Source organism: Ctenopharyngodon idella, chromosome 5 (assembly GCF_019924925.1).
Source record: "Ctenopharyngodon idella isolate HZGC_01 chromosome 5, HZGC01, whole genome shotgun sequence".
In the NCBI taxonomy this organism is placed as follows: Eukaryota; Metazoa; Chordata; class Actinopteri; order Cypriniformes; family Xenocyprididae; genus Ctenopharyngodon; species Ctenopharyngodon idella.
Window position 1 is genome coordinate 24,972,514 of NC_067224.1, and position 144,179 is coordinate 25,116,692.

Below are 144,179 nucleotides of genomic sequence, written 5' to 3' on the forward strand. Positions count from 1 at the left end.
TAAATTAAATAAAATTTTACTGACCCCAAACCTTTGAACGGTAGTGGATATGTTATATTTTTGAATCAGTTTGGTAAACTAAATACTTGTGGTTTTAGATTTTTATTCAAATAAACCTAGATAATTACATCCTTTCCTTCGGAATTCAACTTTCTGTTATTCTGAACTTAATTTATTTACCCATTTATGCTGTAGTTATTTTTGAATACCATCATTATAAAATTCTTTTTTACAATGAAACCAGCATCACTGTTTAGTAAACAGATGAAATCAAATAATACCAGATGAAGCATGTATTCAGTTCAACTCTGTTTTCTCCATAATGAAGTTTATTATGAAATAATGATATAATGTTCTTATTTCAATCATATCACCGAATCAAAAATATTAAACTGATATTTTCCTTTGTAACATAATAATAGTTTCATGTGGCACTTAGTACACATGTGTGACATATTTCTTCCATACTGTCCTCTTACATTTTTTATGCCCTAATAGGGTCTTTAACACTCCAGCAGAAGCTCTAAAATATATAGAGAGGATCAAGATGGAAAAAAAGAAAATCACACTATAATAGAATAAATAATGTTTTATAGCAATACTTTAAATATTGTGATTGGACTAAATACTATCCTTTGAAAGTTATCAGACAAAACCCGAATATACCATAAATTAAATTTTGCACAAGTCCCTTTAAGTTGGGAAAAAATAAATATATATATACTGTATATATAGAGAGAGAACCAAAAACAACCAAATAAATAAAAAATAAAAAAACTGAAACGCTATGTCATGCTAATCCTAGCAGCGATAACCAAATTTAATTGACTTAATTTTCGCCTGAGAAGTCACATGGCGGGGTACCAGCTCATGGGGTTGGCATTCGCACATGCCAATGCACCTGTTATAGGAAAATTTGGCAACCAGACTATTTTGGCACGTTAGAGATGAATTGGCATGTCATTACGAGGTTGATCAGCAGGATTAAAGTCGTCCTGGTCCGAGTATCATTCCCCATAAAATGAAGACGGGCTCAGAGGTGGAATTATTACTTTTTAACAACTGATCAGGTTTTTCGGTCATCTGTCGGATAGGAGAGAGGAAACAATGATAAAGCCAAAACCGAGACCTCAGGATAAACAAGGCTCTGACGTAAACACGCTACAGAGGTCCACTGTTCAGAGCAAAACAGTTCCTCCTTCAGGTTTCTCTGGTCTGTAGTTTTCTCAGGGTACCCAAAAGCTCCACCAAACCAAAACGACTTTAAACTTGATTGATTGTAGGTTTCTCTGAATGTCAAAGTTGTTCCGATATCCATTTTTCCAGTAGACCGTGATCGGTTTAAGCAACTTGCGTGACAAATTTGCAGATCATGATCCACTTTTTTTGAGACCCGTATGGATAGAATTACACAAATTAAAATACCTGCAATGAACTGAATCTCATGCAAAACAAACTAAAGAGTGCAGCAGGTTCCATCCAAGGAGAAATTGTCCAGGAAAAAAAATCTTCAGCTTTGACCAGACGCGAAACTGTTGGAAAAACACGTGATAATGTGGAGTATGAGATCGAGAGAGAAAAAGAGAGATTGGGTGAGAGAGAATGCCCCGAATAGTCACAGTGCACGGAGGAACACCAGGGCGGCACTAGAGAGCAAGAGTCATTACGGTGGTTTAGTGCTTTAAAAGGTGAAAATTTGCTTTCCGTCGCTTTGTGTAGAGAAGAAACCATAGGTGATTTTTCTTATTTCATAATTTAAAACCTCTCTAAAAAGAGAGTGCTGAGGGATAAAATGTGTATGTTTTGCATGTGTGTGTGTGTTTGCGTGAATTTCTTTTCTGTGAATTACAACATGTCGTGTGCAGAATTCAGTGCAGCCAGCCCGGCGTGGTGTCCCTGTAACCCCAGTAAAAGAAATACGCCTGGTAAACCCCAGTAAAGCAAGGTCTGTCCTCTCTCCTGTAGTTTGTGTGTCGTGTCAGTCCTCCTCAAGTCCCACAGATGTATCTTAAGTAGAATAGTGCTTTTCCAAGTATACAGAGGCCGGTGTATCCAACCCCTCGTGGATGTGTGTACTATTTTTTAAAGGGAGCTAACCGACTGAAGTTCTGCCAGAAGGGTGATGTGCTGCGTTTGGGCTCGTATTCATATCCATCTGCCTGCCCGTAGCCGTCAGGGAGGAGGTACTGCCCGGGGTTCATGGGGTCCAAAGGTGGTGGGTACGCTGGGGGGACCGACCGGCCCACACCTGAAAAGATGGGCACATAAGAAAACACAAAGACTAAGGCATAAACTCAAGGTATATCTCTGTTTAACATGACTTATTATCACATTTATTTGAATTTTGTGTAGATTTATGCTGTATGTAACATCCACAGGCACTGCAACAATTCTTAAACAGAGACATGCAAACGGGAGAGCGGCCGCTTCCGTAGGTTTTAAAGGGTTAAATGAAAGAATTTGACATACATCTAATACATCTACATTCCATGAGGAACATAATCAGTGTTAGGTGTTATGCATTACTAAGTAATTAATTACTATAATTTAATTACTTTTCCCTTGAAAAAGTAAAGTAAGGGATTAGTCTTATTGTTTCTGTATTTTAATTATAGTTACTTCTGATTGAATACTTTATAGACTATAGAACAATTCTATATAAAATAATAGTGGATTTAACATTAACATTTAATGTCTAATGTTAAAATGTGTTTTTAATGTAACCTACCTTTAAATACTTTGGTCAGCTCAATTTGTACACTTTATATCATTTATGTGAAAGATTTAGAAAAGCAGTTTCATGTCTATCCTTGTATTGTTCAATTGGTCAAGGTTGATATGGCATTTAGAAAGTAATTATTAATAAGTAATGCAATACTTGTGAGTAATTAGTACAGTAATCTAAATACACTGTTGAAGATGTAATTAGTAGCTAGTAATTAATTACTATTTTAGAGTAACTTACCCAACATTGAACATGATAAGGGTCACACAGGCTTAAAGATTTCATACCTTTTTGTTTGGTGACTCTCCTAACGGTCATGGCGGCTTGCCTCTTCTGATACTCAGAGATTTCAAACCCTAAAGCAACAAAATGACAGACAACATTTAGTGTAAAACTTTAACAGCTTTGTGTGAAGAACAGAACAAAGTTTAAATCACTGTGAGAGTGGTGAACTTGTATGGTCATTGTATCAAAAAGACCAGCCTGAATTTAAAAAAAAAACTTTTGTGTTCTATGTATAAAAAAAAAAAAAAAAAAGAATACAATTTTGAGACAACATGAGGTTAAATAATGACTAAGCTATGATGCAAAAGTTCTCACCAATCTTCTCATCTTCCTGGACCATCTTTCTTTCCTCTTGAAACGCCCGAAGCCAACGGATTTTCTCCTCCAGCTTTTTGGGCAAGAACAAATGGATCTCGTCTGTGTCTCTGTTGGCCAGTTTGAATGCATTCTTCACGCTAACGTTAAAATCATCATCGCGGCCATCGATTGCATCAATGACCTCATATCGATCCATTTCAATCCGGCCCTTATAGTACAGAATATCACGACGAATGAGATCCTGTGGAAGGAGGAGAGACATTATTAGTATGTCTGTAGTCGGTACGATCCAGACAAATTACAGACAGAACAAAACTAAATATTATATTAATATAAATGTATATGTAAAATATAGCTGCAAGCAGCAATTACGGGGCCAAGCACAAAAGCAGCACAACAAGTCATGCTAACATGGCTGGGAGCATCAGACCAACTGCAGCAGTGAGCAATTAAAGATCTATTAAGATCATTTTAGGCAAAAGGGCTGAAAAATCATAAATACAGTTAATAATAAAGATTTACTGGTTTATCACTTTCGAACAATATGTGTCGCTGTGACCAAATTCATGTGGGATGGTCAGAGTGAGGTGACAATGACACTCGCAAAGTTTGGTGTCAATATGTCAAAGCATTGCAGAGATACAGACTCAACAGTCATTTTGGCATCAAGCCTCTAATTCGTTGCTGCGGTATACGAAAGCGGTTTTGTTTATCAATACAAAATCTTAAGTTTTTGCCGGCATGGTCTGAAGATGATACGATTCGATTTTGATGAAAATTGGACCAACGATCTAGGAGGAGATTGAAAAAGTATGATATTAAAGAAAATCAAAGTGGTGGAGAGGAAGTTTTGCTGACTGGCATCAGTGTGCTCAGCATGACCCACAGAATCTATGAAGACCAGTCTCATTACAATAAGCCACATTTATATAAAGCTTTTGAGTACCCTCAGAGCATGGTGCTGATGGCACATACTGAGTTTCGTAATGGTACATCAATGCATTCATAAAATATAGCATTTTACATCTTTATACTGTATTGTAGTTAATGGCAATTTCATGTTTTGTTCAATTATAGCGCCACCAAGAGGCACAATCCCACTGCTTTTTTTATGTGTCCTCAGAGTGAGCCCGTACATATGTGTGTCAAATCTGGTGAAAAAATCTCATTTCGTTTCAGAGTTATAGACATTTATATTTATCAGAACATAAAAAATGACCCATGAATGACTTTATTTTGATTTTTTTGCCACTTCCTATCAAAAGTTTGACATTTGGGCTAACACTTCTTCTTAATCAACTAAGGTTCCGTGTTTCCTACGCTGGTTTCGTCTAGATCGGACTAGAACGGTTTTGAAGATGTTCGCAATTGTTTTTTAAGCGCTAAATCACCACGTCGCACAAACCATAAGGCGAAACCTAGCATGTTTGGTATCGTTGGACTCTGCAAAAATTCAGGAGTCTAAGGAGATATAAGTTATAAGTTATAAGCAAAAATAGCCATTTTTTGTATCTCCGGACCAGTAGGTGGCGCTGCACCGAAACGCTGCATGTTGCCTCTGGTCATGCTTGTGATGACATGTACCAAGTTTGGTCTGAACATGATAACGCGTTGTGGAGATATAGCCTCAAGTCTGATTTCACGAGCTTTTCGTCAAATTCATTTGTGCAGTTTTCGAGAACGGATGGTTCTATCAAAAAGCTTTTGATAACTTTTTGCAAGCATGGTCTGAAGATGATATGGTTTAATTTTCATGATAATCGGAGTAACGGCCTAGGAGGGGTTCGAAAAAGTAGGTTTTTTGGAAAAATCAAAATGGTGGGAAAATTTTCATGATGGAAAATGACGTCATATGGTGCAATCGAATCGTCTTGAGCCAAGGAATCAGAGGCAAAATTTTGTTTCTAGCCCTTATGGTTTAAAAGTTATTAGCATAAACATGAGTGAAATTTTGGACAGGTGGTGGCGCTAGAGGGATTGAATTAGAGACTCCAAATTTGCTATGGACACAGTTGAGACTGGCCTCTATCAGTGTGCCAAATTTCACAACTTCTTAGCATAGGCTAGGCTGCCATAGACTTCAATGGAGGAAGCGTAATAATAATAAGAAAACTAACGGTGCCTACGCACCTTCGGTGCTTGGCCTCTAATTACATGTACATGGGTCAAAGACATTTAGATGTCCGCATCAATAGAAATTTACAAAAGTGATTTTATATACATAAAAAGCACATTAAATGCAAGTAAACCATCTACTTTTAAGGTTTCAAATAAGTTTTGGGAGAATAAAATGTCAAAATGTGGGTGAAATAATGTTCCATTGTCATTTAGTGTAACACTTATATTTATGTAAAAATTGAAACAACATATTTATTTTGACCTGTACATATTAAAATATATAAAAGAATAAGTGAGCATACTAAATTTTATTGCATTTTAAATGAGTAAAAAATTCTTGCTGACAAATGGGCAAAACCTAGGATAGTGGCAAAGTTTAAAAATGTAAAATTACAAGTAATTAGCATTTGGGGTAGTCTTTAATATGGCATAAATAGATTTTTTATTGTAAATATCCCTGACAAGATTGTTACACTGAATGACATTTTAGTGGTGTCTTCTGTAAATCATGGTAAAAATGTATATTTAATTTTTGCTCATAAAAAAAAAAAAAAAAAAAATTTAACAGGACCCATTCTGATGTATTGAAAAACAACAACAATTCAAAGCTGCATTACACTTATTGTTTTGATGCTTGAAAACCCTTTTTTGTCTTTGACATATATGTGGGATAGGATGTGTGTGTCACCTTTTTATTAGAGATTACAGTGATTTGTATTACAAGTCTCCCAACATGTTCTGCGTGTTCATTAAAATACTTTTGAAACAATTAGTAACTGGATATAAATAGTAAGACTGCTAATTGGTTGGCTGGTCTGGGTAAACTCATATCAGTCTTGTGAGAAACAGGTGCTGATGTTCTCTGTTTTTGTGTTGCTGAACTGTCTGTGTAAGTCAGATGGTGCTGAAAAGAGCTGTTTTTGCACCTTTGTGGAGAGACTAAAAATGGGCCATGTGCTTTGAGCTTGAGGGTGTTTGGAGGACAGTGAAACACAAACAGCTTCTACCTTCAGCTAGAATCCAAATCACAAACCCTCAGTTGTGCTACACCACTATATTTTAATCAGTTATTTGCTTCTCCGTGCCTGTCTGGTTCAATTCTGCATCTTCGCTCTCCAAGTGAAAGTTACAGAGTGCAATTTGCTGAAACATCATCAGCTACCTGCTACCTTCCCTCAAAGATCCCTACTCCTCAAAAATGAAAAACAGGACTGCAAGAGTCATGCCTGACCCCTCGCATCTATATATCTATCTATCTATCTAGAGATATCACTTTCTTTTTCACCTGTTCTCTTATTTCCAGACCCATGTGTCCCAGTTAAAGCAGACACCTACTTTATCATCAACTGAACTTAGAGTGTTGCATTTATCCCCTCTTTCTCTTACCTTCTTGCAGAGAACCATCTGATGATCAAATAGGAAGAAGATTCTGGTTTGGCTGCGTCCGTATGGTTGATATATCCAGGACATCTCCCCAGTGTACACAAGCTCTGAGCTCCTGTCCAGAATATCCTCACCCTGCACACACACAATAACAAATTAATCATTACATCTGACACCACTGAGACTCTGATGTCTTCATGTCTCAGTATGCAGCTCTCCAATCAAATATGAAGCCTGTGGTGCAGGTTGCACGTCAATAACAAGCATCAAACCTGTGCCATAGATGCCAGATTTCATTAGAAACTGGATAGAAAAATTCTCTTTTTTGTAAAAAAAATTAATTATACTACTTGTCAAAGTTTGGAATATTTAACATTAAATGTTTTAGAAAGTCTCTGCTCACCAAGGCTGCATTTATTTGATCAAAAATCAAGTACAATTAATACACTTGCCCCGCCTCAGACCTACATAGTTCATCTTACATTTCATACAGTTGATTGATAATGAACTTGAAGAAGGGCAACAACTCACTGTGTGATACAGCCTATAGATTGCGGTTAGAATGCCCCTAAAATTAAACAAGAAGATATCAGGGCAAAAATGCCCCTGTATGACTTTTTGTCTCATATTTATATCATGTTAGTTAAGCTTAGTTTAGTGTATATAGTTAAGCAATATTTCATGAGTAATGAGCACAATATCACAAGTGCTGAGGGTTGTACCTAGTCTCTTAATGAGCCATGGGTGTGTTTTGGGCGTAACATGCAAATAAACCAATCAGAGTGTCATCTCCCATTCCCTTTAAAAGCCAGGTGCTCTTGCACCATGGCGAATTGCTATTTACATGGTGAAATATAGACACCCTCAACTTAACGAGTCAGTTTAAATACATGTGTGTATTGCCACGATTGGTCAAATAATTAGCCAATTTCATTCGTCATTACTACAAATAGGTAATTCTGATACATGCAATGACTATCCATTATGACATGCAGGCATTTTATCTTTATGTACACAATAATAATCTTTTACATTGTAATCCTTTTATATTTAATATTTGGCATGTTTGTGTGCTGCTGTGTGTCCCTGTGTGTGTAACAAGCAGAGTTTATGCGTGTTGTGCACCCGCATATAGGCGCATTTTACTAACACGCCCTTTAAATAACAAAAAAATACTGCGCCATTGACTTTAGACCAGGTTTTTGTTGGTCAATGGTGCAGTTGTTTTCAGTTGCCTCAAAATAGCAACACGGCAACAATGCGCCTGAACACAACACACCTTGTTTTCAGACCAGCACGCCCATGGGCGAACAGATGGGTGCGAGTGCATTTGCTATTTAAACAACATGGCGCAGGACGTGAAAATGATAACTGCGTCGGGCTGAAACTAGCAAAAAACACTTGATTCATGCCTGGCGTCGCATTGCGCAGGGTGTATGATAGGGCCCAATGACTTACTCATTTAGACATTCACCGCCACCTACTGGCAATTTTAGTGTCTTATTTAGAGTATGATTTCATAAAAAAAATTATTTCATATTTCCATATTAATAAAAAAAAACAAAAAACATTAAAGGTATAGTTCACACAAATTCTCACTCATTTACTCGCCCTCATGGCCACTGAAGCCTAAAAGATTGTGTAATAATGTTGATTCTATGTTGAATCAAATATTTTTTTCTAAAGCTACTTTTTGTAATGTCTATTTGATGCTTTTCTCATTTAACACAATAATGACTTTAAATTACCTTTAACCAAATTTTCAGGTTCAACTCTATTGCTCTCTTTTACATCTTATATCTTGCTAATTAACTTGGTCTGAAAAGCTTTAACCACACACCTCCCAGTCCAGAACAGAGGCCTGCCACTGGGCGATTTTGTCAATGTTCTCAAGCCTTCGTTTGCGTTCGTTGATTTGCTGAGTGACATTTCTCATTACAGCTAGCGCAGCAGCCACGTACCGATAATCACTGGGAGAGAAAGGAAAAAGAGTGAGCAAAAGAGAAGAGAAAAAATGAGTGCTGTCAAAATGATAAGTGGAAAGCAGATATGTCAGTTCAAAATTCGTCGTTTACACAGTCATATATTTTGTGGGCCATTATCTGCATGATGCACCTGGAGTTAGCATATCCATGTTTCTGTGTGTACCTGTGTTCTTGTACTGTGTATTTCAGTAACTCTGCCAGCTGTAGAGGGTATTTGCAGATTTTCTGGACTGGTGTGAGCAGGTAGCCATCAATGGCGATGTCGATCATCTGCTGGACCAATCGACACGCTTCAAAGAAGTGCTGGTATCGTGCGTCTCGCATGAGACGTGTGAGCTCCATGCAGGCATCAACGTGGTTGTTACAGTATTCCGAGTAGATCCAGAATCCATCTTGCTGTAAATAAAAATATAAAAACATTTTTTTAAAAATCAGTTTTCCCCTGACTAATTGTGTACATCAATGATTTTCTGTGTTTGAATACAGACGTGTTCCAAAAAGCAGGGTCCGATCTCACTGAGATGAGGTTCTTCCGTGTTAAACTGTTTCTCCAGGTCTCTGACAAAGCTTAACTGGAATCTGTAAATGTCTTCAATATTTCCAAATATCACTTTCAGCTGGTCATCATTAAACATGTCTCGCCTCTTTTTACACTGACGGAGATACCCCTGAAACACAAACACAAATATATACAAAGATTTACACTCCTGTTCAAAAGTCTCTTGTTCTCACTAAGGCTGAATTTATTTAATCAAAAATACAGTAAAACAGTCATATTGTCAAAAATCATTACAATTCAAAATAACTGTTTTCTATTTTAATACAATTGAACATAATTTATTCCTGTGATGGCAAAGCTGAATTTTCAGCATCATTACTCCAGTCTTCAGTCACGTGATCCTTCAGAAATCATTCTATTATGCTGATTTAGTGCTCAAGAAACATTTCTTATTATGTCTTATTGGATTCTCACAAGAGCAAATTATCCGAGCCATGCTATCCACATAAATTTTATATTTGCATACTTTCACTGTGTTAACATTTGTCTCAATTGTGTTTATGTATATTTCTTCTCAGGAATTTTAGGAGACACATTTGAGACACCCGAAGATGATAGTTAAAAGAGAACTCAATGAAGTCTCCTGAGTTGTGAAAGAGCAGGTGTGCGTTTATTACCTCACAGATGTCCTTCAGGTGTTTGATGTAATGTCGTTCTGTGCTCATGATCTCATTGATGACATTGGCCCTCATCTGGTCCCGGTTCTGGGTGGGCTGGCCCAAACACAGACAGTCGGTGCTGGGGTTCGGACTGGCCTCCGCATGGCCATTCTGCACCTCGCTGGAGCTTTCGGCAGCCTCCACCGCTGTGTTTTCCTCCTGATTTACCCATAACTAGAACACACACACACATTAAGACAGACATGACTTGATCTTCAAGTCCTGTTATCATCAATTAAAGTAATCACGATAATTGTGCTCACATTCCATTAGCATTCGGCTCAGAGCATCCAAAGTTAACAGACTGCATGATTGCTTTCATAAGGTCATTAAAGTGTCTAGATGTTGCTTTAAAAGCTTCAGGGGTTAAAGTTACATTGACATGAAATAAAGAGTCAGAGTGCGCCCTCTGGTGGCAACAGTCCCAACTACATATTACCACATTAGACTTACAACACATATACACTTATAAAATCTGTTTTCAAAAGGACATAAATTAATCTGCAATTGGACCTGTTACACTGCTGCCAAGATACACACACACACACACACACACACACAAGCCAGGAGATGGAAAGAGAAGGAGGGCGATACAGATGCGCACAGTTAGGAGCATGGTGTGTATGTGTGTGTGTGTGTGTGTGTGTGTGTGTGTGTTTGGTTGAGAGAATTTGATGTAATTTTATTTGCCCTTATTATGTAACTTATCATTTGCTTTCCCAGGTGAGCCAACTGATGTGAACACACATGCCTGCATACACAAAAACTCTCTTTCTCTCACACACATGCACAATGAAAACCCATGAATATGCACACATTTTCACTACTTCTAAAAGTTTTACAACAAGCTCTTTAGATTTTAAAGGTGCACATAAGGTGTTTAAAAGGATTTGAGATAACCCAAAAATGAAAATTATGTTATCATTTACTATCATTTACCTTATGTCATTCCAAACCTGCATGAGTTACTTCTTCTGTGGAACAAAAAAAGAAATATTTTGAAGAATATTGGTAACCAAATGGTTTCCAATGACTCCCATTCATTTGTCAAAAACTTCTCAAAACTTCCCAAAATATCTTCTTTTGTGTTCTGCAGAAGAAGAAGAAAAAGTCATACACATTTTGAATCACATGAGGGTGAGTAAATGGTGACAAAATTTTCATTTTTGGGTGAATTATCCCTTTAAAATCATGTACACTCACAAGATGAAGACTCCAGTCATATCAAAGCAACATAAACAAAAATAATTGCTGACTGTACCTTTAAGACATTATTTTAGTCCCTTAATTAAAGCAATAGATCTCACAAAAAATGAAAATTTGGTCATTATTTACTCACTCTGATGTTGTTCCAAACCTGAATGACTTCACTTCTTTTGTGGATCATTAAAGGAGAAGTTTTAAAGGAAATATTGTTCCCTTTTTTCCTCATATTTACAATGAATGCAGGCTAAAGTGTACAAGCTTCAAAAAGCATGTTACAAATCAAGCAGATAACCAGCAGATAACCACTGTGACCCAATCATTGAGTCAGTGAGAACCAGATCCGTCCAATTTGTGAATGAATCATACAGTCCTGTTTTGAATGTGAATGAATCATGCGGACCAATTCAACTCCAAAGACTGATTCGGACATTCCTAAGAGAATGTTTTTACAGAAAACAGCATACATCATGAGAATGAGTAAATGATGACAGAATTTTCATTTTGGGTGAACTGTCCCTTTAAGCCATATTCCTGATGGAAACTGGTTGGTCCCCAGTGTAGTTGATTTCAGGTTTTGTTATCCTTGTAGGGACATTTGGATTGTACAGAGATAGCAAAATCTGACCCACACACACACACACACACCAATGACCTGATCTAGAGTCCCAAACACTGGGGGGAAAAAGAAGACAAAATTAAAAATAGATTTTCATAAATACATAAGCCTGTCACAGATTCAATTCACCCTGAAACCATGTCCTGCATAACTCCTTCGCCCTCTCTCTTTCTCTCACACACTCTGTTTCTACACAGAGTCATGGATATGTCGTCTAATCTCTTGAAGGATGTTTCTCGGATTAAGATCTCATTAAAATCTCAAATTATACTCTTATACCTAGAAATCTCTGCCTCAGCGCAACTTTCCAGTGCATTAGCCTTGCTAGCTGTCCGTCCTCATCCTCATCAAACGAAAGGCTTAGTTTAGTGATCCTGCTGCCCGGGTACACAATGTGTGTATGTGCGTGTTGCTACGGCTGTGTGTTCAAAAAAAAATAGAGGAATCAGAAGAACGTTGATGACGCAGATGTTGCACACACACCTGCGCACACATATAAACTTCCATCTTCTCTTTCCTTCCTCTCAGTGTCCAATCTATTTTAGCCTCTCTCTCTTTTACTCTCTCACCCTCTCCTCCCAGAGCAATCTGCTTTTTTGTTTTGTTTTTTTGTCTGTTCTTCTCTCCTGTCCTCTAATGAAAAGTGACGTCTCATTTTATGCTTCATGACTCAACCTCACTGAACAGTGAAGAGAAACACAAGACGCAGCAGAACCGAGGATACAGTGTAAAGGTGTCAGCAGCTTACACCAAAAATCAAACTAACCCTTGCAGGTGACATTAATACAACATTTATCAATCTCTTTTACTTGGGTACCTCCAATTATTTTATTCACTATTCCTTCTCAGATGTACCATTCACGAGTTCACTTGCCCATACAGTCTTAATAGTTAACGGTAAACAAACTTGGCTTGCTGTCCTTGACAGAGGCTCGAACTTGAGGCTCGGCTCGAGCTCCGAGGTCCACCCCCCTATAACAGTACTACAGGAGGGAGAATGAGAGAAAGAAGAGAAGATGGGGAGGTGGAGGGATGCCAGAAGAATTGTCGCTGGGACGCCGCAATGACTGCTGCTTATATAAGCTCATAATGATGATTGACAGGACTGAATGTTTAGGCTCCTCCCGAGACCTGAACCTACGTTTTGAACTTCATTTAAAATATCTGAGGTAAGTTCAAAATTAGCAACTGGTCAAACACATAATGACTAAAGATTAAAACTTAATTCAACTAGATTAAAACTTAATTCAACTGAATACATTTGTTAGCTTCAGCAAACAGAAGTACCACAAGCTCAAATTGGATTCTGTGGTTTCAGTTTGCTGCACCGTTACTAAATATACAGCAACACTGCAAAATAAATTACACTGTATAGTTATATTAGGTCCTTGAAGGTAAGGGTAAACATTTGCAGAAACCCAATGTGTTTAAAAAATAACACACACACACACACAATATATACCTATACACACACTTAGCAAAAAAAAGAAACTCACTTTCAACTGCTTTTATTTCCAGCAAATTTCTTAACACGTGTAAATATTTGTATGAACATAAAAAGATTCAACAATTGAGACATAAACTGAATAAATTTCACAGACATATGATGAACAGAAATAGAATAATGGGTCCCTGAATATTAAAAGTAGCAGACAAGTAACAGTCTCTTTAATGTCCTAAGTTATTGGAACTGTGACATTAATTGTCTACCACCTTTAAACTGTTGAACAAGCATGAAAAACATTGTTTAAACCCTTTTTGTAGTCTGGACTTGCATGGTCATCTGATGGCTTTCCTAAAGACAAAAGTAGAAAAACATTTATTATTTAACTTAATCTAGTTAAAGGGTTAGTTCACCCAAAAATGAAATTTCTGTCATACTCAAGTACTCACCCTCATGTCGTCCCAAACCTGTAAGACCTTCGTTTGTCGTCAGAATACAAATGAGGATATTTTTGATGAAATTCGAGGGTATCTGATCCACACATAGGCAGCAACGACATTGCACCTTTTGAGGTCCAGAAAGGTAGTAAAGACATTGTTAAAACCGTCAACGTGACTACAGTGGCTCAGCCTTAATGTTATGAAGTGACAAGAATACTTTTGTGTAAAAAAACCAAAACCAAAATAATGACTTTATTCAACAAATTCGTCTGTCCCCTGTCATACTGCTACGCTATCTTCATTGCAGAGCTTCAGTGTCAGAACGACGGCTCAGTATTGGCTGGCTCTGGTCACATGAGCAGCATGACGCATGCGTGCGCCCACGTTCAGACATAAACACTGAAGCTCTGCAATGAAAATAGCATAGCAGTATGACAGAGGACAGACGAATTTGTTGAATAAAGTCGTTATTTTTGTTTTGTTTTTGCGCACATAAAGTATTATCGTCACTTCATAATATTAAGGTTGAATCACTGTAGTTGCGTCAACGGTTTTAATGATGTCTTTACTACCTTTCTAGACCTCAAAAGGTGCATTGTCGTTGCTGCCCATGTGTGAATCAGATACCCTCGAATTTCATTTCATTTGGGATGACATGAAGGTGAGTACTTAATGACAGAAATGTCATTTTTGGGTGAACTAACCCTTTAATGCACATTGTTTAATGCATCTGTGCATGTTGAAATTAACATTAGCCAAGCTTAGTAAGTGATGAAAAAAAATACTGTTTACCCTTATCTTTTGCAAACTAATGCAGTTAGCTAATGTTACACAATAGAACATTATTGTAATGTGTTACTCAGATAGCTAGAAAACTTATGTGAACTGCTACTTTCCTAATTATACAGTAGCCCACAGAACATTTAGAAATGAAACGGAAATAAAAACGTGGCCTTTTTCAATACACACGTATCAAAACTCTAAGTACCTAGCTACATATGTAAACAACGACGGAGCCACAATGCTAGCTCAAAAAATGCTGCATCATACTTAAACAGTTAATGTAAAGAAATACAAACAATTCAAATATAAAAAATGTAATTTACTTACCAGAATCAAAATGTGTGCTATATATCCTGGAGTTGCTAGTTGGTATCCAGCCTTCTCGCTGAGGGAGCATCCAACCACTGGGCAACAAGGATCTCATTTTAATTTTGATATTTTATCGCAATCTGACTGTGCATCAAGTGCCTCCTGATGTTCTGAATGCGCTCAACAGCTAACTGGGAAAAATCCAAGGAACAAAGACATCACTTCCTAAAACCGACGAAATAGCCGTTGAAATGGTCTATTTGTAGAATTCAGAAACCATTGTTATCAGCGACACCAGTGGCCATTAAGTGAACTGCAGCCAGCAACTTATTCGTGCTCGCACTCATGCACGCATAACGTACAAGAGACTGCAGGTGATTCAAGGCCCCATGAGCACAGAACAACATTACTCAATATTTGAAACTAAAGACTATAGATCATCTGGCTATGTGAGGCTATAATTTGAATTAATCTCTTTTCTTTTCTTATGATACATTGACATTGCAGTACAGAATAGCTATTTCAGCATTATCCTGAATATTGTATAAGTATTAAGTACTGTATAATATCCAATATATTGTATATACTGCATAATGCGCACGTAAATGTCACATCCTTTGGATTTTCCAACAAACCAGCCCGAGTTCTCGACATATAAAACCAGTCAAAAAATACAGGCTTTTTTAGACAACCTAGAAAGTTGGGGAAGTCTTGTTTTTTAAGTTTAGTTACAAGGTGTTTACACATTGGCAATACAAAAGCAATTAATACATGAAAATTCTTAAATATATCGCCTTTAAAGGTGAAGTGTGTAGCTTTTGTGTTACTAGCAGCACCAAACAGAATTTAAAAAAATATTAAACAAAAAATGTGTAGTCCTGCCAACAATTCACATTATTAATTGAGCAATAAGCTTACATGTTGGACTGTTAAAAAAAAAAAAAATAGGCTAATAATTGAAAATGCCACTTATTGCAAACAGTAATTATTTGAGGAATTGCATTTGATGCTGCTAATGCCGCAGAAATTACACACTGCAATCGGGATAAAAGAAAATATTTAATAATAAAAAATGCATTCCTCAGATTTAAGTTGTGTTTCTCTTTATATATATATCTATGTAACTTTCAGCTCTGCTATCAGCTCCATTGTACGCTGCTGATTTTCGTATGCAGGCACAGTTTGTGTTGTGCGTGTGGACTGTGAGTAAACAGTGAGCAATGATTTCTGATGACACGAGAGCTCCAGGTCTCAGCAGGAGAGAGATACCAAACCTGCAGGCCAGCGCCACCAACTGGTGTGACATAATGCTTTCAGACTCTACCCCATCTATCTCTCTCACACTCATTCTCTTCCTGTCTATTTCTCCTTGTCCTTTCTCAGTGTTGCATAAGAGATGCCCAAAGGGTCAGAATAAAGACCATGCTGGACAGATTGATATAGTGTATGTGTGTATTAAATATGTATCTGTTTGTGTGGACATAGGTGATATTCTCTGTACAGCGAAGAGATTTTCTCACACCTGTCATGCCCGAGAGAGTGGCTTACACAACCTGCCATCTGCGTAAGTGTGTTTTCGGGTAGGAAGGGGGGATAGATGACTATTAGAAAAGAGAGGACAGAGAGAAAGAGGAACTGAGAAATGCACTTAGAAAGCTCTAGGTACGTAGCAAAAGTTAGGAACAAGTTACATAAAAGTCCCATTAAAGAGCGCTCCACCTTTACGAACACGCTCCTCTCTCATAAGCACATCTCTATCCTACACCTCCTGTCATCCATGATCCTCACTAAAAGGATTTATGTTCATATTTCAGTACTAAGCTTGGGATTTCTCAGAAAGCAAACCGATGGATCACACAAGCAAAAATTTTGAGCTTTTGGCCACAACTTCAGTGGACTTACAATCTATAAAATCTGATCTATAAAATCTGATAAATAAATGTTAATATTGCATAAAATGGCATTACAATTATTACTGCTAATACAAATTTTTTAAATACTGATAAGAACAAATTTTAAAAGATAATATTTTGGAGGCAACACTGTCACAATGGAAAGAAATTGGCTGATGTCACAATTCAAAAAATAAAAAAAATAAAAAATAAAATCTAATAAAATTGTCTCTTAAATTCATTAGATTTTTGAAAATGTATTTAAATGTTATTACATAAAATCTTTAAATATATTAAATCTAAGAAATAACTATAAATAAATGTTAATATACTTAATATAAATATACATAATTTTCCATATACACTACTGTTCAAAAGTTTGGGGTTAGTTGGACGATTTTATTTAATGTTTTTTAAAGAAGTCTCTTATGCTCACCAAGGCTGCATTTATTTGATCAAAAATACAGTAAAAACAGTAATATTGTGAAATATTATTACAATTTAAAATTGTAATAAAATCTAAAATCTATTTTAATATATTTTAAAATGTCATTTATTCCTGTGATGGCAAAGCTGAATTTTCAGCAGTCATTACGCCAGTCTCACATGTGTTACATGATCTTTCAGAAATCATTCCAATATGCTGATTTGGTGCTTAAGAAACATTTATTTTTATTTATATATATATATATTTATTGTAAACTTTTCCAAAGAATTAACAAAATGCTTCATACAATTACAAATTACAAAAAAATTATCTGGATACTTCAGATTGAAATTTGTTGCCCATTCTCAAAGGGAAAGTACCCAAGCAACATCGCTCGGCAACATCGCCCAGCAATATTGCTCAAAAAGTTGCCCCATGTATCATCATCTTTAGGGTAAACAGAACAGAACCAACATAAAGTATACAGATATCATTAATGCTCTTAAAGGGATAGTTCACCCAAAAATGAATAAAGGTCGTCCACCGGAAGCTAGTTATTTGAATTTATAAAGTTTTAAATATGGATATTTTTCTTACAAAAATGCATCCCTTCACTTCAAAAGGCCTTTATTAACCCTCTGGAGTCATATGGATTCATTTTTTTATGGATGGATGCATTTTTTTTTTTTTTTTTAAATTTGGGTTCCCATTCACAACCATTATAAACCTTGGAGGACTAAGGATATTTTTAAATATATCTCCAATTGTGTTCGTCTGAAAGAAGATAGTCATATACACCTAGGATGGCTTGAGGGTGAGTAAATCATGGGATAATTTTAATTTTTGGGTGAACTATCCCTTTAATGACAATAATTTAATGTAACAACATGATTTAAGAAAAATGAGTCTGATTCGAAGAGGTTAGGTATATCAGAGTCCAAGTCCTGACTGGATGATAGGAGGAGCTGGGGATGGAGGAGGGTAATTAGCTCCTGAGCAACACGATAAAGCTGCTGATAATACTGAATGGACCTTATATATAGGGATGCTGTGATAGGTGTCATATTCCTATAGGTAGACGTGGATCAGCTGAGAGTCAGCTGATGCGAGCTTGACTAACGTGACCTGCCAGAACTAACGCTACGCTTGATTAATTTCTTTCCAAAAAAAAATCTTACCGAACCCAGACTTTTGAATGATAGTGTATTTAATCTGCATAATATGTAATCATTTACAATATGAAATGTAGATAATACTAAAGATAACATTTAAATAAAACATGGTTACATTTTATTTTAAGGTGTCCTTTTTACAATATAATTATACAAGTACTGAGTAATAGTAAAAACTATATGTACTTATTATATAATTAGGGTTAGGGTTAAGGTTTGGTTTTATAAGTCACATACGTTTATTCATGAAAACGCAATGGAAGAAATTGCATTCATGTCCATTTTATTGCCATCATGTGCTTGCAATGTGAAGAGAGTGGATTTGTTACCCAGAGGGAATGTCGCGCAATAGAGGGTTAATCTTTAGTTATGTGCAAGGACATCACCCCCCGGATGGCTAGCGGCAAATCTGCATGTATATGCATATTATCAAGCATGTCTGTGCTCGCATACCATTAATATTTCATTTTTACTGCGCAGCATGTTCATAACGCCTTCTTTAGTTTTATTCATAACATTTCAATGCATTTTGTTCAAGATATTAGATCTGGGTTTTATGACAAACTTTAACGACAAACTAACACTCAAAATACAACAGATTTTTCTTAGGTTTATATAAGATATAAGAGGTTGGAGGAGTTCATGCATTAAGACTGGCTCACTATGGAGAGAGAAAAGGTGGAGTTGGAGGAAGTGTTGGAACTGGGACCCCACTAAAGGCCAATTCACACTGCACCGACAGACGCCGACCAATGCGGACAATCACCAGATTACACTACGTCACTTCCACATTCCACGACCTGACCTGACCATGTTCAATCGGTGAAAACAAGCACCGACCAACAGCAACAGACGCCGACGGGGGTAACACACTGATCTGCAAAAACAAACAAACAGACAAAGTGCCTGTTGCCATTGGTCGGCACCTGTCGGTGCAGTGTGAGACCCCTGACACACTTTAAGCACTGGCTGGAGGTAGAAGAGAGATGCTGAAAGAATAGCTGAAGGGCTTGTATAATTGGTGTTGTGATTGAGGGTTTATTGTTTAAATTTCTGTTTGAAAATTTATGTTTGAGTTTTCTTTCTCTCTAGCTCTCTTTATATATATAAATGTGATTAAACAGATCTTTAACAGTCAGAGAGGCTCAAATTAAGACCAACATCTGTTCAAGTCACAGTAAAAAATTAATTAAAAAAGCAAGATGTCACCAAATACTGTCAGAAAAGAGGGAAATATTGATAGTTGTCATCGTTAAATGTTATAATTGAGTCAGCATTACATTAACAAAATCTTTTTTCCTATTTCAGTATTTTCTGACAGACCCAGACTGTCACCGGCATGAAGATAAGTTGCCATGGAAGCGAGGCGCAGCGACTGTGGCGGAAACAAAACGTTGGAACACAGCGACAGCATGTGAGCAGTAAGCGATGGGATGCATTCAACGGTCAAACGGTAAGCAGTGGTTTTGAAAAAACGCACCTTAGCCGTGGCGTTTGTGAGGCGTGATGCAGCGACAGGGTTGATATAAAAAAGCTGTTTGGTTTGAGGGGGGTGGGACTCCACCTTAGAGAAACAACAACAGCAACACAAACAAGAGTTTGGGTTCAAGATGGAGGTTAAAGGGAAGAATGTGACCTCTTCTGACTGATGTGTGACAATATGTCTTTAATATTGAATTATTTATCTGAAAATGTGTCAACAAAATATCTGCAAATGTATTATATTGTTAATTTCTCGACAGGCCTGTATGTTGCATCTCTTTTAAACAGCTTTATCTGAATGCTATTCAGTTAGAAACAGTATTTTCAGGATATTAAAACAGCTGGGTTAAACAGATGTGGTTCTGCAGGTGTGTATTAGACAGGTATTTGTTAGACAGGTGGGCATCAGACAGCTATATGTTAGACAGGAAAGTGTTAAAAGTCAGAGATGGGCTCACCCTGACAAAGCTGGCAGGAAACCAGCCCTCCTCGTCATCGATTTGCCCCCACCACCAGTCCTTATTCGAGGCGTCCAACACCTTGATGACATCACCCGCCTTGAAGGCCAGCTCCCGGTCAGCCATGGTCACATGGTCCCATACTGCCTCGGCATTCACTACAGAGCCCCCACTGACCAACTAAAGAAAGACAGAAGTAGAGGTGCAGGATAAGCTACAGGAAGACAACAGTTACATAACATAAGAAACATTCTGGATTAACATCAAACAGTCACATGCTGGCTTCCACTCCACAGTCAGCTCTCTGGAAACAAAACTGACAGGGGTGTTGAGATGTAACGCTGCATCTCATTTGGGTTTGCCCTGTTTCTCTAACTCTTTTGGCTCAGTTTTAAAACAGAAGGTGCAGATGAGGGTTGCTAGTACAGACACAACACTCCTATTTTCTGTATTTTCTCAAAATTCGAGAGAAGTTGATAGTCCTGATTAGTATAGTACAAAAAAATTGGGGTCAGTAAGATTTTTTTAATAGTTTTGAAAGAAGTCTCTTATGCTTAACAAGGATCCATTTATTTGATAAAAAATACAGTAATATTGTGAAATATTTTTATTCTAATATGCTGATTTGGTGCTCAAGAATCATTTCCTATAATCGATGTTGAAAGCAGTTGTGCTGCTTAATATTTTTGTGGAAACCGTGATTCATTTTTTCAGGATTCTTTGATGAATGGAAAAAAGAAAAGCATTTATTTGAAATAGAAACTTTTGTAACATTATAAATGTTACTTTTGATCAATTTAATACATCCTTGCAGAATAAAAGTATATACATATTTAAGTCCTAATCATTCATCATCCTTATGACACAAAAAAACTAATATTTGAACTATATATTAAACTATCCTGTTATTTGATGGGTGAAAGAGCATTTCTGAGGGCAGTTCTCTTGAACAAGTGTTTGTGTCATACATCAATAACATGACAGACAACTAGTTATCTACAACTATTCCAATCAAAAAGCACCTCAACCAATCTCGCTCTAAACATTCAGTTGTGACTGTACATTTATACAGAAATTTAAATAGGATAATACAGAAACGCTCTTTTAAAGGGTTAGTTCACCCAAAAATGAAAATACTCATTACTTACTCACCCTCATGTTGTTCTACACCCGTAAGACCTTCGCTCTTCTTCGGAACACTTTCTGGATCTCGAGAGGTTCAGTGACATTGCTGTCAATGGACGCCTCACTGAGCCATCAGATTTCATCAAAAATATCTTAATTTGTGTACCGAAGAAGAACGAAAGTCTTACGGGTGTAGAACGACATGAGGGTGAGTAATTAATGACAGAATTTTCATTTTTGGGTGAACTAACCCTTTAAGACAAGACAGTTCACCAGGCAGTCAGTTATTTTCAAAACTTAAAGTCAAGAAAGTGCAGCTCGTTGTCCTCTATCATAAATGCATTTGGCTAAATTAGCTGTGGGTGGGGCACTACCTCCCAAATTAAGTATTATGAATTGCCCCACTCATTTTTCTCCCACATACTGTATTTTTGGATCATAACCAAACTGTGTATGAACGTAACTGGCTCTCACGGTTCTTTTGTGTTCATATAGGAAGGAAATGGCAATGTACAAGGTCACAGAGCTATACAGAAGCTGTGCTTGAGTAACCATGGCTTCCATGCTTGAGTAAAGACGAGATGCGTTGTAGTATTGCTTCCTGCTGACTTTCACATATACAGGCCCATGACAGCGACTTGAGATGATGGCTGGGTAATTCTCTACACAGAAACACTCATACATAATCAGCTCCAAGATTTCACCCCCACATCTCCAGGCTCTTTTCCTCTGTCTCTCTGTCTCAGAGGCAGCCAGGCTGTAAAAAATTCTCTTTTTTTGTGCATTTAAAAAGAAACAAATGTTATGTTGTCAGCAGAAAGAGTAAAATCTGTTTGATTTGTATAAAGCAACTGCATTTGATACACACCACGGCAGTTGTTATCTCAGTGTCACAACACACTGTGGGTAAATGCGAGAGTTTTCTGCTGATCTGATATCTAAACGCCATTTACTGAAATCTGTTGTTTATGTGTACAGGGCAATAAATTACCGAACACAAACACACACACACACACATACACACACCTACAGATATACACAGCCTTTAAGGGTTTGAATTATCGCTCCATCAGTATTCCTTTTATCTACTGTACAGAATCTTTTCTAAAGGCGGTATGTATTTGTGTGTGTGCAAATGCATTACTTATGTCCTGTACATGTTTCTAATTGGCTATGGTGACTGTATCTGTATTACATGCTCGACAGCTTTGTGTACAGACCCGAAAAGGTGTCAACAAGTTACCACCTTTATGTATGAATCGCTCAATTCTTTATTCAGGAACAAAACAGGAACTGTTTGTGAGTGAATCACTGAATCATTCACTCAACAGATTCACTAATCTGATTCATTCAGCAACGAAATGCCATTGCTAGGTGATGCTCTGCGATTGTTAATTCTGCTGTCACACTATTTTCATTGGCTGCGAAAAACAGGCAAAGCTACTGGCAATATTGTGTCTAAAATATAATAATTATAATTTCATAAGTTGCAGTTCAGTTTGTTGTTTGTTCATTGATTCAACTCATAAAAACAAGGCATTTAAAACATTAATTTCCACAATCCATTATACTAAAATATGTTTAAAATTCTTGACTGAATAGTTTAACATGTTTTAACCTAATAAAATGCTATTTAACAACTCCTGTCAGTCAAGTCATTAACATATTTTCTTCCAATGCTTTTATTATCATCTCACTCATAAGTTCTTGGCTCATTACGTGTAGGAAAAAGAAAGTCAGTTTAGTCAGTGAGTTGTTCAGACTTTTTAACCGATTCATCACTAATGTCAGGAAATTAATTAGTTAGATTTATTAAGTTAAAACTAAATATTAAGTTGAGAAACATCTCTCAGTGCACTCAATAATGTTGCAACATGTTTCTGTTTTTTCTCTCTCTCTAAAGGGAACAGTAGGCAGTAGGATTATGCAAATTGTCAGAAAAACTGCAGTGGAAAAGCAGTGTTCCTGTCCCAGCTAGCATCAGATCACACTAGAACAGAAAACGAGAACAGCTGATGAGGATCACAACCCTTAAACATCCCAATTCATCCACAGCTTATTCTCATGTGAGATATTATTATGTGGCACTGCGTGTATCAGAGCTGTAGGCTATCAACCATACACTGAAATATTACACCGCACACACAATAAAATGATGTAACAGCCCCTGAGATTATCAGATTGGATGGTGATGAATTTAGCGGGATGAAACAGTGTCTCTAAGAGCCAAACAGAGGCAATCTGTTCATAAACAGTGAGAATACAGCAGTACAGTAACACTAGTATTATAGGGCCGTGACTTTATGTGTGTGTGTGTGTGTTATCTGTCGACTCTTCATTCCTCCTGCCTTTATTCCTGCATGAATGAACTGTACTCAGGAACATTCTTCCTTTTTCTCTCTCACTGTCTTGCTCAGTCGCTCTTTCTCTGTGTGAATGCCTTGGTACACACATCTACCACACTGCATCCTTCAGCCAACAGCCAGACCTCACACTCATTAAATTGATTGTGGATGGGTAAATTGAATGGGCATCTGTTAAACGTTTGATCCAGATCACCGAGCTTTCCCTAAAACTGACAACTGACAAGAGATGAGTTTGACTTTCTGTTTTAGACCATTTTGTCTTCTCTTCCTTAAATGTTACATGCCTGGAGAATGCCTTTTAAATTACAGTTAATTTTCTTGAATTTGAACTGAGGTAGAATGTGGAATCAGAACTGCAATTTAAATGTAAGAAATATGAATGCAAGAAAGTAGAATTAAAATGAATTTAAATTCAAAGAAATTCATATGACTGTAATTTTGAACTATAAAGCAGATTGTAGACTTGGTTTAAAGTTTTGCAAAGAGAGATAGATAGATAGATAGATAGATAGATAGATTGATTGATTGATTGATTGATTGCACTGGAATTCATGTTCTGTATCTGTGAACAGTAAAGCCTGTCTTATTTGATTGGCCATCTCAATCATTTTGACATTGGTGAGTGCTGTTAGACCGTTGAGGCACACCAGCTTAAAAATTTAACTTTTAAAACTTTTGCTATCCTAACAACAAACAGAGCATCAAATAATGGTGGGGGCAATTACGGCCATTTCTAATTATTGGGGGGATCTGTCCCCCTCAATGTCTATGGTGGTTACGGCCCTGATAGACAGACAGATAGATAGATAGAGAGATCATGTTTAATAAATTAACTTTTGTGAACCACGGTGCAAGAAAACTATTTCCCAGATTACCTGTGTTGAATCTCCTTGAGTTAAAATTAAATAAAATCCTCTTGCTTTCATTCGAAGTCAAATTTTACTTTAAAGGGTTAGTTCACCCAAAAATTAAAATTCTGTCATTAATTAGCCTACTCACCCCCATGTCGTTCTAGACCCGTAAAACCTTCGTTCATCTTCAGAACACAAATTAAGGTATTTTTGATAAAATCTGATGGCTCAGAGAGGCCTGCATTGACAGCAAGTTAAGTTACACTTTCAATGCCCGGAAAGGTACAAAAGTTATATTTAAAACTGTTCACGTGACTACAGTGGTTCAACCTTAATTGTTATAAAGCGACGAGAATACTTTTTGTGTGCCAAAAAATCTAAATAACGACTTTATTCAACAATATCTAGTGATGGGCGATTTCAAAACACTGCTTCATGAATCTTCAAATCTTTACGAATCTTTCATTTCAAATCAGTGGTTCGAAGCATGTATCAAATTGCCAAAGTCACATGAGCCATTGAAATTTCGAAACACTTATGACGTAACAAAGCCTCATTTACTGAAATCACATGACTTTGGCACTCCCAACCACTAATTCGAAACAAAAGATTTGTAAAGCTTTAAAGATTCATGAAGCAGTGTTTTGAAATTGCCCACCACTAGATATTGTTGAATAAAGTCGTTATTTTGATTTTTTGGCACACAAAAAGTATTCTCGTCGCTTTATAACAATTAAGGTTGAACCACTGTAGTCACGTGAACAGTTTTAAATATAACTTTAGTACCTTTCTGGGCATTGAAAGTGTAAATTAACTTGCTGTCAATACAGGCCTCTCTGAGCCATCAGATTTTATCAAAAAATACCTTAATTTGTGTTCTGAAGATGAACGAAGGTTTTACGGGTGTAGAACGACATGAGTAGGCTAATTAATGACAGAATTTTAATTTTTAAAATATTTATATTTTGTTTTTAGTTTTTATTGTTTTTTGGCGCACAAAAAGTACTCTCGTCGCTTCATAACATTAAGGTTGAACCACTGTAGTCACATGAACTGTTTTAAATATGTCTTTAGTACCTTTCTGGGCACTGAATGTGTTAATTGTCTTGCTGGCAATGCAGGCCTCACTGAGCCATCGGATTTTATCAAAAATATTTAGTTTGCGTTCCGAAGATGAACAAAGGTCTTATGGGTGTGGAACAACATGAGGGTGAGTAATTAATGACAGAATTTTAATTTTTGGTTGAACTAACCCTTTAACTTCCTTTGAGGTGCAGCCATTTCTTCAATTCTAGCTATTCATCAGCCTCATCTGAATCTAGATAGATTCAAGTTTCAAACCAGTTTTGTTACAGCTTTCATTTTTAATTATTCACCAGAAAATATCCCCTTCACTAGCTCACAGTAAGGTCTGCACAGAAGTCAGCACACTCTGCTCTAAGAAAGCTGCAGTTCTTTGGACAAACAGCATAACAGAGGCCTAAAAACAATCAAGCCTCACCTCAACATCTGGCATTCCATGTTCCATAATCTATATCTTCACCCCTCCAACAAAACAGCTGCTCTAGGTCAACACTCCAGTTTTCACTAACTGCCATCACTCCATCCAGGTTCCCTTCAATTAAATAAATAGCTTTGTGTGTCTAAACAGAAAATGAAGTGCCTTGTTCATTCAGCATCATCATTGCTGCACTACAGACAGAACAGCCCTATAATTCAGAGGACTCTAGCATGGCATCCTTCTCCATTTAGAAGGGAAAAAAGAAACAGAACATCTAAGGGACCAGAGGATGCTGCCTCAACATAGACACACACGCACACACACCTGACTGGGGAGGACGATTATGTAATCGGAGTACAGTGGGCTAGGAGTCTAGGAGAGAGAACTGGAGAAAGCACGTGGAGAGAGAGAGAGAAAAAGAGAGGAAGAGACAGAGATTGCATTAAAATAGACTGCTACGCTATAAATTAAGCTCTCATAACTGCATACACACACAAACAAACTCGTATCTCCATTAATTCTCATCATATCTCGCAGAGAGAGATAATAAAAGAGACATAATGTGCAGACAGCGAAGTAACATTATGAACCAAATGTTTTAAGGAACTACTCGACTCTTGGGCTGCTTAGCCATATGATGCCGCTTAAGCCTGTTATTCCCTCCACATTCAGATATGAATCATCCTGATAAAACATTTTGCACTTTTCTTGAGGTCTAAATTTAGATTATAAATGCTTTAAACCCATGCAGCACTGCCTGCCCACACGGTTCCTAAAACAAACACAAGCGGAGAAAATGCACAAAAGCCTTTCAGCCATGAAAGATGCAAAAGATACGTGTGTGATACAGCTCACATGAAGCCGCTGTGCATGCGAGTGTGTGTATGTGTGGGTGGGTGGGTGGATTCCCAGCCCACGCTCCCAGTGCAGATGTTTCTAAATCTGGCCATTCTCTTGGTTTTCCCGCTCTTTCCCGCACTTACGTAGTCATATTTTTGGATGCACATGCCTCTCCATGTGAATGTCGTACACCAGCTCAGTGGAACCGTCCTGAAACTTCAAGTCGCTGATTTGAAAGGTCAGAACGGACCCCTAAAATGTGCACCATGAGATCTGAACCTCCATACTATCTAAAGAACCTCCATACACCAGTTGTTCTGCAATCACCTTTTACGTAAGAGTTTCAGAGCTGAATCTAGCGCATTTTAAGATGGCTACAGAGGACAGGATTAGAGGCTGCTGGCGTCTAGAGAGTAGATTGTAAATTGAGTCCGTAAGCTTCTGTTTTAACGAATACACCAACATGCGCATATACGCTCAAGATTTTGCACTAAAAGAAGGCATCTGTCTCTAGGGAATATAATGCAAATATTATGTCAATTGCAACATTAAGACTAAGTCACTCGCTCCCAGTCGTCCCCTCACCATTAACAGGTACATCAGAGAAGGACTGCATGCTAATGCAAAAGGGAAATATCCCGCCATAGCCTGGCAATACAGAATGACAGTAAGCGTTCAACTTCCCACACCAGCGCTAACTGATGTTTCAATGCATAATTGCGATGTGCATGCGACAATATGCATTTTCCGTCTGGTGATTCTATTATTATTTACAAGAAATATGACGGAACTTATAATATGTTTGGTGTGTTAACGACTTCATTTCACGTGGCAGTTACAGTTATATGCAATGTGTACTTTGCTTAAAGGAAAACAGAGCAGCTAATGAATCAGTTAACAGGGTCACCTTCTTTTCATTCATTAAAGGCTTTTTTAAAAATTAAAACAGAGGTCACTATATATAGAGATCATGTTTTGTGGCTTTCAGCGTCCAACGAAGGAGTTTGATGCAGCATGTCGTCAGTGAAGTTTTCAGGAGCAATATTGCTTCTCCGTAGAGACAGTGAGTCAACGGTTTCAGCACTTCAGTGGGATGCATCCGAACCATTATGCTCCAACGCACAACTAAACCCCAGGTCTGCAAATATGTGCTCGCAGCGTGAACACACGAAACACTAAGACCGACGGTTTGAGCAACATGAGTTCAAGGGAATGATTCAGCTGATTCATGTTTTAGCTGATGGCAGTGATTCCGTAATCATCTTTAATGAGAATACGCCTGTCTGTCCTCTAGAAGGGGTCAGGTTAAGGATAAGCATGTTGGAACACCATCAGTTTAACCTATTAGAAATGGTGAAATCCCTATCGTACATGACCATCACTGTTCTGAGGTGAAAGAGGAAACTTTTAGTCTCTGCCTAGAAACATAAAAGATTTACAGAAAAAAAAAATTAGGTATGAAAGTATTGCACATCTGATTTATAACAGACCCTTTTCACCGACCGTGATGACGCATTTTAACGGTCATCAGCATCGTAAGTCTTGCAATGTTTTTTATATTTTCATTTTTTTTTTTAAATGTATGTACATTTATAACACTATACTTAGTATTATATTACCTTTGCATCAAATTACAAAAAACTAGTTACAGCTGCTGTGAGGGTGTTTTTAATAGCACACGTATATCTCGGAGACGTCTATTTGATGTGCGTGTTTACATCTGGAAGACATATTTTTTAGAGTGTTTGCTAAATCTGCAATACGTCTACAGAACGTTTCCTGTCAGATGTCTTTAAGATGTTTATGATTTAGAATGTATGTAAAACTGACATCTTAAAGACGTCTATCAGATGTTTGTAAACAGCAGATGCTTACTAGATGAAGTGACCTTTAACAGACATCTTGCAGATGTACGTGTGCAATCTAGGTATATGGGAGTGATGGTAAAGTTCACATCAATCTCTCTCTATTTTTTCCTCTTTTTGAAAGTTGTGAAAACACAGTTGTTAAGTTTTTCTTTTGCTATTTGAGCAAATGGGAACACAAAATTTTGCCAAATATGACGACTTCCGCTTCAGAGAAACCCGGAAATGTAAAAAAGGGTCTATTTGATCTACAATCATTTTAAATCACAGAATTGGTATCACATGAATCAGCTGAGTCTCTTGTTTCATTTTATATATACACACAATTTACAAGGATCATGTCTGATCAGAAGAGGAGGGATGTAGCACTTTCCAACTTTTACTGGACCAACAAAGATCGCACAACATGGGACAGTGTGCAAGCCACATTTGTGACAGTTACTCACAAACAGACAAGTTTTTAGCCTATGATTCATGTATTCCCATATTTACTGACATTTTGGTTTGTTGTGTATGTTTAACATTTTTAATTCAAATGCACAGCACAATAGGCCTACTTATTTTGAATAAGCACATTTGATTATCACAAAAAATCTATTCACAAAATCTAAAATGTTAGTGTATTTTATAGTTTGGGACAATTTGTACTGCAAAAACACTGAGTTACAGGATTCACTACAACACTCGCCTACTACAGTCTAGTCTACCATATCTACCTGCAAAAGAAGTGTGTGAAATGTGATTTAAAAAAAAAACAGCAAAGGAATGTCACAGGTTTAAAGGCAACTTTTCTTGTGTTTATAGCCTGAATCCTGGATGAACGGGGTGGCATGGCTTCAATAGTATATGACCATTCAGGTGAAATTGCCTGGACACAATGTTTTATCTCACAAACACAGAGAAATTCTCTTCCCGCTTCCTCAACAGCTAATACGTGTCTAGTGTGATTATAGGTCAATAGATCTTTATTGGATTCTCTATAAAACACCCAACCTATTTAACATTAGAGAAACCAAAGATGTGAGAGGCAGAGTGAGCACTCAGGACAAGATCGTCAGGCACCTGTGATCAGTGCGATCAGCTCACGGACACACCTCAGTATTTCCCCCCAAGGAAACAAAATACGCTAGCATTCTTTCACGTGTTCTTTGACCACTCACGCATTTTGCCCAAGCTCCACAGTACCTACAGCCCAAACGAAACGTCGGCCTCCGCCGCAACCCCTCGCGGCTTTTTCGGTTTTTATCCTCTCGAACGCTTGACAGAGGCCAGATTCCCGTCATCTCCGGCCTAGCGCACAAGTGCGTTTGACACGGATAAACTGCGCACCGCCGATTGTATCTGTAAAAATAAATTAAGCGGACGCACGCGTTTGTGCGTGCGCGCGCCCCAGCACTTGACTACAGAAAGCCGGTCGCTCATAATCAATAAACGAAAAAACGCAAACTCGCGTCAGAATCAAGCACGACGAAGCGACGGAGGCAGAAAACCGTACGGATTTGGCGCACGCACATGCGTCGCACCTAAATTAAAGGTGAGCAGCTTCTAACGGACACCGTAACACATTTAGAAGAGCGCAAAATATACCAACGTCATTGACATGCCCGAGGCGGCGCTGAGGTGCTGGGTATCCCCCTCTGTCGCGCGCTTGCTCCATCTCTCCCGTTTCCATAGCACTGGAACGGTGCGAGTCTCTCCGCGCGGGCGGGCGGACAGCGGCGCGAGGGGGAGCGTCCATTAACTCGCAGCCTCCCTGGTGAATTAAATGAAAAAATAAAAATACTTCACGGTGCCGAAATGTCATTCTCGCGCTTTCGCGACCTCTACTCAGCTCATGTATATCCACCATCGCCAGAACGCACCCCCCTCCTCCTCCTCCTCCTCCTCCTCAAACCACCTTCTTTTTTCTACCCGTTAACAGAGACCGTCGGTAAGCCAGAAGAATGGCGCTCACGGGAGCATCACATTCAGCCTTACCTTCATCATCCTCAGGGTCAGTCCCGGTCCTGGATTCGTGTCCTTTCCGCAGGTTCGAGCCCCCGACGCCAGCTGCAACCCTGTATCCGCGCCCCCGTGAGCAACGCGCGGTGTATGAAAGAGAAACGCACGTCCGGTTAGACACTGTTCTCACGGCGAGGTGGGAGTCTGCGTCTCTCTCTCTCTATGAAAAGAGCTGAAGTATGGGCGGCGCTTGTGCACACTGCACACATACACATACAAACACACATACTGAGGAGCCAACCATCAGTCAAAAGTAGGGGTGCTTCACTTAGCTATTGAGGAGGCTACAAACATTACATAATCAAAAAAAGAGGACAAAACAATGGTGATCTATTGGCTTTTGGGAACTCGCATCATCATTATCTCAGCGCAGAAAAGAAAATGTCCAATAAGCAAAAACAAAAGAAAGACAAAACTGCATGCTGTTTTACATCACTCAGAGGCAAACGGGCAGCACACAGAATATCTAGTTAAGAATATCACAGCCTGACAAAATATAAAACCCTGCAATGTGTCCAGAGACATGCGGAAGATTAGTCCACTAAAAAGGGTCCAAATATAATCTTCTCGTGAGAAAACATCGCATGCAAAACAATCCTCACTACTGTAAAAACTAATAGCTCTCTCAAATGAAATTTGATGAACTAACCTTGATCAGCTTAAGTTTTGCTATTCTTGCTATTTTCATCATATTTAATTCCTAGTTTCTAGTTTGTTTGTTTTTTGTGAAATCGGTTTGCATGCTTTTTTTTAAACTAAGCTAATTTGTTTTTAACAAACACTGCAATGACATATAACAGAATAGTGCTATATTTATTTGGTGCAAAATCAGAATAAATTCAACGTGCAGGTGTTTTTTTTTTATATGAATCTGAGTACTTCAGATGTGTTTAATTATGCAGCATGCAGACAAGTACAGTCCTGTACAGCTTTCTCTGATTTCCATCATTAGATTTTTTTTTTAAAGGGACACCATTCATTTTTAAATAGTATATTATTATTTAAACATCATATGCAGGCTTAATGTAATATGATACTGAAAACATTGATCTCATGGGTGAGAAGAGATGTGCTGTACTAGATTACCCTCTGCCATCAGGCATAATTATATACAGTGTGTTTGAATTCACAAAGACAACAGCCACACACAGCCACATGAGAGCTGAGGAGCTAATGTGATGTTTGAATCATTCCTACAGGATGATCTTAATGACTGTGAAGATGCACAGGTCTGAAGAGTGAACTTGTGCGTGTATATGCACTATTGTTCAAAAGCTTGGGTATGATTTTTAATGTTTTTGAAAGTATCTTATGTTCACCAAGCTTCATTTATTTGATCAAAAATAGAGTAATTTTGTGAATTATTATTACAATTTAAAAATAACTGTTTCTATTTATTCCTTTGATGGCAAAGCTGAATTTTCAGCAGCCAGTCTTTCATTGTCACATGATCCTTCAGAAATCATTCTAATGATTTGGTGTTCAAGAAACATTATTTATCAATGTTGAAAACAGTTATCCAGCTTAAAATGGTTCTGGAAACCATTATACTTTTTTTTTTTCATGTTTCTTTGATGAATAGAAAGTTCTAGAATAAGAACAGCATTATTTTTTTATCAATGTAAAAGCCTTAACTGTCATTTTTGATCAATTTAAAGAATCCTTGCTGAATAAAAGTATTAATTTCTTTTAAAAAATGTAATTTTCAATAGATAAAATAATAATAATGTAATAATTTAGTTATTAGATTATGCAGTCATATGTTATTTAACATGAATTATAATTTAACTGTGTTAATTATAATTTATTATATTGTTTTTATGTGTACATATTTCATATATATATATATATATATACAGTATCTCACAGAAGTGAGTACACCCCTCACATTTTTGTAAATATTTTATTATATCTTTTCATGTGACAACACGGAAGAACTTGTTTAACAGTGTAAATTTGCTGTCCCCTCAAAATAACTCAACACACAGCCATTAATGTCTAAACCGCTGGCCACAAAAGTGAGTACACCCCTAAGTGAAAATGTCCAAATTGGGCCCAATTAGCCATATTCTCTCCCCGGTGCCATGTGACTCGTTAGTGTTACAAGGTCTCAGGTGTGAATGGGGAGCAGGTGTGTTAAATTTGGTGTTATCGCTCTCACTCTCTCATACTGGTCACTGGAAGTTCAACATGGCACCTCATGGCAAAGAACTCTCTGAGGATCTGAAAAAAAGAATTGTTGCTCTACATAAAGATGGCGTAGGCTATAAGAAGATTGCCAAGACCCTGAAACTGAGCTGCAGCACGGTGGCCAAGACCATACAGCGGTTTAACAGGACAGGTTCCACTCAGAACAGGCCTCGCCATGGTCGACCAAAGAAGTTGAGTGCATGTGCTCATATCCAGAGGTTGTGTTTGAGAAATAGATGTATGAGTGCTGCCAGCATTGCTACAGAGGTTGAAGGGGTGGGGGGTCAGCCTGTCAGTGCTCAGACCATACACCGCACACTGCATCAAATTGGCCTGCATGGCTGTCGTCCCAGAAACAAGAAAGCCCGCAAACAGTTTGCTGAAGACAAGCAGACTGAGGACATGGATTACTGGAACCATGTCCTGTGGTCTGATGAGACCAAGATAAACTTATTTGGTTCAGATGGTGTAAAGCGTGTGTGGTGGCAACCAGGTGAGGAGTACAAAGATAAGTGTGTCTTGCCTACAGTCAAGCATGGTGGTGGGAGTGTCATGGTCTGGGGCTGCATGAGTGCTGCTGGCACTGGGGAGCTACAGTTCATTAAGGGAACCATGAATGCCAACATGTACTGTGACATACTGAAGCAGAGCATGATCCCCTCCCTTCGGAGACTGGGCCGCAGGGCAGTATTCTAACATGATAATGACCCCAAACACACCTCCAAGACGACCACTGGACTGGTCAAGCATGTCTTCAGACCTAAACCCTATTGAGCATCTGTGGGGCATCCTCAAACGGAAGGTGGATGAGAAGGGCAAGGTCTCTAACATCCACCAGCTCCGTGATGTTGTCATGGAGGAGTGGAAGAGGACTCCAGTGGCAACCTGTGAAGCTCTGGTGAACTCCAAGACCAAGAGGGTTAAGGCAGTGCTGGAAAATAATGGTGCCACACAAAATATTGACACTTTGGGCCCAATTTGGACATTTTCACTTAGGGGTGTACTCACTTTTGTGGCCAGCGGTTTAGACATTAATGGCTGTGTGTTGAGTTATTTTGAGGGGACAGCAAATTTACACTGTTATACAAGCTGTACACTCACTACTTTACATTGTAGCAAAGTGTCATTTCTTCAGTGTTGTCACATGAAAAGATATAATAAAATATTTACAAAAATGTGAGGGGTGTACTCACTTCTGTGAGATACTGTATATATATATATTTATAACAATTAAGTTTGCACAAAATTTTAATCATCTTTTAGCTTATTAAAATACACTTTTAAAATCCATGTAGTCTATTAATATGAGGTCATAAAAACTACATAAATATTAATTACATAAGCCTTAATAAAATAAACATTAAGTTCATGCATGGGTTTGATTCCCAGACAATGCACAAAAAGATAAAATTGCCTACTGAAACACTGTCAACTTTCCATTTAAACTCTTTGTTGTAGAATTCGAAAGCGCAGCCAAAACATCTACATATATATCATATCAGACGATTTCCATCATCATTTTGTAAATTGATTGGGAGACAAATGAACCCCGCAATAAAGCACTAGTCTCACATTTCTGTACTGAAAAATAGAGCAACAGAAAGAGACCCAGATTACCAATCCAGATGTGCTGTTCTGTTGTTACAATTTTCTAGCTGACTCTCACATATATATTTTTGTTACATTATGCAATGAAGCAGGAGAGATGATGTAACGAGCATTCGGGGGGAATCACAACTTCCCTCTCTGTGTCCCGAGGTTTCTGTGATGTAGCTCTTGCAGACGTAAGAGTGTATTCATAGCTTAAAACCAAGGCAGGACAGTGTGTGACTTGGGATGTCACTAATGGACTCAATGGTTAGGGGCATATGTGTATAACAGAGAGGGAGTGGGTGTGTTCGTGTATAAAAGCTTTTGGAGACAATATGTCCTCAGTTTTAACCTTTAGGCATCTTATATATACACACATAGCCATCATAAGCTTTACCTCATTCCCAGAGCACTATTTAGAATAGTGTATTTTGTGGCATATGTGTTTTGAGTCATGAATAAATCAGCTGAGAAGAGAGCACAAACATTCATAAATAAAACATGATGCTATATTTGCTTTTATAATGTGGAATATATAAATGAAATTGCTCTATCTATAGATAAAAGAAGGTTTTGAAGTATTATGTGCCAGGCTAATGACATTAGAGATATGGATGATTATAAGAAAGTGAAAAATCTCAAAAATACCATTAAATTGCAATTAAAAATCTAAACATACATATAAAATTTACTGCAAAGCAGTACACAAAAGGGATTTTGGTAGTACAATGGCACTTTGATGTATATAATGGTTCTAAATGATCTCCATATTCATTCACTGCTTTTTTGCATGATTCTCCAAGTTTTCTACAAATAGTTTTAGCTTAAGCCTACAATCTTAAAAATACTAATAAATTACTATTAAAAATCTAAACTCACTTCTAAAATACAGTGTAAAGCAGTACAAAAAAAAAAAGGACTTTGGTTGTACAATGGAACTTTGATGTATATAATGGTACTAAATGATTTCCATATTCATACACTGGTTCTTCAAGGTAGCAACTTCAAAGAATACTGTCCAAGAACTTAGCTCCATGCCCAGAAGTTTCTTTTTAATAATGGCTTGTTCCTCTCTTTATTTTCCTTTCAAGATTAAAGAAAAAGAGACAATTGCAATAATAACAAAAGTACAAGCTTGTCTATATAAACTCTCCAATACCCATGTGTGTGCATGCCATCTGGGATGAATGCCAAGGCTATTAAGGGAGCGAGAGAAAGAGACTGAAGGCTTATGTAATATACTCTCTCCTGAGAAAGAGTCATCACACAGCTCCGTGCCAATGGAGGAATCATCAACATGCACACGCAAACCATGTGGAAATAGGTCAGATTTAAATCTGGCCACTGTACAGTTCTGATGGTAGGCCAAAACTAGTGTGGATATTGTGGAATACACCTTTCTTTAAATTACCTTACAATGTGCACTAGTAACAGAGTTCAGTGAACCATGCCATCTGTTTAAATTCAGACAAACAGGTGATAGTGTCAACATGACAGGCATTCCCCTCACAGTAGTCGAGAAAAACATTTCAAAGCGCTGAGCGGGCAATAAATAATGTGGTTTTACCCTTTGTGACAAATTGCCGTTCCGTTGCATAGTAACCCTGTGTGTGCATTCTGTAGTGATGTAATGGAATGCTGCATGCTGATTGGTTGAAGTCAGGATAGAGGAAGTAAACAGGGATACCATCTACTGTATAGTCAGTGTGCTTCAAATGCTGTGTGAAGTTCAACTTTGAAGCTTTATTTACATAAATAATCAGCATCAGATAGTTGTGCAAACGATGTGGCTCACCAGCGTGACTAAGCTTTACTTAGCTGTTAGGCAGCACCACAATTACACACAATATCAATGCAGTCCTGCTGTTTCAGCTGTATTTTTTAGGTGAGAGTGCCCCCTAATGGAGTGGCGGAAAAAAACTAGGGGAAAAAATGGGAACTCTCAAGCAGAAAGGAAACTTTGGTTTGTCTTTTTTTTTTTTAATCTCATGATTACAATATTTTTTAGAAGTTTTTTTTTTTTTTTTTTTTTAATATTAAGGTCGTTTTAGGTCAAGGCAAATGCTAAATAAATGTAGCGAAATGCGTAAATCTGGCTAATTTGCAGTACTGAGTTAATTTAGTGAGTTACGTGACACTAAATTTAGATTAAACAGTCATACTATGGCCTACAAATTGACAAATATTAATTATGCCTATATATTAATTAATATAAAACGGGGAAAAAAATGTTATGACATCCGCACAAAATGTTTCTAAGGTTTGATACATTGTGGTTAGACACAATTTCACCATTAGAGGGAGCCAAAACCTGATGTGATGCTCAAGTGATCGCTGATTCATTCTTATATTTATAATACATATACTGACATGCATAGAAAAAAGGGAAAAGCTGGTAGGCGGGGAAAGACAATTTGACACATCATTTGTTGTCAGTCACGAATTGCCTACATTTATTCTTTTCTCCCCAGCTCATAACAGTAAGATGTGCACGACAGCTTCAAACAGTTTCCATGACAACTGGAGCCTCCTTGACTTTAAAACGGAGACCACCTGTCAATCAAATAAAGCATCTGCACTGCTAATCAGGCAAATGCCTCATAGCTTTAGAAATAAGAAGGCACCGACCAGTGCTGTTTCACCTAAGTACCACATCTGTGATGCATTGGCCCAGTTTCTGTTTCTCTAAGCAACTGCTTTCAAACAAACAGAATTACGGTGCACTTTAGTGCATGAGAAAGAACTGCGATTGGTCACATACACCTACTGTTTGGTATAGGTCATAACTTTATATTCCTCATTTTTGTCATTAAAACATAAATTGCAGTCTTGAGAGGTCAAACAAAGTTAAAAAATGTTATGCTGTCACATAACCATTTTTAAGCACAAAGCTGCATTTTTGGGCTTAATTCTGCTTCCAATGTGAGATTGTATCCATTTTCTTCTAATAATATTAATACTATATTAACGCTCCTGAAAATGTGCAATGATGCAAAGCATTTTAAAAATACTTTTTTTAAGCATGTTCAAAGAGCGCGAAAATCTTTGATTCTTTACTGCACGCAAAAAGGTCAAAGGCTGCACTACTCACAAAATAACTGCCGTAGCAAACTCCAGCACTTCGGACAGTACTAAAAACATTCCACAAACTTGCAATACTGATGTCTCAAGGGTTTATTTCCAATCAATATCTATTCCTGTGGAAAGAGATTGTGTCAAGGGTACGATGGCGTTGATATGTTTTTAAACCGGTTTGAAAATGACAACACTGAGGCTAATGAATGAAGTTTTACTGAGATTTTCTAACATTCTTTGTCTGTATGTACATCCTTGTGTATTAAAAAACAAAACATACAAAAAATGCTTTTGGTTTTCTGTTTTTTTCTAATGTGAGTTAAAAAAAAAAAAAAAAAAATCGGGGTATGGACATTCATTTTCCATCACAAATGTACCAAATGCAAAAAAGAACAAGGCGTTATAGGTCAGTGTACGGATCATTACAGAACAGCACTATATTCTTCTGTGGGGATACACAACGGTTGGTTCATTCTTAAAAGCTGAATATAAGTACTGGCTAAGTGCATTAAGCCTGACTTTGGCATTCTGATGAGGGTAGATGATTGTGACTAGTAAAACAGCAGAGAACAATCACATAACGTCATTAAAGGCTTTACTGACATTCTGTCTCAAATGACTCAAGATAGTACCCTTTGATTAACAACTACATAGATCATATTTACTAAAGACTTTAGGCCAGATCTGATTCGCATGTATGCAGAGAATACTCAAATATGCAAATATCCATACAGTTAATACAGTACATTATGTACTCCCAACCAATCCCATACTGTTTAGCAGCAAAAAAGGAAATAAACCAGATTCTACACACAGATCCTTGAGTCTACAGTAAATAGAGTGTACAGAAGTTTAACAGGGGTGTTGGCCAAAATACCACTGAATATGGCATATGTGATTTAACAGTCCTATGAATGTAGTCTTTGCTATGCCAAAAACAAAAATGACCATATAAAATAAGAAAATAATGACACTAGCTAAACAAGATGTTTAAAATCTTCCAAGATGTAAACATTAAAACCTTGAAACATACAGCATATTTTCAAATTCAAAAAGTGTTGTGTTCAAAATTATTTGTTAAATTCAAACTAAGTTTGATACTTGAACAGGATTCTAAGATGATATCGGTTTCAATGTGCTAATGTTGGTTTCATTCTTATGCTAAAATAAGTCATTTATAGCACTGTTGTCTTTTTTTTGCAAATATAATTAAAGCATATCCAAAACATCCAAACAAAGTGTATAAATTTCAATGGCAATACCTGGCTACATAAATGCAAAGCAATATGGCATCTACATATAGACAGCACCTGCTGAGTAATGCTGTAACACACAAGGTACAAATACTCTTTAACTCACAGAAACTAAAATAGCTCAAAAACTACACAGTACATCACAAAAAAAACATAGCTTATCCGGCAGTAACAGCAACTACAGTGTGTGTGTGTGTGTTTGTGTGAGAGAGAGAGAGATACAATTCAAGACTGTCAGTAAACATCCAGCATCGTCTTTGGTGACGAGACTTGTCTATTTGTATTATTGTTTTATTTTAAGTGGGAGAGATTGTTTATAATTTGGGTGGTGCAGGGGTGAAGCCACCCTCAAGTTCCCCCCTCCTGTTCTTCATGGTAATTTCTCGATGGTCTGCGGATTGCTCAGTGCGAAGATGGGGCACACCTTGGGTGACTCCAACAGGTCGATTCTTCCACTGCGTGCCTGTAGGGGGATAACTGCAGGGATAAAGCGCATCGCCTCCACCAAACAAAATCTCCCCCTCACCATCAGCTCTAGTGGCAACTGAGAGGTTACGATTACGGCAGTTGTTCTTTAGAGGGAGATGTGAAGGTCTTACAGTGGATTGGCCCATATGTGGCAACTTCGGTTCTTGCTGAGAAGAGTTGGAGTCAAAACCCAGCCCATAGCCCCGCCTCCAACTATCAACAGTAACCCTACAGGATTGTCGCGGTACTGCCATATCACTACAATCAGTAGTCCTATGTTGTGAAAACGCAGCCCCCTTTGAGTCATAGTTGGTTACACTTGTGTAAAGCTCAGTTGTCTTAAACTCCAGACAGTCCGTGTCAAGAGAGCGACTGCGCCGATTTAGTGATAATGGGGCGGGGACTGGAGGGCAAGGTCGACCCAAACTGAGGTGGCGAGGAAGGCTTGCGATGCCCCAAGCGTTACTGAGCAACAGACTTTGTTCATAGGCATCAAAAGTACGCTGGTCACACTCTGCAAAGGCATCTTGCTGAAGGTAACAGCCATCATCCTCGAAGGGTTCGTAAGGAGACGCCAACTCTTCCTCTTCCTCAACAAGCTCGGTCTGCTGCTCACACTCACCCTCATTTTCCATGTCAACCACATCGAACGTGACAATGGCAGGCAGGGCGCTCAGACTCGGGCCAAAAGGAGAACTTGACTCTGAGCCATCAAGACTCTCAGTTGAGTTGTGGTAAAGCCGTGTGTTCTTTGTGAAATCTACTAGCGCTTGGGAGAAACAGACCATGAGCTCTTCTTGGGATTGGCTGCAGCCTCTAGTGGGTAGTAATGGGCTTTGATCCTCAGATTGAGGCTGTGCTCTGGTTGTGTCGGTGACATGTAGACTAAACCCAGAATTGGCACAGGGTGCAAACAATGAACTCTCCTGGATCTGACCCCTGCTGAGAGGGACTTGCTCTATTACAGCCTGGGATCTCGGTGGTGATTGAGGATAGTGCTGATTGATAACTTCTCCCAACACTGTCTTACCGGTGTCAACTGCGGGAAGGCTTGAATCATCGTAGAAGCAGTCGGCATGGAACAGAAGCTGATCTTTGGATGGGCTTCTGAGATTCTGAAGCTCACAGCACAGAAGGGCATGCTGGATCTTGCTCAGACGCTCCTCCTCTGTCTCCATGGTTCCTGTCTCTAGAGCAGTCGATGCCAGGGCATACAGAGGGTTTGTTGGACTCTTATCACCCTGCAAGGCTCCACCAACAAATGAGTGGGCGTCCTTAGGAGGAAGAGCAGGGCTGAGCAGGCGATCGTCAGGCTCAAAAAGTTCATAAAGGGCATCACCACTGTAGCTGTCCCGTGGAAGCCTTTCCTGGTGTGGACGTTCTCTACTCTCCTCCTCGATTCCTGGCGTGGTGGAGTCATAGTAACCCTCATCGCTGTTGGGTACGGACTCCTGCCGATCACTCTGTGGGCTCAAGAGGTCAGCAGGAGTGAGGGCCGTTTCTGTGCATCCCAGTGGGCTGCTGTTGGAGGTGGCACGGATGGAGCTCATTTGCTGATCGGGGGTGAGTGAAGGGCTATCCGAGCCCCTGTCTGAGGGGATGTAACAGACTTCATTACTTGTTTCAGATTCCCATAAGCTCTGCAAGTAATCCGCATCTATCTCGTCAGGAGTTGCCATCTCTTCCCCTCCACCTTGATATGTGACAAAACACGAGCTCCGTTTTCCTGCGTTTCGGCTGCCTCTCTCGGCAGACACTGAGCTCTCAGCGACGCTGACGTCATCCTGGTCTGCAATGATGTCTCCACATCCTGTCAATGAATCAAAGCTCTTCAATGATGAAACATCACCAAAGATTAAGTTTTCAGAAGAGCAGGATGCAGCAGGATGCTCCCCAATGGGAACGTCTACATTCTGCTCTGCCAATCGATCCAATTCTGACTCAGCACACAAGGGTTGTTGGTATGTCGTCAGTACTTCCTGTCTCCCATTTTGCTTCTCCTCCCCCTTCTCCTCTTCTGCTTTCTTCCTCTTATCTAGCTCTACTCTGCTCTTCTGTTTCTCAGGCACTAGCGTTACATTTTTCGTACATTCAGTGGTAGCCAATGGCAGTTCACACTTACTGCCTGCGATTTGATTAGGCACATCTGGCACCAACTCTTCGCCCTGACTGTCGCCATGGGTATCGCTACGGTCACTGACGCTTGACAGGGCACCAGGCACTGTTTCGGCGTGGAAGCTTGAAGACATTTCAAGTGCCTCACGTTTTTCTAGTTCGACATTTTTGTTTTTCCTGTGTCTCCGAATGCTGCTGAAAAGACTCCGAAGACCTCTGCGTTGTCGTGGTAGAGACTGAGATTTCCCATGGTCCTCCTGTGATTTCTGAGGGTCACTGGAGGTGCAGAACTCGAAGTCCCCTGAGGCCACTTCACCGCTACTTTTGCCCAAATCTTCCCAGCATGCTCTACTTGCCCCATCATATGTTTGGCTCTTTGTTACACCTGTTTTTGATGACCCCTTTCTTTGACTTCTGCTACGGCCACTGAAAAAGTTAGGCAGAACACAGATGCTCTTTCGGCCTCCAAAAAACTTGAAGGTCGACTTCCGAATTTTCACAGAAGGGGGTGACTGAGGTTGAGGGGTGTCATGGGAAATGGAGTCTGATTGTGGACCTCCTATTGCACCAACAACCTCAGTTCCTGTGGTGATCTCCATAGTGACACAGATCACTGTGGGTAATGCAGCATGTCTGTGGTAAATACTCCTTCCTGAGAGGCAGGCTGGAAGGAATGGGGACTGTGTTGATCAGGCATGTTATACCTGTGGAATAAACAAAAATGAAAGACAAACTATTAGAAACAGTAAAAACTAAAAAAAAACAACAGAACTAAGAATGAATGTCCTTTGGTGATCAAAAAAAAGACAAATCTTCAAATCAGTGAATGAAGTTTCTATGTTATTTAAAAAATATGTTGATCTTATGTAATGTCACAAGTTTCTTTAGCTGCTAAATAGGCTTTTCTTCCAGCATTTTAGACACCTCTGAATGTATTTTTGAGGCAGGCATAATGTAATGTAAAAAAATCTATCTTAAGTTGTGGTAACATTGTGTAGACACAGTAGTGCCCTTGGAAAATGAGAGAGACAATAATAAGAGATAATAATAATATTAAGATAATAATATTGTTTATAATGTACATGGAGGATCCTACTAACATTCTAGAAAGCATTCAAACTTGAGGGCCGAAGCTTACCACAAAATTTACAATAACAAATTTATTCAAAACACTGAATTTTTATTTATTTATTTAAACCATGTCAGCAACAAGGCTATTTCATGGCGAAAAACAGAATAAACAACAAAATTCATTCAACTGACAAAAAACAAAACACACCCAGGTGATACTTTTTTAAATACATCAGTTAAACACATCTCTATGTTTAATAATCATTGTATTTTGACATGGAAGACATGATGGTGGCTCTTCACCTTTTAATAAACAACCATGTGTAAGTCTTGTGTGACCTAAACGGCATCTAGTAAAAACAACTTGATCATACCTAGATTTGAAATTAATAAAAAAACATTGTTCTTATACTAGGACTTATTTCATGTAACATATTTCCTTTGCATTTATCCCATTCCATCTGCCACATGTTATTAATATAGGAGTTTAATACTGGTCTGAGATCAGAGGGTGGAATTTGACACTCTGAAATATTTAAGTTGAGAGCCTCCTTTGCAGCGATGTCTGCTTTCTCATTACCAGATAAACCAATATGACCTGGAACCCAGCAAAAAAAGATACTGAAATTTTTCTTGTGTAAAAGATCTACTTTAGCTAATATATTTATAATTATGGGATGATCCGTCTTTATAGAATCCAGTGCCAGAAGGCAAGATTTTGAGTCTGTGAAGATTAAGAAATTTCATTCTTGTCCATTTTCTATATTTTCCAAAGCCAGTAGTAAAGCACAAGCTTCAGCTGTAAAGACATTTTTAAAGGGATTCTTATGCAATGACACTGATCTCCAATTATTGCTGCTGCAGATACACAATTATCTGCTTTGGATCCATCTGTAAATACAGGTCTACGAAGAGGAAAATTGCATCTTAACTCCAAAAACTTCTGTCAATATTCATGATGATATAGTGACCGGAGAAGTCAAAAATGCAATACAAACTGTCTTTGTTTTAGAACATTGAAACCCATTTTCAATTGACCAGCCAATTAACTTATTTATGCATAATTGTACTTGTCTTTCAATTAAATTCATATTGTTTTCTCTATAACAAATACACAAATCATCAACATATAAACTTTCAAACACTAAAAAGATGCATCTGTACAGTATATCTATGATTGAGATGTACCGTTACAGTCCTATTAATGACGTATTAAGCTGCTGTCACTTTAAGACCTAGGCCTAATGCACAGATCCAATATATTGTTATGCATACGTTTTCTTTCTCAACTGCTTACATTCAGTTAAGACAAAAAAAAAAAATCTCTTAGAGAGCGTGTGAGTACTGAGGGCACGTTTACACAACAACAATGTACTAAACTGAAAAGTTTTTCCTTTTTCACTAAACAATCCGCGATCACACGGATCTGCAAAAACGATTAAAAATGCTATATTATGCATGCCAGGCCAGTAGTAGGTAGGGTCAATTTGTAAAGAAAAACTATGCACTGTTAGACTGAACACATAATATGACGTCACCGTTTTCACAAATTTGCGTTTTTGTAGCAGCCCCTGAATGTTTTAACTGGCAAGACTTAGGGGCTGTCTACATGACAACTAAAAACGGAAAACTTTTTATGCGCTTTGGCCATTCCTTTACACAACAATGGTGTTTTGGGGGCCTGAAAACAGTTTGAAATGTTTGAAAACGGGTTTCAATGTGCAAGTTTTTTAAAATGATACAGTTATTGCCTCTGTGTAAACTACAAAAACATGGGAATGGTGACGTCACGCGCATGCGTATTACATATTCAGTCTATAGGCACATAGTTTTTCTTTACAAAGCAACATTGTCATCTGTACTCAAGCTCAAAGGAAAAACTTTTACATTTTTAGTACATCATTGTGTAGACGTATCCTTACAACGACATGCAACTGATAAACTTTAGTGATGATGCAACACTGGCCTGAATGCAAATGAAAGTCTCGTATCGCAACGTGTAGCTCACTTGTACTTAGTGTTGTCAAAAGTATCGACGTCAGTACTGAAATTTTAAAAATGTGACAATACCAGCATTTCCCCATTTTGAGCGCTGTTGAGTGGATTCTTAAACATCTCTGATTGGCTACTGTGTTCACGCACTCAACAGATATATCTGTGATTGGCTACAATGATCAATGCTTCAGAAACATGTTGTAAATAGACATCTTTGACACTCTTTACCGAGCGCTTACACAGACACACACGGGAGCATTTGAAAGCAGGCGTCTATCAGCAGATATATTAGAGATCCACTGATAGACACCTGCTTTCAAATGCTATCGTGTATCTGTGTAAGCACTCAGAAGCATCAAAGATGTCTATTTACAAGCACTGTGGAAAATACAAAATCACATTCTGAATAGGTAACCAATAGATTCACACATACACACACACACATACACACACATATATATGTGTGTGTGTGTGTATGTGTGTGTATGTATATAATGAGAGATGCATTTATCATAATTCATCACATATATATGTGATGAATTATGATAAATACATCTCTCATTGATTGATATCTTTCTGTTTAAAACTGTAAAACGGTACCATAGATTTTGTTAACAATTGTCTGTTGGGTCTTACTGAGCCTTACTATGATCAATTATAAAACATTATCACGCAGTGTCATTTAGCTATGAAATGAGTAAATTACATTTGCACATTTAGGTGGAAATAATTTGGATAAAAATGTAAATTTTTCTAAACCACTGAGGAAGACAAGTTAACCTACAATAACACGAAAACAGTCAATGGCAGCAAAGTGTTAAGTCTTGCAATGCAACAGATAACGTGAGGGAAGTTCCGCTGGATTACACCTATCAAAACAAAAGCTGGTTGAAGCCGACGGGCCTGGACACTCACTGTATGTACATCATAAACAAAGGAAAAACACATACACATAGCGTGCACTCCGCAGAACTACACCCCATGGAATAATTACGCCGACTGCTGCACTGAAAATATTATTAGTAATAAAAAAAAACTTATATCAACAGATTTCCCACAGTGTCCCCAGCTGGACACCATCACTGCGAATGAACGCGCAACTGGCGCGCGCTAGCCCAGACGCTAACCAGCTCGCGACCGCTTCACTGATATTCACATAACTTTGATATACAAACAGCTGCTTCTGCGTGCCCACTCACACAGTGAAAGAGCGAAAATAAACAGAGATGGAAACATGAGCGATACTCGCCTTATTTTTCCATCTTTTCCGCCCGAGAATGCAGAGATGTGCTCTCTCCTCACGCAGCGCTGGAGGAGCTCGCGGTTGTGATTCACTTTGTTCAGTGAGCGCTGGAGCGGCTGTCGGCGTTTCCGTGCTACGTGCATTTTGGGAAGTGTAGTACCATGGTATTATCTATTTCTGTTACTGTATTTGCATATACACAATAAACAGCAGTGATGGGGGGAAAATACGACAAGGAGCCAGAAATAATATTAATAAAATAATAACAATATACAAAAAAATAAGATAAACGTTTAACAAGACATTAATGGAAATAAATTAAATATTCTGTTGCAAATGCACTAGGACAATAAATAGTGGTATTTATGTGTGCAATTCAAATTTGAGTTTTGCCAACAGATAGGCCTACATGACTGGTCAAACTGGGATCTGGAGACCCCCAGGGGTCCACAGAAAATTTTTAACTAAATGTGTTTAAGGCTGTCAAACTTAATGTGTTAACAAAATTGGCCGCTATAGAATAAAACAGAATTTAAAGTATTATCATGAAAAGCAGGTTACAAATACATTTGAATTAAAATATTTATCTTCTGGTTTTTGCCTAACTTTAAGTATTAAACAGATTTTCTCAAAAGGTATAAAAAGTATAAAGGCCAAATTATAAATTCTAAAGACCACAGAGTCTATTTTTACACCCATAAAAGGGTAACATATCCCATGAGATACATTTACAAATGTAAAAATTAAATTAATAAAATTTCAACATTTATGTAGGCTAATAGGCTAATGCTTAACTTTTTAAACATGCAACAAGTCCCCTCTAAATATTGTAAATATGTGAAATATATCAACTTTTATCTGAAGGTTAATATATCTCCCACTACAGGTGGTTGTTTTTAAATGCTGCCTGTGAGCTAAACAAAGAATGTATGAACAGAGGCACCAGATCTAAATATTCACAACAAACACCCTTTCAACATGAAACCAAGAAATGAGACCTACACTTTCACTGCCTCTCAAATCTTTCTATCACCTAGGATACAAAAACCTTTTTAGGGTTAAAGCCCTGGTCTAGTCTAGATTTGTTAAGGTCTGTCTCTGCATTGTGTATCTCAGCTCCTCTATGCTAAATGTTAGTACTTTAAGTTTTCCACATCTGTGCAATAATACTATTTTATGAAGTGAATAAAAACATTCTCTATGAGGAAACCAGCATCATAAATGACCCCATAAATGTAAATATAGAGGAAAAACAACCACAGATAAACATTCTGATGTTCAGCACTTCAATTTTATGAACAAACTAACAAGCCAGCTGTCATCCATTGCATAATAATGTCAAAATACACTTGCAGAAGCCCATATGTATGTTCCATTAGCATAAACTGATACACGTTTTGATCCTCAAGTGAAATCCTCAAGCAACATACTTCAATACATGTGTCATAAATACTTATGAAGACTCTGGAACTAATGTTCTGAACAGAATTATCTCCATTACACTCTACCTGGCACCTGCACACCCTGGAGGTTATACGACATCTGTCGGAAGCGTGCATCTGCTCTAAACAAGGGATTCACAGACACAAGTACATCACAATGGATTTTATATGTCATATTAAGATTTATAAGACAGTTAACAACAATTTTACATCCTTTATCAAGCTGTAACTCTTTAACAAAACACTAATTATTCAGTAAAAATCATTTTTACAACAGCCTAATTTACTATGGAAAATGGAAAGAGATAACAAGGCTGTATGACAACGCATAGTTCTAGAGCATTAACTCTACTAGACAACACTTCTGGTAATATTACATACAGTAATATTACACATTACAATTTTAAATGACTATCAAGCAAATTAATGTATGAGGATGTTCAAGTTTAACACACGCCATATATGTAAACTGAGGTTGTTAGCAGTGTATCGGTCTGTCTGTGAGATTGCATACGAACGAGTCCATGTCATTAGTACAGACCCTCTGTCTGTTTCCTTCCTCCTAGATGTCTGTATGGTCTGCCTGTCCAGTCTATGTGTGAATGATCGAGTCTGTCCTTTAGTAAGGCACAGTTGAATATGCTCTGGTTTGTCAGTAAACTAATGCACTGCTCATAGACTTGTGTTTGAGATAGTTGATGAGCCTGGGTGGAATCTCCAGAGAGTCCAAAGAGTTAATCTTGTTCACCTGTATCAGGTGTCTACGAATGGCTAACCTACACTGAGATGCCAGAGTCTTTGGACACCCTGTAAAAAAAAAAAAGTGAGAGAGAGATTAATAAAACAGTTATTTAACATAATAAAAAGTTATTTATCACATGGCAATCAGTGTTATTTAAATGACAGCATTCTAATAAGAGCCGTATTTCATAATTTGCATCAATGTATGACAGCGTGTGCAGAGCTCTGCTTTCCACTCCCTGCAGGGACTAAAATATTTCCACGCAGCACATGAGAAAATAAAGCTTGGGACATGTTTGATGTTTAAAAAGAGTTATTAAAGGATTAGTCCACTTTCAAATAAAAATTTCCTGATAATTTACTCACCCCCACGTCATCCAAGATGTCCATGTCCAACTTACAGAACGAACACGGCGCCAGTTCCGTTTTTTTCCGTAAGTAGAATAGGAAAGGCGTAGGACGTACAGCGTAAGCTTTTTGAAGAATACAAAAGGCGGAATGGCGAAGCAGTTGCAAGGCGATCATTTGTGTTTATAAAGCATATACATTTGTATTTTTTTTAAGCAAATGACCGATTGTTTCGCTAGATAAGACCCTTATTCCTCGTCTGGTATCGTTTAAAACTGCACTAAAACTAATTTTGACCTTCAACCGTCTGGAGTCCATTGAAGGAGAATAATCCTGGAATGTTTTCATCAAAAACCTTAATTTCTTTTCAACTGAAGAAAGAAGGACATGGACATCTTGGATGACATGGGGGTGAGTAAATTATCAGGAAAATTGTATTTGAAAGTGGACTAATCCTTTAAGATATTATTAATAAGCCTCGAAAAAGAGCTCAAAGCACTGCTCGCTTTGCTGGGCTCAAACCTATAGAACGTCGCCTTTCAGACAGCATGCGATCACAAATTCAGTTCTCTTTCACAAATTATTGCACTTGAATGGTCAAAAATATGTCAAAATGCACATCCAGGCAAGTATCTACGCAAACACAGTCAGGTATTTCTTAAGCGAACGTAAACAGTTAAGAAAGAAATCGGGTGTGATCCATGTGTCAGGTCTTAAATAAACCTGCTGCTGCTGTCTGTGTGAATAATGTTAATTAAACAAACAAACACAAAAATAGATAAATAAAAAGGTACATCACCCACTGCTTGACTGAATATCTTTAATATATTTATTAAGAATCAGTGTAAAGTTAATTTATAGAGTGAAGACTATGCAGTGCTTTATTTAGTTATTTAGTTTACTTTTGTTTAATTTCTTAATGCTACCGTTAAATAGACCTTCTGTAGCCTACCTACCTACCCATTTTTTTCTTTCTTATATTGTCATATTGATTGTAATTAGCATCTTTGCTTATTTTAAAGATAATTTTAAATATATTTTAAGATAAAATAAATATTGTTAAAATATTTACTCATATGATGAAATAAGATTTTGGTCCCCCACCCCAAATAAAATATATATATTAGATTTATATATATATATATATTCATTCTTAATAGTTTTGGTCACCAACATTTTTTTTAAAAGAAACATAATACTGCTAAAAACAATTTTCTCACCTCGCTCTTTCAGCAACAGCTCAACAGCTTCATTCTGTTTGGTGCTCTTCTCTATAATGAGGGTCGGCAGGTAGACATTTGCCCCAAAGTCAATGAGCAGTTGAATGTATTCGACTCCACAGCCGTGTCTCAAACACAATTCCAAGACCGTCTTCTGCTGCGTGGCCCTGCCGATCACCTTCTCTTCTGGGCTGTTATAGTTCGGATCCGCCCCGAATAACAGCAACATTTTGAAGCAGTCCAGGTGTCCATATATAGCTGACAGGTAAAGCGGGCCACTACACACGGCAACCCCCGATGCCCACAGCGTCACCTTTGACCTGGCGTTGACCTCTGCCCCGTGCTGAAGCAGCTGGCGAAGGATCTCTGGGTCGCCCTCTCGGGCGGCGGTGAGCACGGGCGAGCTGTTGTTCAGGTGACTTCCGTTCGGATTAGCCCCAGCACGGAGCAGGGCTAGCACACAGCTCAAGTAACGCCCGCACACGGCAGTGAAAAGAGGAGTCTGGGCTTTCACATCAAGGGGATCCACATCTGCCCCATGGGCCAGGAGCAACTGCAGGCATCTCAGGTGACCTGCAGGGGGGAAAAAAGCTGCGTCTTGGTGTCCAACAAACTCAGATGTGACATCAGAGTGCGCATGCAAGGGTGACACATGTACCTTTGGACGCAGCCATGCGTAACGGGGTACCTGGGATACCCCAACCACTCTGCTGATTAATGCACTTCCTGTAGCGTTCTTGTGACAGTAGCTCAGCCAACAGTAAATGGTCATCGTCAGCCACAGCTCGGTTCAGCTCCAGACTCTCAACAGCAGATTCATCCTCTTCCACCGGCCGCAGGTAGAGCATAGAGAACTGTAGAGAAAAAGAAAGTTTATGCAGAGATGAGTGTTTTCTGTGCCTCTGCATCATTTTAATTTTAGTTTGAATAACTTTTTGCGCTTTTATTATTTTTATTTGTTAAATATTTCTATTTTGTTTTATTTTTTATTTCAGTTTTAGCATTTTTAGTACTTACTGTTTTGTGAAACTTTTTTATATATATATATATATATATATATATAATAGTTTTAGTTACCAAAAACACCACTGGATTCTAGATTTTCAGGCAGAATGTTCAAGATGAATTGCATGAATTCAGTTCAGTTGTGCATAACAACAAAACCTTGGGTGCTGGACTTTTATTATTATTGAGTGAATTAAGATTATATGATAATGATACTGTTTTTTGTGACTGCGTTCATAACATTAAAACGCTTTGTCATGATGAACTTTATTTATATGCATTAGCTTTAACGCACTAACTTACTAGCAAGCAAACACCAGTTAGCCAGCTAGCAAATGAGATAAAACCCATAAATACATGCAAAACTGGATTCTTAAAGGGTTTATGTTACTAAACTCAACTGAGAGTAATACTGTGCGCATACGGAAGAAAATTCATTCTCAAGCTCTTTGAGCTCGGTAGATTTGACTCCAGTATTTGTAAATAACGCAGAGTTTGACTCGCTCTCGCCGACCTGCTGTCGAACAAACACACATTTTACCGGTATAAACTAGTAAAAATATACAACATGACCATTTAGCAGATATTTTAAGAGTGTTTTCGTCTCAAGGACACTCACCGAGCTAATAATAAGCCAAACACTGACGACGAGCAGCGGAAGATGTTCTCCGGGCGGCCACAGGGGGCGCTGTGCGCGCACACACCGCCATTAGGATTCGGTCATTCTGTATGTGTAATGAGTGGGTTAAATGTTATCCACAATCATAATAATGCAAATAATATGATCGCATAATATAATGCATATCGTTACTAAAATCTTTATTTATTTAAAGAAAACATCAATTTAAATGTAATGGTGTACAAAAGAGGTACAAAACAGTGCAGTGATCAAAACAAGCGTATAAAAAAAAATTATGTAATTACACAGCAAAACTATTTAGTTTTAAAAATAATATATGCAGTGTAACCACAGGCTGTCATTTTCAGTGATTTCACTCTCATTGCTTATTTTAAAATTCCCTTTTGACTACTGCTGAACATTTAATAAACAGAACTTTTTTTTTCCTAATTTAATCAAAAAATAATAAATGTAAACAAATGCTTCTCAAAAAAGGAAGCATTTTTAAACATATTGATATTGCATCTCTGGAGCTCCATAGCAGCCAGGGTTCAATGGTTCAAACTTGAATTCTAAAACGAAAGCTTTCAAATCTTTTCCACATCCATAAGCAATAGACTCATTTTACACATCCAGTAGACATCATTAAAAACAGTATTGCTTTGCAAAACTATATATGCCATGTATTCAAAAGACTTGGTCAAAAGGACATTGGTTATATTCTTGAAGCACCACCATCAACAATTTTATGTGCATCAAATTATTTGTTTGGCATTAGAGCTAGGCTTAAACAATGCGGCATCCTATTGCATTCAATCAGCAGCATTTCAGCTGTGTTGCTTTGCATGCAAAATGAACAGCGCTTACAATATGGAACACCACAAAAATAATACTATGCCCTTGTGTGAAGAAAAAAAAAAAAAAAATCATCATTTTGACCCGTTTTCTAATAGTTTGTTCCCTTTAGCTACCTGAATCTCACAACAGCTGCTTATGTGTCTGAATAAATCAGTATCAGGGTCTGGTTTTCAAATGTACTATACATATTACATGGAAAGTGTAATTAAAAGCCAGACATTAAAAAACAGCCTACCGTACAAAAGAACTCCAATAAAACAAGGTCAAATTTGATCAATATGGCATTTAAACAAAACATAAATGATTCTGATTACCTGTGATCAAAGCATATAGCTTTAATCCTCATGGTCTGAAGGCCAACAAACACACTCAAGTCCACTGAACATTTCAGGAATGTTCAGAACAGATATAATAGAATAAAAAGAATACACACAGAGCTAGAAAAACCTCATGTACAATGATACACAATCACAAACGAGTGTTTGGACGTTTGAATGCTCTTTTTTTGTATTATAGTGGCCTAAATTGTGGAAACAGTACTGCATGTATCTTTTCAATACTCCAGACATTTGTTCTTTGGGGTTTCAGTCAAAATGTCCAATCTGTTACTATGGAGACTCAATAGGATTCTTGTACCTCCTCTTTGGAATGTTCTGTTTCCACAGAAACAGGTTTGTCCTTAGAGGAGGTCAGATCGTGTTCGGTGGCTGCTGGCTCTGCCCCTTCTTTCTCATTGCACTTTTCAACTCCTGGACCCACCTCCTCTGCATCGCCATTAATCAAAGGAGCATAGCTTCCGTTTGATTGGACAACAGGAGCAGTGGGAGTCTTCTCACTTGGACTGTCCTGTTCTGCAGGTGTGTTGATTGGTCCAGATGGATCAGGGAGAACTCCATCTGCAACAGCCAGCTGCTGTAAATGGAGGAGAGGGAGACAGTGTCATGTCAATCAAATACCTCTCTGCTTAAAAACTGCAACTCCCACAACCCCACTTACTCGCTGTAATTCAGTCATGGTTCTTTCTCCTTCTACCTGCTTCTTTGTGAGAAACAGCAGCTGGTCTAGAACAGACTGTTTTGGATGCATGCCTCTGTCATAGTGGTTATACATCCCACACCAGAATCTGGTGAACACAAATACACAATACAGCACTTCATTAAAACTTAGTTGGATATTTGTTACCATGCTTTTGGTGCTAAATTATTCCGTAAACACAAGACATTAAAGAAACTGAATTAATTTGGTCTCACTAGCTATGTTTCCATCCAAAGTTGCAAATTTAACTTGTGCACAAAATTGGAATATCGCATAAAAACATTTGCAAATAAAGCACTTTTTCCATCCAGTGAGCCGAACAGAACAAAATCGTCACTTCCTGATAATCTGGCACTAAATATCACTAAAATAAAAATTTGCTGCAGTCTGAGAAGCCATTTTATATAATAATTTTGTATATCATAAGTTACTTGTGCCTCAGAGCGCACAGACAAAACGCAATAAAGTTATCTTGCTTTCGGAAGCGGATGCTTGCTGTTTGGGAACACAATCGTTTAAGGGAGGTAATTATACCGAACCACTTTAATGACAGACTTTGGCAAAGGCATTTCAGAATGACCAAAACAGCATTTCAGTCTGCTGGTTAGACCAGTTATGACATCCCATTGCAAAGTCAATACGCATCAAAGGGATTTATTCTGTAAATATGTTTCATAGATATAAATTGTAGTTTATGCGCATGTTTTCTTATCAGATAAAATGTTTGGGGTTTTTTTCGACTCAATTGCACGCATACGTTTTTTATGCACATTTTTAGAATTTATGCACATTTTGGTGTTTCCATCCAGCGTTTTTCTATGCGATATCCCATAATGGGCATAAAAGTAGGTGGACTGAAACATAGCTAAGTGACAGTATTTGAACAGTATTACACCACTATTATCTTTTTGTTTGTAGTTAGCACAGTGGAGTGTAAAGTTGTTGTGCATTTACACCAATCTGTGTTTGTTGGAAACAAGTGGCAAAGCTGGTTTATTCATGTGTTTGAGAGTGTATTCATACTTGAAATGCAGGGGTAAAGTGCTTGGCCTGAGAACTGTGCTCTCTACTGAACGCCGGTACAAGGGGTTTCGATACTGATGCTGGTTCTCCAGAAGATGTGGCCACAATGAAAACGTCTTTTCATGCAACCTAAAATCCCACACAGAATGTTGAGGCAAAGCATTTAAAATCATTCAAGACTTGGAAAAAAGCAAACAAACAGAGTATGGTTGATTTCACTTCTGTTCTAATAAAGACTATTTGCTTTTAACTTTGAAGCACACACATTACATGCTTACTGACCTTTATTTTACATACATGTACGTGTGTGTGTGTGTGTGTGTGTGTGTGTGTGTGTGTGTGTGTGTGTGTGTATTCTATCCTCACCTCATTTCCAGCCGCTCTTTCTGGCAGTTGCCGATGAAGTTTCCGTACTGACAGGCGTAGACTTGATTGTGTATTTCTATGAGGTAACGTTCATTGAACTCAAACACACAGGGGAATTGTTCTGACAGCTGCCACACGCATTCCAGGAACTGGGTGAACACCGGAGACACTTCCTTGGGGTCGGTGTCCAGATGGCCACACCTAGAGCACAAACATACACATGATGTCACAAAAAAACTGACCAGGTATTGACAATAATGGCTACAGAGATCACTATTAATCAGCCTATTTATAGTATACAAAAGGTAATTATCACATTTTAGCAACACTATTTTAATATTTAACATATTAATAACACTGCTATATAATATTTATATTTGGCTGTTATTAAATGCTGTAATACTGTTTTATGGGTTATTTAATAATTCATGCAACAGCAGTGAAAGTTTTTACCTGTAACTGAATTTATGACCAAAAGAGATCCACTCCTTTTCTATCAAAACCTGTAAAAGAGGAAAAAAAGGTTTTTTTACCTTTTAATATACACTACTGTTCAAAAGTTTGGGGTCAGTAAGATTTTATAAAAGAAATGAAAACATTTATTCAGCAAGGACGCATTAATTTGATCAAAAATGACAGTGAAGACACTTAAAACAAATGCTTTCTATTCATCAAAGAATCCTGAAAAAATGTATCATGGTTTCCACAAAAATATTAAGAAGCACAACTGTTATCAACATTGATAATATTAGTAAGAAATGTTTTTTGAGCAACAAATCAGCATATTAGAATGATTTCTGAAGGACGCTGGAGATTGGAGTAATGGCTACTGAAAATTCAGCTTTGCCATCACAGGAATGAATTACATCTCAAATTAAAATAGAAAACAATTAATTTTAAATTGTAATATATAAATCATAATATTACTATTTTACTGTATTTCTAAATCTTACCAACCATACAATTTTGAACAGCATATATATTTAGTTAGACAGGAATAGTTGATGACTTAATTAGCAAAGCCATGACCTGCCTAACAGTGTGACATGAATGTGAGCGTGCACTTAAAATTCACAGGAGTCCTGAGGTTATAGGTTACTAGCTCATTACCATGAGGCCTTTAATGGTTCTGTAGTATGGGTCCAGCAGTAAGCAAGCCAAAGAGCACACCTGAGCCGTTCTGTCCCAACCATCAGAACAATGTACCAACACACTCGCCCTCTCTTCACAGACAGCCTATAACACAAACAAAAAGACTGAGTAAATCAGAAATACTTGCTGATCATTTGCAGTGTCTCTCGCTGCAATTACAGATTGGAGGTCAGAACCTTGGCGAGGAACACGCCTGCATCCATCACAGATTTGATGTGCCTCAGCCAGCCGGAATTTTCCAAACCCGTCAGATAGTCACTCATGGAAGGGGATTTCATAGAGCACACTGGAAAGAACAAAGGTATAACCAACTATCACTTTATCTAATACTGGCTTGAAAGGTACAACCAACACTCAACTGAGCATAGAGTTACAAACACAAGCTTAATTAGCTTATAAAGAGTTATATGCTGCATATATCAGTACAAATGAAAAAGCTTGTCCTCTCACCCTCCAGCAGTTTTTGCAGGCTGTTTCTCATGACGTGGATGTTTTCAATTCCTTGAAAGTGGAACCTGATATTGGAGTAGTTGTCCTCATTCTCATAGCCTTTACCAGCTGCACGGTTCGCCATTGCATTCAACTGACAAAGACAAAAAACACATATAAATGTACGTACACGTAGCTCCAAATGATCAGGTCATGGCTTACAGTTATTTTTCTTTAAAAGAAAAGGGAAAGGAATTAAATGTTATTTCTCTAGTTAAAACATGAGATGGGCAACAATCAGTAGAACAGTATATAAAATATATTGCAATACATATAAATAAAATACACTGTATAACTAAACTCTAAAAAATAAATTATGACTACAAGTGAATGGTTCAAATCCTTTAAATGTTCATTACATAAATAGAAGAGTAGTTGGGGTCAGAGGGTGAAAGATTACAGATGTGACTCCTACATATATGCCAGAGCAGTTGGGGTTGAATGTTTAAAGATAAACATTTACAAGTCCCATCATGTAGTTGTCCTCTAATGTACTGCATATAGAAAGGTTAAGGTTAAAGGTCACACCTTGGGCCGTGTGTCCACTACATATATAAAAGGGCAGTTGGGGTTCGCTTGACTGATGACCTGGAGCATCTGCTCGTCTTCTACACAGCGAGAGTTCAAACCCGACAAAGGCTGACTGCAGCGACAGATCGCAGCCTGCAAGAGAGTAACGCAAAATACAAAGAACAGACAAGGATGTTGTTAGCAGCACAACTTCTCGCTTTTCCAGTATAAACCTACTGATGCATTTATATGTCCTTAACATGGTGTCCAGCAAACTAAAAATGCGATTAATAGACTGACTTTGTGAAATTGGCAGTTACAAAGCCTAGTAAGTCATTTTGCTGCCTACAATCTAGGTTTAATCTACTTTTAAATTATTCATTCAATATATTAATTAGATTTTATTCAATAACTATGCAGTATTGTATGTATAAGCTTTTCACTCAACTTTTTTGGCTATCTTTGCTGAATTTAATGAGTTTGTTGCAGTGCATTGTGGGACATTATCTGTTGAGGATACATGCAATGCTTTCTTAGAATTTGGCCAATTGTCTTAGACGGCAGCATACTTATGATGTCTACTGTTTGAAATAGCCTTCAATCTAGGAGTGTGCCTATGATGCCTTAAAATGCTGTCTAGGTAGGGAGCCCATGAGGTTGTGAAACAGAGCCATTGTGTGCATTTATGAAGTGCATGCCATGTGCTTGTATACCTTTGTATCTTTGTGATAGTAAGACAGAACAGGCAATCGCCCTCGGCTCCTAAACTTGGCACTGCCTGTTACTGTAGCAACACTGGCACTTTTAGGGAGTCCAAGGATAGATGGATAAGTGCTACAGATCTGTGTAAAAGTGAGACAGAGGGAAATTTTTGATTGATTTTTTGAAAGATCCTTGAGAGAGAAAAAAAGAACATAAAAATTTTGGGTGCATACACTACAGTTCAAAAGTTTGGAGTCGACAAGATTTGTTGATGTTTTTGAAAGAAATCTCTTATGCTCACTAAGACTGCATTTATTTAATCATGTATACAGTAAAAAGAGTAATATTGTGAAATATTACTACAATTTATTAAAATGATTGTTTTAAAATGTAATTTATTCCTCTAATGGCAAAGCTGAATGTTCAGCATCATTACTCCAGTCTTCAGTGTCACATGATCTTTCAGAAACCATTCTAATATGCTGATTTGATGCTCAAGAAACATTTCTTCTTATTATAAATGATATAAATCTTATTATAAATGCGGCTTTTAACTGAAATAGATAAATAAATATGGTAAGACTTTACTATCACTTTTGATCAATTTAAAGTGTCCTTCCAGAATAAAAGTATTAATTTCTTTTATAAAAAAAAAATCTTACTGACCCCAAACTTTGAACGGTAGTATGTTTGGTTGAAACTGTTGCTGGGTTCTGCCTAAAACATTCTTATCATGGTGGTCAGTAGAGTTTGGCTAATTATTGTGAAATGGTCCTAAACAGGAAGCATATTTACTTTACTAAGTTTACTATACGCTACCTCATAGTTCTTGTTGAGGTGGCTAATTTCCCAATATTCATTGGAGAGACCCATCCTGCTGAAGTCATTCGCCACATTGATGAATTCCCAACCCCGTCTCCTGTCCTCCTCGTTTTGGTTTGGATTATAGAGAAAGGCATAAAGCTCATCTTCTTTGACTGAAATGACACAAAAGCACAGTTAGAAACTGAGAGCAAATAGGTGTGTGGTTGGGTTTTTGAAACAAAGGTGTCGCTATTAGGCCAGCCCTGAACTGTCACTACATTTATTAAGCATGTGCTGTTAGTGTTGTTAACTAAAATTATTAAAGGGTTCACCCAAATTGAAAATTATCCCATGACTCACCCTCAAATCATCCTAGGTATATATGACTATCTTATTTTACACAGAAACACAATCTGAGCTATATTATAAAATATCCTGGCTCTTTCAAGCTTTATAATGGTAGTGAATGGCTCTCCTGATTTTGAAGTCCAAAAAAGTGCATCCATCCATCATAAAAGATATCCACACATGGCTCCAGGGGGTTAATAAAGGCCTTCTGAAGCGAAGCGATGGGTTTTTTTTAAGAAAAATATCCATATTTAAATCTTTATAAACTATAATAACTAGTCATCCGGCAGAGGGCCTGCACAAATCGACAAAATACCGGTCATGAATTAGAAGTCTAAAAGGAGAATTTTTAAAGAGAAATATTGGAGGATTTCAATATAAGAGAAGAGATGCTTGAGTTTGTTGCCCAGCCCTATTTGTTTGAACCCCGAGAGGCGTCTAAGCTCACGCTATTCCTACATCCTACATCATACATCCCGTCAGAAGCTACTCTTTTGGCGCAAGTCGACTTGCGTAGGCTGTCTGCCAGAAGCTAGTTATTTTAGTTTATAAAGTTTTAAATATGGATATTTTTCTAACAAAAACCCATCGCTTCGCTTCAAAAGGTCTTTATTAACCCCCTGGAGTCAAATGGATTACTTTTATGATGGATGGATGCACTTTTTTGGCCTTCAAAATTGTGAGTGCCATTCACTACCATTGTAAAGCTGAGCAAGGATATTTTTTAATACAACTTTGATTGTGTTCATCCTAAAGAAGATGGCTAGGATGGCTAGAGGGTGAGTAAATCATGGGATAATTTTAATTTTTGGGTTAACTATCCCTTTAAGAATTGTTTTTCACTGACTGAAATAAAGCTGAATTAAAATATAAATATTAGATGAAAACGTAAACTTGAAAAACTAAAGCTGCAAGATTTCTAATGAAATTTAGAAATGTTGCAACTAACTGAAGTATAAGTTTAAGGGTGTATTCACACCTGTCTTGTTTGGTTTGATTGAATCGAACTCAAGTTTGTCCCCCCCCCTTGGTGCGGATATTTTGGGCAAGTGTGAATACAGCAATCGCACTCGGGTGCGACCCAAACAACCGTACCGAGACCCAGCTGAAGAGGTGGTCTCGGTCCGGTTCCAAACGAACTCTGGTACGGTTTTCTGCTTGAGAATTTCTGTCCAACGAATGCATGACCTTAGCACACGTGTGGTTTTGTTTACAAATTTTGGTTCACTTGCAAAAAGGGCAGTGTGAATGCGAACCACACCAAACAAACAAAAAAAAATAATAATAATAATCAACATTGTATTTGGTCCGAACAAAAAATCTAAATAAAAGCCAATTCAAAATATTAATAAATACTATAATCGTATATAAATAATACTGAAATAACACTGCCATGTACATGTGATTTCATGTTTCAACATTTGATTTTCTGTTGGTTATCAATTAAAAAAACAAAAACATAAAAACAAAAAAAATCTCATAAATCTTAAAAACTTTGCTCATATCAATGCAACAAACCACCAGTATGTGTGTGGTGTGTGTACCTGGTTGAGAAAGGCGCAGAAGTGACTGATAGACATCCTGACAATCTCTCTCTCGTTGGAACAGCAGATGAAGCAGCTGGAAGGTTTTACAGCGGATCAGGAGCGGACAACCAGACGCGGTTAAAGGAAGTTTCTCTACTGACGCAATGTGATGATGCAGCACCTTCAAACACACAGGATTGAAAGATAACCACTGTTATCAGACATATCTAGATGTGTATTTCTAAAAGACTCAACAACAGATGCCCTATGGTGGAAGAACATGGCTGCATCTGAAATCGCATACATTCCTACTATATAAGTAGGCGAGAAACAGTATGTGACAAGAGTAGTATGTCCAAATTCACAGTACTCATAAAAGAGTAGGCAAAAATTACCCGGATGACCTACTACTTCTGGCAAGATCCTGATGTGTGCATACGATGGACACTTTATTATCCCTTGAGGCCACAGGAGAGGATTTTGTGAACGGCAGTGAGGCGTCGCAGTTGACGTTGGTAGGTCACAGGATAATGACAGCATGGCGAATGTAGAACATCTGGATTAAATTCATACTACATAATCGCACTATATAGAACATACTTTTTTAGTGGTTGTGAAGTAATTACTTACTCCAAATATGTACCTACTCAAGAGAGAATGCAATTGCAGATGCAGCCCATGGTATATTCTGTTCCCACTGGCCTACATTACCCATGTTTCTTTGCGTGTGCTGTTGTTTTGTTCCACATAGATAAGGTGAGTAGCGGTCAAGTAAAGAGTGCCCAGAGCTGACGACTTTTCGGTGTACCTGTTCAGTAGTTTCACATACTCCACCTCCAAAAAAATTCAGAAAGAAAAGTGCATTAGTGTAGAATTATCGACTCAACTGTCTGTGACTGATACACAAAGCACTAGCCAATGACTGAAGGGGTTAAGAAGACATAATCATGTCTGTCGGGTTTGGATGTGCCCCTTAGGGAGCAGAATCTATCATCCAAACTTTGTTTGACACAATGGAGAGGAAATCCTAAAGAACCTCTTAAGACTACAGTCAGCACATCCTGTTGCTCCATCTCTGCACTTTTGTCATTTTAGTTACTGAGTAACAAGCAATGTTACACCATTATAACACAAGATGCCACTTCAGCACTAAAGAACAGTTTCTTATGAGTCAAAGTCTAATGTATTCTACTCATTTATACTTGAAATATATAAGAACTAATCTTTTCAGTATCCTAATCTTTAGGATAGCAAAATGAAGCTGGCTTTATTTGGTCAGGTATGAGATCTCTATTGTCTCCATAAAGTGAACATTTGAAATCTTGTATTTTTGCATGACATGAAACTCAAGCTAAGCCACAGTAGGTCCAATTAAGACTATATTGTCAACTTTGATCCAAGATTCAAACTAATAATTCTCTGTGAGTGGGTAGAGCAGACCTGACCAGAGGTGTTAGCTGCTAATATAGACCACAGTTCCTGCAGTACTGCTGATTCAACATGTGACATCCTTTGAGCTGACCCCTCCATGCCCCTCAAACATACACAAAAGACAAAAGGCTGCAGCAATCATCTTTTAATACTTTTTACAACGATCATATGACCATATAATGTTATGTAACAAAATAAACATATTTTCAGCAGTATTACTTCTCAATCCTGGTCCTGGATTGCATCTTGGATATGCAAATTTCTAATAAAATGATGTTCATCAAGTATAAGATACTTAATGACCAGGACTGAATGACCAGAACCACTGTCATGTACAGTTACATCCTGTGTCATACTTTAGGCCAGGGGGTTTCAAATTGGGGCCCAGGGGGACCCAAGGAAGTGCTAGGGGGTTCACGAAAAAATAAATAAATGAACAAAAAAAATAAAGAAAGGAAATTAGATTAAAATAAGTAAATAACAATACAGTAATAACAATAATGGTACACTCCTGTAATGTGCAGAAAAAAAATATAATGTAACTTAATAGAAACTAAATATTTTCTAAATTATGTTTTTGACATATTTATAAATATCATTATTTCACAGTATAAATTTGGTCTTCATACAATAAACAACATAGATGCCTTTTAAATTTTAGGGCAGGGTCCCTCACATGAGTATGATCATATTTAGGGGTCCATGGCATCTTAAAGTTAAAAAACCCCTGCTTTAGGCAAAGCTTCACAGAATATTTTTCCCTCCCTTTGCCTACAGGTTCACTTGAGCAAACTTAAAAGAGGATTTTGTACATATTGAAGTGACAACTGAAAAAGCCTTCAAAGTCCATTCAGATTCATTTAGACTTTAAAACGCATTGGATGAATTTAACAGCAGACTAAAGCTCGGAATCATGTTAACCAACCCATTTAAACGCTTCCTTCTGTTTTTACACATATCGAGAGTTATTGGGTCTAACATTACACGAGATCTGCCAACTTTACACGAGTACACCTGTTGATTCAGACCTACCTTTGGCGTTATAATGTGCTCCATACTTTTATTGGGTTATCATCCAACTGTCCACGTTAAACTTTCGCTGTTTGTGTGTTTAGCGGTTGACATGTTTGTTTCGGGAAATCGTATTATGTCGCTGCGTTCCTTCCTGACATGAGAACTACAATCATGTCAGCTGACAGGACCAGATATCGCGATAAGTCAAAGTGCAACGTGATTTCAGTCGCCTACTTGATGTAACGGTCCGGTCGTCAACCAGTTTTTCAAACTTAGCGATTGGATTAGATTTAGATTTAGCGACTTTTTAGACCCTTTTAGCGACTAAGATGTTGCTTTCCCCCTGCAGTCACACCTCTCTCTGCGTCTACTCAGTTCAGTGAGTAGCTGAGAGGAGCAGCAGCACATTCCGTTGACCGCACTGCAGCTGACATAGACGTGAATAAGCTAGCTTTAAACACATATGTTTGCCACATATATTTGCAAAACAATAAAATATAGCAAAAGAAAAATAAAGTATTCAGCAAAAAAAAAAAAAAAAAAGCAAATAAACATAAAGAATCGCAAAATATGAATACAATAATGCAAAAATAAAGATTTATATAAACTGCAAAACTCATTCTGCTGTAAAAGAAGCTTAAAGGGTTAGTTCATCCAAAAATGGAATTTCTGTCATTATACTCACCCTCATGTCGTTCCAAACCCGCAAGACCTTCGTTCATCTTCGGAACACAAATTAAGATATTTTTGCTGAAATCCAAAAGGCTTTTTATCTCCCATAGAAAGAAACCACATTCATGGTCCAGAGAAGTAGTAAAAACATGGTTAAAATAGTCAACTTTTCTACAGTGGTTCAACCTTAATGTTATGAAGTGATGAGAATACTTTTTGTGTGAAAAAGCAAAACAAAAACAACAACTTTGTTGAGCTATTTTTTCCTCTTCCCTGTCAGTTTGTGTCACAGTTGGCGCAGTGAACGCATTGCAGAGCTTCCGTGTTTACATTTAAAGGTCAAAATCATGAAAATCTGACTTTCTCCGTGTTTAAGTGCTATAATCAGGTCCCCGGTGCATCTACCAACCCAGAAAACGTGAAAAAGGACAACCCAGTAACTTTATTTTGGTAAGCCTTTCTCTGCAAGCATGTGAAAAAACGAGTCGCTCAGATTTCGCTCCCCTAGTGACAAACCTGGAAGAGACACAGAAGAGAAGATATTGTTGAATGTTTTTTTTTTTTTATTCTCGTCGCTTCATAAAATTAAGGTTGAACCACTGCAGTCACGTTGATGCTTTTCTGGACCTTGAAAGTGGTGGTTAAATTGCTGTCTATTGAGGAGTCAGAGAGCTCTCGGATTTCTTCAAAAATATCTTAGTTTGTGTTCCGAAGAAGTCTTACGGGTGTAGAAAGACATGAGGGTGAGTAATTAATGACAGAATTTTCATTTTTTGGTGAACTAACTCTTTAAGTAATGCAATGTGTTTCTTCGGTTCAGGCAGCTCCACTTTCTGTGTGCTTTCCCTTAGCCTCTATATGCTCTGTTACTTTATGCTAGCACACACTGAAGTTGTGTTTGACAGAAATGTAATTTTACGCTGGACTGCTTCACAAATGAGGGTCAATTCAATGCTGGATTTGCACAAAAGATTCTCTCCATCCACTCAGGTTTGAACAATGTAAGGCTGAACACCATTACTGACAATCGTCATTTTGGCTGCGTGACATTCTCCAGCTTTGTTGTTGTTGAGCAACCAAAGTGAGAGCTGTTAAAGCTCCACCCTCTTCTGGAAAGGGGGCCGGGAGCAGCAGCTCAATTGCATTTAAAGGGACATACACCAAAACGGCGTGTTTTTGCTCACACCCAAATAGGGGCAAATTTGACAAGCTATAATTGATCTGTGGGGTATTTTGAGCTGAAACTTCAAAGACACTTTCTGGGGACACCAGAGACTTATATTACATCTTGTGAAAAGGGGCATAATAGGTCCCCTTCAAAAATAAACACTTTATGGCATACCATAAAAATAACCTGTAGTTCTCATTTCCAGTAGATTTAACAATGACTCATTTCTCACCTTTTTATGTACAGTGACAGATATTAGCATGTCAAAAAACACAGGTGTTTGATTCGCATTACCTATCTATTCCAGGGGATATGAATGTTTTTTTCCAAAGGCCGATCACATGCTGAAGAGACAGTTTCTCCCTGAAGTCTTGTTCTGTGGCGTAATGCTAATCCATTACGCCACATCATTCTTACGGTGCTTGTCCACTGACGCAGAGCAAGCATTTTCAATTCCTATTGAAGTTACTTCAAAGAAATTGACAGGCCAGTGTGTCAGTACGTAGCCGAAATAAGAAATGATGGGCTTGCTGGTGGGTTTTTTCAGCTCTTTGGCGATATCCAGTGCCTTCAGCTGGATGACGGCTCTGGTTATGGGCAGCCCCTCATTTCTTTTTTCAGCTATGTACTGACACACTTGCCTGTCAGTTTCTTCGAAGCGGACGCTTTTAGAACTGTGGTAAGCTTTTCTTTGACTGTTAGCATTTTTAAGACTGTGTTTTTGGGCTCAGCATCTTCTAACATTACACTTTGACACAAAGTATTTCTTGGCTGCTTCAGTTGTTTGATGACTCCACTGCGTTTATCAGTCCTGGGTGTCACGCTTGTTTTACACATACTTGGCGCTCCCTATTGTTGCGGGTGTATTATTGACATGTAAAAGTCTAGACCCTGAATATAAAATGACCCAATTTTTTCAGATGTATTTCCAAGAAAAAAAAATTATATTATATAATTTCTTATTATATTCGGAACAATACAGCATATACAATATATAATATATAATTAATTAAAGTTTATAAGTATATAAAATTTCAAAACAAACATTCTTTGATCAGTACTTTTTACTTTTAATACTTATGTCCATTAAAAATCAAGTACTTTTACTCAAGTAAAATTGGAAAGGAGTATCAAAGTTCTTAAGCTTCTTTTACAGCAACCATTGATTTTTGCATTGATTGAATTTTTCTTTTGTGATACTTTATTTTTATTTGCCAAAAATATTTTTGTTCAATACTTAATTTTTCTTTTGCAATACTTTATTATTTTGCAGATATATGTGGCATGGAATTGACTCCAAAGGATTTGATCTTTTTGATTGTCATTCTTCTCTTGTGCATATATGACTCACTTTCACAAAGCTTTAGTTCAACCAGTTTCCTAACTTTTTGAATTCAGATAATTTATTTAGAGACATACTGTACATTTTACATATTTAAACACATTAATAAACTTTATTAAACTTGCACATATATAAAATGTAGTCATTCAGTATATCATACTCATTCTGTTGTCTGAAAGAAAATACGTAAACGAGAACAGATTTACTGGACATAATACAGTATGTGTGAGCACGGATTAAAAAAGAAAACAGACATTAGACAGAATGCAAGTACGACGTGAAGACTTCACAAATAAGATCATTGACGCATGCCGTCATCTGGTGACATTTAACGACTTTTTGGGCAGGCTTTAGCTACTTTGAAAATAGTTGGCAACACTGTTGTCTGCATGCTGTAATAATTTAACACTGCAGTCCATATGTCAATAAAAATATATAAATTAAAAAATATATATGCAAATTAATTTAGTAACGCTATACAACATCTCCTCTGAATTTAAGATATAAATAGCCAATACATGAAAGGGACAAAGACAAGACACAAATAAAAGTTGGCTTTTCATTTTGAAATGACTCTAGAGCAGAGGTTTTCAAACAGGAGGAGTGTAATTAGTTGAAAAGTTGAAAAACAGTGTAAAAATGTACAAATAACTAATAAGACTAAGTAGCTAACTAAATTTAATTAAAATATTTATATAAATCCATAAATAAATAAAGTTATTTAAATAATACATATAATAGGCTAGTACAGTACACATGTTTATATATATATATATATATTTATTTATTTTTTTACAATAGGCCTATTAATAACAAATGGGTCTTTATTCATGAAAACATACAGTATAGCTGACTTTTAAATTTTAAGATGGGGGTCCCAAGCACAAGGATAATCACATTTGGTGGATTCTGTGGCATCTAAAAGATTGAAAATCCCTGCTCTAGACAAGCCATAACATATCTGGAAACCTCATTAACCCTTACCTACACCCAGACACACACAGCACAGGGGGGTTGCTCCTGCAGGGTGGCCCAACCAGATTTGTCTAATTGCTGGGGAGGACCCCCATCACTTGACCCATTGTCACCATAACGACCTCCCGACTCTTAGGCGCAGTTATCTGATAACAGGCGCACTAATGAAGATCATTAACATACAGCTCACCCAGCTTAAGCCAAATTCCCTCTCAAATACCTGCCAATGTCCTGCATATACAAAAGCACAAAATACACATGAATCTGACATAACAATGACAGCAACTGTTGACTGCAATTAAGAGCAATGGTGAGTTTTATGCAAATCAAGGCTGAGCTTATTCAAGAACTACAGCTAAAAATTGTTGTTAGTGCCTCCTTGCTATATGTGATAAACAGTATGTGAAAAGAGTAGTATGTTCAAATTCAAATTATTCATAAATCAGTAGGCAAAAAGTACCCAGATGACCTACTACTTCAAGTGAGATTCTGAAGTATGCATCCATTGGATACTTTAGTATTGCATGGGTTCAAGGGAGTGAAGTTTTAAATGGTAGTGAAGTGATGCAGTGATTGACATCATTAGAGATGTATTATGTTCATACAATCATGCTGTATAGAATATACTTTTCTAATGAGTGTGAAGTAAGCACTTATTAAAAAGAAGTACCTACTCAGAGAGTATGTGATTCTGGACACAGTCCATGAGTTTATTTTTTCTGATGGACAGGCCTTCGGGTGCTTGAGAAGCTAATGTGTTTTTAGGAATCTCAGCCCAGAGCAGAGAATCAGATAAAGAAAACAAAGATGAATCAGACCCTTCAGGATAATGATACAATCTGCAGATGGATCTCACACACAGAGCTGAATGCTGTCTAACACTTAACTCCATCTGACTATATCATTTCATGTATCTCATTCCTGCACTCTCAGTGTGAGCACTACCGGGTTTGGGCATGCCAATAGGTTTAAGCTACTAGAAGGGACAGAGATGTTTGTCTGATTTAGACTAATACGTACAAAAGTACATGGTAATGCTATCATAAATGTTCTAAAAAGTCACCTAAATACTTTTAGACACTTTAAAATCAAGTAGATATTAGGTTACTTAGAATGAATGAAATGTAAATATTTATTAATAAAATTTTATAAAATTTCTATTTGTTTTAGAATTGTGAAGTAAGCTGAACATTTGAGGTGTGAATGAAGATATTTTAAACAACCTGAAACTAGTTCCAATTTCCTGCCTATTCCACTCTCAGTCTCTCTTTCAGTTCCTCTTACTTTCTCTCTTTCTCCAACTGTCTCTTTTTCCTCTCACTTCCACTGTTTCTCTCTCTCTCTCTCTCTCTCTCTCTCTCTCTCTCTCTCTCTAACTCTCTCTCTCTCGTCTCCCTTCCAATTCTGTAATCCTACCAGAAAATCTGCCAAATGGTGCCATATTACTAGTTATTTTGTTTTTCAGAAAATACATTTACCATCTGGAGCTCGCACACACGTACACACACACACGTACACACACACACACACACACACACACACACACACACACACACACACACACACACACACACACACTACCCCTACCCCTAAAACTACCCATCACAGAAAACTTTCTGCATTTTTACATTTTTAATAAAACATTGTTTAGTATGTTTTTAAAGCTATTTTAAATATGAGGACTCATGAAATGTCCTCATATTTAATGTTTACGTCATAATACCAGTGTAATACCCATGTCATTATACAAATTTGTGTCCTCATAAATCACAAAAATGCACACACACACACACACACACACACAAAACATTCATCTTGGAATATCTCAGTCTCTGAGATATATGTAATTCTTAAGCAGCTAGTTAAAGTTAATGAATTTCAATATTCAATAAGCCCAGTCTGTCACACCCTCAGGAGACAGGCTTTGTTGACCTGATGCTAATGTGTTAGTTCTCAGACAATGGCAATTTACTGTCTTTTGTGTGAGAACTAATCTCTGTTAATAGCTTGACACAATCAGGTCTGTCCAGCTGCAACAGAGATTTATGTGAACGACGGTGTGTGTTGTTTTTTGGGATACGACAGTCAAAGATGTCAAATCAGAATGAAGGTAAAATCTGTTTTAATCAACGGGGTAGGATATATTTGGAAATGAATAATAAAGACACAGATATTATGAGAATGTAGATGTGTTGGCAGAATAAAATTAATTGAAAAGAATAACATGAATTTATTTGAATAGTCTGTAGGTTAAGTGAACAGTTAAAGGAATCACATCATTTTCCTGTATAGAGTGAAAGAACTGTCTTTTTAGAGGTTTAGTGTTTTCACACGAGTGGTAACACACAAGGTATGGAGAAAATTAAATATTATTAGAAATAAGCAAAATGAAAAAAAAAAAAATAGGAATGACCCAGATTACATTAAATAAAGGTTCACTTACAGCAAGAATAAACATGCTGTATGCTGACTAATGGATTTGTTATATGCCATGAATTCCTGGCCAAAGCCATACATAATTTTATTTTTAAAGGTTTTTTTTTTTATTATTTACAACATTTTCTGCCCCATGTTAATTATTATGCAGAATGTTGCAGTTCAATAATAAAACACTTCTTTGATTCAGGTAATTTGATATATTTTGTACTGTAAACAAGTTCCTTCACTTCTTGATATCTCATGAATCTGATTCTGAAGCAAGACTTGAGCATCACTGCATGTATTAAAGAGTTTCATAGTTAGTAACTAATGTGTGTGTGTGTGTGTGTGTTTAGATGTGCATTGATAGTGAATTGACCTCCCTGTCTCAGATAAAGTAAACAGAGACAGACAAGCACAGTCTGTAACCTTTAACCCCACATACAAAAGGCTCCGTCCGTCTCCAGACATGGGTATGCTATTTGTGTATTTAAGATATGTATCTAACATATACTGTATATTGTGAATATTAAGGTTTATGTGAAAGGGGCATGTTTTTCTTCCTCTATTTTAAAGAGTAAAATTTACACTGATTACATTTAGTGGATGTTTTGTTGTAAAGCCCTTAAAAAGAGTCCTCCTCAGTTATACTCGCACTTTAAAAGGGATTTTGATCTGATTAAAATTTTGATCTGTGACCCAGGGAGATGATGGTGTCATTTAGAGTGAGTTCATTACCAATTGTCATATCTTGTATACAGTAATTAGCAGCGCAAACATACAAATAAACAACCCTGCCAATCACTAAACCCCGCCTAAGTTTAAATGCAGATGACCGATAACGAGGGGCTGATGGGAGGAGGGGCTGCTAATGTATGTGTGTATTTTCGCAGGGGGGATGGGGGTCCAGCAAACACATAAATGACGCCTGTAGACAGTGACTCCAAATCAGATGCGACTGGCTTGCGGGATCTTCGTAGCAACATAACATTTAAACCGACTTCTGCAACCCAAAGGATTTAAACAATCGCAGTCATGACTTCATCCGTTTCCTGCGCGCTCTTTCTGTTGATATCAATCGTTCTCCCGTTGTCTTTTGCGTTATCGGGGGAATACTGTCACGGCTGGACGGATTCCTTCAACTCTTGGCACCGGGGATTCCAGTGTCCGGAGCGCTTTGACGGCGAGGACGCGCGCTACTGCTGCGGGACATGCGTGCTCAGGTACTGCTGTACATACGCGGAGGCGCGCCTCGATCAGAGCACCTGCGACACGGGCTCCGAATTTGAGAACACGGATGACATGAGAAAGATGACAGAAAGTGGTGAGTATTTATATAAACTTGTGTAATTTATAATGTTTTTGTAGTAGTGTACGATTCATTTAAGGAAATAAACTTTTGTTTTTAATAATTTTACGGAACAAATGTATTGGCCACTGCTGACTACCAATGCACTTTTTTCAGTTTTGCCTTTATATAATCCCTTGAGTAACATTGTGTGAATAGAAATTCAGAAATTAACCTTTTATTAAGGGCGATATTTACCCAATGCAGTTGATTTTGGGGACCTTTTTTACTTTGTTATTTTTTCTAAGTATATTAAAATACCTAGACCTAGAATGTTTTCTTCTTTTTTTTTTACAAGGAGAATTTTAATTTTAATCAATTTTATTTTTCGAAATTTCCATGGCATTTTTCACCAATACCTGACACGCGTATTTTTATAATCCACATGTTTAATTCTGTTTTATCTCTCTTTCTCTTCCTCTCCAGTTCCAACATATCTCCCCTTTGTGATTGTGGTGAGTGCGTTCCTGTCGTTCGTTCTGGTCGGTGCAGTTGTGTCTATCTGTTGCTGCCAGTGTGTGAAACCCAAAGCGAGTGATCGACCAACAGGGCCATCCGCTGCTCAGACCAGCCTGTTGGAGTCTGGAGGACCCTCTGTGGACAGTTCCACCCCATCCCGCACCTCCACTTCAGGCTCCTCCATGACAAACGCTCGTCCTCCACCATCTGAACTCAGCGTTAACCTCTACGGCCCGATGGGAAACACATTTCCAACTTCTCAGTCGCAGCAGTATGTTCCTCCAGTCCCCCAGGGGGCACCACAGTTCTATCAGCCCTACATGAATTACGCTCTCCCCCCAGAACGCAGCATGTTGATGGCCCCAGCGTTCCTAGACAGCCGTTCTGCATTTGGGCAGGTACACGGGCAGCCTTTTCCTCAGGCCCCCATGCACACGGAGCCCATCTATCCCACTGTCACTATCTGATGATGTTTATAAAGCTACTACTGGACTGTAAAACTCAGTGGGGCTGTACGCAAAGAATAGGAATGTCTCTTGATTGTTTTTTAGTGTCTTGGATGGTTTCCACAGACATTTTCTGTACCCACATACACAATCATGACTGACATTATGATGGTCATGGTTGGTACCTTTTTATGTTGTATTAATGCTTCTCATAGGAGTGTATTTGGATGAACACTTGATTGTTTGCTCAGCAATCACTGATTGTAATGTTATTTATAACAGATTAGAGAATAAATTTATTTTCGTAGGAAATTTCTTTGACTATTCTAATTTTTACATGTGTGGAACTACACTTTTGAAAATAAAGGTTCCTTACTGACATCTATGGTTCTGTGAAGAAAATTTAACATTTATGGAATCTTTCCATTCCACAAAAGGTTCTTTATACTGGAAAAAAGGATTTTTTTAAATGTTCTTTACAATCAGAAAAACGGGTTTAATTTACTGAAATGAAGTGCAATCTTTTCCTTAAACTGAACTAGAAATCTTCTAACTATCTGAACAGTAAGTGTCTCTTTGTCCTGCAAAGAGCTTTGGGTTTTTCTTTACAGTACTTTGTGATTGTAAAGCTCTCCAGCCGTTACAGCTGCTTGTGTGTGTGGCTGAGCAGGTTTTGTGCGTATGTGAATGGTTTTGTGCGTTTGTGTGTGGAAACGGCAGGAGGGGAGAGGACAAAAGATGCAGATCTCCTCACGCCCCTGAGAGTGGGATTAGCGCAGGTAAAGAGGGGTGTGTGAGTGAGATTAGGCTCTGGATGGCCCAGCTGGAGTCTAAGCAGATGCGTATGAGTTCATTAACGAGCTGCAGATGAACCTACTGAGTTTCAGCCCAAATCCTGTTATGATGTAAAACATGTAATGCGAAACACCAGAAGCTAAAGACACATGAATAAATACAGCCATGCAGCCAAATAAATCCGCTCAGGTACAACTGTAAATATAACCAATCTGCTTTTCCTCACTCAAACACAATCACATACCCCCGGTTTCACAGACAAGGCTTAACCTAGTCCTAGACTAAAATGCATGTTTTAGCTGTTTCAACTGAAAGTAACCTGCACTGACATATCTTAAAATATGCTTTGTCTCAAGATGTACACTATTAATGTGTTTTTTCTAGTGAACGTTTATAAAAGCTACTTAAGTGCCCTAATTGAACTAAGGCCTAATCCTGGCTTAGGCTAAGCCCTGTCTGTGAAACTGGGCCATAGAGTTTTAACTTTAATGCTAAAAGGAGAACAGTAAAACACAAAAGCTTCTGAAATGTCTACTGTTTTAGTTTCACATACACCCTGCTTGGTCAAAAACTTCTTCATGTAAATATTAAAGTATATGTATTATAATAGGTAAGCATTTAGACTTTCATTTCACACCAAAATTGAAATATTAATGGTTAAATAAAATTAAACTCTTTTGCAAATCAAAAGCTTTTGATTTTATTGTAACGTAATTTACAACAAAACACCTGGATTATGCATTTACAATGGAAGTCTATATACTTTTGAGAACCCCCATTGTCCAACACAATATTTGAAGATATTTTCTCTGCTGTATGACAATTCTGCTTGTTTACAACATTTTATTAACAGAAACAGTAAACATGATATATAAAAGTAATTAAACAAGATTCATTTTGTAATTTTATAGGATTCAAGACTCCTGTTTTTCAATAAAATAATAGTTACTGAGGAGAAAAAGACTTGATTTTTGTGTCTTGATTTTCTGTTTTTAGCATTTCTAAATATTTTTAAGTCATCCAGTTAGCGCCAGTGAGTTTGCTGATGCCCCTGGTTGAAAACCACTGTAGTACGAGTTAGTACAATGGTACGAAGTCCTTTTCGTTTTTTTTTTCAACTTAAGTATTGTAGAAATTTCTGAGGAAATCGCTAGCACGCCACAATTCTTTCCTTAAATGTAAATATCGCCCCCCTCAGGATCAAGAGTGGAGTGCAAAAAGAATGTAGAACCTTATACTGGTAAAGACATTAGCAAAAAAAAAAAAGAATGATTCTTGCATTGTTTGGGGTCATGGGTGAAGGGTCAAATTCCAGATACATATCAAGCCAAACACAGACGAAGTGACACAAAGAGAGAGAAAGATAATGAATCAATCAGATGACATAACCAACTGAAAGGACTTGTATAATTATATTAATTTATCATGACAAGACTTCCACAGTTTATTAGTTTAACACATTTTAATTATTAAAAAATTATTTTCAGAAAAGATGAGACATAATCACAATGATTCAATACTGAAGAATCTAACAAACTCTTAATGCCCATTCGGTCAAATTCCAGAAAACAAAGTAACAGCTCATTGCTCAAACTGAATGGAGGTTCTAAAAGAAGTCGCGCTTTAGAACTCTCATTGAACTTGTGTTCTGTAATTTTTCTACTTCTAAGAGGCTGTTCACACAGAATGTGTTCTTGTGTTCAGTTTGCGTAATAGTTCATTGTTGTATTTGTTTCAATGCCTGTTGCACCATGTCTCATTTTTTTCAGCATCTCATGCCATTAGCACCACTTTTTAAAGATGCTTAAAGGTAGAAACTCATTCTGTTCTATTCCAATGCTCTCCATCTACATCCTGTGTGAACGGCCCTCAAGACATTCTAGAACACTGACATGGTCTGAGACAGTCCATGGTTACATAATAAAAAAACAAAAAAAAAAAACAATTTGCACTGTTATCAAGAAAAACATTAAAAGACATATGTGAAATCATATTATTATTAATTAATTAATTAAAATGATTCAAGATCCGTTTAAGCATTAAATGAATACCGTACAAACAGCTCTGTTGGCTAAAGCCACTTCAGGGAATTTAGTTTAAACTAATGCATTAGAATTAAACCCCACACAGAATAGCACACTTCAATGTTTCTAAACCAGCATCCATTTCCACTACAAACTAAATACAGACACAATACAAACACAATATCAAGGTTTCACTTATATAAAAATGAAATGAAAAACTAAGACCTCAAGTACACTGAAGCAGGAAGACAGATGAAATACAGGATCACTATGATGGGTCAAGTTATCAGACTGCAGATGGTCCATTCCTTCAGGACAATGGTGTGTGTGTGTGTGTGTGTGTGTGTGTGTATAAATGCACAGTGTGGGTTTGTGGCTTCATGGTGACTGCCAGTGTGTATGTTTGGAAATGTGCATGCATGAGAGCGTAAGTGAGTGCATTTATGTGTAAATTGTTTTCTGATAGGATTGTGTATGTTAGTCAGGTTTTCTCAGGAGTTGTTTAGAGGCATGTGTGTCACTCGTCTGGTTTTCTCTTAGGTTTTTTAGGGTTGCGTGAGCGACTTTTGGCTTTGCAGAGAGGACAGATTGGTGCATTCCGATGGATTTGCTGGTGGCAGGACAGACAAGCCTGGAAATTAAACAAATTAAATCAATTTCATCTCTTTGACTCCAGACATACTGTATACATTCAATTCAATTTAGCAGTTTCTAATGTGTTTCCACAATAAGCAGGTACACTACCATTTCAAAAGCTTGGGGTCAGTTTTTTTTTTTTAAAAACTGATATTTTTATTCAGCAAGGATACTTTCAATTAATCAAAAGTGACAGTAAAGACATTTATAATGTTATGAAAGATTTCTATTTCAAATAAACTTTCCATTCATCAAAGAATCCTGAACTAAAATCCATCATGGTTTCCACAAAACATATTAAGCAGCACAACTGTTTTCAATATTGATAATAATAATAAATGTTTCTTAATATGCACAAAAATCAGCATATTAGAATGATATTTGAAGAATCATGTGACACTGAAGACTGGAGTAAAATTCAGCTTTGCCATCACAGGAATAAATTACATTTTAAAATATATTAAATATAATATATTAAAATATATTATAGAAAACTGTTTTTACTGTATTTTTTTTTTTTATCCAATAAATTCAGCATTTTAAACATTAAAAAAATCTTACTGACCCCAAACATTTGAATGATAATGCACATTTAAACCTTTTTATCTAGATTTGGAAATCCCATGTTTTGCAATCCAGGATCAGGTAATCCATCCTACGTTTCTCAAAATCTCTTCTTTTAGTTTACATACTGAAAGGCTTAATAGGTAGCCTAAAGTGTACTTCTAAATTAGTACTTTATGTCACAATCTGCGTGTTTAGTTTCATTTTCATGGACTTCATGGTTTGTTTCTCTTCAGTTACCTGCTCCCTTTGTTCTAGTTTCCCGCCAGTCATTAGTTGTCATGGACATTCATTCAATCATCACACCTGTTCGTTATTTATTCATCATCGCTGTGTATTTAAGTTCCTCTTTGTGCTCCATTCAGCTGTCCGGTATTGTTGTTCCTACATGCTGTTACGGTGCCATTTTCCTGCTTGTCAACTGTGGAGTACCTGAGTTTGTTTTATTTAATAAATCTTTTGTTTTGTGGAACCTTTTGAACTCTTCATCATGATTACCTGGAACTATACGTGACACTTTAGCAGTTAAACTAATCTAGAGCAAAATAAACACATAAATGCGTGTATATTACATTGTATAAATGTTGTATTTTTTTTGACTAGTTTTAAAGTTTTATTACATTCTTGTTCCTGAAATCCACCCTTCTGCTGGGATCAGGATAATCCTGATATTTTTTTATTTTTTTTTTTGGATCAAAGGTATCCTGATCTTACTAAAACAACCAAGATTGGATTTTGCGATTTAATCCAATTTCAGAATCCTTTTTTTCTTTTGAACAACCCAAGATTTGATCCAATCCGACAGCTGAAATCCAATCCGATTCAATTCAGAACTCAAGCTCACAACTAAGGTAATATATTACTTCTTTTGCCAGTAATGTGTAAACACTGTCAAATAAGCTAAATATATTTTTCCATATGTAATTGCTGATGTGTTAGTGTGTGTACACAGATAGAGATGCACTAATGTAAAAAAAAATGGACCTTCATAGGTGGCGGCTGCTGGCGGAATGTGGCTGTCTGCCTGGCGTCCTGTTTCCGTGCAGCTTGAAGTTGCTGGGCTGCAGCCGCCGCTGCTGCTAGGGATTCTGGGATAGGAGGTTCCTGGGGTTCTGTCTGCCACTCAGCCTTTTGCTTTTCAAAGTAACTGAAAGGAGAGGAAGAGCACACAAATAAACAGTAAGCATTTTAGCCTTCCTTTGCACACCATACACACTCTCTGTCTCACAATTTCTCTGACTCAGCTTTAAGAACTACTCTGTTGCAAACACACACTCCTACACTGCAATGACTCATTTTGAGGAGTTCCCCCAGTCAAACACACACACACACACACAAAGGAACCGTGTTACTAACTCCAATGAGAGCTTCTCCTCTTCCTGGCTGAGGTCAGGGAGTCTCTGTAAGCCGAGGGTCATCCTCAGGGCGTCCACGTGTTCTTTCAGGGGCTTGTATTCATCATGGAGACGTCTGGTTGACTCCAGCAGTTTGTTCAAGTCACTCTCAGACTGTTTGATAGTGTTTTCCATCTGGGAGAAGAAATACAGCAACTCCATAAATCACAATTGTGGGAAACTAATGGTTAGGCATCTGATCTGGTCACACAGGGGTTACTGGGTCAGATCCTGGATATTACAGGACAATTGAGCTTGTAGAGTATACGCTATAGAGTACCATTCAAAAGTTTGGAGATTTTGAAAGAAGTCTTTTATGCTCACCAAGGTTCCATATATTTGAACATACAGTAATCTTGTATTATTGAAAATATAGTAAACAGTAAAATAACTTTTCTATTTTAATATATTTTCAAATGTAATTTGTTCCTGCGATGACAAAGCTGAATTTTCATCATCATTTCTCCAGTCTTCAGTGTCACATTCTAATATTCTGAATTGGTACTTGAGCAACATTTCTTATTATTATCAAAGTTGAAAACAGTTGTGTTGCTTAATATTTTTTTTGTGGAAACCGTGATGCATTTTATTTCAGGATTCTTTGATGAATAAAGTTTAAAAAAAAGTACTGACCCAAACTTTTGAACAGTAGTGTATATTGTAACATTTTATTTTTTTGCCTTTGAAGGATAGTTCACCCAAAAATGAAAATTGTCATAATTTACTCATCCTCAAGTTGTTCCAAACCTGTATGAATTTGTTTGTTCTGCTGAACACAAATAAAGATACTTTGCAGCCAAACAGTTGATTGGTCCCATTGACATAGTATGGAAAAAAATACCTATTATGAAAGTCAGTGGGGCCAAAGTTTGGTTACCGACATATCTCAAAATATCAAATATCATCTTTTGTGTTCAGCAGAAGAAATAAATTCATACTGGTTTGGAACAACTTGAAGGTGAGTAAATGAATTTTAATTTTTGGGTGAACTATCCCCTTAAGTCATAGTAAGTGTAGATGCGTTAGATATACATTTACTTTATTGAGTGCACTACAAACATTATAAATAGTGCAACGAAAACCAACAAATCTATTATCATCTAATATGTGATGTGTAAATTTTTTTTCTTATTTACCACATTAATGTCAGCATGTATGAGACGCAGCTCCTCTACGTGAGCCATTTTCTCCTGCAGCAGAAGATCCATTTCCTGTTTGTACTCTCTCAGGTGCTTCTCCTCTGACTCCAGAGCTTCAAACTCGCTCCTCAGTCTAGACTTGATCTTCTCCATCTGAATTGTCTTATTCCTGTAAAATCACACAGACACACTAAACATATAGCCGGTGCTTGACAGCATATTACAATGCAATGCAAAGACTTCTGATCTGGTGCATGTGGTTTTCAACGAATAAGACATCTATTATGTGATTTCAGTGACCCGGTCACAAAACGTTTTAGACCTCGTGTGTGCACATCAATACTTAACCAGACAATCATGTGTATGTTTGAGGGCTTTATAAATGATTAAGAACCGTTCTGCAGGAAATGAACCGTTTGCTCTGCAGTTTCGTGTCTAACCACAACAGGATGCTTTTCACACTCATCCACGCTAAAACGACGGTGTGATTAGAGACTTAGTTAATGCAAAATTAGTGCGAGATGTTTTCAGATTTAGTGCAAAGCGTTTTTATGGTTTAAGCGATTTGCTTTAGCATCATGATCGACACAAAGAGTCTGTGAAAGAAGGAATTGCTAATATTATGTTTTTAGGTAGAATATACACGCAAATTCATGCATTGCTCATTAAATGCAATGATTAAGGGAAAATACGCCGTTTTTCGCGATCCAGGCGGAATTGGCCAGATGTTCAACACAGGCTAGCGAATCTGCTTTAGGATCATTCTCTGCTTTTCTTACCTTATTTCTTTGATGTTTTCTAGCTTGCACATTATCTCTTGTTCGTCCGCCATGGTGGACTATGAAATTGTAAGACTTTTGTGGTAATAAGAAAAGAGGCAACGATTGTAGCGGGTATCCCTCTCATAAGAAAGACAATAGAAATGCTAACCAGCTGTGGACAACAGCAACAAGGCGCTGACTACATTTCCCACAATCCTCGGCGGGGTTTAAAGGGAGAGTGTGTTAAATAAAACCTATAAAAGCGTTTATCAGACGGTGATGATTTTCAGAGTAAATGTTCTCATATGAAATGTTGGGTAATCTATTCAAGAAATGTAGCCAACTAAGATAGATACCAACCACATTTAGAGACAGAAGTACAAAAGTAACTTGTTAGCCTACATTTAAGCCATTTCATATTTTTAAAAGTATGAAATATTAAATAGTCAACTGTGTGATTTAGTACATTTATTAGAAAAAACAAACAAATGAACTAATACAGAAAACATCTATATTTCTGAAATTACTGTTTATGCAACTTCATTCACATGACATATCACTAATTTCACCAGCCTTGAGTGTATCAATATACATAGGATACATTTTTCCATATTCGTGTACCATGGTATTTCAGAGGATGATACATGCCCGAAAACAGTGGTAGTTAACCATTATTTTTGATACTTTAAGTGCATGATCTTATTGTGATGGTCAGAATTGTCTTTATCTACTACACAAACTGCGCTTTAACACCTGTTTGAACTTAATAGACCTTATTCATCATATATAGGATGCAATAGGATAGGATGCGATAGGATGCATTTGCAGTTTTGATTTTGATTGCTTGTAGGCAGTGTTGGGCAGTAACTAGTTACGGTAATAATATTACTTTTTGCAGTAACTAGTAGTGTAACTACTTGCTAATAAGATTTCAGTAATAATATTAGTTACCATCCATAAAACAGCTTGTTACTTAGTTACTTTTGATGCTTTCTGATTTGAAATCCAATAATTTCTAGATTTATTTTAATTTTCACGACTCGCAACAGGCACATGAGGTCACCAGTGCAGAAGGCAAGCTTGGAAGCTTACAATCAGTGGAAATATTGCCATTACATTGATTTTGTCAGGAGAAAAGATGATCTGAAAACCGTTGTGTAAGTTGTGGCATTACTTTATTCCGGCATTACATGGCTTGCCCCCCTCTGATCCCGATATAAATCATAATTAAAAATCTTTTTTTGGAAAATGAAACATTTTCTTGTGATTTATTTTGATAAAATACATCATGAAATATAATCCTATATGGGTAACAGAGAAATTATAGCTCCAATTTGTTTCAAGCTACACATGACAATTAATGAGATTAATACAACACTTTTAGGCCTACTTAGAAGTCACTATCAACCACCACTGAGTGTTTGTAATAACTACTGACTGCGCTCCAGTGTGGATTTTGGTCAAATGAGGAGGCAGAAATATGATGTTAGTAACATTTTAGAAGAATTTTTTGGGGAAGATATACAATTACAACTTCTGTGGGGCATGAAGGAAAAGTAATATAGCCTAACTAGTAGTGTTACCAATTACTGTTGCCAGAAAGTAATAAGTAAAGTAATAATAGGCTATTACTTTTTAAAGGAGTAACTAATGAGTAATAAATTACATTTTTTTTTGAGTAACGAGCCCACCACTGCTTGTAGGCAAATATCACTTAATCCAGTAACTGTTTTTAAGAAACCAAATGATTCAGTTCGCGACTGAGCTGTCCCAATGATTCAGACCGAATCGCGATCCACGTTTGAGCAATTCATAAAAAGAATCGACTCAGAAGAATGATTCATTCGCGAATCGGACATCACATTTCTGATTCAAAACAGACAATAGAAAATGCAAAGCAGGCGGCTCGACAGCTGAATTATTGTCAAGGAAATGCATCGCTAAACAGACCTTCACTACTGAAAAGCCACATTTAAAAAACAGACGTTATCACATAGCTACCGAGAACTGCAGTTAAACTAACAGTTTAAGCATTCGTGGCGACGCTGCTGCCCAGCATTGTTCATAGGCTGATACTTCATTTCAAAAAGATTTCAGAAAAACAACAGCTAAATGTTGTATCAACCTTCTGAACAATAAAGTTGGGAGTCTGACGGTCATATCGGACAGCGCATTAAGCGCTCAACGTGCCCGATGTATTTTTAACCCTCGGTTGCTGCATTACCGGAGTCCCGTCCACCCACGTGCTTCAAAACGCTGAGACGGAGGCAGCAATAACACACACTTTCTGCGGCTCTGCCCGTCCGAGCGCAGCGACAGGGGGCGTCCGACGTGTTACCGAAGCGCAGGCGGTGGGTGCAGTCGGGGCCGCTGTAGGGAGGGAGGGAAGTGAGGAAGGGAGGGCGAGAGAGGAGAAGGAGGGATGGAGATGGATGATAGATGCTTATGTAGCGCGTCCCGTACGTTTGCCGTTATGCTCGGCCGCAGACAAACTTGCATCCTCCCATGACTTTATTTCTTTCCCCTGCTGCTCCACCCATGAAGCAGGACGCAGGGCGAATGCGTGCCAGTGTTCCGGAGCGCGTCGTGATCGCTTATTTATCCGTCTGATAAATGGTTTTGGAGCTCGCCGCGCCCGCCGGTGCAGGCCCTGCGCTCCAGCGCTGCATCCCGCACATCCAGCGGGTTTTCCGGGTCAGAGTGAGCTGCAGCACCGCCGAGTCCAGCTGCAACAGCCCCATCGCCGGCTCCAGTATCATCGTAAACATCCAGGACGGCAAGGAAGAAGACTGCACTAAAGCTAAAGTGAGTATGTGTGTGAGAGAGCGTGTGTGTCGCAGGAGAGCTGCGCGAGCACGACCGACATCGCCATTCAAGCTCCTTATTTCACATTTTCGGGACTGTTTTTACTTTCATGGGCAAATTATGAACTTTGCTTGTTGCTTACACGATTAAGTCAAATATACACCATTGTAAATGTTTCAGGTGATGCGAAATGATCTTTAAATCACGGCCAGAACTGATGCTCACGACTCAGGTTTTACAGAGGTTTATTGAGTTCAGTTTGACAGAAGGCGCGCAAACATATACTCGTTGACTTTTGAAGCCTAAAAAAGAGGTCCTATCATATATATATATATATATATATATATATATTATACTTTTTTACATATATAAATATACTTTTATAAGAATACTTTTTTATATAAATAAAATTATATTACTTTATCTTTAAACCTTATACTCACACAAACCTGTTGCAACTATTAGAACTGAAGCAAAACATCATGTAGGCCTATGAGCTGCTCAAATAGTGTGGGTGCTTCAAAAGTCAACAAGTAGATCTTTGACATTTGTCATTATAGGCTATTTTCAAACATTTGTCCCTCACAAGTATAGCCAAACCTGTACACTTATGCATCCTTAAAATTGTGTATTTTTTGTGTATTGTGTATATTTATAAGCAGGTATTCTTCAATGATAAACTTTTTTTCCTACTCTTTATCCACTGTAAGCATGAGGCATTACACTTGCTGGTCATGAGAAATTAGGTGTCCTTGATTGGGCCAAACAGAGTCAAGGCAGTTGTACAAACACACATGCACACACACCCACGTACGTATGTTTGACATTGTGCATACATGTCAGTGTCACAGCACCGGCCTATTGCAGCTGCATTTGCCTGTGTTTATGTTTTGCATGCACCTAAAGCATTAAAAAGTAAAGAATGCAGCTTCAGGTAAGAAGAGGCCTTCTGTCTTTGTATGAGTGCATGCTTTCACCTCCTGCTGATTATTTTGTCATAACTGCACCATAAGATGCTGCCACCCACTGTCTTTAGACTGAGTGCCTGAGCTCGGAGCTGCACCGTGGGCCTTAAATGAGCTTCATCTAGCCATGAGCTCCAGCATAGAGACTCCACTTGTTGCTATGAGACAAACCAGCATAAACCTGTGTGTGTGCTCGAGTGCATGGTGGCCTTGCTGATTGTACGCCTGTGTTGTGGAGGAGGTGAGGAGAAGAGAAGGGAAAAAGAGAAGGAAAACAAGGCAGAAATGAAAGGGGAAGAGCGAGGGAAGAAAAGGAGAAGGAGGGAGACTTTTAAGAGGAGGATGCATTCTGTTGTTCAGCTTGTTTGTGGTGCGTCTGCTGAATACACTTGTGTTGTTTTGCTGCTGGCTCTATGAGTCGCAGAGTATTGTGTGATTTTTAGGACATGAGATATGACCTGTGTGTTTACAAAAAGATAAAATTTGGTGGTCCACTCATGTGGCTCACTAAAAGCTGCCCCCACATGATGGGCCACTTGTTTGTCCATGATATGGCCATTCTGGCTCACTATGCTGCAGTTTCTCTCTGCAGTCAGTGAAGTGTTTGGCGTGACAGAGAACGGAGGCTTCCTATATTTGTTCACTGGCCCTTTAATGTTTTATTTGAAGTCTTACCTTTGCAAAAGGCTGTTTGTATCCACACCTTTTCACCCAAGGAGGAATATTTCAGCTTTCTCCTCGTTTCTTCCTTGTATTTTCATGTGCAGCATGCACACAGACCTCTCCCACCCACTCAGCAGCAGTTTCCCGATCAGTTCTTAAAGCTGGCCGGGTAATTTAAAGAGAGAAAGCGTAAATTTACGTCAGACACATCCTAATGAACATGAGTGTGAATGAGCAGCTGACCTTTTTTTTCCCCCCTCCCTTTTTATTTAAAACTTGGTGCGAGTCTTTTTTTCTGGTTTACGTCAGTTATTTCAAATAGTTTTCAGATCAGCTCTTCAGTTACTTTGTGTTCATTTGTACGCCGCTTTTGGCCACTTATCTATACTAGAATTAATCAGGTTTTCTTTGGATTGTTTCACTGATCTTGGAACAGTTTCTCAGTCTGCTGTGGTGGACTGCACACACTGACTGCGTGATGCAGCTGATCTGGATAATTTGAAGCATACAAAACATATAATGTTTTAACAATACAGATGTTAAAAAACATTAATATAATAAAGTAAATTTTGTATTATTGTTATTATTATTATTATTAAATTATTTAGATTGAAATATATTAGTAATATATTAAGATTTTATTATTTATACAGTTAAACCAAAATGTATTCAGACACCTTGAACATTTCATTCATTAATATAGTTTATTCACTATATTAAAAAAAAAAAAAAAAAAAAACGGTAATAAAATATGACAAGATCTCAGAGTTAAACTGTGTCAGAAAAAAAATCATCTTAATTATGTCAGGTAACACTAAAGCAAAACATGGTCAGGTCAAAGTGTCTGAATAACTTTTGGTTCCAAATTTTTATCAATTTTACTGGTAGTCCACTGTATGAAGAATTTTTGAGTATAATATGTCACAGTTTATTTTATTTTACTATCCTCACTTACATAAATGAACTATAGTGTCCTGCACCCACTAGTAAAAATATATAAAAAATGTCTGAATAATTTTTGGTTTGACTGTAAATGCCTTTTATTATGTCAATTAATACATTTTATGATTAATAATAACAATAATAATAATAATAATTAATATACTAGTATTATTATCATTATAAGATGTTAAAAAGAATTCATTATAATAATGTTTTGTATTTATTATTAATATTGAATAGTAATAGTAATAACATTAATAATAATAGTAATTATTTATATTTAATTATAGGTAATATATTTTTATTGTATGAATGCCTTTTAACACCTTAATGATGATGAAGATGATGATAATGATAATAATAATTATTATGATAAATATTATATCATATTGACCACAAGCCTGTGGTATCACAGAAAATCTCAGAATATTTATTTTAGTTGTTTCAGAAGATGTATGAAGATGTTATAACAAAGCAAAATAACAAAAACTTCTGCTATGTCTGCTATGTAAAGGTAAATTGTGTTCCTGTACTGTCCTGTCCAGCAATAATACTATAATATGCAACTCTCTGTTCAAGCTATAGAGATTATTAAAACCATAATCGTTCAGGTGTACTGCAGGCTATTTCTCTGATTTTAGAACAGCTTCTCAGTCTGCCGTGGTGGACCACTGTCGCTGACCGCGTGACGCAGCTGATCTCAGAACTGCAGTTGAAGCTGTGATCCTCAGCTGGGGCCCGTGGCTTGCAAGTGCAGACGATGCGGTTCAGTGCCCAGGGGAACATGCTGCTGGAGTCAGCGTCACGACTCAGAACAGCAGCTATGTCACGCTGGGGAGGAAATTCTTCAGTACGGCACATCTGCAGAGAGAGAGAGACGGGGAAGATTGTATACGCTGTCAGTTTAAAGTGATATTATTCGTCTCGAATGCAAACAAACACACTCTCTCTCTTTCTCTGTCGAATGTGCGAGGAGAGCTCCAGTTCTGTGCGTAGGTGTTTTTTAGTGAAGCATGCATGTGTGCTTCTTTATACGTGCATTTTGGCTTTGCACATGGAGTGTATGGTTTCTTTAAGCGGTGTAAATGTAATATGTGCGCTGCTTGTTTGTGTGTGTGTTCCAGGCTTTCCCAGAGAACACTGCGTTGTGTTAGTCGTGACTGCTAAAAAGCAGTTAGCTGATGACAGGGCTGCGTTGCTAGGCAACCGGTGTCATGAGCGCAGAGGAGACTCTCGTAGCTGGATGGTGCTATCGGTTTTCTCTCTACACACATGCACACGCACACACTCTCAGCCTACACATACACATCCCTCTCACCCCACACAAAAACAAACAGAGATGCACACACATGCACACGCAGATTCACATATTCTCACTCACTCTATACACACACACACACACACACACACATTAGATGATGCATTTAAACCTTGATAGAACTAGATGGAATTATCAATATTTTACTTGTTTAATATTTACTAGTTTCAGTTTTAGTTAAAGTAAAAAGTCTTTGGAAATGGCAGAGAATTATGGCAGATGTGCAGGAATCTGCTGAAGGAAAATGAAATGGAATCAGATTCAAATGTGAAGGTTTTCTGAAACCGAACAGAAGTTCATTACTACAGTATCATTTCCTCTCTGGGAAGTTCAACCATAGCCACACCCAAAGTAGCTTCTCTTTTTGTCACATTGAAATTGTTTACAATACTGAAATTTTTTTTTTTTTTCGCCCAGCAGCCTAACACACACACACACACACACACGTACAGTGCATCCGGAAAGTATTCACAACGCTTCACTTTTTCCACATTTTGTTATGTCACAGCCTTATTCCAAAAGGGATTAAATTCATTATTTTCCTCAAAATTCTACAAACAATACCCTATAATGACAACATGAAAGAAGTTTGTTTGAAATCTTTGCAAATTTATTAAAAATAAAAAAATGAAAAACATCACATGTGCATAACTATTCAAAGCCTTTGCTCAATACTTTGTTGAAGCACCTTTGGCACCAATTACACCCTCAAGTCTTTTTGAGTATGATGCTACAAGCTTGGCACACCTATTTTTGGGCAGTTTCTCCCATTCTTCTTTGCAGGACCTCTCAAACTCCATCAGGTTGGATGGGGAGCGTCGGTGCACAGCCATTTTCAGATCTCTCCAGAGATGTTCAATCGGGTTTAAGTCTGGGCTCTGACTGGGCCACTCAAGGACATTGACAGAGTCATCCCATAGCCACTCCTTTGTTATCTTGGCTGTGTGCTTAGGGTCGTTGCCCTGTTAGAAGATGAACCTTTGCCCCAGTCTGAGGTCCAGAGTGCTCTGGAGCAGGAGCAGGATGTCTCTGTAGATTGCTTACATTCATCTTTACCTCAATCCTGTCTAGTCTCCCAGTTGCTGCCGCTGAAAAACATCCCCACATGATGCTGCCACCACCATGCTTCACTGTAGGGATGGTATTGGCCAGGTGATGAGCGGTACCTGGTTTCCTCCAGACATGATGTTTGCTATTCAGGCCAAAGAGTTCAATCTTTGTTTCATCAGAACGGTGAATTTTGTTTCTCATGGTCTGAGAGTCCTCCAGGCGGGCTGTCATGTGCCGTTTACTGAGGAGTGGCTTCCGTCTGGCCACTCTACCATACAGGCCTGATTGGTGGAGTGCTGCAGAGATGGTTGTTCTTCTGGAAGGTTCTCCTCTCTCCACAGAGAAACGCTTGAGCTCTGTCAGAGTGACCATCGGGTTCTTGGTCACCTCCCTGACTAAGGCCCTTCTCCCCCGATCGCTCAGTTTGGCCGGGTGGCCCGCTCTAGGAAGAGTCCTGGTGGATCCCAACTTCTTCCATTTACGGATGATGGAGGCCACTGTGCTCATTGGGAACTTCAATGCTGCAGAAATGTTTCTGTACCCTTCCCCAGATCTGTGCCTCGATGCAATCCTGGGACCTTATATAGACAGTGCCTTTCCAAATCATGTCCAATCAACTGAATTTACCACAGGTGGACTCCAAGCAAGTTGTAGAAACATTTCAAGGATGATCAATGGAAACAGGATGCACTTGAGTTGTCATGGCAAAGGCTGTGAATACTTATGTACATGTGATTTTTTTTTTTTTCGTTTTTTATTTTTTTTAAATTTGCAAATATTTCAAACAAACTTCTTTCACGTTGTCATTATAGGGTATTGTTTTTTAGAATTTTGAGGAAAATAAGAAATTGAATCCCTTTTGGAATAAGGCTGTAACATAACAAAATGTGGACAAAGTGAAGCGTTGTGAATACTTTTTGGATGCACTGTATGTTTGTATATACAGTATCTCACAGAAGTGAGTACACCCCTCACATTTTTGTAAATATTTTATTATATCTTTTCATGTGACAACACTAAAGAAATGACACTTTGCTACAATGTAAAGTAGTGAGTGTACAGCTTGTATAACAGTGTAAATTTGCTGTCCCCTCAAAATAACTCAACACACAGCCATTAATGTCTAAACCACTGGCCACAAAAGTGAGTACACCCCTAAGTGAAAATGTCCAAATTGGGCCCAATTAGCCATATTCTCTCCCTGGTGTCATGTGACTCGTTAGTGTTACAAGGTCTCAGGTGTGAATGGGGAGCAGGTGTGTTAAATTTGGTGTTATCGCTCTTACTCTCTCATACTGGTCACTGGAAGTTCAACATGGCACCTCATGGCAAAGAACTCTCTGAGGATCTGAAAAAAGAATTGTTGCTCTACATAAAGATGGCGTAGGCTATAAGAAGATTGCCAAGACCCTGAAACTGAGCTGCAGCACGGTGGCCAAGACCATACAGCGGTTTAACAGGACAGGTTCCACTCAGAACAGGCCTCGCCATGGTTGAGCAAAGAAGTTGAGTGCACATGCTCTGCGTCATATCCAGAGGTTGTGTTTGAGAAATAGACGTATGAGTGCTGCCAGCATTGCTGCAGAGGTTGAAGGGGTGGGGGGTCAGCCTGTCAGTGCTCAGACCATACACCGCACACTGCATCAAATTGGTCTGCATGGCTGTCGTCCCAGAAGGAAGCCTCCTCTAAAGATGATGCACAAGAAAGCCCGCAAACAGTTTGCTGAAGACAAGCAGACTAAGGACATGGATTACTGGAACCATGTCCTGTGGTCTGATGAGACCAAGATAAACTTATTTGGTTCAGATGGTGTCAAGCGTGTGTGGCGGCAACCAGTTGAGGAGTACAAAAACAAGTGAGTCTTGCCTACAGTCAAGCATAGTGGTGGGAGTGTCATGGTCTGGGGCTGCATGAGTGCTGCCGGCACTGGGGAGCTACTGTTCATTGAGGGAACCATGAATGCCAACATGTAGCAGAGCATGATCCCCTCTCTTTGGAGACTGGGCGCAGAGCAGTATTCCAACATGATAATGACCCCAAACACACCTCCAAGACAACCACTGGACTGGCCAAGTATGTCTCCAGACCTAAACCCTATTGAGCATCTGTGGGGCATCCTCAAACGGAAGGTGGAGGAGTGCAAGGTCTCTAACATCCACCAGCTCCGTGATGTCGTCATGGAGGAGTGGAAGAGGACTCCAGTGGCAACCTGTGAAGCTCTGGTGAACTCCATGACCAAGAGGGTTAAGGCAGTGCTGGAAAATAATGGTGGCCACACAAAATATTGACACTTTGGACCCAATTTGGACATTTTCACTTAGGGCTGTACTCACTTTTGTGGCCAGCGGTTTAGACATTAATGGCTGTGTGTTGAGTTATTTTGAGGGGACAGCAAATTTACACTGTTATACAAGCTGTACACTCACTACTTTACATTGTAGCAAAGTGTCATTTCTTCAGTGTTGTCACATGAAAAAATATTTACAAAAATGTGAGGGGTGTACTCACTTCTGTGAGATACTGTGTGTGTATATATATATATATATATATATATATATATATATTATATTACAGTACTGTGCAAAAGTCTTAGACACGTTAGTATTAGTGATAGACAAACTAAATCCAGAAGAACTGTGGCCATGTCTCCAAGATGCTTGAAGAAACCAACCTGCAAAGCTACAGTAAAGAGTTTTAGGCACTTTTTCAGGTAGCTTTGCAGGTCAGTTTCTTCAAGCGTCTTGGAGACATGGCCACAGTTCTTCTGGATTTAGTTTGTCTCAGTTTCATCTGTTTCTTCATGTAATCACAGACAGAGTCGATGATGGTGAGATCAGATCTCCGTGTGGAGCACTGGCTGTTGTCAGACTCCTTGTGTATTCAAAAATCTCACTGGATTATTACAATTAATGGCAAAATGAATGTTTGGAAATGTGAACTGATATTTCCTACTGCCACACTACAGCAAAAGATATAAATAACTGGCTTAAAACCTTTTTTTGGGGGTGAAAATACTGACGTGCCTAAGACTTTTGCATAGTACTGTATTTGAAGATATTTTCCATGACTCACAGCATATAAATTGGAACAGTTTGTGACACAAGGGCACGTGCGTCATTGCGATTGTCTTCACTGACTATGCTCACCTCTGTAAATTGGCTGACTTAAAGATAAAATAATGAGTTAGCTGTATACAAACAAAAGAAGCACAGAGACAACTTGCATGTGTTAGATTTTACAAGAAAAAAAAAACATTAAAAAGGTTTATGAAAAGCTAATTTGAACCTTTGCAGACCCAATAATCAATTATAGTCATGCCAAACTTTTATACATGAAAACTTGTAATAAAAAGACGATGCATAAAAAAGAGGTTACAAACATATGAAATATTTAACATTTTTGTATACATTACTGTTCAAACTTTTGGGGTTTTGAAGTGGTATTTTTTTTTTTAATACTCACCACAGCTGCATTTAAAAAATAGAGGAAAACAGTCATATAATATATATATATATATATATATATATATATATATATATATATATATATATATATATATATATATATATATATAATACAGGTGCTGGTCATATAATTAGAATATCATCAAAAAGTTGATTTATTTCACCAATTCCATTCAAAAAGTGAAACTTCTATATATTATATTCATTCATTACACACAGACTGATATATTTCAAATGTTTATTTCTTTTAATTTTGATGATTATAACTGACAACTAAGGAAAATCCCAAATTCAGTATCTCAGAAAATTAGAATATTACTTAAGACCAATACAAAGAAAGGATTTTTAGAAATCTTGGCCAACTGAAAAGTATGAACATGAAAAGTATGAGCATGTACAGCACTCAATACTTAGTTGGGGCTCCTTTTGCCTGAATTACTGCAGCAATGCGGCGTGGCATGGAGTCGATCAGTCTGTGGCACTGCTCAGGTGTTATAAGAGCCCAGGTTGCTCTGATAGTGGCTTTCAGCTCTTCTGCATTGTTGGGTCTGCCATATCGCATCTTCCTCTTCACAATACCCCATAGATTTTCTATGGGGTTAAGGTCAGGCGAGTTTGCTGGCCAATTAAGAACAGGGATACCATGGTCCTTAAACCAGGTACTGGTAGCTTTGGCACTGTGTGCAGGTGCCAAGTCCTGTTGGAAAATGAAATCTGCATCTCCATAAAGTTGGTCAGCAGCAGGAAGCATGAAGTGCTCTAAAACTTCCTGGTATACGGCTGCGTTGACCTTGGATCTCAGAAAACACAGTGGACCAACACCAGCAGATGACATGGCACCCCAAACCATCACTGACTGTGGAAACTTTACACTGGACCTCAAGTAACATGGATTGTGTGTCTCTCCTCTGTTCCTCCAGACTCTGGGACCCTGATTTCCAAAGGAAATGCAAAATTTACTTTCATCAGAGAACATAACTTTGGACCACTCAGCAGCAGTCCAGTCCTTTTTGTCTTTAGCCCAGGCGAGACGCTTCTGACACTATCTGTTGTTCAAGAGTGGCTTGACACAAGGAATGCGACAGCTGAAACCCATGTCTTGTATACGTCTGTGCGTAGTGGTTCTTGAAGCACTGACTCCAGCTGCAGTCCACTCTTTGTGAATCTCCCCCACATTTTTGAATGGGTTTTGTTTCACAATCCTCTTCAGGGTGCGGTTATTCCTATTGCTTGTACACTTTTTTCTACCACATCTTTTCCTTCCCTTCGCCTCTCTATTAATGTGCTTGGACACAGAGCTCCGTGAACAGCCAGCCTCTTTTGCAATAACCTTTTGTGTCTTGCCCTCCTTGTGCAAGGTGTCAATGGTCATCTTTTGGACAACTGTCAAGTCAGCAGTCTTCCCCATGATTGTGTAGCCTACAGAACTAGACTGAGAGACCATTTAAAGGCCTTTGCAGGTGTTTTGAGTTAATTAGCTGATTAGAGTGTGGCACCAGGTGTCTTCAATATTGAACCTTTTCACAATATTCTAATTTTTTGAGATACTGAATTTGGGATTTTTCCTTAGTTGTCAGTTATAATCATCAAAATTAAAAGGAATAAACATTTGAAATATATCAGTCTGTGTGTAATGAATGAATATAATATACAAGTTTCACTTTTTGAATGGAATTAGTGAAATAAATCAACTTTTTGATGATATTCTAATTATATGACCAGCACCTGTATATATATTTAAAATAACTTTTATACTTTAATTTATACTTTAATTTTTACAATTAATTATAGTCTGAGCTGAATTTTCAGTCTTCAGTGTTTTCAGTCTTTCGGTCTGCAGTTGTTAATCCTATATGTGTACGAGGGCAGGGGATTTCAACGGGGCTGCAAGAGAGTGACGAGGGTCCATGGAAAAGTCTAGTGAAAAGCTGTAAAAAAAAAAAAACAAAAAAAAAAAACAACAATAACAAGGTGTAAAAATGTATATATTAAAAATGATTACAAATATTTACATATATTAGTTTTTACTCTATTAAATATATTAAATTAGATTAATGTAAATATAAATAATATAAATAAAAAATACATTAAAATTAAATAAATACATTAAGGCTACATTAATAAAGTGAGTCGAAAAAGTATATAATAAATGTACCTTATTTTTTTCAGTGTCTATATAATTCAGAATTCAGAAAGAGCTTTATTGCCAAGTATGTTTGCACACACAAGGAAAGATAGATCCCTTTTAAGTTTTAAGTTGGGGGAGCATGACATCTAAATTATTGAAAACCCCTGAGCTAGTGTAAGCGGACACTGCGCGCAATGCGAATTTCGTTGTATGTGCAGCTCGCACATGCGCTTTGAATATTTTGCACAAATCAGTTTGCATGCGTTCACGCCATGTCGGAATTACCGTAATTACGTGATATCGATTTATAAAAAGTTTTCACGTCCTCGTAGAGCTCTTGTAAATTCGGTATTTTCTGTGAGCTCCGACTTGTACCACGTGACCGCTTTACCACCTACAGATTCATTTTTGGCGTTGATAGTGTTGCCATACAAACGCTTAATTCCGAATCCGATGGCGTGAACATCTACGAGCAGAACATCACTTGTTGTCATCTCGTAATTACGGTAATTACGACATGGCGTGAACGCAGCATTTGTCCACAAGGTGGCAATACTGGCCCCGGCCGTTGTTTCAAAGTCGGGATTGAAACGGAGGAGACAGAACAAGAACAACAAACGACTGAAGACGGCAGCAACAATAGACTCCCGCGTTGACGAGTGCGAGTGTAAGATATACCACACAATTCTAGCTTAAACGAGCACAAAGACATTTTTTTTTATCGATCATAACCTTTGGAATTAAATCTCGCAGACACTAGATAAGGATGCCTCTCTATTGCACGTGTCGAGCACTGTGTTTGCGCAGTGTACTTTGAAAAGCTATGCGTCTCATTGTAAAGAAACCGGCGTATACTTTGTGCTCATGAGCCTTAAGAAATCTCTAATATACTGATTTGGTGCTTAGAATCGGGTTTTTTTTTTTTTTTTGGATGAACAGTAAGTTTGAACAACAGCGGTTTTTATTTATTTATTTATTCTAAATAGAAACCCTTTATATAACAAATAAGTACTTAATGCACCTTGCTGAATACAAATAGCAGTTGTAGTATGATACTATTATTAAAAGTTTGCTATGTAGGAAGGTAAATTGTTTCTGTAATGTCCTGTCCATCTAATATAATGCTGTATTTTCAAGCGCTAGTGATTGTTAAAACTATGAAAATAGTGTTTGGTGAGCTGAGTGGTCACAAGTGCAGCACTATAGAAATTTTTGCAGTTTTTATTAGAAAATCAGGAGCATATTGATTTGTCGCTACCAATCAGATACCAAATTAATTGTCCAGTCTTTCCTTTTCAGGCAATTACATGTGAGAAGAGCAAGGTGTTCCAGCATCCTTTGAGTCACAATCAATGTATAGTGTGATTTTTGTTTTATTTTTTTATTTTTTTTGTCTGTCAGTGAAAGATAAGAGAGCTAATAGGTGAATAAGTAATCAAAATTAAGATAATGACTGATTGGTATGCCATCTTTGTGCCTTTTTTTTAATTATAATTTATATAAAAAGAAAAGTGTTCTTAACTTGGTTTGAATGTGTAGCTACATTTTTAAAAATTGGCATGAAGTTGCCCCACATAAAAAAGTATTTGAATGTAAATTCTATTAATAATGAATAAAAATGGCTTAATACCAAGGCAAATGATCGATCCATAATATTTTCTCTTTGTCTCAGGAGTACATTGTGTCACTGATCAGTCCTGTGCATAAGCACCGTGAGCGCTTGACTCTTTGGCTGCAGCGGCGACTGCATGCCCTACGTGCAGCTATTGAGTACGAGAGCTGCGCCGTGGTGCAGGTGAGGGACCATGCACTGGAGCTTCAGGGAGGTCATGCACAGGTAACAGCTGCTTGCGCTATGCTGCAGCGGCTGAAGATGGAGCACCGCGGCTGCCGCGACCCCCAGCCCTCGCCAGCTGCTGCTGGCCACGACTCTCCAGAAGAAGAGGAGGAGGAGGATGAAGAAGCTGGGGAAGAGGGGACCAGTTCGGAGAGCGAAGGAGAGACGCGGTCGCGGAGCGGGAGTTCTGGAGGAGGTGTTGACACAGCGGGCTCAGGAGAAGGAGCGACGGGAAGGAGGCGGGACCCGCTCGTAGCAACCAAACCTCACAGACAGCTGTGCCGCTCCTCTTGTTTGGACCGTCCCAGCTTCAGCCAGAGCAGCACCTTACAAGAGTTACGTGCAGATGAGACCCGCACCGACCCGTCCCAGAGAGCCCTTGCTCCACCCGCCTCCACGGCCCAAATGCCCTTACGTCAAACCAGCGATCGAGATTACCAAACCAAAATGGACTTTGCTCTAAAACTGGGCTACTCTGGAGAGCAGGTGGAGTCTGTGCTGAGTAAACTGGGGTCCAGCGCGCTAATCAACGATGTATTGGCTGAGCTAGTGCGGCTAGGGAATAAAGGAGATCTGGAGAGCCAGGCAGCAGTGGGAACTGCCAGTTTAGCACCACGGGCGGTGGGAGCCAAAGAAGCCGTAAGCCCCGAGGCATCACTGGAAGAAGACCCATCAGACACGTATGACAACCTCAGGCCAATTGTGATTGATGGATCCAATGTTGCCATGAGGTAAATGCTGATGAGGACCAAACTCATTATTCTGCATGTTAAAAAAAACAGGACCTACATGCTTTTTCGTTCATTTTGAAAGTAAATGGGTCAATTTTAGGGATATACCGATATTAAAACTCTGAATGATACCAAATTATTTGTGGCCGATAACCAATAGATGTTATCTAATGGCTGGTATTAAAAACAATAAGATGGGTGATGTCATTAAAGTTAATCTAAATGTAAAAATAGAAGAAAAGAACATGCACAATTAAATATCCAAAATTGACAGATACTAGTGAATTACTAAATCTCTTAATATTGAATAACCAATTTTTATCATACATCTGTAGTCAATTTTGATTTCATGTTGACTTTAAAAAGGTAGTCTACCCAAAAATGAAAATTGTCATTTACTTAAACTCATGTCTTTCCAAACTTGTATGCATTTCTGTCTTCTGTGGAATGTATAAAAAAAACAAAAAAAGTATGTTGGTGACCAAACAGTTTTGGTTATAATATATGTATATTATATGGACAAATACATTTTATCCATATAAATAAAATATAGATCCATACAAATAAAATTTGTCCATATATATGGACAAAAAAATAGAATGGAAGTCAGTTGGAACCAAAACTGTTTGGATACTAACATTGTTCAAAATATCTTTTTGTATTCCATAGAAGAAAAATTCATACAGGTTTGGAATGAGATGAGGTTGAATAAATGATGACAGAATTTTCGTTTTTGGTTGAACTATCCCTTTAAGACTCTGGACTGATATGTTGATGAGATTAGTCACAACCTGGGTAACTGTGAACTAGAGTCACCAAATTCTCACTATTGTTGTTTACTTCTGAAATGTATGATGTTGCAGGAAGTCTTTTGGAGAAATTATCTTGATGTTCCTGTTTTGAAATACTTTTAGTATTGAGAAATGTTCAATCAATGAGTGAAATGAGTGTATGTCTGCATGCGTGTAATTTGATGTTGGTAATATTATTTTGTAGCCATGGAAACAAAGAGGTGTTCTCATGCCTGGGCATTCAGCTGGCTGTTGATTGGTTCCTGGAGAAGGGCCATAAAGATATCACAGTTTTCGTCCCAGCATGGAGGAAGGAACAGTCAAGACCTGATGCACCAATCAAAGGTACCACAAAGCGAAAGGAACCTGCAGAAAATAATGTTCCTATGATGAGTTAACATTTCCCAGAAGTGCGAGTATGTGTAGATATACAGGGAGTCTAAATAAGAGATCGCCAGTTTAAATGCTCCAATTTCTTTTTTTTCTTATTTAACATACTCAGTATAGTTTTTAAAATAAGTTTAACAATTTGAGTGAAAAGTTTAATTGAAAGTAAATTTTAGAATGTATTAGTATTGCTCGTCCTCCTTTCCCTGCTGCTGTCTCCAGAAGTTTGTAAAACCTGATAATCGTTCTCAAGCGTAATTTGAGAAGGATCCACATAGCATCTTGTGCTTTAATTGAGACATTAAGCACAAGATTTTTTTTTTGTGTGCAAATTTCACATGATCAATATCACAGATTTGCATTTTTGTTTAGTGACTTAGAAATATTCTTAATTTTGTCATAATATTTTTTTTGTTTAAAATGTTTTAAAATCCTAAAACATCCTGTTTATTTTCAGGTTTAAATTAGATTATACTTTTGACCCTTTCTGTATGTTGTTTGATACAGTGAACCTTTTCAGAGTGTGTTACCATCAAGAGATGTTTTTATTTGCTTGTATGAACATCTCTGAGGAGCTGCCATGTGTCCAGTGAGATCGTCCATCTGTGCTGTGATGTTTATACAAGTTTGCGTATGTCTGTGCATGAGGTCACAGGAAGTGATGATGTGTGATGTCACCCTCATCCTCAGATCAGGAGATCCTGCGAAAATTAGAGAAGGAAAAGATCCTCGTCTTCACACCTTCTCGCAGAGTCCAAGGCCGGCGAGTGGTTTGCTACGATGACCGTTTTATCGTCAAGCTGGCCTGCGACTCCGATGGGATCATTGTGTCCAACGATAACTACAGAGACCTGCAGAATGAGAAACCGGAGTGGAAGAAATTTATTGAGGAACGACTTCTTATGTACAGCTTCGTCAATGACAAGTATGCTCGCACACAGTTACCGTGGTGACGGGGTTTTCTCTCTCTCATTTGCGTCTTCTGCTTTCCACCCTCGCACCCGTATGGCGTTCCTCTTTCTTTCTCTCTCTCTCTCTCTCTCTCTCTCTGTTTTTCTTCTTTCAGTTTTTATTGCTCTGTTACTTGTTTCAACTCTCAAGTCACTTGTTCTATTTTGTAAATAAGCTTTAATTAATTTCCTCATTTATTTGCTTAAGTTTGATTTTCAGTGATTAGGAATAAGGTCCCATGATAAGGCCTGTTGAGATTACATAATTGCCTATTCCCAATTATTTGTGAAAGCCACACATTGCTAGCCCAAAAAAGTCATAAGTTTATGTAGAAATGCCATGAATGTGCATTTTTATGTCTGTCTTTCTGACGCAGTAGTGTAGTGTAAACCATCTGCAGTGGTTCACGCCACACTCACGCAAAACTATTAACAGTGCTTTAACATGCATTGTGAACGCAGAGTTGTATGTTAAAGTTTCACTTTATTTTAATATTTGCATAATGGCGTCAAGTAGGGCTGGACGATTAATCGAAAAAGTAATCAAAACCAAAATTCAGAACCTCTAACCGACGTAATTTTCCCATGTTTTTAATCCTGTTAATACTTTCCTCTTAAAAACATACTACCGCGTGTCTAGTCACATGACTGTGCCCCGTCCAGTCAGCAGCATGGAAGCAACAGGGAGGCAAACTCAAATGCAGAGTCAACACACACACAGCGCGCGAGTGGCGAGCCCTGAAGTGAGATCACTTTCACTTGCATCTTTAAAGTCACTCGTGGCACACGAGCACTCATACTGGCAGTAGCTGCGTATCACGTGAAGATCGCACGCACAGAGAGGAGCGCAGAAACTCGTTGTGAACGCTGTCCTGTGATTTATCACTAAGTAGCTTAGAAACTTAAAAGTTATAGCATCATTTGTTCTACTTTTGAAGTAACTACTTGCACACAGCTTCACAATTAATAGAGAGACAGTATGATTAATTCACACATGCAATCGCTCTCTCATTAAAGCATTCAAATAAATCGTACTGTGCTAATTTCTGTATCTGATTTACAACGAGCAGAAATCTGTAAGAAATGTTACAAACCATAGATAAAATAACTGCTGAAAGTAAGCTGTTATGTCAGAGCACTCTTTCATTAGAAAAAAATATCCCATCTTTAATAGTCAAGCATATTTACAGTACAAACCTTGTCAGTGAACTAGGAGGGCAAAAAAAAAAAAAACCCAAGAAACATAATAATCGTTTATTAATCGTAGTTAAGGTAAAATGCTAAATCATTCGAGATTTTGATTTTAGGTCATATTGCCCAGCTCTAGCGTCAAATAATAAAGAGTTTAGGACAGAATAATAATTTTTTTGTATAATATTTATAAAGTCTCCTATTTATAAAATTAGTAATATTGTTTCATAAAATAATTTTTAGATTTAAACCATTATTCATATCATAGTTGTGCTTATTTTTGTTTGTTGGCTTGTTTTGTAGGTTTATGCCTCCTGATGATCCTTTAGGCAGACATGGACCCAGTCTGGAAAATTTTCTCCGCAAACGACCAGTGGTGCCAGAGCACAAGAAGCAGCCGTGTCCTTATGGTCAGTACAGCAAAAGTATGGAGAAATTAATTTGTCTTTATTTCAAAACATCACAGCATATTAAAAATATATATTAGATCATTTGTTTCATGCAGGTAATTGTCATGCTATTCAATTTCCAGATGGAATTAAAAAAAAAATCATTATTTGTTTATCTGTAATAAATAAAATTTAAAAAATTCTACTATTTTAAAAAACACAGAAGTAACAAGTTTGGCTCAACCGCCACTATTGATTTTATCACAGGTAAGAAGTGCACATACGGCCATAAGTGCAAGTACTACCACCCAGAAAGAGCCAACCAACCACAACGGGCTGTCGCAGACGAGCTCAGAGCCTTTGCCAAACTCTCCGCTGTAAAAACAATGAGCGAGGGGGCACTTGCAAAATGTGGGACCTCTGGTTCTGCTGCAAAGGGAGACGGTAGCTCAGAGGCAAAGAGAGTGGCACCCAAGCGCCAGTCTGACCCCAGTATCCGGTCGGTTGCCTGTGAGCAGGAAGAGAGACTCTGTCCATCGCGGAAGGCCGAGGCCAGTTCAGTACCATCTTTAGTGTCAGCGCTTAGCGTTCCAACTATGCCACTGACAAAAAGTCACGCAGCTGGCGCTCTGAATACACGCTCCGCGAGCAGCCCTGTTCCAGGGTCTCTGCACTTTACCCACAGCTCACTCGAGCATGCGGGCAGCGTCCAATATCCCCCCATCCTAGTCACCAATAGCCAGGGCGCATCTGTGGCTTACGGAGAGCCGTTTCCCAAGTATGACTCTGTGGTAAGCGACCACGGCTACTATTCCATGCTCAGTGACTTTTCCACCATGAGCCTCCAAGACAGTTTCTGCAGTCTTGAGCAGCCAGAACCTGTAGGGGTGGGTGGAGGATATCCTGGCAGAGCTCCTAGTATGTGCCCAGAACCCGGCCGAAGCCATTCGTCGGACTCCTTCTCGTCCTACAGTGGAGAGATGTACCTCAACTCATTGGAGGGCAGCCTGGACGACAGCATGAAAGGGCCATCTGCGCAGGCTCAGACGCAACCTTTGGCACAAACACGCCTTCAAGCCTTTGCTCACGGTTTCCACCATGAGGCCTTGACACGTGTGCAGAGCTACGGAACGGATGAACCCAAACCAGGACCTCGGAAGCAATCCTCCGCCCACCTTGCACCTCACTCCCAACACCCAGTTGTTGGCGCTCGATCCAGCTGCCCGGGAGACTACCCTCCTCTCTCCCAGAATGTGTTGCCTTCCGCCAGTCCCTCACAGCAGGGTCGATCCTTAGGCATGACTCGCATGGACAGCATCTCTGACTCACGGCTCTACGAGAGCAACCCACTGCGCCAACGCCGACCCCCTCTTTGTCGAGAGCAGCATGCCAGCTGGGACCCTTTGCCATGCGGTAACGAACCTTACAGTTACGGAGGCTATGGTTTAGCGGGAGGACTCATGCCTTGTTGCGAGAGGGTGATGGTCCGCAGCATGCCCGAGAAGATGGAGCAGATCTGGAGGTCCCCGTGGGATAGCGTGCCGCCTCCACCGCCCGCTGCTCGTGGGCCAGTGGGGGAATCCCAGGAGCGGCACCCTATTCCAGAACACCAGTATCAAACCTACCGAAACCTCTGTAACATCTTCCCGGCATATGTGGTCCATTCAGTCATGGAGAAGAACCCTCACATGACCGATCCCCAGCAGCTGGCTGCCGTCATCGTCACTAAACTGCGCTCTTGCCACTAAGCACATCACAAAAGGCTGCTAACAACTACAACAACACATGATATGTTGATATCCTAGCGGATGAGAAGTTGGACAACTCAAACGTTTTGTGTTTTTGTTTAGCTCTGAAGAAACAGCCTTCCCCCATACGTAATTATGATTGGATTGAATCCATTAGGAGGTTGGCTAGCATGATAGCATTGATGCTGCATCGGTTTATGTCATCCATTAAGCCATATGGGAGCCTGGATCTTGTACCTGATAAGTTTAAGTAAGTCCTGCTGACCATTCAGCTATTGAGATGGGCCAAAATGTTCTAGAGGTTTAGGGTGGCCTGAAATTTTTTTCATAAAGCAGACTCAAATAAGTATCCACACTGAGAGAGCAACTCTGCCTGCCAGTTCGATGGCAGATCTTGAGAATGTGTTATTTTGTGGGTGATGATAACATTTATCCTTTGAAAAGGAGTTACATGAGAGAAATCTCTTTGGTAAAACTGATCAGAAATGATCCTGCACAATATGAATAGTATTGTGTATGTATATGTGTATTCACTTGCATTCGCGTGTAAATATGATGTGACGCTGTTGTTTTTTTTTTTTGTTTTTTTTTTTGTTTTTTTTGTGTGCGCGTGATGACTTGATGTGTGATTTCAGAAAGAGGAATGAACGCTTGCGTACCTCAAAGCATGAACTATGACCTTTGAACTTTTATGGCCTTACATCGGAGTGACCTCACCACATGTTAATGTGAATAGTGCTTAATAGTTGTGGAGGTCACATTTGTTTTAAAAAAGCGAGCACTGGGACAGAGAGGTTTAGATTCTGCCATGCTGCAGTTCAGACGTTTTAATTGGCTGGGCTGTAACTGCAAACCTGCCCTGCAACGTCTGATCGTGCTCATGCACAGATGTGTATTTACTAAGCCATTTTAAAAGACTGAGCCAAAAACATAATCAGTGTATGTTTTTTTTGATTGGAAATTACTAGGTAAATCTAGCTGAAGAGAAGTTATCCATATGTATTTCCTTAATGTTGTTGTTGTACTGTAGATTTAAAGAGAGATGTTTGAGCATTTGGTAAGCATGGGCTTCAGTAAATCTCTCCCAGACAGCATGTTAGCATTATGCTTGACAGAGTGCCGCTCACGTTTGACTTGGTAGTCAATAACTATGTTAAAGTATTCACAAACTGGGGAGGAGAATGCGTCTGTTCGGCAAAATGCTCTTGTGCAGCATCTATTTCCTGATTGATGCCGAGAGACCACCCCTTTTCATCTGCTCCGCCCTGTAAATGACCATATTTTCAGGAGAGCGTGAATGTTATCAGTCCAGAGATGCTCTGGGTGTTTTCAAAAGACTTAAATTGCTCCTTCGTTTTTTTTTTCACGAGCACAGGTGTTGCCCCGTGGGGCCCCGTTACTGCTCGTGGGAAGGTGTGACACACTGCCTACCTGTCTCTTCCTGTGCGACACACACAAGGAACACCAGGCTGTTGTTGGGTTGTTTCTGACATTTGGCTGACAGTTTGCTTGCTGCCTCTCGACCGCCCCTGACCCTGCTTTCGACTTGGACTCAAAACCTTTCCTCTCAGCGCTTTAATACGAACACAGACGGTTCACCTTCTTCTTAGTTTAGATTTTCTTTCTTTCAGAAGGCCATTATTTAATTTTTAAATAAGAGGTTTTTCTAAATTAATATTTTTTAAATGATTATTTTTTTGTTTACATGTATTTTATTTATTTACATGTTTTTGGCCAGAAACATATTTATGTAAGTACAGAAATGTAGACACTAATGCTTGGTCAGTGCATTGAAAGCATGCATGACATCATGATAGTTTTTTGGCTAATAGCAACACAAGAATGTTCTCATTTCTAAGTCCTGAGCTGTGACGTCAAAGGCAGTACACAATAAAATATTCCATGACCTGCTTTTAAGAGCCTCCAGAAAATCTGGCATTGGCAAAACAACTATTTTAAAATGATTTCTTATTTTATGCTCCCATATTGTGAGTTTACTTTTGCCCTCTTTAGTACTCCTTGTGGCAGAGTTGCAGTTGTTGTGTTATGAATTGACACATTTTGGAATGCAATGACTTGAAATCCAGCTAGAAGTGTTACAGAGTGGTCATATCAATAATCTATTAGCTTATTGTTTTTTATTTTATTTGTGCGTGAAATGCAGTCATTTCAATAGTAATCCACTGGATTGGGAATTTCCAGTGAGGATGAAAGATTTGCCCACACCGATCTCGCAGTGGGTTCAAGTTGGTCAATTGGCCCTTTTTGCCCACAACATTTTGCCAATGTGACTACGCCTTTAGCATCATTGATGTATTTACATAGAGTATGTTTCAGGCCTAAATGTTTTTTTCTTAAGATGTTTTTACAGTTGGGTCTCTCTTCTTCCCCTTCTCCTCTGAACCTAGGAGCAAGAAAATCCCGAAGAGTGTTTCTAGAGCAAACTAGAAACTTTTTTTTTTTTTTTTTTTTTTTGTAAATGAAGACATTGCTGTCCGCTGCTTATGCTCCAAGGTTCAGACCCCCATGCAGTTGAGCAGCAAGCTACCACACATCAAATGTCCAGAAACGACCTTTTGCTTGTTGATACAAATTGTATCTATTTCTTGATTGTAAAAAAATATATATTTCTGAGCTGTACAGTATCACTTATGAGTATATATATATATCTATATATATTTAAAAAAAAAAAAAAAAAAAAGAAGAAGCTTAGTTTTGTTTAAAAAAAGGATAAAGAAATATAATGCCATAATGTCAGTGATACCGTGTGTCACTCGAGTAGCCCATAGAGATGGCTTATTTCCTGCCGGGCAGACCACTACAGACAGGGAACTCTCTCTCTCTCTTTCTTTCTGTCTCTCTTTCATTTTTTTTCCTCCTTCCTCTCATACCTCCTTCACTTTTCCATGCCTCGAAATTTGCTGTTTGATAATTATTTTGGAAAGTGATAGTTTACCTCAGTGGAGCTGAACTTCATTTCTGTTTGACTGAAGGATTTTTAAGGCGTGGCTTTATATATATCATCATTTAGTCTCTTTCTCTCTCTCTCTCTTGCTCTGTTAAAGGTATAGATTCAGGAGAGAGACATTCTGACACAATCAGTGTGCTCCTAATATATTTTTCCTCTTTGTAAATATTGAAAATTAATGTCAAACCTCTTGTATTTGCACAGTATTAGTGCATTTCATATACATGGACACTCTACCAGCTTATTCGAGCAGGATCTGTCTCTCATACACACTTAGACTCGATAGGTTGCCTTGACAACCACAGTCAGCTGATCACATGCTATCATTAGTACTGAAATAACTAATGTAAAATGTTGACTATTGTGTGCGCACTAGTGTGAATTTATGGTAAATTCACCACTGTTTCACCTGTAACATAGTTTACCTTCTATAGTAAAGACACGGAGGTGCCATTCCAGGTTAAAGATGAAACTTTAATTGGATGGAATTTGCACAGTATTATTTTATTTTATTTTTTTAATTTAGCAAATAGGTGAGTTTGAGTAACTGAAGTTGATGCCACATGCACACACATTTTCTTACGAGTGAAATGTGAGCTTTGTCTGAGTCTCGTACTGAAAGATGTCCACACAAACACATGAACATGCGCACCTCGTAATCTGCCTTACAGTTAAACTACTTTGGTTTGTGAGAGTCGAGCACAGTCTGACTGTACAACACCGAGCATTGTGCTTCTTGCTTGTCTTTTTTATTCTTGTAAGCGGAAGCGCTAATGGGAAAATTAGGTTTTTTGCCTTCAGCTCTTAATCTCAATTGGTGTCTGAATGGACAACCTGATTTAACTGGACAAACTGCCAGTTTTTCTGTTTAAGTTTGATTAGAATAACTAAGAAGAATCTACAGGACAAACGGACATGCCCAAAGGAGAAAAACGTCAAAAACAAGCAAACGGGCATTTCCAACTATCAGAAGAGGTGGTTTGCAGAGCTGATGAATTCTGTACATTTACATGTATGTTTTCAATATTGAATACACCAGCTATAACTCGCTCACACAAACACCCTCTCACCAACAGATCGATTCTCAGGAACTAACAGATGTATTATTATTTCTGCTCCTTTATGAAAGACATTATCTTTGATGTTTGCTCTTATAAAATTGCGGCAATTTGTGAAGTAGTGTGGATGATCTTGAAAACGTGTTTTTAAATTCGAGTTTTGCTGTTTATTTAACATTCCCCTCCCCTTGTATTGTAGGTTTTTTTGCGCCTTTGCAGGTTGACCGAGTGGTCTTAACACTTTTAAGTCTTGTGCTGTGATGATGACAACATACAATAGTATGTTTACTCTCTACTGAATGAAACGTTGCTTTTAAACTTGTTTTCAATATGACAAAACAAGAACCAAAAAAGAGAATGAAAAAAAAAGAAAGAAAGAAAGTGAAATAGGGTGAAAAACTTTATAATGCTTTGGGTCTGTGGACTCAAACAAAATGTAAGTCTCAATGACAAAAGGTGTTTGTTCCTCTCAATAAAGCCAGACTCTATTTGGTTAACTGTTATCTTGCCTGTGTTCCTACTGGTTGTGTGTTTGACTGTAGATAGTAAATGAATGAAGCAATACTGAGAAAGAAAGATGGTAATATTGCAAAACACCAGAGTAAGACACTATTACCGAGTTAGAACAGAAGCACCAAAAACAAAACAAAACAACAAAAAAACGCTAGATTTAGATTTTCATTGCTTTAGATACAAAATATCAAACCAAGTGGCAAGCAAATTATGCTATTTTTTCCTTAGAAAAACCTTTTCTGAGCCACCTTTTCAGCTATTTTTTTAATCCGTTTGTCTAATGGTTTTCTGAAGTTGGTTTCTCTCAAGTTCACACAGGTGTCCTGGCAAAATAACCACTGTTTAGTTCATTATATTGACAATAAACATGTTCCACAAAGTTTGAAAACCAGAAAGTGTCCCGGTCTTTATTTTCAGTTTATAAGTGTCCCGGTCTGTATTCTCCAACAAACAACATTGATTCTTTTATTATGTGTTCTTGGTATATATATCTTTAAAATAAATGCCACTTGTTTTGAAATTTTATATAATGTAAATACAGACTGTTCAAAAGTTTAAATCAGTAAGATGTTTTTGAAAGAAGCCTCTTATGCTCATCAAGGCTGCCTTTATTTAATAAAAAGTAATATTGTGAAATATTACAATTTAAAATAACTTGTATTTTAATACATTTAAAAATTTATTTTATTCCTGTGATGGTAAGGCATTACTCCAGTCTTCAGTGTCACATGATCCTTTAGAAATCATTCTAATATGCTGATTTGGTGCTCAAGAAACATTTCTTATTATCAATGTTGAAAACAGTTGTGCTACATAATATTTTTGTGGAAACTGCCCACAAACTTTCTTTACTGTCATTTTTTGATCAATTTAATGCATCCTTGCTGAATAAAAAGTATTTAAAAAAAAAAAAAAAAAGTTATGACCGCAAACTTTTAAAGTGTGCATTTTTAAGTGGCTCAAGTGTCCAAATACGTTTTGGGCCCACTGTATATACTGTAACTAAGTAACTATAAAAATAATATGTGAGTTAAGACCACCAAATTGTGCTGCTGCTTTACTTCAGCCCACAGATTATCACAATGTAGTGCAAGTCTATGCAAAGAAGCTGATGTTTAGGATGTGTAGTCAGTCATAACGGAAGCCAATACCATGGAGGTTTAAGTAGCAAAAACAAATATTTTAGTGCAGGCAACCTGGGCTAGTATGGTAAGTGGATCTTGAGAAATGGAATAAAACAGATGTAACACGAGTACACAATAAAAAAGATGTTTATTTGGCAATTTTGTGTTCAAAAATAATGTAATTTACAACATTTCTCAAACAGCACCAACTTCTTCATTAGAACCTTGTGAGACATTGCTCATGGGAGTTTCACTTCCGGATGGTTTGAATAGACGCCAAGAGCTGAGCTGAGCTGATTAAACTGCAGTCTGGACTGTAACTGTAATGATATTCAAGTAAGACAAACATGAATTACAAAACAAAAACAGCTTAATGTTTCCAATTGTGCAGTACACAACAGCATCATGTCAGAGACAAAAGTAGAAGAAAGAGACTGGATGTGTGTGTGTTTAGAAGAGCCTCAGTCCAGCTTAGCCCTCAAGTGTTTGTTTTTAACATGACCGGGTTCATAGTTCAGGGTTGGTGGTTCAGTATCTTCAGGCTATTGAGTGTTAGAACAGTTTGAGTCCAGCTTTGAGTTTGCTCAAATCACTGTGAGTCCAAAGTGGCCCATCGGATCCACTGGCACCTCTTGTCTGAAGGGGAATACTGTGGATAAAAATGCACTTTTATGAAAATCAAATAACAGCCATAACAGGGTTCTATTTCAAATAAATGTGGCCACAACATGTTCTAAACTCCTAGTTAAAGATTCTACCTTTTAGTTGTAGTTGAATTTAAGTCTAAACAATTTATTATGTCTGTCCATTGAGTACACCTCCTCACCTCCTGTTGCCATGGTGCTGAGGGAGTTGATCTAGCGCCACCTGCTGGTCGAACACAGTAAATGTAGAATAAGACTCCACCATCAAAAAGGAGGGGTCTTCTGGTTGTCCTGGAACCTTTCCTAGCGGGTACTGTTTCCAAGGGACTTTATCTGATTGGACATAAAAACATCAGATTTAACTCAAACCAAATTCAAGACTATCACAGGATTTATGACTAATTTACAAACTACATCTACTTAAGGTGCAAAATAAGGTGCCCTCAGTCTTCAGTAATTAGCCAGATGTTAGAAGGGGTGGGGTTTTGAGTTGTCACTCACATTGAACACCCACTGACATATAACTTGTGGTAGTTCTTCCATATGATGTGTGTGAAATATATATATATATATGTGTGTGTGTGTGTGTGTGTGTGTGTGTGTGTGTATACATACACACAGACATTTCTGTGGAAGTCTCGGATTCTCAAAACCAAAAACATGTCCGTCTACCTATGTATTTGCATTTGCGCAAACATCACACGTCATCAGCAGTGTTGGGTACGTTACTCTAAAAAAGTTATTAATTACTAGCTACTAATTACATCTTCAACAATGCATCTATCTAGCTTATGTACTAGCATAGCATACAGATAGTTTTAAGTTTCATTTTGTTATCTGCCGTATATTTATTTTTATTTCAGTTTTGGTTTTAGTAGTTTTAGTACTTTAACTTTTTTTTTTTTATATCAGTTAGTTGCTAAGGTAAATTTCGTTTAAGTTTTTTAAATCTAATATTTATATTTTAGATTTAAAATTTCAGTCTATTCCAGTTTTATTTCAATTAAAGAATAAGTTTTTTAATAGTTTTAGCTAACACTGAAGTACAATGGAAGGAAATGGGTATTTGACAGGGCTCCAGACTGTGACAAAAAAAACATAAAAAACTTTAATTTTAATTAATTAAAAATCTCGTCACTATTGGCAATGAATGGTAAAATGTATATGTACGCAATATGTCAGTTTCATGAATAAATGATTCTTTTAATTTTGTTCTTTTAATGTACTCTGTCAACAACATTTATGATATTTGACCTTGTTTGTGAGTTGAATCGGGCTCGTACAATTGACCTCCATACTTAACTGCAATTAAAAAATATAATTAAAAGAAAAGAAGAAATATTTTACAAAAAAGCTGTTAAGGGTCTGTGTTACCTGTGCACACGCTCCATGGTGATCCTCGTAATGCAGAGTTTCTCTCTTGCACAGCCTCTGCGCTTAGCTTTTCCTGGAGCTCCTCTGTGGGCGGAGCCTGCAATGATCCGGGGGTGTGGTTAGATGAGTGTGTGTCTCTGTTCTGTGAGACATTACTCTTGAGTCTCTGCTGGAGGTTCTGTAGGGTGTACACTGGCTGAGGAGGGTCTGAGGGTTCAGGGGAGGAGTTACTATGGTAACCCTGTGTGTAAATGTTGCAGAGCTGAAGCAGGTTCTGCTGAGCGTCTTGTGGGAGGGGCTTATCCATGTTACTGAAAATCCTTAAAAGGCAAGAAGTAAGATTAGTTTAGTTACCTTCACCCACGCTGTGTGTGTAAATATGTGTGCAAAAATACACACTCACTGTTGCAGAAGGAACGGTGTTGCTGGGCATGGTGCGTTCACACAAGCAGAAATCAGATTCCTCCATGGAAACTGCAATCTGTTCACAAAGATCCTTTCCTTTGATATTTTTAGTTTCTTGTGAGCCTTCAATTCACCTGCCACAGACACTTTAAAAAAAACAAAATCATCCACTAAGGGTGCGCAAGCACAAATCTGTATACAAATGTTTTCACGAACAAATGATTCACCAATACCTATTGATCTAAAATCTATTCTAAATTCATGAAAAAAATGTAGGAACAACTCAAACCTCTCATACTCAAATATATCGTAGGGGGGACTAATAATCATGATGAGATTAAATTTTATACACAGATATTTCATGTTAAATATACTGTGCATATAAATGTGAAATAACCCATGCAAATATTAGTGAATGAGACCCAAATAGTTAGATTGTCAAATGGTAAAACAATAGATAAACTGTTCAAAATAAGGCAAAAAGTTTTTGGACACTTTCTGGCTTTTGATTATTTCAAGGTATCAGGTTTTCACAAAAAAGGAATGTTTTTATTTAACTATGTTATGTTTAAATCAATATATAAATTGTTTGAGAAGTTTATCAAATAAAATTTTGCATACTTATTAAAAAAAAAAACTGAATTATTATCTTTGATACAAATTAGATGCTCTTTTATTCAGAGTAAAATGGACATACAGCGTAAGCTTTTTGGAGAATACAGAAATGCGGTTTTGGCGGAGGCACTTAGAAAGGCGAACGTTTGTTTATATAAAGCATATACAGTTGTATTTTTTTTTTTAAATGACCGATCGTTTCGCTAGATAAGATTGAAGTCCATTATATGGAGAAAAATCCTGGAATGTTTTCATCAAAAACCTTAATTTTTTTTCGACTGAAGAAAGAAAGACATGGACATCGTGGATGACATGGGGGTGAGTAAATTATCAGCAAAAGTTTATTTAAAAGTGGACTAATCCTTTAAATGTCCAAATACTTTTTAAGAGTAACTGTATATACTATCACAGGCACCCAGAGGACATCCCAGATTCATACCTTTGCTGTTGGAGAGTAAAATTTCGGAGATCCAGGAGGCAATGTAGTAAGTTCTGTGACTGGATGGCTCGTTAGAGAGCTCAGCAAATAGTTTGTCAAGAATCAGATTTATAAAGATGGATGAATTCAGGACCTTCAAGCACGGCAACCAGAAGTGCAAAAACACTCGAGGAAGACAAGGGGCGAACTTGTCGACAGAGTCTTCTACAGAGAGAGAGATAGAGAGGCAAATTGAATTTGTGTCAGCAAATTACTGCTTTAAAAACAAAATGTTGTGCATTTGTACCCGAGGGGTCAATATCCAAAGACTCCAGTTGTTCAGCAGTGGGAATAAGGAATCCATCCTGCATTAAAACATCAGCAATGATGTCTCTGCAACACAGACAGAACAGATGGCAATGGGACACATACTCTTTAACATATCAGAAATAAAGACTTGCTCACTTGCACACACCTGGCCTCTGTGGCAAAGTGTTTGATCTGTGTCAGGATCCAGCTGAGATCAGCACTGGCATCAGGCCACACGCCATGCTGCCCTCCCTTCTTTGCCAGCTCTTCGTACGTCTGCCAAACACACCAAAACAATGGGCACACATTATTAACATCTAAACTAGAAACTATTTACATTAGAAAAAGAAACAATCCTACCAAACATCATTAAATATAACCTACTAAATGTTTTATTATTAAAGTATAGCTCATGTCTATCCCACAGACCCACAATGTAGTTATACATAATATACCAAAAACATTTAAAAGTTTTGCCTACTGTTTTAAGAATTCAATGTATTTATTCATACATTATACTAATTTGAACTATTTAGTATAGGGAAGTAGGCATATTCGGAAGCGTTCCAACACTTGACAAGTTTCTGTACCAGAAACACAAGCTGATACTGCCCTCTGCTGTTCTAAGTTGGGATATTATACACAATGTTACATTTGTCCCAGACTTACCTGAAACTGTTCCTGTTCATAAGAGATGAGCAGTTCTCTGACTTTTTCTGAAAGTTAAAGAACAAGCAGGGAACTAATATTAACTCTCTGCTACTGTTGATTAGAATAAAATATACAATATATCATTAGTAAAAACAGTAATATTGTGAAAAATTATTACAATTTAAAATAAATTCTATTGAAAATAGAATTTTCAGCAATTATTACTCCAGTCTTCATGATCCATCAGGTATCATTCTAATATGCTGATTTGGTGCTGCTTCAGAATTTTTTTTAACTGTGAGGCATTTTGTATGAAGTATGAACGTTCAAAAGTATTTATTTGAAACTGATTTTTTTTATAACATTATAAATGTCTTTACTGTCACTTTTGATCAATTTAATATCAATTTAATGTGTACTTGCTGAATAAAAGTATTTTACAACTTTGCTGAGTCTGAACAAAGCTATAATGCTTTGCATTTTAAGTGATTAGAAAATCCCTTTATACAGTACAAAGGTATTTAGTATTTTTTTATGCATTTTGTCTTTTTTATTATAAGTGTTGTCATTTTCCCTCCTTGTAGTTCCACATCTCTCTCCTCCAAAAACACCCAACCAAGGGATTTTTGTGTGTAAAAGGCTACTCACTGTGTGCCTCAATCTCTGTCTGTCTGATGAGTAGATCTCTCTCACGTCTTTTAACAATCTCCTCTTCATCCTCATCTTCTGATGAAGAGTTCCAGTCCTCTGTCAGCTGACTGCCCATCTGACGAGACCAGTACTCTTGATGCAACCACTCCAGCACAAATCCACAACCTGAAGAATACAAACAAACATAAACACTACAATAACATACACAGCAAACAGAGAAGTGAAAGCGTGAGCTAATCTAACTTTTAAAGTGTTTGCGTGCGTGTAAGGGAAAAAACATCTCTCACCTTTTCGGCACCACTTTAGTGATGGAAGTCTGCGGTGTGTCATATCATGTCTGAGGTTTACCACCCACTCTGGTATATTTATCTGTCAGAGAGATAAACTGTCGTCAGACTGCAGTTACAGCAGATTATAAAAGACGTCCATTCAAGTTGATGTGCGACTTACATTTCTGGCTAACCTTCGCAAGGGTCTGGCGACTCGTTTCTGTTGCCGTTCTGTGATGAGATTAACAAACCTGAAACACATCATACTCGTTCAGTCATTTTAACTCCAGGAAAGTCAAATGTACTGATACGTATGCTTCAAATGCACTTGGATGATAAACATACCGAACCAGTGCCATGCCATAGAGCAGCACAAGATCACTGGCCTCCAGCTGACCCATGCTGTCCAGCACCTGACATCGGACCAGGTCCGCGGTGCTCTCCACGGCCACCGGAGTGCTTTGCCCGAACCTGTGGCAACAGACAGCAAGTCAGAGACAACACTCCACACTGTCCTAATCATCTAGTTTAAATTGAAAGCTTGAAAAACAGTTTGAGAAAAACACAAGTAAACAATAAAAAATTAGATTAAACTAACTATTTACATAAGTAATTTGAATAAAATGAAACAACTGATTAAATAAACTGATAAAACAATATTTAAATAATTAATACATTGATCATATTTGGGGGGCTGGAATCTAAAAGAGTTTAACATGCCAGCGCAGATGCCCAGCTGAGGCCAGATTAATTAAAACTTTAGAACTTGTATGCAGTTAGTGAGGAGTAATCAGTCATACTTTTTGAATTCATATTAGACCAATTTTATGTAACTGACTTTTTAAAGTTATGACCAGTCTTGAAGAAAAAAAAAACTGATTTCTAACTTGTAAGACTAGTCTAAGCAGTTTCTGCAACGGGCCACAGGACAAATGTCATCCCAAAACCCAAATATTACAATTATATATCAGATTTTGAATAAAGCCAATGCAATCTATTTTAGGAACCTCAGAATTTATTGTAGTTTTACACTATTTTAAGGAGAATTTAAACACATTTGCAGAACAGGATAATCAGAATACAAGATACGAAACATCAGATGTCACGTGACCCACGTCAATCTCTAAAACTGTATCACTCTCACAACAAGCCCATCCCTGACCACCGTACCTGCCCTTCCACGCAGAGATCCTGTGCAGCGCGTGTTTCTGCAGCGCGGGCTCTTTAGAGTACAAATACTCCATCACATGCTCGTACTCTGCTTTGTTCATCCAGGCCACGACGTGACGCGTCTTCCCCATCGTTTTCTTCTTCATCGTCAGATCGTAGATTGTATGCTTCCAATTGCTATAGTATTAGGACCCACAGAGGGTAAATAAGCCCGTGCAACTAGAGTCGTAAAATATGAAATATACGATTCATGTAAATCTAATGTTATCCGAACACATCACTGTCCTACGCCCCGCCAGCGGTGCGGCAGGTTAAACGTTCCCCTTGAACAAGTGATAAACAATGGTTCCGTACGTACCAACCAGTACTCTTTCTACAAAAACAGGGGGTTCAAAAGAGAGCTTGGAATTATAATGCTAATTGCATTAGAAATGATTGCTATAGGTGTAGCCTACGGCAATAAAGAACAGTTTACTAAAACTCTTGGTAGGTCAAAATTATTCAGTATTAGTACAATGCTGATGAACACGATCAGCCATTTTCAGAGATAATTTTCAATCAAAGCAGCCACAGTAAACCTCCAGCTCTTTTGATAAAACCCAATTCTGTTTTGATATCACACATTGAAACGGAAAGATTAGGTCAACTCTTCTTAAAACATCTCATTAACATTTAGCACAAACATGTAACATGCTGCTACTGTTTTTGGTCCTGCTACCATGGTACATGAGTATGGTAAACATTTATTACCATTGTATATATCAAAGTAACGCAGTATTACATACGATACCTTTACTTTACCACCACAGTACAGTAGGTTGTATGATCCTCCGATTAGTATCTTTATGAGATATTTACAATTTACCTTGTTTAGGTATTTTATTTAAATATTCACAGACCTTTAAATATTATCTTATGGCAATTAGATTACATGACACTGAATATAACAACATCTAAATAAAATTGGTGTATTTTTGAGCATTTGTTTGAAGAGAATCCGTTTAATTTAATAAGATTACATTACAAAATGGTCTAAACCATGAGGCTCACTCTGAAATAAAAGAAAGATATTAAAAAATAATCAATAGTCATAATAAAGAAAGGCTAGTCTAATTCTAAAGTTCACGTCTAATTATATGTTCCAAAAAATGCTAAACTTTTTTCAGTACAAATTGTATAGGCCTATAAGAAAGTGTTTGTTGTTCATGAAGAGTCTCACTTCTTTAGAGAGAGAAAAAAATATCTAAAATTTAGAGGTTTTTTTTCAATATGAGACAAATTATATAGCACGATAAAGTCCTTTCTCCATATAAAGTCTCGCTGTTCCTCAAATGAAACGCTTTTCCCGTACCAAACTCCAATTCCAAGACTTCCAAGACTCCAAGAATTTTCTGAGGAAAATTACGTCACTGGGGAAAATTACGTGGGATACCCCCACCTTGCATTCCCAGAGCGCGCGCGTTCGAGCCACGGCGTCTGTAGCACACAAAGCAGCAGCAGCGAATAACGGGGCCTGTGCGAATCCGGGCGGAGTTTAGTCAACGCGCTTTGGTGTGCGTTCATCGGCAGGGCTGGGTGTGGTTTTCAAAACTCAGTTCCGTTAGCAGGAAATCGACTCTAGGACCACCAGCAGTACTTTTTTGAGCGACAAAGACGCAGTGAAAAGTGAAATTTTGTCTTCGGGATCTGGAAGAAATTTGAGGCGAAGCTTTTCCACACGGGCGGTGACGGTTGTTCACTCTTGCGCGTGGACATTAGCCGATGGGAAAAAGTTTGGCTTTTTGCTGACTTCATTTTATTAGTTCAGTTTGTGACACATCCGTGAGAGAAGAGACAAAAACAGACAAAATGCCGAAAACGGTGAGTACACATGAGAAATGGAAGCCATTGTTTTGAGTTCGTACGGTAGCAAACAAAACTGGGCAGAGATTTCACAGTGTTTTTTTTTAAAAAGCTGCACATTTTTGGTGAAACAGGAGACAGTAGCGACGCGTAGGCGCTCGAAAGGGGCGAGGATGATCTTTCTCTTGCTAGCATTTTTGCCAGTTGCTAGTTCCCGCGGATAAACAGTAGGCCATACGCAATGCACTATTTATGGCAAGAATTAATTCTTTGGACAATGACGGTCGTTCATCCGATCCGAACGCACTGAAGAATAACTTGTTGCGTTGTGAATTAAATTGACGGTTTCTATAATACTTTATCTGTACGTTGCATTTTATTAGCAATTGTCTAGACCTGTGAAGTTAGCAATGTTTTTCCTAAACCATTTTATACTAACAGACTTATCTCTGGCAGTGGCGTTTTGTGTTGTATAGGGGCTGAACCGTTACTCGGTGACAACCTGACAACCCCCTCCCTTCCCAAATCCGATTGGCTTTCCATCAAAGTTGCCTTGAATAGACCGTGTCCAGCGGTGATGAGGATTTTGATTCATCCCAGTCATTCGAATTTTTGGAATGCTTTCACAGAAAGATTTTTCAGATTCGTTCACTGAATCCATTCACTGACTATTTAAGATGCATCATTGGGCCAGTAGGTGGCAACAAGAACGCCTTTTGTGTTACGAGTGAGTCTTTGAATCAAAATTCAACCGATTCCTAACATCTTTTATTAACGTTTCAGTGTCTGCACATTTACTAAGAGATTCAGGAAAGAGATTCAAGCTTCATTAATTGTTTCCTCTACAAATGATTACAAAACAGACCTGTTATTTTTGTCCTCTCCATTTTTTTCTCAATAAACAAGGTTTAGTAAAGGTTCAGTCCAAAGAATATTTCATAAGGGACATGCTTAAATGATCAAGAAAACATTTTAATTAATGTCTGTGGTCATTTGTGATTCTGTTTTCTAGAACCATGAAAGAAAACCGAAGTGAATGAGAACAGTTGAAAAAAGATTCATTTAAATTCGATTCACGTGTTCACTTCATTGTAAAGTCATCATGAAAACAAAATTGACAATTTTTGCAGTATTTATTATAAATAAATAATTTATCCGTGCACATCTTTATTTTTAATTAATGTGGCCTTGTAATATTTAATTGGAATAATTTCATCTTCTCTTCTCTTCTCTGATAACTAATTTACTGGTACAAGAGTAGGACAACCAAAATGGTTGACTTTAAAATGATTGACGATTGGATCGTTGGATAGTTGTTTTTTTTTGTTATTGCTGTGATCTTCATGTGAGTGCCACAGGTTGTCCGCCCTTGCACCAATAAACAAGTCATCAAAGAAGAGAAGAGATGTTGTTGCAAGAGGGAATTCTTTTGATTAAATAATGTGAGGGCACATGAATTCAAAAAAATTACGTGCACAGATAAATCATTTCTAATAAATACTGCAATATTCCATAAAAAAAAATTTGAATTGTCAATATTGATTTCATGGTGACATTAAAGCCTCTGTCCTGCCATGTGATGGCATGTTTTTTTTATCTGCTTGATAAGTGATTTGGGACTAAAAATATGAGTCGTGTCAGAAGTGACTGGTCCAGCATTTTTGGAGCTCTTCTGTCACTAGGGAGGACCAGACGAGCTCATGGCGCAATCTTAGACAATTTTCCATGCCAAGGCGTGGTGCTCACTCAAATAGAGAAGAAAAACTGTCATTTTTTGGCTAGAGTCACTGGGTTTTTTTTTTTTTTGTTTGTTTGTTTTTTGGTTACACCTCACAATTAATGAATCATTGTTTAGGTAAAGATTTTATTTAAGACTACAGATCAACAGTAGGATAGAGGCGCTCATCTTTATGTAGCATAAGTTTTTAGCGTAAGCAATTATTTATTTTTTTTCCTCAGTGAAATTCAGTTCGGTGTTTGAGTGTCAGTAGTTATACACTAGTACTGCATGAGTCATAAAATTATGAATATTCAAAATAACCCCTGACAAAAAAAGTACCACGGACATGTCTCGGGTTTGTACCATACTATTTTTCGAAAAGTACCATGTAAATGCCCAAATGGCAACAATAATCTTTTTAAACAGGCTAATGAACTGAAACAGAATTAGATTCTTGGCCCTTTTTGTGCATCCACACAGAAATCTGAGTGTTTTAATCATTAAAACATTAGATAGTGATTTCTTGATGAAGGTTATTATAAAGTGTTAAGAAACATTATATATTGCTCAACAGATCAGTAGTTGATGTGCATGAGAATGTGAGAATTAAAGATTTACGAGACTTTAATGCCTGTGAAGCATTGTGTACATTTATGTACTGCAAGAATTTAAGAAATAATGTTTGTCAATTTATTAGCATGTTTACATGACATTAGACATTTGAGTGCTGATATTGTGGTTAAGCTCAATTTAATTAAAAGATTCCTTTCACAAAATAACTAAATCACACCCTTACACTATAGCTTACATTTAGCTTATAGTTAGTTTCCTTTTTATCTGTCATGTTCGGAGTGAAGGGAAACTCCACTGAGTGTGAATATAGATGTTAGCCGGATGTAATATCAGAGCTGTTAGGCTGAAAGAACAGAGTAGATACACAACACTATAATCAAGAGTGTCGGTGTGGTTGTGTGGTAGACTGCTGCACACTAGATACTGTTTTCTGCACACTAGATTTTCTGGAATAGATTGATTTTTATGATAACGGAAATCAGTCTAGTATAAGTAAATGTGTTTCGCTTGTCATTGGGGACATCAGATTCATTTTTAGAGGTTTGGATTTGCGTATGGAATCATATTGGACTAAAAAATGAGTCAGAACTTTTTTTGGTCATTTTAGTAGACTCCTGCAAGTCCAAGTGTCTCTTTCCGATAATGACTCAAGGTTTCTGTGCTTACATCACTTCCTGTTGAACGTTTCCTGTTCGGGCCAGCTAGGCTTGACGCCGCCGCTCAGTACCTTATTTGGAGTTTCACAGAACTACGGCGTGCGCGCACATACACCCTCACACACACAGCTTTGTGTAGTGAGCATGGGCCCCTTTTCCGCTGAAGATTTCTGTTGCCCAGAATGCAGCTGTGTATCACAGCTAATGTACTAAAATGGCCTCTTTTAGAATCACGCTCCTCTCTCTCCTTCCCTTCACTCATATATTCACATACATGCATTTATCTCCAGTCATCAGTTCCTCTCAGTGTAATGAGTGGGAGTTTTGTGACCCCTGTACGTTCAGGTCACAAGGAGTGTGCAATTGAGAAGTAAGGGACTTATAAAGTTCAACTTAACACTATAATCCATGTGCAAAATTTTTTAAACAGTTTTGTGTACATTTTTAGCCAAGTCTGCTTTTTGAATCAGAAGTTTGTATACATTACCATTAAAAAGCTGGAGGTGGTAATGTTTTTGAAAAAAGTCTCGTGTTCATCAAGGATGCATTTATTTGATCAAAAATACAGTAAAATCAGTAATATTGTGAAATGTTATTACATTTAAAATAACGGTTTTCTATTGTAATATATTTTAAAATGTAATTTTATTTCTGTTATGGTATAGCTAAACTTTCTGGACCGTAATTGTTCATATCCGCTTTGCCATCCTATATTTAACTTTTAGGTTTAATTCTGTTGACAAAAGTACACAAAAGGAGTTTAATGACCAGACCATAAGATAATAATTTCTACAATGTAACCTATAGACTTGAGCATTATTTTCTTAAATATATTGCTTAAATTTTATTCTTGACTTTGTTCTAAATGACCAAATCATGAAGTCAGAAGGGGGTTGGAGGTCTCTGAAGCTAATCCATCTACTTTGCACATACCACACACACACACACACACACACACACACACACACACACACACACACACACACACACACACACACACACAGAGATTAATGATCTTTAATAAGGTATAGCTCCAGGAGGGTTTGAGGGAAAAGTTCTAGAATTTGTTGAACAGTTCACATCTTGATGGAGGAAAACTGCAGCATTGAACGACATCTCACTTCAAACCTAATGTGAGTTGAACTGTATGTGTGGATGTATGTAAAGTAAAGCAATACAAATAGATTGTTGAATTAAAATAGTTAAGTAAATTTGCAAGTGGTTTTGGACTGTCACATGAAAGCTTTACAGCTTTAAGCAAGATGTTTTGTATAGGGCTATTATGTAAATGCAAAATACTGGTGTCAGTTTTTTTTCTGCATTTTATTTTTTTAAAGAACTTCCACTTCAGAGTAAATGAGCTGTATTCATTTACCGACAGAAGCCTTTGGTGTAGCGTTAAGGACCTTGATTATTTAATCAACTGAAGTGTCTTCTATATAAATGTGTTTTTGCAAGATAGCCCATTGTTAAAAATGGAGACACATTTTGATTTCAAATTCATATTCACCTAAATTCACACTGGATTTAGTTACTGAGGCCCTGAGGCTGTGTGTTTTTTATTTCAGCATTGGAACATCTGCATTGGAAGTTTGTGCTGTTTGTGTAAATGCATAGCTGTGTGTCTGTAGGTTGGCTTTCAAGAGGGAGATTTGACCCTGCAGTAAAAAGATGCTGGTCAAGTAATTCATGTAAATTTAATTCATGAGTATTTCTGTTCTCTGCAGTATGGAAGTTCTGAAGTTCCTGTTTAAAGGTTGTTCTTTAAATTCTACCATTTGTATAAATGTTATGCTGTGTTATTTTATAGTTTGTAACAAACTCCAACAAAGAAAGGTCTTGAGATAAATGTATGCAGTTTGCATAGATTTAAACATTTTCATAATTTGCAAAAATTTTTTCAATCATATAGGAGAAATCATAATAATCTAACTCAGCAATAATAGTGCAGTGAAGATAAAAGTTCTTACTAGTTTTCTTCTGTTGCATGCTACAATGGAAAAAACAAGACAGTTAAGGTAATTTGTCACCTTGAAATTGTAAGGTTCTGTCTGATATTTGTCAAAATTGAATTATTTACATATTCTTTTGTGACAACTTTTTTACATTGTCTTTTTTATTTATTTATTTATTTATTTTATAAAGTTGTGCATTTTTGGGTTTTTTTTTTTTTTTTTTTAGAAAACAAAAAGGTTCTATCTACAAAGGAGTATGAAATGCAAAAACTTTGAAGCTCAATATCTCAAAACTGCTCAATGCAGTTAGAACCTTTATAATTCAAGTGTGGTGAATTATCGACAGCGTTATTGATGTCGTCTTTGATCACTTTTCTATTTTAGACATGGACAAACGTGTGGGCAAACATGCATTAAATATACAAAGTCAGATGAGGATTAACCACAGATGAACTTAGACTCTGCTGTCTCAATTTTTTGGGTGGAAGTATTGTAGAGTCATTGTTAAATTGCACAACCAAAGGAGGGGGAGGGAGTGAGAGAAACGGAGAGTTTTACTTTCACCACCATAGTTAGATTGTGGTGTCAGTTAACTGAGAATAACTGTAGAATAAACACACAAACATACAGCGGCTATTAGCTTTTTATCTCCCCTCATCTGCCTGATATAAACAGCAGCCATTTTGTCCCTGTTTGAGTACATTTTCAGGACTACAGACTGTGTGTGTAGTGGGATAAAAACACTGTCAAAATTGTGCCAAGTGTTCTACACTATATTGGATTTGAGAATGAAAACTTGTGCCAGTTAGTTCAAATATTTGCTCTAATTATCCTTTTTAGTGAAATAATTAATTTCATGGCTTGTTTTGATTTCAAGTGTTTTTTGTAGGATTCAGTGTGTGGGCTTGCTAATTGATATTGGTGTTTGTTTGAGAAATACGAGTCAATGTTTGCCAATTCTTGGCTCTGTCATAGCTCACGATTAGCATTTTTGCTATATGCCAAAGTAACTTACACATTAACTGATCTAAGTCCTAGAGAGCAGCCTTGCTGTATACTGCATAGGCTGCTACCTTAAAGAATTAGTTCACTTTCAAATGAAAATTAGCCCAAGCTTTACTCACCCGCAAGCCATCTTAGGTGTATATGACTTTCTTCTTTCTGATAAACACAATCGGACAAATATTAATAAATATCCTGATGCATCCGAGCTTTATAATGGCAGTGAGCAATGCCAACGAGTATGAAGCTGAAGAAACTGCATCCATCCACATCCAGCCATCATAAACATACTCCACACGGCTCCGGGGGGGTTAATAAAGTCCTTCTGAAGAGAAGTGATGCGTTTGTGTAAAAAAAAAAAAAAAAATCCATATTTAACAAGTTTATGAAGTAAAATATCTAGCTTCCGCCAGACCGCCTTCCGTGTTCAACTTATGAAAAAAAACTAACTGGCATTGCATGAGTTAAGCTTTTTCCGTAAGTTGAATAGGGAAGGTGTAGGACGTAGCGTAAGCTTTTTGAACTGCGAGAGTTTTACAATTTCTTCGTAAGTTGAATACGGAAGGCTGTCTTTTTTTATTTTTTTATTATTTCGTTTTTTTTTCTTTTTTCTTTTTTTTTAAACACAATCGCATCGCTTCTCTTCAGAAGGCCTTTATTAACCCCCCGGAGCTGTGTGGAGTACGTTTATGATGGATGGATGCACTTTCTTCAGCTTCATACTCGTTGGTCCCGTTCACTGCCATTATAAAGCTTGGATGCGTCAGGATATTTATTAATATAACTCCGATTGTGTTCATCAGAAAGAAGAAAGTCATATACACCTAAGATGGCTTGAGGGTGAGTAAAGCTTGGGGTAATTTTCATTTTAAAGTGAACTAATCCTTTAAGGCAGCAGCATCCTAACTGAACTGAATCCTCACAGTTTGAAACACTAATTAGTTAGCAACAACTTCGCGTGTCACAGAAAATGTGCTGCTCAAAAGAATGCAACAGTGCCTGCCTGCCCACGTTTTCAGCAGTCTTGGTTCTGGAAGTATTTTGCCCATTTCATTTTTCCCATAGGAATTTTTAAAAAGTCTTCAGTAAAAAGCTAGCCGTGAACTGAACTAACCAACTATAAGGTGAATCACATTATAAATTTTGATGTAAAGCAAAAAATTATTTGAAAATCAGACAAAAAGACTAATTCAGGGCTTTAATGAGGGATAAAACTACAATCCCAAGAAACACTGCGAATTACATAAAGTAAAACCGATGGATAAATATAAAACTATTGATTTAAGATGTTGACTGTATAGAAACAGTATATATCTATATAGTATAACAGTATATATCTACATCATTCACAGTGCTTCATGGGATTGGGCGATCAGTGCAGAGCATTTTTGGCGCAATTGTTGCTATTCTCTGATTAGTGGAGATTTCTCTGCAGAATCATGGGTAATGTACTGTAGTTTTTCACTAGGAATTCTGCTTTTAAACGCAGTATTTTAGAAATAAGTTGCAGTAATGCAGGCTGATAACAGCCTTGTAGCAATAGTTTTGATTTTAAAAACAAGTTATCTTTCAAAATGAATTCCCCTATGGAGAAAATAAATGTGATTTTTTTTTTTATTTCTGGAACCTGACTGTTGCACTCTATACTGTTTGAAGTTAGCATGTTGTTAAATCTAATAACCTGAAATGCTAATAAGCATATACATAGCACTCACATATTGGGTAAAATAATTCTAACAATGTCTTCTATATTTTTCAGTATTCAGTAAAAGTATTTTTAATCTACCTTTCTCTGATATCGTCAACTATCTTGGATTAGGACTACATTTTGGAACAGAGCTACTATGTTGGCTTGCTTTATTGAAATTGCTTTTTTGAACATGCAAATACTATGTTTAGACTATTCTTTATTGGTTCTTTGGGTAAGTGTGTGAGTATTGTTCTGTGTGTATGTGAGGGCGTCTGAGTGAAGTCAGGGTGATTGTTCTAAGAATAGAACCTCTGGCGGGTCCACTGTGAAGACCACACCCATCACACACACCCTGACCAGGCAGAACTACGTATTTTTAGTTCCTGTTTCATGAAGCCATGAACTATTTTTATTCTGTGAATCCACATCAGGATTGAGAGAGTCCATTAACCGACCAATATACCGTTTCACACTTACTGGCACACACATACACACACAAACCTGCCATTATTGACAGAGGGGGAGAAAAGGGGGAGGGAAAGAGAGAGAGAGATTTGTTATTTAGAGGCTTGTGTCTATGAAATGAACTCTCCCAGACCCAGAGAGGAAAGAGCAGAAAAGTCATATACAGTCATTGGGGAAAGCTCTGCTTGTTCTCTTTCTGTTCCAACTGGCTGATGTAAGCCTGTGAAACAGCAGAACTAGAACACACACACACACACACACACACACACACACACACAAAAATGAAATGAATCACCTCATACTAAAGTCATTCCAAGAGTTGATAGTTACCATTAGAGACGCCTTCCGATAATGCAAACTCTGACACACACACAACACACCTGGGTTTCAAACATGTGGTTTCACAACCGGCTCTTGTTTCACAGTTGTGTTTTCAATACCTAATAGTCTGTTGTAATATTCTGAAGCACCAAAACATCTGACATTTAATAGAGAGAACAGCTTATTGTGTGAATATGAGAAAATCAGGATATGTGAATATGAAGTTGTGTGTAGAAATACAACTTCAAAGAGTAGTGTGTATAGTTAAGTATGCAGATGTAAGGAAGTGTGGATATGAAGGATTGAGGGACTTTGTGGATATTAGTAAGGGGACTGTGGATATTTGTGGAGTTAGTAAAGGAATATGTGGATGTAAAGCAGGCCATAAACAACATTGAAATTGAGAGGGACCCAATAATTAGATATGGCCAAATTGTTGTTAGGATTGGGATGACAAAAGATTTGAAAACATAAAATTTCTTCTCAAGTCATATAGAACTTTTCACTGAAAATACTGGTCTCTGCCATAGCTATCAAATCTCATTTGTGCTTTTCTTTGTCATGATAGTTTACAGGACGCACAAGAATCAATGTCGTTTGGCTTCATTGATGTGCAAATGTATGTAGAGCTCTTAAAGAGTCTCAGCACATGGACACTGTTCAGCCTCACAGACAGCTGCTAGATAAAGCAGGATATTACGGCTGAGCTGTGGCTAAATTGAGCTGTTTATCTCTTGCGCACAGTCAAAGCCGGTTAAAAGTCTTTAGTCCAGTAGAAGAGCTTTATGTAGACCACATCAATCAGACTAAAGTATTTTGACCTATTTGTTCTCTTAATGTTTCACAGGTGTCAATATTTCATAGACATTTTCATAGAAAAATAGTTAAGAGTGAAATAAAATGAATAACAATTGGCTGACTTTATTTGGATAATTGTGAAATAGACAGAAGCTGCATTGTACTGAGAATTATCCCTCTGACTGATGTTATTAATAGGAGGTGTGCTCTGATTGGTTGTAATTGTATAGTGAGAAGAAGTGAGGAGCATTGCTTAATGTGTCTCCATGGTTACTGGAGGTGTGGTCATCTGCATCCTGTGGGGTGGAGGTAGAGATGGGGTGAGAGAGGCGAAGAAAGGGGGGGATATCTTTTCCATTCGTCCCTCTTGCTGTTTCCTTCTATTGTTTTTATCTTATCCAGACTTCCAGAGCACAATCAATCATGTTAAAATAGCAAGCCACACTTTAGAGCATAGATTTACACACAAACACACACATAATACACATAATCATGCGCGCTTACACACATCTAAGCGCAAATAGACACACAGTGCCTCTTTTAGAGTTCTCTGTGGTAAGGATTCAAGCTTTTTCTAGCTATTAAAGATGTTTAAGCAGCTGTCCATCAAAAAGAGGGATGTAATTATTAATTTTTATTGCTCATTAAATACTAATCAACTAAACAATTCTGATTTTATGGTAAATAAACTCGTATTTTTGTTTGAAGGAACATTTCTCATTATCATAGTTAAAAACGGTTGTGCTGCTTAATTTTTTTTTTTCAGGATTCTTTGAATAGAAAGTTCGATGGAGCTGCATTTATTTGAAACAGAAATATTTTGTGACATCATAAATGTTTTTACTTTTGATCATTTTAATGCATCCTTGCTGATCCCCAAACATTTAAACAGTAGTGTATGCGGTATGCTCTGTCAGGGGTCTCAAACTCAAATTTGCTGGGGGCCGTTCCTGTGATTGACACCTCCTAAGATGGCCATTTTAACATTCAAGCACAAGAAAGCACAAAAGTTTACTTTCCTTTGCAATATTTCTCATTTACTTCAAATTTCATTACTAAAATATTTTTGTCATACTTAACAAAAAATGTAAACAACAGCATATCTATCGTTGTTACATACAGTATTAGTAACAGTTGGTGCAAATATTTTCCCTTACTTTATTTTAGCTTAAATAACATTAAAATCTTGCACTGAACAACATTGTACTGAACAAATACAATCCGAATACATTTGTACACTATTGTATTTCTTTCCAGACACCTGGCAGCGCTTCTGCTCCCACAGCTGTGCCACATTTGTCCAAGATGCCGTTTGTGCATCGGTAACATATAGCATTGGATGCATTTCGGTGGTTTAAATCAACACTTGCAACTTGTGCAAGTGCAAGCGCGCTCATAATAGAAGCAACGCGCATGTGGTGCAGCGCGCTCGTTTTTCCAGGCGCGCCTGTTTCATGAAAAATCTCGATTTTTCAGAATGCCGCAAGCGCACCGCAGGTCATGTGACAAGGACCGACCGATGAGCTTCGGCTTTTCCTTAACAACATTGAAAGCTCAGCCAAACAGCTGATCATAGCTGTACAGGGCGGTAAATGGCCCGCGGGCCGGCAGTTTGAGACCACTGCTCTATGTACTGCCTGTCTTTTGGCCTTTCACTCTGTCTGTCTTCATTCAATTATTCATTCTTTTCTTTTTTTCTTTTTTTTCTTTTTCCAGATCAGTGTTCGTGTGACTACGATGGATGCAGAGCTGGAGTTTGCCATCCAACCCAGCACTACAGGGAAACAGTTATTCGACCAGGTGTGTTTGTGTAAACTTGTTGCTACTTTTTATTTTTAGAATGTAATAAATAACTTTCTTCTTGGTAGCCCTGTCCACACTGAGATCTCATTGGTTCAAATCCTGCTCATCATAATTGTACATTAAATGTCTGTGAATATTTCACTTTCAGTTATGAACAGACAAATTTTCTGGCAGTGGAAACTAGGTTAAGACAGCGTCAGAGAGGCTGTGTGTGTGTGTTTAGTTTAGTTTAAGAACTAAATAACCTTCTTGTGAGGGAATTCTTTCTTCCTCCACCCTTCCTCTTTCTGACTCTGCTTCTTCCTCATGCTGTAATTCTGTACAATCCCCTCTTCCTCACTCTTAGTCACTCTGTCCATCACACCCATGAAGTCGCCCTTTCTTAAACTTGATAATAGGCAGCTTTGTTCCTGAGCAACCTTTAATTTCTCTCTCTCTCTCTCTCTCTCGCTTTCTCTCAGACACACACACACACACACACACACACACACTCAGACACACACTCAGACACACACCCAGCATTCATTCTTCAGGCAGTTGTGTAGGTTGTTGAGTCCTATTATTTATTTATTTTTTAGCAGGATTTAGTCTTCAGTTTGAGCAGAGGGTTTGGGATTAGAAGGTTTCGGGTTGACATGATACCAAAGTTTTAGAAGTCAATACCAGTACCACTGAAATCATCTTTCATGCCATAGCAAAAAACAAAAAAACAAAAAAAAAAACTAATATTTTAAATGTAATTAAATGTTGAACATTTTTAAATATAAAATAAAAATATTAATATTATCAAATGAAATTACAGCGATGGCCTTTGAGTGTATTTCAATTATTATTATTTTTAGTTTCTCAGTTATTACATTTTAGTGTTCAGGCAAGTATTTAATCTAGACAAATTAAGTCAGCAATAAAGGTCTATTAGGCTGCATGTACACTGCCTAGAGCACAAATTCATTATTTTTACACGCATCTAACAATTTGTCCCATCTGTTTACATTCTCTTAAGGCTGACTGTATGCTGCCACTCAAAAGTTTGGGGTCAGTAAGGTTTTTTATTTAAAGGAATTAATACTTTTATTGTGTGTATTTACATTAATGTCACCAAAATAGCTATTTCATCCAAAAAGTGAGTTAGTGTTTGAAAGCAACAGCCTATTCGTCAGTCTTAGCACTGATATGAAATTGGGGTTAAACTTTTAATTTTACTGCAGAATAACTTAGTACTGAATTGCTGGCATTCTTCTAAAATCCCTAGTCTCTGTGGTACTTTAGTGTGTGGTTGTTTTAAATATAATTGAATGTATGTTCTAGTAGTGTGTAACTATCCAACTTCCTGTTAATTGTCCTAAAACCTTTCTGCTAACCATCCAGCAGTGCAGACAGCATGACGTTATATTCAAAAGAGACAGAAAGAAGCGCCATTCTGTTTACAAATCATATATAAACACAGCTGCCTCCTCACTATTATTTTCTCTTTCTCCACATTTACTTATCACTCTCTCTTTCTCTCATTCACTTTCTTTCTCTGTCTCTGTTTAACTTGCATCATTTTCAGACACAATACAGTTTGACCGGTCCAGTAGTGAGCCAGCTTTTCACACATTTTCCATTGCTGTCTGTCTCACACACCCTCTTGACTGTGAATAACGTGGGTCTTCTCTGCATATGTCAGCACATTCATAGCACTCCTGCTTTAAAGCTAAATACACATGGCAGTGATTAAATCCATGAGCATTTGGCCTCCAGGAGGTGCTGTTGGTTCTTATTGAAGGTTAAATCTGATACGCTATCAAAACATCTCTGTTGTTAAGGATTGTGAAACTCGTTCACTGATTTATTTTATTAATTTTTTTTTTTGTTGAGAAAACTTGGCTAAATAAAAAGTGCATTAAAATTCTCCTTTTTTCATGTCCATGACGGGGAATTGGCCACGTTCACACAGCAGCAGAATATGGTTGTCAGTCCTGTATTTGAGTCCTTAATACAGTTACGTTCACACACAGTTCAGTTATTTACGGGAGTGACAACTGCACTCTATAATCAAACTCATACCCGTAAATTAAATTTTCAGGACTCACAGCCACATTCTCGGAAAACCTGCACTGTGTGAACATTGTGAGAAAGCTGCTCTGCGCTGCGCAAACTTGCGTCTACTGTGTTTTAAGTGTTTTCTTGTGTGGTTTCGCTTTCAGTAACTAACAGCAACAGAGATATGACCGGTGTTTCATCTGAAAGTTTTAGATCCAGTCACTGTTCTGCTTCTGTCAGTTTTGTGTTCTACATGCGACTCAACCCAGATATAAAAGTTGCTTTTGGACATTGCCGATTTAATGGCTGAACTCGCAGCTCAATTTGACTCTTGTCATACGAAAAGTGATAAGATTTTTCAGTTTTATGGACGTCGCTATCTTTGATATTACTTTGGTCACTGTTGATATGGTCACTAGTAAGAGAATACGGGCTCGATTCCCGTTGCACGTTCATACAGACAGTATTCGAGATGCTACTAGAAGTTGCTGCTTGAACAGGACATTTCAAGACTCGCACACCTGTAAGTAAATGAGGTTGTCAGTACCAAAAACTGACTGTGTGAACGTAGCCTTTTTCAGGTCTCTCTATTACAGAAAGCTAGATAAATCGGTCTTCACTTTTCCACATTCTATGAACTTGTAATATCTTTGAGTGGATGCATGTACTATGGGTGTGTGTAAATGCTATTTTATTTAATGTCTCTTTATTTAATCATGGTTTTTAAGATATGTGTGTCTGTTTTATAGGTTGTGAAAACCATTGGATTAAGGGAGGTGTGGTTTTTTGGACTGCAGTATCAGGACACCAAAGGTTTTTCCACCTGGCTTAAACTCAACAAGAAGGTATGTGTTTATACATACAGCTGCTTTTTAGTGTCCCATTAGCACCAGGGTTAATTTTTTTTTTTTTTTTATACATCTATATATTTTTTTGTCATGTTGTGTTTTTTTTTTGTTTTTTTTAATCATGTTGTTTTCATTTGTTAATTTCACTCTGATGGCACATAAGTTTAGTAAACAAAAATAACAGTTAAATTGATCATAATGTGCATAATTTATAAAAATGTTTCAAATTGCCACAGGCCAAACTTTACAACATTAAAAAAAAAAAAGAAAAAAAAAGTTTAACGACATTAACAAATTACAACACGTGAACGTGTCCTCGCTGTTTACATTAGCTCATAAAATGCAGTATATAACAGATTTGCTGAAATATTAGCTACTTTTTGAGAGTTAATTTGTTGTGAAATCTTCATCCTTTGGAAATCTTCAGTGTTTTAGAGACTGCTTTTGTCTTCACAACTGCATATTTTAATTTAAAATTAATTACATTTTACTTTTAAAAGTTTAATTTTCACAATCTTGTCATTTTTCATCTTCATTATCGTTGACAAAAAAAGCACTGTCAACAAACACTTTCATCAGTAATGTTGCAGACACAATGTAGCTGATTAGCACTTTCTTGTGAAACCTGCAGTTGTCAGCCTTTTTCAGACTTCCAGTTTTCTTAGTAACATCTCAATTTTGCCCCATGTGTATCTCAGAAAGTGTCATTAATAAAAAAAAATGACATGGAAAGGCAATGAAAGGTCAGTTAATTTGCTGAAGAAACAGATGATGGATGCTGACAGGCAGGTGGAATTAATGACTGTCGAACCAAAAGTGATTCTTGCTTATTCCTTGTTGTCTAGGTTACGGCTCAAGATGTCCGCAAGGAGAGTCCTTTGCTGTTTAAATTCAGAGCAAAGTTTTACCCAGAAGATGTTTCTGAGGAGCTGATTCAAGAGGCAACTCAAAGACTCTTCTTCCTTCAGGTGTGTGCATGCTTGTGTCTTTACATGTTTGCATAACTGGACTGTCTAGGGATGGATTAGAATTAATCTAAATTAATGCTGGATCTTGTAAAGTGATGATGTGATATTGCACAATCTGGTGGTCAGTGAAGGTGAAGGAATTTACCAGCAGCAGGTCTACTTACAGTACAGGCTAACATTAAAGCATTCCTTTCTTTAAAACCTTCCATTGTTGGTTGGTTTCAGGTGAAAGAGGGGATCCTGAACGATGATATCTACTGCCCCCCGGAGACCGCAGTGTTGTTGGCATCTTATGCAGTGCAGGCCAAATACACGGACTACAACAAAGATGTTCACACTCCTGGATACCTGTCCAGTGAGAAACTGCTCCCACAGAGGTGTGTATATGCAGATATTTTAGTACCAGTGTCAACTGGTGCTTTACCAGAGTGGGGAATCAGAGATGATTGGTGTATTTTGATCTGTTTTCTTATGAGGTGCATGCAGTATTTCTCCAAAGCATCACTAAACATGAAATTATTTAAAGGAAATGATATAGCTTAGAACTGTTATAACGACAGTATGATGAACTGTACAATATTTACAAATGGCAAATAGACATGATTATGTTCAATAACTGTGTAAAATTCATCAGTTATGAAATGAGTTCAATTCAGCTATAAAGCAGCTCTGCAGAATATAGGGATGTCCTCATCCAGCTCTTTTCCCTTCTCATCCAATAGTGTCAGTGCAGTCAAGTAAAATGAAAATATTAAGAATATTAAAATTAAAGCCTTTAATCTTCAAGCATTCTGTGTAGTGGGTGTTTTCAAATGTCAAACCTTGTTAGTCACAAAAATCATTCATTTATATAAATGAATGATATGTGTTGTGAAAAACAGATCTCATTTACTAAATAAATAATAGTGCAATAGTGCTATGGAATATTTTAAACTTTTATCCACTAATATATTGAACTGCACCAAGAGTGATGTATAATAACTTGTACTAAGGCTGCAATAACTAAAATCGATAATGAAGATAGCTGACAAATATATATTTTTTTATTATTTGTTTCATTGTGCACGAATAACTTTTTGTAAGTGATGTTGCTTTACAGTGATAAAAGCCATTTTTTTTCTGTGAGGAAAATGTATTTAAAAAAATGTCAGAGTGTTGCGTAGCCTTAAAGCAATAGACCTTAGTCAGGGTACCGCCATATTTATTTTATGACAGGAATGATAACGAGGCTGTGAAGGATAAAATACAGTGCATTTAATGCATTGTACTGTTGTTTAACAACAATCCGATTGTTAAGCTGGTGAAATGTATTTCCAAAAAAAAAAAAACTTTCAATTGACAAAACTCTATAAAACAGTTTTAAAAGTTGTGAGTTGTGAAAATTAGGCAATCTAGGACCTTTATACAGTGTTTGCCATTGTAAAGGCTCTACTTCTATCCTTCACAGCCTTGTTTTCATTGGCATTAAATTCAATATTGCGTCTAACCTGACTAAGGTCTATTACCATCACTTAGAACTTAACAATGTTTAGGTTAGAAAGTATCAGCCATGTCAAGAACGTGTTAAAATGTGATGTAAATGTGAGCATGTGTGTGTAATCTTTTCTCTGCAGAGTTCTGGAACAGCACAAGCTGAATAAGGAGCAATGGGAGGAAAGAATTCAGGTCTGGCACGAGGAGCACAAGGGCATGTTGAGGTACAGCCAGTGGAATGCGCTCTTGCTTTTTTTCTGTTTTATCGCTGACTGCAGTGACCCTGTCAATCACACACACCAGACAGAGTGATAATGTGTATCTGTGCATGTGTTTCAGGGAGGACTCGATGATGGAGTATCTGAAGATAGCTCAGGATCTGGAGATGTACGGTGTGAATTACTTCAGTATTAAGAATAAGAAAGGATCAGAGCTGTGGCTGGGTGTGGATGCCCTGGGACTCAACATCTATGAGCAGAATGACAAGTACAGATACATTTAACATTCATAAATTAATGGTTTTGTAACGTGTCAAAAATATATTTGGTAAAAAATGCACTGCTATATAAAAGTTCAGTAAGATTTTTATTTATTTTTTTTTTTTTTAAATGAATATTTTTATTCAGCAAAGGTGCATTTGATTTGAACAAAAGTGACAGCAAAGTCTTAAATTGTAAAAAACATTCTATTGAAAATAAATGCTGCAGAAAATATGTATGTAAATATTTGGGGTAGTTTTTTTTTTTTCTTTAAAGAAATTAATACTTTTATTCACAGGAGGATGCATTAAATTGATCAAAAGTAAGAGTAATTTGAATTTCCTATTTATCAAAAAATGTATCACAAGTTTCCACAAAAATATTAAGTAGAACAACCATTTTCAACATTTATAATAATAATAATAATAATACTAATAATAATAATAAATATTTCTTGAGCACCAAAAAGCATATTAGAATGATTTCTGAAGTATCATGTGACACTGAAGACTGGAGTAATGATGCTGAAAATTTAGCCTTGCTATCACAGGAATTAATGACATTTTAAAAAAATATTAAAAAATAGTTATAATATTTGTATAAAATTGTAATAATATTTAACAATAATAAATAAATGCAGCCTTGGTGACTGCAGTCACATGCAGACTTCTTTCAAAAACATTTAAAAAAAATCGATAACACTTTACTGTAAGGTATAACATTAGTTAACTGCTTTAACATGAACAAAGAATTAACAATACTATTTTATCATTTATTGATTTTAGTTAATGTTAATTTCAACATTTACTAATACTTCATTAAAATCAAAAGTTATATTTGTTAACATTAATGCACTGTGAACTAACATGAACAAACAATGAACGACTGCACTTTTATTAACTTAACATTAACAAAGATTAATAAATACTGTATAAATATATTTCTCATTGTTAGTTCGTAAGTTAAAAAATGAGACCTTATAGTATAGTTACCAAAAAATCTTACAGACAACAAACCTTTGAAGAGTAGTCTTAATCATTTAATTGTAATCATATCGTTTTTTTTTAAAATAATAATACATTTTAATTTAATTTTAATGCTTATTACAAAATCACACAAATCAGAGTTTTAAAATCTGTTGTATTAGATATTTCCCAAATTTTACTACCATGGGCATGTTTGGCAAAAATTAGTCATATAATGTTTAGTTTGCCTTCATGAGCTTGACTTTTTTTTTTTTTTTTTTTTTTAAAGGAACCAAAAAAACAAACAAACAAAAACTGTTTCTGGCATACTATGCTGTAATTATGGAAAGTGACATTTATTACTGTCAATAAAATAAAAAAAATCTGACTCCCCTCTTCTCCTCTCTTTTCAGGATGACACCTAAAATTGGCTTCCCCTGGAGTGAGATCAGGAACATTTCTTTCAATGATAAGAAATTTGTCATCAAACCCATTGATAAAAAAGCCCCGGTATGTCAACCACGATTTCCTGCTGTCTGACTTATCACAGTTTCTGTCCAATTTCTCCGCAAACAGGGTGTAGACAAGTGGAACGCTGTTATTGCAAAGCAGTGAAGTGTTGTAATGTTCCATGATGTGATTTGAGATATGAGGATGGTGAAATCACAGTGTACACCAAAGACTTCCATTGAAGCTGCACGTTTTTTCTTTGTTACGCTATCATGGACACACATAAGAGATTGGATGTGGACATGTCTCCTTTTTATTTCATTCTTTAGTATTTCCTGTAGCTCCCGATCCCTCACTCCCTCCCCGGCTTTCTTTGACTCTGTTCCTAAACTTAGGGAGCTGTTTATGTATTCAGCATTTTATGGCATCATAGGAAGTACAATGTTTTCTCTCTTCCCCTCAGGACTTTGTGTTCTATGCCCAGCGTTTACGCATTAATAAGAGGATTCTGGCCCTGTGCATGGGGAACCATGAGCTTTATATGAGACGCCGTAAACCTGACACCATTGAGGTCCAGCAGATGAAGGCACAGGCCAAGGAGGAGAAAAACCACAAGAAGATGGAAAGGTGAGAGGAAAAAAGAGAGACAGCGAGGCTCCAGACTGCGACTAAATGGTCGCATTTTGCAACCTTTTTTTTCTGCCAAGGCGACTAAATTTTGTTAGAGGTCGCACTGGTGCGACCACCACATTGCACAACTGATAAGAGCTGTCATTTCATATGAGAAACATCAAACGGCAAACTAAACAAAAGTGAAACGAAACAGCGCTATTAGTTTGAGCTGTGCAGCGCGGACCATTTATCATCACTGAGCAATAATAGGCAGCGCAGAGTGTGCCAATCTCGATCACATGATACTGCTTACTACACAGTACACACCGCTGGGAGATCCAGTGAGAAAGCAGTTGAATTCGCCGCAAAATGAATAACATCGCTGCGAGATCTAGTGGGAAGCATTCAAATTCAGCGCAGAATTCTGCTATAAACCACAGATATCAAATCAAATAGTGCTGACGTAGAAACCAGGATAAACACTGTGCCACGAACAAGTTAAGGCTCCCCAGTCCACAAATTACCATGGATTTAATGTAGTAACGCTTACTGAAACTATGGTTTTGTGGCAGAAATCCTCGAATGCTTTTACGTTATAAATTTCATAGTTCATGCAAACTTTTGAAAGTGAAATTCAAGCACTTTTCAAGGACTTTTTTAAAGTGCTTCACACTTTTTCCACCACTTAAAAGCTCTAAATATTACCCAATTTTAATGTTATTTTTAATTTGATTTGTAAAACTAAAAGTTTAAAGATGAAGGAAAACTAACACTTCTAGGCAAACAAAACCTTTAAAAAAAGACATGAAATTACCACTAGATGGCGGCAGAGAAGCAGTTATTGGCTCCCTAATATATGGAAAGTCTAGTTGGAAAAGTCTAATTAAAATCAAAAACTTCTTCAAAATTGTGACTGGACCCTTCACAATGACAGGAAGGACACATTCCTCTTCTAATACATCTGTCTGTTTGTCTTTCACCCTCACACACACACTAATGTTGCAGGGCCATGTTGGAAGACGAACGTAAGAAGAGAGAGCAGGCTGAAAAAGAGAAAGAGAAGATTGAAAAAGAAAAAGAAGAGCTGATGGAGAGACTCAAAGTGATAGAGGAACAGACAAGAAAAGCTCAGCAAGGTGAGATGGAGTGAAATTAGCTGTTTCTAATCTTTCATTTATTCATTAAAGGTCAATAATCACTCCTTATTTTGTGTGTGCAGAGCTGGAGGAGCAGACCCGCAGGGCACTGGAGTTGGATCAGGAGCGTAAACGCGCTCAGGAGGAGGCAGAGCGCCTGGAACGAGAGCGCCGTCTGGCAGAGGAGGCCAAAGCGGCTCTGCTGCAGCAATCTGAGAGTCAGATGAAGAACCAGGAGCATCTGGTCAGTTGCCATGTCAACTAAGCTACACATTGCCAGCCACCATGGCAGCACAATTCTAGTCACTATGACAGCCTCACAACAACACCTATACAAACCTTGCAGTAGGTTACAGTTGTAATCATGGTAACCAAACTACAGTTCTGAAGTTTCCATGAGAACCAAACATCATCCAACCACAAAGAGCAAGACACCCACAATTAAATCTGTTTCCACGCAACTCTGAGAATATGTGTGTGTGTGTGTGTGTGTACAGGCCACTGAACTGGCAGAGCTGACCTCCAAGATCTCCCTGCTGGAAGATGCCAAAAAGAAGAAAGAGGAGGAAGCATCAGAGTGGCAAATGAAGGTAAACATGGTTAATTGTCAGCAGGTGCCTTACAGAAGTTTACTGTAGAACCATCCATCCATCCATCCATCCATCCGCGGTGCAAGTGTGTGCCGAACTGTGGATGGTACCCCTAGTCTTAATCAGTGTTGCCAAGTTTGCGGTTTTCCTGTGGAATACTTTCAAGTTGTTGCCGGGGGTTCTTTTTTTTCTGCGGGCTGATTTCCATCCCCGCACGTATGATTTTGGCACTCTAACACCCCCAAAACACCCCCCAGATATACAAATTCAGTGGAGAATTCGGCCGCCCAACGGAGAAAATAGCATTGGTCTACTTTTGACTGGCCATTGGGCTACTTTAGTTGCACAGACCTGGCAACCCTGGTCTCATTCTTGTGATAAAAGAACATTCTTTAATGGCCAAAAAGCACAAATATTATCACAATGCTGGTTAATTTTTAAAACATTATGGTGTGAATTTTGTGAGTTAATGTAGTGCTGTGTGTTTTCCAGGCCACTCAGGTGCAGGAGGACCTAGAGAAGACTAAAGAGGAGCTAAAGAACAAAGTCGTGTCATCCCATGTCCAAGAACCAGTGCACGGCGAAAATGACAACGATGAGGGTGATGAGAGCAGTGCAGAGGCCTCCGCCGAACTCACCTCCGCAGCAGCTTATAAAGACAGGAGTGAGGAGGAACGCATGACGGAGGCTGAGAAGAACGAACGGGTGCAAAAACACCTGTTGGTGAGAGAACTACTTCACAAACACATTATTTAAAGGGATAGTTCACACAAGAATAACACTTTTATCATTTACTTATCCTCATGTCATTCCAAACTGGATTGACGTTTGTGTTTGCATGAAACACAAAAAGAGTTATCTTGCAGAATGTCTACGCTGCACTTTTTCAATACAGTCAAAAGTGGACAGCATACAATGAATGCTTTACCAGAGAAAATTTTCTTTCAAATGAAAAATAAAAAAATTGAAAAGTCAACCTTTTTTCCACAGGCTCTTACTTCTGAGCTTGCTAATGCTCGTGATGACACCAAGAAGACCCAGAACGACATCATCCACGCAGAGAATGTACGAGCAGGACGCGACAAATACAAGACGCTTCGTCAGATCCGCTCTGGAAACACCAAACAGCGAATTGACGAATTCGAGTGCATGTAAATGTACCACAGTCAGCCAACAGGGGGAGCTACAGCCTGCCTTTTGCATCATTCCTGCAGAGGAACTACAGTACCAACAGTTCACCACTCCAACAGAAAATAAAGCCAAATATAGAATAATGCTGCACAATTCAAAAATCCCTTTAATTCAGGAGTGTTGTTTGGTGTGTCTGCATTGATAAGGGAGATTTTTTTTTTTTTTTTTTTTTTTGCTTTGTGTTTTGACCTAGATGTAGCTTTTTATATTGGAAAACATTAACAGTTTGCTGATTAACCGAACTAAAGGGTTTTAATTTCAGTAAAACTGGGATTTCAGTAAGAATTGAATTCCAGTGTTAGGATAGACTCCAAAAGCACTCCAGAGAGACATGCCAGTGTGCCAAGACTGTAATTCAAATCAGTATGGTTGATATATCAAACTGCACAGTGCCATTGTGATGGTGCAATAGCCTAGCTATTGCTATAAAATTGTATCTATGTGCCTTTCTAATAAAACGACTACAGTATAGATTAAAACACATGCCTAAGATCATGGCTACATGCTCCCCATCAACCACTCTGCCAATACCGGCAGCCCACAAGAGCAAAAAAAGTGTGTGTGTGTGTGTGTGAGAGAGAGTGTGTGTGAGTGAGTGAGAGTGAGATCCCTGTTGATAATTCCTTTAGTTATAGTTTCTCACTGCTGCAGGTTTGTGGCCGCTCCCTGTTTGTGCCTTTTTACTGAAAAGAAAGTTGAAAAATCAAACTGTATTTCTAGTTTAGGTTTTAATCCTATTCTTATGTTAAGCTTTTTTGTTTTTGTTTTGTTTTTTAATAAAAGAGACTTTTGTTGTTTTTGAGGCATTCGAATTTTTTCGCAGTATTATTTTGAAGAATCCTTTAATAGAATGACACTTAAAAAGCATCTTCTGGGATTCATTTTTTTTCCCTTTATTTCCGAACAGTATTTACCCAGAGTGTACGCAGTTTAAAATAGCCCTGCACTTGTAGGTGGTGCCTTAGTTGTTTTTGTAGTCTGTATTCATTTTATTTTCATTCATGTGGCAATATGCTGCACTGAAGCAATATGACATGTCCCCAGCTGCTTTAGAAGAATTCTTCATTCTGATCTTACACTTAGATAATATAAATTGTTTTGATATACAAGAACACAGATTTCCTGATAAATATGTTTGTTTTTATCATATACAATGCTCTTGTAACCTCGGTGATTTCTCGCCGCCCTTAGAATACAGGTTTTTTTTCATCCAATCACAAAAAAGATTGCTGCTTAAATGTTTCCATAGCAACTGTCAATAAAATGTTAAAAACTTCACTAATGCATTGGCTAGTGGTGTTCTTGCAGCATTCCTCTGCATCATTCCTTTGAGATACCTGTTTTGTGATGGCCTGTGCACATTATTATAGACAGAGAGGAATATCTCTTGATAAACAGTGATAATATATTCAGAAAATACATCTGGGCTCCATGTGAGCTTAATCACCAAACCAGCATGTCCTTGCTCACAGTGACTGAAACAGGTTGTTTAGAACAGATCACTGTGCTACTACTTTCTGAATATCTGCTAATATACACTGCCCGGCCAAAAAAAAAAAAAAGTCGCTGTTTGGATTTTAATAGGCAAATACTTAAGAATCTATGAATGGATCATTATTACAGTGATTTTTATGTTTGCCAACAATTCTTTTAACCCTAAAAGATGGAGTGTGTAGCTTTTCATTTCTTAAACAACCATGTAGGAAGACACATCATGGTCATATTCCAGGATGACAATGTCAAGATTCATTGTCAAGGAGTAGACTTTACAGAGTGTTCACCTCTTGTATTGTCAATACAAGATCTTGACCAAAAATTGATGCACCTCTTGATTTAAATAACATCACAACATTTATTTCCATTGAGAGGTGCATCTTTTTTCGTCATGATCTTGTATTGACAATGCAAGAGGTGAACACTCTGTAAAGACTTTCAATAAATTTATTTTCTGGACTCAGAGGTGCCAATTCATGTGTGAAAATGATTCTTCATGCTCTCTGAACCATTCTTTCAAAATTTTAACCCTGGTGAATCTTGACATTGTCATCCTGGAATATGGCCATGATGTGTCTTCCTACATGGTTGTTTAAGAAATGAAAAGCTACACACTCCAACTTTAAGGGTTAAAAGAATTGTTGCCAAACATATAACATGCTAGAGACATAAGAATCTATGAATGGATCATTATTACATGATTATTAAGTATTTGCCTATTAAAATAGGCAATAGTGTATAATGCCTAGGCTATTATTTAAAACAATCTATATCTAATCTAATCTATAACCAAGTACATTATGCAATGATAAAAGATTTCAGACAGTAACCCTGTGTCCTCCTGTGATTAAGTGGTCAATGTTAAAAGGTGGAAATGGTGAATTTACTCTAAAGTGCACATGCACAGTAGCTGGAACAGTTGGAAAATGAACGATACATCAGTATGGCTGCATAGTGACCTGAAGGACTGTTATAATATCCACAGATTTTTAATATCCCAATTCCCGACCCGTTATTTGGTCTTATTGTAAAGAATTATGACTTTTTTTTTTTCAAGAAAAAGTGATGATGATGATGATACTTGATGCTTGCTGAATCCCAATTAAACATGCCTGCCATGAGGATGTTGCAACAATGCAGCATAGTACTGTTAAAAATGTTAAAGAGTTAGTTCAACCAAAAAATGAAAATTCTGCCATTTACTCCCCCTCATGTCGTTCCAAACCCGTAAGACTTTCGTTCATCTTCAGAACACAGATGAAGATATTTTTAATGAAATCTGAGCAATTTCTCTTCCTTCATTGAGCTACGTGACTACCACTTTGACAAAAAGTTCATTTAAAAGATTGTAAAATTAATACACATGATTTGAGTGGTTTAGTCCAAATTTTCTGAAGAGACAAGATCACTTTATACGCTGCACAGATTTAATTTAGGCTTTTATTCACATATAAACATTCATCAACGCACATATCAGTTGCAGTAAACATAAGCTCAAGCATGTTTGCTTGACATGCAAGAACCAATGAGGTTCATTCTCATGTGTTACGCAGCACGTTTGAGCTTCCGCAAGAGGTTTGTTCTCGTGCGTCAAGCAGGTTCGGTTGACCTTCTGTTTATGTTCGCTGATCAATGTTTATAGCTGCGTCTCATTTCCAAGGCTGCGTCTTCTGGAGGTCGAATTTGAAGGCTGCATACATCATTGAGGCGGTCTCACTTAAAAAAAGTAACCGTTAGATTGCAAAGTAAGAAAGAAATTACAGTATTTTACACCTCACGAGGAATAACAGTAAATTTTATTACGGTTACTTTTCTTAAACAAGACATCCTTGATAATGTATACAGCCTTCAAATGCGACCTCCGGAGGATGCAGCCTCCGAAATAAGACGCAGCTAGTATGTGACTAAAAGCCTAAATGGACTCTTTGCACAATTGCTTCCGGATTTAGTCTTTTGACTTGTATTTTGATTTTTTTTTACTTAAGCGGATGTTATTATGTCGATCTATAGCAAATATTATTATTTATGTGCTCAAGTGTGTATTTAATTAAAATTAAGTTACATTTATTTGTATAGTGCTTTTCACAATAGCCTACATATCGCTTCGAAGCAGCTTTGCAGAAAATGCATGTCTAAATTACAATTTAGAGTGATCTGTTATCAAAGGTGACTGTCCAAGTTATGTATTTCAGAAATGTACATACACAAATCACGCAGTTAGCTAACAATGTAGGCTATTAATTTAAACAATGTATTAATGTAAGGCAGAAACAATGAGCTTACTGAAGTAATGAATACATGTTGTAAACAAATGATTAGGATATAGCCATGTAAAAATGTTCATATCACTTCTCTGCTAGGTGTTTTTATTTATTTTTGAAGTCCTCGTGTTATATTGCACAGATTTACAGCAGAGTTTTGCAGCTATATGGCTGTACAGAGAGTGTTAATATTTGAAACTCTTTTTATCCCGTAGCCTATACACAAATTATAACATGCACACACAATGCGGGGGAGGATAAATAAATAATTGGATAGTCGTACAACCAGCTGGCACTTATTTAGGCCTAATATAAAATAGTAACCTTTAAAACTATAACATAGGCCTACAGAATCAATATACACATCTTTTAACAGGTAAACAAGGAAACATGAGTTTGCCATGAAACATTTTATTTGCATTTTGTTCCAAGTAATGCAAGCATTGGACGACAAATTTTGTTTTAAAACAACAACAACAAAAAAACAGTCTTGCTTTAAAATGTAAAATCAGCCCCTTGCATTTATAAAATCCTGAGTTTGTGCTGCACTCTGGGGTACTAGGAGGAATTCACGCTCAGTAGTCTCACATAGCCAGACCTTCAAAATAATGGCAGAAGGTCTGGACTCTATCGCAGCTTTCATTGGCCAAGTTCCGCCCAAGAGGACGTTTGACTGACATGTAACACAACCAATCACAGTTCGTTTTGTTCCGCGTCATATTTAGGGGAGTGAAAATGTAAAGTCAATGTCCCTGCAATAGCAGACCGTTGTACATCTAATAAATTACTCATTCAAGAACACTGTGCAAGTTTACTGCAACAATGGAACCGTGAACTTAACATACTTTTGAAAATCCAGCGTTTAGTTGATCCTGGTAAACATGACGCCATTGTTCTTCCATGAGGGGGTTTGGCGTCATGGCATTTGTTTCCAGACGGACCATTAAAGAATGCGACACACACGTCTCCCGGACATCCTGTAAAATTCATCCAACCAGATGCTGACTTTGAAAATCCTGAAGTGTTTCCAGTTAATGCCGAGTTCACACTGCACAATTTTAAGCCCGATTTTCACTCGTTGACAGATTTTGCGAAATCGCAGACAAATGCCTGAAATCTGAGGCAAATCGGTGCTCGTTCATGTGAGTGACAATCACGCAGTGTGAATTATCAAAGACGCCATCTGAGAGAATCGACGATGCATTGACGACGTTTATGAGATATTTGGCATGATAAATGTCTGCGATTCAAAATCCTGCTGTGTGAAATGCGTTATGATGAAAATGATATTGGCGATGACCTACAGCCAATGAGAGAGCGAGATACAGGGCAGCAGGAAGTTCGGGGAGGAGTTATAGACCATCTCCCCAAACATTTCCTCCTCCATTATCTTTTTTTTTTTTTTTCTCCTTTTTGCTGCAAATTAGTGCATAGACAATTGAGACTGCAAGCTTCTTGCGGGCAAAGACTTTTAATAACAATTTCAGATGGCGCCGTCAATTATTCCTTACTTATCTCCCCACCTTATTTTTTTAACGAGAGGGCATGACCATTTAAAACTTTAATATGCAAGGCTTTCGATGTCAGCAGCTTCCAGTTATTACAATTGATTGTGCTGCTGGATGTTGTAAACTGATATTTGTTTTCAAATTATTTTAAATTATTAACGTATTAATAAACCCACTAGCTTGTAGAGCAATTGTTTTACCATTTACTGAACGTCACACATCAGTCTTTCCAAGAAAACTAAATTTAAAACCAGAATATAGCAGCTTATATATTTAAACAAATCAGGTTAAATATTTTAAGAGGGTTACCAATGGGTGTATTTTAGGATTAGGGGTTGGTTAGGACAATATATCAATTAAATTTATACAATTAAACAACTAAATCATAACTGAAAAATAATAAAATAAATACAGAATTGAATAGTAAGTGCTATAAAATAATATAAACTGCTAATACGTACATACATACTGTGATGTTTTTGGGTTAATTCAACCTTACCTGTTGCCACTGGAGGGCGCTCCAAGCTGCATGTTGTTAGAACGAACACAGAGAAGTAATAAACGAAGAACAAGTTGTGTTGCGTCTGTTCCTGAAAGAAAGTAGATATAAAGTAGATATAATCAGTGTTATACTAGCATATTGATGCAGACATAACACATACAAAAACAAACAAACAAACAAAACAGGGTCCTAGAAATGCGGTCCTGAAACTGCAGTCTCCGGTAAACCAGGAAGTAGGTATGCCTTCACTCAACAGCAGAGGGCGATATTTTGCATGTGTAGTTCACTTCACGTGAATGGATATGGACATATAAATTAACTTGGATGTTGACAGACATTTGTGGAACCCAAAGCAGGATATTAGTTTTCTTTTTTTTGTTTGGACTTTGATGCGAGGTAAGTAGGCCTAACAATGTTCAAACATGCTGAACATGAAAATGAATAGGGTGAATTCAAGTCGTATGGGGACACTTTTTCACAGTCATCTCAATAGCAGAGTGTTCCAACTCCCAATCAACCTGAATTCACCCTAAATGTGTATGTAATGTATGTGTCTGAATCTGTATCGCTTCCTTAATGGGTGTAAACCTCTATGTGACATGAATCTGATAGACAGCACTAGACACATCAACCACTCAGCCTTTGAGAGCCTGTCACTCTGATGGCAACAGTAATTAAATGCTAAGATTATGGCTCTTCTGTACCCAAAGAAAAGCATATGAATGGCACTTTACTGTGTGATGGAACTGTTTACACTGAAGCACATTCAATTATGTAAAAAAATACAAATCATTATCCTGAAACAGAATGGCATTATTGGAAGTACTTGTATTTCTCAGACATCGTGGAACAGTCCTTACAAATCATATTTTCGTCCATGCTTTATACAAATGTGTTGTATACATTAAATAAGGTGACCTCAGAAGCTCAAGGACAAAATGAATGAAAGGAAATGTCAATGACACAGTTACATAGTCCCTCATTTCTATTTATCTATATGCATTTTGTATCTCTGCGGTGTCCTTATCTCAAACGATTCATAAATGATTCATACAAATATAATTTTTCTGTGGTCTTTGGTCTGAAATTTTAGCAGACATAAGCCTACTTAAACAACGTAATCTTTTGAAGAATATCTCTCTTACCTGATCATGACTAACCCCAGGGAACCTGCCATTTCCGAAAGGGAGAGGTAAACACATTTGTCACAACACGGTATCTGAAAAGTGACATAATGACAAATGTTAGTGGCACATTTCAACAAAAATATGGAAATGATCTGGGAAAGTATTCAGTGGTGGTGTTCAGTGTCAATGTTGTTTTAGCTAATTCAACCATATGTTATGTGCATAAAACACTTTTTCATCACGTATCAGAATGACTTTTCTAATATTAAATGGTCTATATTGAAGCTGAATATTATTGTGTATTCCTTATATCCATTGAATCCTTTTCTATTGATTTAAACTGACTCTGATTTTGCAATGGTATTTATTGCTATTGATTTATCATTCATTTTCAACTTGCAGCTTGCAGCTAGTACATTAAAGTTATCAGCAAAATGGGTGGAAGCATCAGGAATAAAAAGTATGTTATAGCAGTATATGATTCAGAAATTGTGAAATATAACATGAAATATAACAACACCTTGTGTTAATATTTCTTTCTTTTTCTTCTGCATGTTGAAGTACAGGTCTTTATCTCTTCAAGTTATTTTACTGAACACAGTCTTAATATATTTCTATTTTGATTTCATAAGTTAGAATAAGAATCAGTGATTGTTGTGTAAATATGTTTACGCTACCTCTTTTCTTTATTTGTATTGTACATTTCTGTTGTCCAATCGAACAAAACCTTTTCAAAGTTTTACTTCTCACAAGTGTTGATGCTGAGGCCTGTGGTTAGAGTGTTTAAATGACTTTTGAGTTACTTGCATCCAGTGAGTTTCAGATGTTTGGGTAAACATCTGCAGCTCTCAGGGTTCTCAAGACCATCAAGGACACAGCAATGGACACTGTTGTCAGCTGAAGGTTAAAATCCTTCCTGTTGGCCTTCAGAGATCCTCTGGAGCTGACAAATACAAAACTTGACATGTTTTTGTTAGTATTTCTCACAAAAAGTCTGATTATAAATAATTTTTGTCCTCCACATTCTCAATTAAAAGTGTTAAGTGCACTGCCTGTGCAATAGAATCAAAGATCAGGGTTTTCTTGGAAATCCTGTGGTAGTTTCTAGCCCCCCATCTCTCTTTCTCTCTGTGTCAAGGTTTTTGCTTTGAAAAGCATGAAATATAAGGGATTTATAATATTTAATACATTTTTTTTCAGTTTCATATTTCACATCAAATTCTAGATATAGCTGTGACTGGGGAAAACATTTTGACAGTTCAATTAAAAGGACACCCATAAATTCCACTTCAATTTTTAAAATTAATTAATTAATTAAAATGAATTAACACATTTTGCCAGGAATAACAAACAGAATGCGCAGATAATTGTAAATGTGCAGATATGACACAGAACAATTTTGGGATCTCACTTCTTAAGGGTAAGATGGAGGCTGATGATCTGAGCTGACCTAAGGCTCAAGTGACCTGCGGTTCTGGGAAAAAAACATCAATATCCTTAGAAATATCACTTGTCAGAGTGACTAGCCAAAAAGATTGTTAATAACACCAAGGCTAGGAACACATACACATTTTGTGTTGTCTGTGAATTAGTGGTGGGGATTTTTCTACTC

General features: G+C 37.6%; 9 protein-coding genes across 22 annotated transcripts; 3 read left to right on the top strand and 6 right to left on the bottom strand.

Moving 5' to 3' along the window:
- Nucleotides 1–296: 296 nt before the first annotated feature.
- arhgef9a (Cdc42 guanine nucleotide exchange factor (GEF) 9a) lies at nt 297–30,990 on the bottom strand. Of its 8 annotated transcripts, none has more exons than XM_051892855.1 (11): nt 30,787–30,990; nt 20,262–20,441; nt 19,802–19,885; nt 9,991–10,206; nt 9,303–9,482; nt 8,978–9,210; nt 8,670–8,799; nt 6,833–6,964; nt 3,326–3,569; nt 3,013–3,081; nt 297–2,248 (listed from the first exon to the last, which is right to left on the bottom strand). In XM_051892855.1, exons 1-11 carry the CDS (start codon nt 30,793–30,795, stop codon nt 2,076–2,078), a joined length of 1,650 nt encoding a protein of 549 aa, XP_051748815.1. In that variant the 5' UTR covers nt 30,796–30,990; the 3' UTR covers nt 297–2,075. The 8 variants fall into 8 exon arrangements, with proteins under 8 accessions (XP_051748815.1, XP_051748813.1, XP_051748817.1 ...); XM_051892853.1 differs by lacking the exon at nt 30,787–30,990 and adding an exon at nt 30,401–30,564; XM_051892857.1 differs by lacking the exons at nt 19,802–19,885; nt 30,787–30,990 and adding exons at nt 12,134–13,649; nt 14,849–14,925.
- Nucleotides 30,991–36,601: 5,611 nt separating this feature from the next.
- On the bottom strand, nt 36,602–45,974 carry amer1 (APC membrane recruitment protein 1). The gene is made up of 2 exons (XM_051894855.1): nt 45,817–45,974; nt 36,602–42,205 (listed from the first exon to the last, which is right to left on the bottom strand). Exon 2 carries the CDS (start codon nt 42,098–42,100, stop codon nt 39,233–39,235), a length of 2,868 nt encoding a protein of 955 aa, XP_051750815.1. The 5' UTR covers nt 42,101–42,205; nt 45,817–45,974; the 3' UTR covers nt 36,602–39,232.
- Nucleotides 45,975–47,079: 1,105 nt separating this feature from the next.
- asb12a (ankyrin repeat and SOCS box-containing 12a) lies at nt 47,080–51,328 on the bottom strand. Of its 2 annotated transcripts, XM_051894115.1 has the most exons (4): nt 51,186–51,323; nt 50,220–50,415; nt 49,562–50,134; nt 47,080–48,059 (listed from the first exon to the last, which is right to left on the bottom strand). In XM_051894115.1, the coding sequence occupies exons 2-4, from the start codon at nt 50,407–50,409 to the stop codon at nt 47,905–47,907; spliced, it is 918 nt and encodes a 305-aa protein (XP_051750075.1). In that variant the 5' UTR covers nt 50,410–50,415; nt 51,186–51,323; the 3' UTR covers nt 47,080–47,904. The 2 variants fall into 2 exon arrangements, with proteins under 2 accessions (XP_051750075.1, XP_051750074.1); XM_051894114.1 differs by having other exon boundaries at nt 49,562–50,415; nt 51,186–51,328.
- Nucleotides 51,329–51,368: 40 nt separating this feature from the next.
- Nucleotides 51,369–62,639, bottom strand: mtmr8 (myotubularin related protein 8). Its single transcript, XM_051894113.1, has 14 exons — nt 62,462–62,639; nt 60,710–60,832; nt 60,017–60,179; nt 58,140–58,297; nt 57,332–57,460; nt 56,637–56,771; nt 56,070–56,202; nt 55,796–55,905; nt 55,578–55,703; nt 54,921–54,970; nt 54,468–54,668; nt 54,102–54,230; nt 53,040–53,166; nt 51,369–52,955 (listed from the first exon to the last, which is right to left on the bottom strand). The coding sequence occupies exons 1-14, from the start codon at nt 62,483–62,485 to the stop codon at nt 52,662–52,664; spliced, it is 1,902 nt and encodes a 633-aa protein (XP_051750073.1). The 5' UTR covers nt 62,486–62,639; the 3' UTR covers nt 51,369–52,661.
- A 7,251-nt stretch (nt 62,640–69,890) lies between these two features.
- shisa2a (shisa family member 2a) lies at nt 69,891–71,577 on the top strand. Its single transcript, XM_051894521.1, has 2 exons — nt 69,891–70,342; nt 70,793–71,577. The coding sequence occupies exons 1-2, from the start codon at nt 70,054–70,056 to the stop codon at nt 71,290–71,292; spliced, it is 789 nt and encodes a 262-aa protein (XP_051750481.1). The 5' UTR covers nt 69,891–70,053; the 3' UTR covers nt 71,293–71,577.
- A 1,932-nt stretch (nt 71,578–73,509) lies between these two features.
- zc4h2 (zinc finger, C4H2 domain containing) lies at nt 73,510–78,801 on the bottom strand. Its single transcript, XM_051895683.1, has 5 exons — nt 78,603–78,801; nt 77,821–77,992; nt 76,647–76,819; nt 76,275–76,437; nt 73,510–74,721 (listed from the first exon to the last, which is right to left on the bottom strand). The coding sequence occupies exons 1-5, from the start codon at nt 78,653–78,655 to the stop codon at nt 74,608–74,610; spliced, it is 675 nt and encodes a 224-aa protein (XP_051751643.1). The 5' UTR covers nt 78,656–78,801; the 3' UTR covers nt 73,510–74,607.
- A 2,008-nt stretch (nt 78,802–80,809) lies between these two features.
- zc3h12b (zinc finger CCCH-type containing 12B) lies at nt 80,810–104,878 on the top strand. Of its 5 annotated transcripts, none has more exons than XM_051895679.1 (7): nt 81,171–81,389; nt 93,220–93,274; nt 93,593–94,488; nt 95,485–95,624; nt 96,357–96,591; nt 98,111–98,232; nt 98,464–104,878. In XM_051895679.1, the coding sequence occupies exons 3-7, from the start codon at nt 93,776–93,778 to the stop codon at nt 99,942–99,944; spliced, it is 2,691 nt and encodes an 896-aa protein (XP_051751639.1). In that variant the 5' UTR covers nt 81,171–81,389; nt 93,220–93,274; nt 93,593–93,775; the 3' UTR covers nt 99,945–104,878. The 5 variants fall into 5 exon arrangements, with proteins under 5 accessions (XP_051751635.1, XP_051751636.1, XP_051751639.1 ...); XM_051895677.1 differs by lacking the exon at nt 81,171–81,389 and adding an exon at nt 91,471–92,587; XM_051895675.1 differs by lacking the exon at nt 93,220–93,274 and having other exon boundaries at nt 80,810–81,389.
- Nucleotides 104,879–105,738: 860 nt separating this feature from the next.
- las1l (LAS1 like ribosome biogenesis factor) lies at nt 105,739–112,563 on the bottom strand. The gene is made up of 13 exons (XM_051895680.1): nt 112,114–112,563; nt 111,289–111,414; nt 111,125–111,194; nt 110,962–111,043; nt 110,672–110,839; nt 110,042–110,088; nt 109,539–109,648; nt 109,371–109,456; nt 109,085–109,288; nt 108,029–108,176; nt 107,626–107,945; nt 106,434–106,584; nt 105,739–106,256 (listed from the first exon to the last, which is right to left on the bottom strand). Exons 1-13 carry the CDS (start codon nt 112,257–112,259, stop codon nt 106,160–106,162), a joined length of 1,755 nt encoding a protein of 584 aa, XP_051751640.1. The 5' UTR covers nt 112,260–112,563; the 3' UTR covers nt 105,739–106,159.
- A 1,059-nt stretch (nt 112,564–113,622) lies between these two features.
- On the top strand, nt 113,623–136,953 carry msna (moesin a). Of its 2 annotated transcripts, XM_051895681.1 has the most exons (14): nt 113,623–113,973; nt 124,852–124,935; nt 127,713–127,808; nt 128,657–128,779; nt 129,005–129,156; nt 130,393–130,476; nt 130,592–130,738; nt 132,110–132,206; nt 132,610–132,773; nt 133,764–133,894; nt 133,978–134,138; nt 134,392–134,484; nt 134,977–135,207; nt 135,475–136,953. In XM_051895681.1, the coding sequence occupies exons 1-14, from the start codon at nt 113,962–113,964 to the stop codon at nt 135,637–135,639; spliced, it is 1,740 nt and encodes a 579-aa protein (XP_051751641.1). In that variant the 5' UTR covers nt 113,623–113,961; the 3' UTR covers nt 135,640–136,953. The 2 variants fall into 2 exon arrangements, with proteins under 2 accessions (XP_051751641.1, XP_051751642.1); XM_051895682.1 differs by lacking the exons at nt 113,623–113,973; nt 127,713–127,808; nt 128,657–128,779; nt 129,005–129,156 and having other exon boundaries at nt 124,877–124,935.
- The last annotated feature ends 7,226 nt before the right edge of the window (nt 136,954–144,179 follow it).

Coding starts and splice junctions, on each gene's coding strand:
- arhgef9a (XM_051892853.1), bottom strand. CDS start 30,547: ATGGACGCTCCCCCTCGCGCCGCTGTCCGCCCGCCCGCGCGGAGAGAC. Junction 19,886..20,261: donor TTCCTGCCAGCTTTGTCAGG/GTGAGCCCATCT, acceptor TGTTTCTCTAAG/GTGGAGTCCCACCCCCCTCA. Junction 9,483..9,990: donor ACCTGAAGGACATCTGTGAG/GTAATAAACGCA, acceptor TTTGTGTTTCAG/GGGTATCTCCGTCAGTGTAA.
- amer1 (XM_051894855.1), bottom strand. CDS start 42,100: ATGGAGATCACCACAGGAACTGAGGTTGTTGGTGCAATAGGAGGTCCA.
- asb12a (XM_051894114.1), bottom strand. CDS start 50,333: ATGACCATTTACTGTTGGCTGAGCTACTGTCACAAGAACGCTACAGGA. Junction 48,060..49,561: donor GCTGTTGCTGAAAGAGCGAG/GTGAGAAAATTG, acceptor TTTTTTTTACAG/GGTGTCCAAAGACTCTGGCA.
- mtmr8 (XM_051894113.1), bottom strand. CDS start 62,485: ATGGAGCACATTATAACGCCAAAG. Junction 55,906..56,069: donor CCTGCAAAAACTGCTGGAGG/GTGAGAGGACAA, acceptor TGTTCTTTCCAG/TGTGCTCTATGAAATCCCCT. Junction 53,167..54,101: donor ACTTTACCCCTGCATTTCAA/GTATGAATACAC, acceptor TGTGTTCACCAG/ATTCTGGTGTGGGATGTATA.
- shisa2a (XM_051894521.1), top strand. CDS start 70,054: ATGACTTCATCCGTTTCCTGCGCGCTCTTTCTGTTGATATCAATCGTT. Junction 70,343..70,792: donor GAGAAAGATGACAGAAAGTG/GTGAGTATTTAT, acceptor CTTCCTCTCCAG/TTCCAACATATCTCCCCTTT.
- zc4h2 (XM_051895683.1), bottom strand. CDS start 78,655: ATGGCGGACGAACAAGAGATAATGTGCAAGCTAGAAAACATCAAAGAA. Junction 77,993..78,602: donor GAAAACATCAAAGAAATAAG/GTAAGAAAAGCA, acceptor GTGATTTTACAG/GAATAAGACAATTCAGATGG. Junction 74,722..76,274: donor AGCAGCCGCCACCTATGAAG/GTCCATTTTTTT, acceptor TTTAATTTCCAG/GCTTGTCTGTCCTGCCACCA.
- zc3h12b (XM_051895675.1), top strand. CDS start 81,198: ATGGTTTTGGAGCTCGCCGCGCCCGCCGGTGCAGGCCCTGCGCTCCAG. Junction 95,625..96,356: donor ACCTGATGCACCAATCAAAG/GTACCACAAAGC, acceptor CCTCATCCTCAG/ATCAGGAGATCCTGCGAAAA. Junction 98,233..98,463: donor TTATGGTCAGTACAGCAAAA/GTATGGAGAAAT, acceptor ATTTTATCACAG/GTAAGAAGTGCACATACGGC.
- las1l (XM_051895680.1), bottom strand. CDS start 112,259: ATGAAGAAGAAAACGATGGGGAAGACGCGTCACGTCGTGGCCTGGATG. Junction 110,840..110,961: donor ACTAAAGTGGTGCCGAAAAG/GTGAGAGATGTT, acceptor TGTATTCTTCAG/GTTGTGGATTTGTGCTGGAG. Junction 106,257..106,433: donor CAGCACCATGGCAACAGGAG/GTGAGGAGGTGT, acceptor TTTTATCCACAG/TATTCCCCTTCAGACAAGAG.
- msna (XM_051895681.1), top strand. Junction 127,809..128,656: donor GGCTTAAACTCAACAAGAAG/GTATGTGTTTAT, acceptor CTTGTTGTCTAG/GTTACGGCTCAAGATGTCCG. Junction 135,208..135,474: donor GGGTGCAAAAACACCTGTTG/GTGAGAGAACTA, acceptor TTTTTTCCACAG/GCTCTTACTTCTGAGCTTGC.